This window comes from Sphaeramia orbicularis, chromosome 18 (assembly GCF_902148855.1).
Source record: "Sphaeramia orbicularis chromosome 18, fSphaOr1.1, whole genome shotgun sequence".
Classification (NCBI taxonomy): Eukaryota; Metazoa; Chordata; class Actinopteri; order Kurtiformes; family Apogonidae; genus Sphaeramia; species Sphaeramia orbicularis.
The window spans coordinates 43072306-43189246 of record NC_043974.1 but is presented as its reverse complement, the minus strand read 5'-3'; the positions used below and the strand labels follow the sequence as shown (position 1 = coordinate 43189246).

The window sequence follows — 116941 nt, the reverse complement described above, 5'->3', positions numbered from 1 at the left end:
AGAGTTCAATTAAAAGCTAAACTAAAAAGATAGTTTTTGAGTTTATCTTTAAAAATAAGAACACTTGCAGCAGACCTCAGGTCCTCAGGTAGACTGTTCCATAGTTTGGGGCCATAAAAAGCTGAATGAGGCCTCACCATGAGTTTTGGAGCGGACTCTAGGAACAGTTAAAAGATTACTACCCGAGGACCTGAGGGTCATATGTTAAAAGCAAATTAGATAAATAAATAGGGCTAAGACCATTAAGAGCTTTAAAAACCAATAAAAGCACTTTAAAATCGATCCTGAAGCGCACAAGGAGTCAGTGCAGAGACCTGAGCACTGGTGTAATGTGCTCTCTCTTTCTGGTATTTAATGAAAATATCCTTAAAAAATGAAAACTGAGCATATAGTTACACTCATTTTCATCTGTGTACATAACTCTCAGGGTAAAGATCAACTACTGATGTTTTCTCTGACTCAAGTGTTTGAGTCAGTTGGTATCCATCCATCCATCCATCCATCCATCCATCCATCTACCACAGGCCGATGGTGGTGTACTCTTTGGATGTGTTGTCACATCCAGATGAACAACCACTCACTCACATTCACACCTACAGGTACATTTGATTGAACATTTAACCTCATGAGGTGCATTTCTTTAGATGGTGGATGGAACCCAGAGAACATGTAAACCCCACATAGATTGGAGTTGGTGCTGGAATTGAACCCTTGACCTTCTTGCTGTGTGTTGAAAGCCACCTCCCCACAGTGGCCTCATCTGTGGGTTAAAGTTTTCAGAAATAATCACTTTCATTGATCTGAAGTCACTGACCTCTGAGACTTCTGCCTGAATGAGGGCTAATGCAGGTGTGTTAAGCCCCTCCCTCTGAGGGCCTGACCCCGCCCCTGTGCACCTGAGTCTTGACTGGTGATCAGTGAAGTCGACACAGACCCTCAGCTCCTTTTGCTTTTCTACATGGGGTTGTGTTTGTTAGAGGACTGTGGTTTGTCCTTAACTTTGAGTGTATTCTGCACACTTTGCACTTCATTTTATAAAAGCTCATATTGTTTTACACAATTTGTTTTAGGTCAGAACTCAAAAGTTGTTCGTTTTTGCATGACTTTTGAAATTCTGACGAAACTACTAAAATTAGCACATTATAAACAGTGGAAAAAAAAACAAACAAACCTTCTCCCAAGTGAGTAAAAATGTGCATTGGCACATTTTAGCATGTAACATTTGACCTTGTTCAAAAAATTTTCTGTTGGGTTTCTGTAAATTGGCTTAGAGTCTGGTTTTGACCAACTCTATATATAAAGTGTCATGAGATAACTTTTTTGTGATCTGGCGCTATATAAATAAAATTTGATTGATTGATTTGATTGGTTTTCCCCTGTAAGTCGCTTTGGAAAAAAGCGTCTGCCAAATGCATAAACATAAATATAAAAAACAATAATGCATATTAACCAGAATTGGTGTTAATCATTGACATATGCCAGGAAGAAAACAAACAAACAAACAAACAATTTTTATATGCTATAGCTTTTTTTGTGTTTTGCATAAAAAAAATATGGTTTGTTTACATTATGAATATGGAATTTAAAGTTTTTTGTTTTTTTTTTTTAAAGATATTGAGAATTTGGCATTTTTGTTTATGGCTCAAGTTGATGAAATACAAAATAAGAAAAATGTTAAAAGCAAACTGCATGAAAAACATTTAGACATTACTACGGACAGCACTGTGCTGAATATGTACTTTTGGTTGTTAAAGGGACTTCTCTGGACCAGATACCAGAGCGATAACTCATTTCATCAGTGCCATTGTTTTCTAAATCATTTGTCCTGAATCTTATTGTTCTGATATTTATTTCATACATTTTGTCTCTTGTTTTGTGAAGATTCGGTTTCTTTCCTACATAATTGTGGGTTGTGTGGTTTGTTGTTTTGGCCCTGGGGACCCTGACGTCCTATTGTGTTTTATTTTACTGTTCTCCCTCCACTGTTGGCTTAGTTTCAAAGTGACTTGTTGATCACTTTTTGGTTTTGTGTGTATAATATAATTTGACCCCTTTAAGGAAGTTCATCTGCCTGGTTTATCACAGCAGGAATGTACTTACATAAAGTCTATATAGTTATTTCCATTACCCGGCAGACCTGTTTTTGTTTCCTTTAATGACTAATGCTTTCTTGTTATTTATAAACCTCACAACACTTTCTGTTTCTCCTTTAACTATTAGTTTACAGGAATGCTGCATTCAGGGGATGTTGGAACTGTGGGGATCTGACAGCAAAGTCTACACATACAGTTTAAAAATAAAAACAAGACAAGTTCAGCCCATAAAGCAAATGAAACGCATATTAGACCAAGGTATGCCCTCGTTTCAATCAAAACACTTCATATTTAGGACATCGCAACAACAACCAGAGTAAACGATGCAAGAGAAACTGAAACAGAAGTTGACATGTAGATCAAGTGAATCAGATTAGAGGCATTTTTATTGTTTTATTTCAGACGTGTCCCATGCGTCTGACTAGAAATCCTCATGTTTTACTTGGTTGATGTTCTTTTCAAATGCACTTAATATTATATAAAAACAGCACTTGCCACAATGTTTCAGCTTTTTAATTTGACTTACATTTAATATTTGTATGTCACCATTACCATAACAACACAGTGTTTTATTTTATTATATTTATAACCTTTATTTAACCCGGAAAAAAGCTAATTGACATTAAACATCTCTTTTTCAAGTGTCCTGGCCAAGACAGCAGCAGAAATTACACAAAATAGAAATCACAGCCACATCCAAACTAAAAATATACATAAAACACAAAAGTCAGTCCTAAAACCAAACATAAAACAGCAAAATATAAATGACCGTAATATAATCTAACAATTAACTCACTTTAGTCTGTCCTTAATATTTAATCAAATACAACAACAATCTAATAAAAGGCATGATTTACACCTAATATTAGTTGTTCTCAGACATTTATTTCCAGTAGCTCACATTGTAAACTCAAGAATTTACAATAATTAAACATCAATTTAATCAAGAAACTTAAAAGAGGAAGAAATCAGTGAATAATCTTAATGGAATCAAGTCAAATGCACAAAAGTACTGCATTTGTTTTACTTTCATCATCAAAAGTAAATTGGTAGTTCACGTATTCAGAAACGTACATGTATTAATGAGTACAGGTTTCTATGAGTTAAATTCAAGACCTTTTAAAGACGACATGTTTACATGGGGTCTTTATGCAGGGTACCGCCCCCGTTGACAAACACTTCAATAGCCCAGCTGCTTACATTTGGACCTGGTAACACCCGTGACAAGCGAAGAGAATTATAATAATTATAATTTTTTGGGCCGTGCACTGCTCACTGCCTAATGCAGGAGTTCACACAAATGATTGGTTGATACCTTTGAGTTCGAGAAAAAAAAAAAAATCTACTGTTAAAAAAATAATTATGCGAAATATTCACGTGTTGATATAAACAGCTGACGGGTGAAAACAGCGACTAAACCCCGTTACTTTGAATCTGTTTGACTTTGTTTTTGCGTCGGCGAACAAATCTAAAACAACCCTTTCCGTAGTATTTCTTCTTTGCTTGTTTTTTAGCGTTCCCCTCCAGTTCTAACCCTTCGATGCCTTTCGGGGGTGTTTCAGTCAGTCTTAGACCTCTCATGTCTCCGTTCAAAGCATCCTGAGCGTCTGATTGGGTTTTAGGTCTGACTTGATGGTGGTTCGAATTGTTCCGTGTCTTTCTTTCTGACTTTGAACGCCTTCTGCCTTCCGTGGCGTCACCTGTTGGAGGACGTCCATGGGCTTCATACTGGTAAACTCTGAGCCCTTTTCCAGCTGATCCTCCTTTCAGATCAAACTCAGCCTGTGTCTGAGTCGGACTAAACTGTTGTTCAGGTGATCTGTTCCGTCGAGGATTCTCCGATCTACTGTTGGGATCTCTGTCTGACCTTATTCTTCGTTGTTCATGACCTCTGCTACTCTGCTCATCTTCATCTGTCTTCCTCTCACTCTTCTTTTTGGCGTTCTCTCCGGTGTTCAGTTTGTCACAGTCTTTCCTGTCATTTAAATCACCCCCTTTGATTTCCTCCAATTCATATTTTCATATTTCCTCATCTCCTTCATGGTATGTACCACAATACTTCAGACTATAAGTGCTTCCTCTTCTTCTGGGTCCATCTCCGACTCTTTCTACATCCCCCTGTCCTCTCTCTGATCGTCATATCTTCTATTGCTGTCACTAATTCCCTGTTTTGGACTCTTCCTCTCATTTGACATGCTGTTTTGGTCGTGAAGATCAGATTTTTTCCAAAGTTTCCCTGTTTCCTTAACACCACCTGTGCACATTTCTGTCCTTCCTGTACCTGAATCATCTCTTCCTGTCGTCTCCTCAGCTGCTTTTCGGAGGTCGTATTCTGGTTTACGCTCATGTTCTTGTCTTCTTCTTTCCTTGTTAACCTTCCGATCATCACGTACGTTCTCTAATCTTTCAGGTCTCTTCTTGTCTCCACCTTCACTATAATCTCTGTTCACATCCGTGGCCCTGACCTTCTGTTCATGGTAATACCTTGAGATATTATCGGAAACATCCAAACTTCCTTCCCTCTTCCCTGTTGTCGCCTCCTGATTCAACTCAACCTGAGGAGAAAACCTTTCAACCTGAGCAGTTGATGTTTCTAACTTTTGTCTGTTTTGATCTGTAACACGGTGGAACTCTTCATTTTTCTGCTGTTCTGCTTCACCTCTCCCCTTTTCCTTCACCTCTATCCATGTTCTATCTCTGACTTCACCTTGTTTACCCCATCTTGTCTGGTTTTCACTAGCATATGGCATGAAGTTAGAAGTATGTGGTATGTTCTGGAGGTCTGATCGCCCACCAGTACCATCGTTCTTTACACCCTCGGCTGCTTTTGTTCTCATTTGGTCATCAGGTGATGTCATGCATTTTTCATCATCATCCTCTTTGTGTTCCTTGATACGAACATGTCCACGGTCTTTGTCCTCATCTCCATCTTGCTGATGCGGTGGCTTGTCTCCTTCTTCATGTTTATAGGGACGTTCAGGTGCCGCCGCTGGTCTTTTCAACCCACTGACGTCTTTGGGAGAAACAGATGCTGCAGCGTTAACGTCTACGTCTCTGTTCTGTGGATCTTCTGTTTCCAGTCCATCCATCTTCACACTGACGTCACCCTGTGGGACTCCAGGAGTGGAAACTTCACCCATGACTTGGGAGGAGGTGTCTGCAGGTCCTACTAGAAACAACAGAAGGATAATAAAACAGTCAACCCAATGATATTCAGGCTTATCTCTTGCATTAATTGTTATAGAAAGGTGACGTTACTGTTATCAGATACAACTAAATGAAAAAAAAAAAAAAACTCCTAGAAGATGAAATTACCTGGTAATTGAAAAATGACCATATTATTTAGCAGTGTGGATAATGTTAACTAAGTTAACATTACAATAGTTTTACCTTCTTGTTCAAATACACTTTCACCTCAGGAAAACCAAGATCACAAAGATTCAAATGTAAAACTGAAGGTTTCACGTGGCTTTGAATGACAACTGTTTTGACATGATGAGCTTCTGTTTACTGAATAAAATACATTATTTTTGTAGATATGTTTAGAATATGTTGTTTAAGATTCTCATTAGCATTACATTGCTACATTAGCTAATCTTGGCATGAATATGGTCCATCAGCTAGCCTGCTAATAGGCCAGTTAGCACTAATTCATGTTTTTTACGTAAAGTTGACATTATTGTTGTAACAAACAACCGTATAGAACGGTCGGCAACCTGTGGTTCCAGGACCACATATGGCTCTTGGGCCCTTTTCCAGTGGCTCAATGTGGCTATGTCAAAAAGCAAAAGGAAATGATTAACACTTTTTTTTTTCATTTATCTATTTATTTTGTACACATTTTGCTATTACTGTCACAGCCATAAAGTGATTCTGATGTTATCCAGTTGTAAAAATGTAGACTATACTCCAAATTATAAATAAATAAATAAACAAATAAATACATTAATTGATTAATTAATTAATTAACAAATAAATAATAAATAAATAATAATTTGAAAATAATAGTAGTAGTAGTAATAGTAAAAGTAGATTACTTATTAATTTTAAGACACTGAAGGTATTTGTCTGTATTCTTCATTGCAAAGAAAGTTTCATATAGCAGAAAATAATGACAACTAGAAGCACTCAGAGAGCGCAGACCTCCGCCAAGGCTGATCAGTGGCCCCCCCCGTGGGCCCCCCCACCCTCGATCACCACCAAAGTGTAATCATTTCTTCCTTATCCCATTTCCAACAAACCCTGAAAATTTCATCCAAATCTGTCCATAACTTTTTGAGTTATGTTGCACACTAACGGACAGACAAACAAACAAACCCTGGCAAAAACATAACCTCCTTGGCGGAGGTAAATATCACCATTTTCTTTAGTTCTCTAATTTCTTTGTGGTTCTGTAAATGCACTGAAACTTTGATTTATTCTCCACATATTCTGTACAAACTAATCCTAAAGAGCTTCTTAAACAGTTACCACTTTCAGAGGAAAGTTATAAGGGTATCCTTTGGCTCCAGACAGTTTTGTTTTTCTATTTCTGTCCAAAAATGGCTCTTTAGATTGTAAAGGTTGTCGACCCATGGTACAGGATAACTGTTATTAAGTAGTTGAATTTAACTGGTGGTGTTTAACATACACAGCCAAAGTATTAGTTAGCATTGTTATCAGCGAGTCAGTAAGTTAGCGTTAGCTTGGTGGGTAAAAATGAATTTAAAATTTTTAAAAACCTTGATTTATTTTACAACTGTGCCAGTATACTACTTCCTGTCACTCATATTTCTCAATTTATGGTCATTGATTTTACTGATTTTATTATTTCATGATTCGATTATTACTCTGTGTTGTATTGTTTTTTTTTTTGTTTGTTTTTTTATCTCCAACCCTAATGATACGGTTAATTCTTTTAAAGCTGTGTTCAATGACCTCAGATCTGGACTCAGGAAACAACCACGATCAAACGACAGAATTCGAAGCTGTTAAGTTTTGCAGGAAAGCAGAATATAAATGGAAGAAATCAGAGTCAGAAGCTGATGTTAAGACGGTGAAGGATGAGAGAACCTCCTGTTTTCTGAACTTATTTCTACCTGATGAAAGACTGAATGTCATAGGGACTAATTCTGCATAAACACAAAAGAATACTGTAGTTTTAATCAAATCCTTTCTTTTTTTCAGATGTATGTTTTAATAGTGGGGTGAAAACCCTTTGACTTGTGACTGAATATTTAGTTGAACTTGTAGAAGATACTAACATGTACATATCACCATTCAAACTAAAACCCAGATATGAGTTTTCTTGCCCATTGCTCAGCCTTTAGCTCTTACCTTTTTGTTTCCTGTAAAACAGCAGATAAGCCTTGGGTAGTCTAAAGGAACACATACATGCACATAAGTTATTTGCCTATTCACCTACATGTGTGGTGGACATTTTCAATATGTGGTTATAACTCACTTCTCTTTGGTGTCCAGCTGAAACCACTGGTATTTGTGCTAGAAAAAAAAAACAGTCAAACATAGTTGCAACAAAAATTCTATCAAATGTTTTGTGATTGATCTACGAAACAGGAAGTCTTACCTGTGAGACTATGCTGTCATCAAACATGTACCATTTGTCGTCATCCTGAGACCTGACTGTTGTGGTGTAATGTCCACTTTTGAGATCCCCAAAATGATCCACAAAAGCAAACAGTTCATAGGTTTGATCCTGAAAAAAACAACAGTACAAAGAACGGACACACACAGGGGTCATGAAACTTAAATAATATTACAGTTCAAAAGGTCTATAATAAGGACATAAATCATACACTGAATACAACCTAAAGGAGGATTTCATGAATGAAATGGCATAAAATGAGTCTTTGTCCTTACTTCACACTTACATACAGCAGTTCTACCTCCTGTATGTTCATCTCAGATCTGTATTTAATCAGACTCTTTGGAGTAAAGTAAAATACTGTGTGATCAGTGGCAATTTCTCAAGGGAAGCTCAGCTTCCGCTAAAATTATGAAAATTAAATGGTCAAATATGTACGGTTGTGTTGACATTTCATTGACTACAAATGTGTTAGAACACGTTCATCTCACAGACGAGTTCGTTCAGAATCAGCTTTATCACAAATCAACAGACTCTATGTTGTTCACTTCTCATACATTCCCGTTGCGCTGTTTTCTCATACGCTCTATGGTCCATGCACTTCACTGGGACTGAGTGGAACAGTTTTTTTCATTGTCTCAAAACTAGACGGTAATTGGATAAATGCCACGATGTTGTCCCGCCCTTGGACGCCCGGCGTCTCTGGGGGTGAATGGAGCTGTGGGAGGAGCTCGGCTGGGCTGGATGCTGAGCTTCCACGTGCTGATTGGAGGATCGATCAAAAGGCTGAATCCCGTTTGATTGACAGCTGTTTTCAGATCCACTCCTTCACTGACACAGTTCAGTTTAACACCGTCACACATTCTGCTGTGAAATCAGAGAAACCACTACCAAATTACTTGTTCATTTCTTGCACTGTAAATAAAACACACTCATTGTACTTCCTTGTTTCAATTAGGGATAGGAATCGTTAAGCATGTAACGATTCCAATTCCATTATCAATATTGCTTATCGATCCGATTCCCTATCGATTCTCTTATCGATTCTCATTGGGTGAGGGAATAAAAAAGAGTACAAACAGGTGTGTTTGCATTAACTGTCTTTTATATTTCCATCTGCACAGAAAATATAACATATACAGTATGAACAAATAATAACAGCTGACGGCGGCCATGCTGGGGGGGGGGTATGCAGTGAAAGTGAAACTACAGGCTCTTTACTAATTCCTTTATTGCCGCACTTCTACTACATGGAACCGGTTTGACTTGACGCGGCTTGTCTCCCGTTGTTGTACACCTCATTTCCTTTCCCTTCTTACCTTCAGAAACTTGTAGTTGAGGAGTTATGACGTTTGTTGCCCACACTGGAACCGGAACCGGCCCGGCGTTCACTCTGCTGCTACATTCACAAGCTCCGCTAAGTATCGAATCAAATACGTGACATTCCTGTAAATGAGTCACATGCTGTGGACAAATGTTGGAGGATATTGAAGGGATTCCACCCTTTTGAAGACATGGAAGCTTTGACAGTGTTCCAGTGGACCTGGTGTCGTCTTTTTAGACCGTTTCTGCCTCAACGCCATGTTGGCCACGATCTGACCAAAACAATGAAGCGTATGTGTGACATCACCGCACATGCACAACGAAGGCGGAATCGATAAGCAGAATCATTAAGCAGGCAAACGATTCCAAGGAATCGAGCTACTGGGAACTGGTTCTCAAAAAAGAACCAGTTTTTGATTCCCATCCCAAGTTTCAATTTAACTTAATTTCAATGTTTTCTTGTTTACTTGGTACGATAAGGTCACTGACCATTTTCTTAAAAAGGAACAGAGGTTCGAATTTATGTTTAAATAACTTGACATTTATTTATTTATTTTTTTTAATGTAAGCTGACAATGAGCTTCCCCTCTCTGAAAGATGAGCAGCCGCCACTGTGTATGATGTGTGTAAAGTGACATTAGAAAACATATTGAGTACACTAGGGGTGTTAGAAAATATCAGTTCTGCAATATATTGCAATATTTCATTTCACAATACTGTATCGATATTAAAAAGTACTGTATCAATATTTTTCAGTATTTATCCAAATGCAGATATTGTGGAGGTTCAATTTAGTTTTTTAGTTTTTCTTTTTTGTTTATATTTTATTTATTATTATTGAACACTCTTATTAAATAATGTTTGTTCCTTTGTTGGGATTGCACAAAAATCATGTTCTGATGTTAGTTCTGAACTAATAGAACATGAACATTTGAACAGGATCTGAAACTGTAATGTCTGTAAAACAGAATTTAAGTTTGAACACGGGAACATTTTGTGATATAGCATTAGATCCTGTTGTGATCAAATAAAAATGTGTTTAGTATTTGTGCATATGTCTGGTGTAGTTCAATTCTTCAAGAAAATAATCACTTAAAAAAAAGAAACAAACAAAAAATTGCCTTTTTAACAGTATCATGATATATCGTGATATATCATATCATGATCCTAGTATTGTGATTTGTATCGTATGGCCAGATTCCTGCCAGTACACAGCCCTGCCCATCACTTTGGAATGCACCATATGTATTCAGAAGGAGCCACTTAGGCTACGTTCAGACTACAGGTAAATGTGGCCATAATCTGATTTTTTTTTTTTGCCCATATGTGACCTGTATCTGATCTGTTAAAGACAGTTTGAAATGCACAAATCCGAGTTTTTCAAATCTGACCCAGGCTACTTTCATATGTGATCCTTAATCCGATACGTATCTGATATTTTGCAACTTCAGTCTGAACGGCCAGATCGCATTTATCCGACCTTTACGTCACTGAAATGTGACAAACGTCATAATTCTGCGTCCCAGGAGCGTTACTTCCATAAAAACCATGCGTGTCTGCGTGGTCATGTATTACGTCAGAACCTCTTTTGCACATGCTGGTCACTTCAGGGTCGCATTCAGTTCTTATTCAAAACTGACAGAAGTCGCATTTAATGAGTAATATGAACGAGCACACAAAAAAATCAGATTTCACCAAAAAATTCGAATTGTGCGTTAAGACCTGAACTTAAGAGTTCAGGTTTTTTGTTCAACTAGTAACCGATCCTTGATAACTACAGTGAAATAAATGAAGCACAGTCGTATTCAGGTTCATTCTACATTAACGTCTGCATAAACTCATCACCAGACCTGCATTAGTTAATCATTACTTAAATATACGACTTAACCCTCATAATAAAGCAGTGTTTTTATTGTGTACCTGTGGTATCTGCAGTGTGAAGGGCACGTCCACAGCACAGTTTATTTTCACATTAGACATGTGACGCATGTCGAAGTCGAACCTCTTCAACTTCAGCACCAGAACTTCTGGATGTTTCTCCACCACACACTTCTGCATAAAACACACACAATCCTCTTTTATACTGATGTAACACCAGGGTCAGTGCACACATACGGACGTTTCCTCATGACTCACTATGGTAGCGTCAGATTTGTCACAACAGCGTTCACAGTACATCTGGTTTTCTCCTCTGAGTTCTGAAGGTCTGAAGAAGTCCTTAATGCCCTTTATCTGAAACATGGACCAGGTTTAGGAAATGAGAAAGAACATCATCAACTCTGAGGAAAAAAGGCAGATTTTCTAGTACTTTCACTGTTTTCTCAGAGTATTACTACTTTTTCTTATAATACTGTTTTGTAGAATATCTGCCTGTTTGACCTTATTCTGTTTCAGTAATTAGACACGTCCAGATTCTTACCACACTATAATCACCGTAGGAATCCACCAGAGCCAGAGGAAGATACCAAAACGCTGCAGAAATATCAGTGACTGTTTCACACTTAGAGCATGTGTTCCTGTTGATCAGCTCTCCTTGGAAAACCTGAAGAAAAACATGTACATTTAACTCATAGGACCCGTTTACACCAACAGTCAAGGGAATTACCAGGATGAATGAACAAATATTTTTATTTCAGTTATGGACAAAAACATATACATAGAAAAAAAAGCCCATAAAATGAACACCATTTGGTAACTGAAAAAGGAAGAAGCTGAAGCCAGATGCTTATTTCTGCTTCTCCTACACCCATCCTTACTCCAACTCCACACCTGAAGTTGCAGCAAAGAAAACATTAACATAAATTAGTCTCCATTCACTTTCTTAAGTCACTTAGAGATCATTGTACTTTCATAGCCCTTGAGAATTTGACAACTTTAAGCTTTTTTAAAACTCGACAGCAAGCCACACAATTTCACTTCATCCTTCAGTTGGTTCCATAATTTGGCACCAATAACAGAAACACAGTGATATTTTTAATGTTTGTTGTTGCTTTACTTGTTTCAAACATGAACATCCCTCTTAATTCCCTTCTCTTAACTTAATTTTTTTCTGAATACAAACAGGAAGTCTTTTGCTTTTAGCACGAAACATAATTTCCACTGTTTTTAAATAGACAATATCAAAAAATTTTAATAAACCAGATCCTACAAAAAATGGATTACTTGATTAAAGATAACCAGCTTTATTTATTATTCTAATAGCTTTTTTTGGAGTTTAATTATAGGGTCTATGTTAGTTTTAAACATATTACCCCATATTTCCACACAGTATGACATATATGGCATTACAAGTGAAAAATACAATATATGCAAACATTTCTAGTTTAACAAATCTCGAGTTTTACAAAGAAGAAAGAAGGATTTACCTGGTGAAAGAATTAGTCTGTGTAGTTTGTGTTTCAACCTCAAAGTTTGGGAAAATTTGGTCAGAACAGTTTTGGTGCTTTGATGTTGTCAACTCAAAGTCCTGCTGAATGGACTCTATGCACAGCCCACTACACTCCTTTATTTCCTGTCTGTCATTATTGGACACTGATTAATCCAGGTGTGTCTGCTACTTCTGGTTGAGACTGCTGATTAATTAGACACACCTGGATTAATCAGTGTCCAATAATGAAAGACAGGAAATAAAGGAGCTACCTGAAGTTCAGGAGGTAGTGGAGCTGTGCACAGAGCCTGTTTCTTTAGACTGCATTCCGTAAATTCATTGGAGACAGAAAAAGACAAAACAAGACCAAAAAAATTAAACAATATGAAAAAGAAGCAAAATGAAGAAAAATATGCATCAAGACAAAAAACATTAGACTAATGCTGCGTTCCAGTCCACCCGTAACTCGTGTTTTTCCAACCTTCTACTGGTGAAAATGCACTGGAATGTCAGTCAAACCTGTAACTTCACACCCGTGAACTCGTACTAGATCGATGTACTCCCAGTTCCGAGTTCTGACGTCATGCAACTATGGCAGTCCCCCCATGGATGCGGTGTTTATGCAGATTGTTTATTAAAACAAGGTATTGCTCTGACATTATGTATCTGTACATGTTCTGCATAATCAGCAGCTACTCTAGCATTAGCTAATTTTCCGTCCATTGAGTGCAAGAATAAATTAAAATCAAATACGTATCCAAATATACAAATAACATAACGATGTTATGTTAATGATTAATGATTGTTAATGATTGCAAATGAGCATAATGTACGGTCTACCATGATGGTTTGTTTACATCTAGCTACCACAATTCCTTGCGCTCAGGCAGTTTGGCGTGACTTGCCTGGAACGTTAAAGTCGTGAGTTGTGATTTGAAGTCATGACTTACGGGCTCAAAAAACACCCTGGAATGCAGCATTAAGACAAAAAAAATATGCAACATGACAGAAAACATAAGACTTAAGATGAAAAAAGATGCAACAAGACAAAAAAGATGGAACACGGCAAAAAAAAATGCAACAATGCGAAAGACACAAGAAGACGAAAAAGACGGAACCGGCAAAAAGAACGTAACAAGGCAAAAAAAGAGGCAAGAAGACAAAAGAGACACAAGAAGATGAAAAGATGGACGAAAAAAAAGACGCAACAAGATGAAAAAGACAGGACAAGGTGAAAAAAGACACAAGACAAAAAAGTTGCAACAATAATCTGAAAGTCCCGCCCCCTGCTACGAACTTTTTTCAGAGAACGTTTGGGGTCAAGGGAAAGTTTTTTAGGTGCAAACACACCAAGGTGTTTAAAAATCATGGGTAAATAATAAAAGTTTATGGAAAAGCTCCTGCAGTAGAAATGGGTCTGTAGATTTCCCTCAAGATTCAATGTGTGCAATTTAGTGACATCTAGTGGTGAGGCTGAAAATGACAACCACCTGAAAAGCCCACTGGCCTCATCAGACACAGACACTTATACATGGGAGGTGGTTGTAATTCTCCTCAATACTTAACCTGTGCTATGAATAAAGAACACAGAAGAACAGGAAGTCCATTCTGAGCTTCTGCAGGAACATCGACGACCAAACGAGGACCAACAGCAGGATTTCCTCTGAACCCCCCCCCCACATCACTTTACATCAGAGTTCATTAGAGTTGGAGTTGATGATGTCATACCTTAGACGCCTCCTCACTAGTCAGACGTAGAATCCTCTCAAAGTACTCGGCTGCATCCTGCTGTTCATAAACTAAAGAAGAGGAAACTGTGTCAATTTCTTAAACCGTGTACAAATAAAAACCTCCAGTTGTGTTTTTGTATCTGGGTTCTTCTATGAAACTGGTCCTAAAAACAGGACATGGGGCTAAAAATTCACACCAGATGTAGACTGATGTTATAAAGCAGGTTTGGAAGCACTGTGGGTCTATTTGAAAAATAAATACGTACTGAGATAAAAGAGAAACTAGTTTTCAGATAAAACACATTTTTATTTTATTTTACATCATATTTTATACAAAAATCTAATTCTGATTATGAGAAATCAGATGAACACATCTGGATTTGTCCCTAATACTGGAGTATTGTTTTCATGCATTTTATCCTTTTTTATCTTCATATTTGTTTATAGAGTTAATCCCACTGTCTTTATCTTGTATATATTTTGTATCGTATATTTTATCTAGAACTATCTGTTTGCACTGAAGAAGGAGAAGTTCTCCAATCTCATTGTACATTCAGTATAATGACAATAAAGGGCATTCTATTCTATTCTATTCTATTCTATTCTATTCTATTCTATTTTTTTCTATTCTATTCTATTGTTTTCAACTGTATTGTATCATGTTGTATTCTATTCTATTGTATTCTACTCTATTCTTTTACCTGTTCATCTGATTTATTTAGATTTGTTACATCTGAACATGTGGAGAAAAAAAGGAAGTTTGATTCTATCGTCCAAAAAATTCCAATAATGAACTAAAACGTCTAAACCACAGTTTTTCAATCATCGTATTTCTGAAGTGCACATAAACATCATGTAAAATTATTGGATTACTTTCAGTTATCGGGTTTTTATGGTCATGTAAACGAGCTCATTGTTCTGTCGTGTTTGTAAAAGTGTTTTACCGTTGCGGATGTCCAGTTTCCTTGTGATTTTATAGGTGTAGGTTGTATATTTTTCTAAATCACCAAACAACTCCATCAGCTCACGATCGATGAGGTTTGGATCGTCATCTCTGTGTTTGCTGAAAATAAAAACAGTTTTAGTGGAAGAAAAATGGATTCTACATAATTCTATACTTGTCTGTAAAATTAATCTTTTGTTAAATTAATAATAATAATAATAATAATAATAATAATAATAATGATAAATGTATTTTTATTTTTTATTATTATTATTTTTTAATTAATTTTTTTTTTTTTTTTTTTTTCAAACCTTGGGACTCTCAGCTTCTGTCTGAATTCCTTGGTCATGAACAGAACCTGCAGGACACTGTTCAGGTAACAGGTGGATCCCTGGTTCATCAGGCCATGGTACATGATTTTATCTGTGAATGAAGACAGACAGTAAAGAAAACAAGTGGAAATGGGCTTTTATTATGCCTGGATGATAAAACATGCACATACCTGAGGGGTAACCCCAGCTGGATGAAGTCCGTCCATGTCTGCTGCTGTAACTCATCCTGAGTCTTTATGACGTAATCAGCTGAGAATCAGATGAATGTTCAAAAATGATTGAACTAATGTTCACCGAATGAACAAAAAGCAGGACAGGTTCATCTGGAGTCCACAGACCGCACACATACTGCAGTCACACACAGGACCATCTCCAATTGTTTTACTTTCGGTTTGACGTAAAGACGCACTGGCTGGATGGTGCGTTCAGGTGCGTCGGAAATTTAAGATTTCATGGGCAGAAACAAGGCGGACACATGACTGAATAAAAAACTACCACTACTAATAATAATAATAATAGTTATAATAATAATGTCACAAAACATTAATTATATGAGTCTAGAAGTATAGAATGGAAATCATTAACTTAAATGATAATATTTAACTTAATAATTAAATCTGACAGTCAGTGACTTCAGATTCCTGGGTACATACATTTCTCAGGACCTCACATGGGGCACTAACACCAGTGCCCTTGAGAAAAAGGCACGGCAGCACCTGAACTTTTTAAGGTCACTGAGAAGGGTGAACCTGTCCCAGGAACTGCTGCTGTCCTTCTATAGATGTTCTGTGGAGAGCACCCTTACCCACAACATCTTAGCGTGGTACAGGAGCAGTTCTCAGGCTGACAAGAAGGTTCTGGAAAGAGTCACGAAGTCAACCTAGAGCATCATAGGAGTCCAGCTGTCCTCTCTGTCAGACATCTGTAACAGCAGGTGTCTGCGCAGGGCCAGAAGCATCACCCTCGATGGTTCACATCCTGGACACAGCCTGTTTTCACTGTTGCCCTCAGGGAGGAGGTACAGGTCCATCCAGGCCCGCACCTCCAGATTTAGCAGTACATTTTATCCAAGTGCAATATGGGTACTGAGCACATTGCAATGACAATACCTCAAATGAGGATATATATTTAACAAATATCCTTAGTGTCCAGCCAGGGTCAAAGTGCAATATATATTTATCTCTACTGTTTCTTAGTTGGTGACATGCCTGTTTTTATTCTGTATATATATTTACACTTTTCTTTTCTTCTTCTTTTGAACTGTTTTGCACTACATACCACGAGAGAGTTGTCTCTTTTAATTTCGTTGTACATATGCAAGGGAGTAGGCTTGACTCTGACATTGGTGGGGACACAAAAGTGCTCCAAGGCAGCAATCCTGAAAGTTGATGTTTTTTTTTGCATTTGCGATTACAATTTCACGTTATGTAGAGCTGATCAAACAAGCAAACAATCATAGTCAGTCGGTTCTAGCCATTTTGGCACCCTAAGCAAGATATGAATTTGGTGCCCCCCTTAAAAAACACATACATGTACACAAACATGCAAGTATGAGAGGGAGATACACAAAGCAGCCAGCAGTAAACCACATAGAAACATATATAAACCAGATAGACACATATAACCCAGTTCATCAGCAGTAAACCACACCTTAGCAGATATCTCATCTCTTAATCATCTGCAGTTCCATTATTAGCCAACTTTGCTTCATTTCAGTTCAGCTAGCTGTTGCTAGTAACATAAAATGTTTTTAACATTATAAAAGGTTACATCCCTCTATAATTGGATTACTTTTCTTCGTCCTCTTCTCTCCTCTTCTAAACTGTGCAGTTAAGGCCTTGGAAGGCCTTTTCATGGTAATAAATTCTCCATCCTTTACCTGGATGTTCAGTTCTACACCTGTCTGACTGTCATTCAGCTCAGCTCTGTCTCTGTCACTCACTCACACACACACACACACACACACACACACACACACACACACACACACACACAGAGAGCACCGGTCTGGGAGAGTTCACCTGACAAATTATGGGGGGGGGGGGGGTTGTTGTTGTTTTGTTTTTTTTCCTCTCATTTCTTTATTTTTAAGACAATTAATTAAAAATGATCATATTATCAGTTATCAGCCTTTGCCACGAACCAGCCCTGCACGCACGGACACGCATACGCACGCACACATGCAAACAGACACATGTACAAATGTAAATGTAAATGACACCTCTGATATTAAATCCAGGCAGAACAAATGCAAACATGTTGATGACTTACGCTAAGCGGTTGGAGATACGAACTACCTCCTGTCCTGGCCAACTTTTTTTTTTTTCCTGTCCAAGTAGCTGGTAACTGTAGCTTTTGCAAGTAGATGAAGTAACAGCGGGGATGGCCAATCACATGTACGATAGCAAAACCGCAGAGCCAATCGGAGAGTGAGAATTAGGTTAGAGGCATGGCTTTTAGAAGAAACCGACTATTAACCCTTTGTGTGCCATAATCATTGACTAAACACTACAGACAGCGGTTGGATTGGTAGGGACAACACAGTAGTGGCTGGATATTGGTAGGGAACGTGAACCTAGCATCCCTACGCAATTCTACGCCCTTGTATATATGTATAATGACAATAAAGGCATTCTATTCTATTCTATTCTATTCTATTCTAAATCTAATAAAATAATTAAAAGAAAATAAAACAGAAAATCAGTAAAATCAACACCCAATAATGTAATAGAAAATAACATCTTGATAATTGTGGTAATTTTTACTCATTTTGTGCATTTTTGTTAGATTTAGTAGATATTTTGTGCATTTTTTGTTTATTTTATTTATTACTTTGTGTGTTTTTGTTTGTGTTATTGACAGTTTTGAGCATATTTGTACAGTTTGAGTCAGTTGGTAACTAACCATCCATCCATCCATCCATCCATCCATCCATCCATCTACCACAGGCCGATGGTGGGGTACTCTTTGGATGTGTTGTCACATCCAGATGAACAACCACTCACTCACATTCACACCTACAGGTAAATTTGATTGAACATTTAACCACTTGAGGTGCATTTCTTCAGACGGTGGATGGAACCCAGAGGACATGTAAACCCCACATCGATGGGAGTTGGTGCTGGAATTGAACCCATGACCTTCTTGCTGTGTGTTGAAAGCCACCTCCCCACAGTGGCCTCATCTGTGGGTTAAAGTTTTCAGAAATAATCACTTTCATTGATCTGAAGTCACTGATCTCTGAGACTTCTGCCTGAATGAGGGCTAATGCAGGTGTGCTAAGCCCCTCCCTCTGAGGGCCTGACCCCGCCCCTGTGCACCTGAGTGTTGTCTGGTGATCAGTGAAGTCGACACAGACCCTCAGCTCCTTTTGCTTTTCTACATGGGGTTGTGTTTGTTAGAGGACTGTGGTTTGTCCTTAACTTTGAGTGTATTCTGCACACTTTGCACTTCATTTTATAAAAGCTCATATTGTTTTACACAATTTGTTTTAGGTCAGAACTCAAAAGTTGTTCGTTTTTGCATGACTTTTGAAATTCTGATGAAACTACTAAAATCAGCACATTTTAAACAGTGGGAAAAAAAAAAAAACAACCTTCTCCCAAGTGAGTAAAAATGTGCATTGGCACATTTTAGCATTTAACATTTGACCTTGTTCAAAAAATTTTCTGTTGGGTTTCTGTAAATTGGCTTAGAGTCTGGTTTTGACCAACTCTATATATAAAGTGTCATGAGATAACTTTTTTGTGATCTGGCGCTATATAAATAAAATTTGATTGATCGAGTGATTTGATTGGTTTTCCCCTGTAAGTCGCTTTGGAAAAAAGTGTCTGCCAAATGCATAAACATAAACATAAACATAAAAAACAATAATGCATATTAACCAGTATTGGTGTTAATCATTGATATATGCCAGGAAGAAAACAAACAAACAAACAAACAATTTTTATATGCTATAGCTTTTTTTTGTGTTTTGCATCAAAAAATATGGTTTGTTTACATTACGAATATGGAATTTAAAGGGTTTAAAAAAAAAAAAAGGATATTTATTGAGAATTTGGCATTTTTGTTTATGGCTGAAGTTGATGAAATACAAAATAAGAAAAATGTTAAAAGCAAACTGCATGAAAAACATTTAGACATTACTACGGACAGCACTGTGCTGAATATGTACTTTTGGTTGTTAAAGGGACTTCTCTGGACCAGATACCAGAGCGATAACTCATTTCATCAGTGCCATTGTTTTCTAAATCATTTGTCCTGAATCTTATTGTTCTGATATTTATTTCATACATTTTGTCTCTTGTTTTGTGAAGATTCGGTTTCTTTCCTACATAATTGTGGGTTGTTTGTTTTGTTGTTTTGGCCCTGGGGACCCTGACGTCCTATTGTGTTTTATTTTACTGTTCTCCCTCCACTGTTGGCTTAGTTTCAAAGTGACTTGTTGATCACTTTTTGGTTTTGTGTGTATAATATAATTTGACCCCTTTAAGGAAGTTCATCTGCCTGGTTTATCACAGCAGGAATGTACTTACATAAAGTCTATATAGTTATTTCCATTACCCGGCAGACCTGTTTTTGTTTCCTTTAATGACTAATGCTTTCTTGTTATTTATAAACCTCACAACACTTTCTGTTTCTCCTTTAACTATTAGTTTACAGGAATGCTGCATTCAGGGGATGTTGGAACTGTGGGGATCTGACAGCAAAGTCTACACATACAGTTTAAAAATAAAAACAAGACAAGTTCAGCCCATAAAGCAAATGAAACGCATATTAGACCAAGGTATGCCCTCGTTTCAATCAAAACACTTCATATTTAGGACATCGCAACAACAACCAGAGTAAACGATGCAAGAGAAACTGAAACAGAAGTTGACATGTAGATCAAGTGAATCAGATTAGAGGCATTTTTATTGTTTTATTTCAGACGTGTCCCATGCGTCTGACTAGAAATCCTCATGTTTTACTTGGTTGATGTTCTTTTCAAATGCACTTAATATTATATAAAAACAGCACTTGCCACAATGTTTCAGCTTTTTAATTTGACTTACATTTAATATTTGTATGTCACCATTACCATAACAACACAGTGTTTTATTTTATTATATTTATAACCTTTATTTAACCCGGAAAAAAGCTAATTGACATTAAACATCTCTTTTTCAAGTGTCCTGGCCAAGACAGCAGCAGAAATTACACAAAATAGAAATCACAGCCACATCCAAACTAAAAATATACATAAAACACAAAAGTCAGTCCTAAAACCAAACATAAAACAGCAAAATATAAATGACCGTAATATAATCTAACAATTAACTCACTTTAGTCTGTCCTTAATATTTAATCAAATACAACAACAATCTAATAAAAGGCATGATTTACACCTAATATTAGTTGTTCTCAGACATTTATTTCCAGTAGCTCACATTGTAAACTCAAGAATTTACAATAATTAAACATCAATTTAATCAAGAAACTTAAAAGAGGAAGAAATCAGTGAATAATCTTAATGGAATCAAGTCAAATGCACAAAAGTACTGCATTTGTTTTACTTTCATCATCAAAAGTAAATTGGTAGTTCACGTATTCAGAAACGTACATGTATTAATGAGTACAGGTTTCTATGAGTTAAATTCAAGACCTTTTAAAGACGACATGTTTACATGGGGTCTTTATGCAGGGTACCGCCCCCGTTGACAAACACTTCAATAGCCCAGCTGCTTACATTTGGACCTGGTAACACCCGTGACAAGCGAAGAGAATTATAATAATTATAATTTTTTGGGCCGTGCACTGCTCACTGCCTAATGCAGGAGTTCACACAAATGATTGGTTGATACCTTTGAGTTCGAGAAAAAAAAAAAAATCTACTGTTAAAAAATAATTATGCGAAATATTCACGTGTTGATATAAACAGCTGACGGGTGAAAACAGCGACTAAACCCCGTTACTTTGAATCTGTTTGACTTTGTTTTTGCGTCGGCGAACAAATCTAAAACAACCCTTTCCGTAGTATTTCTTCTTTGCTTGTTTTTTAGCGTTCCCCTCCAGTTCTAACCCTTCGATGCCTTTCGGGGGTGTTTCAGTCAGTCTTAGACCTCTCATGCCTCCGTTCAAAGCATCCTGAGCGTCTGATTGGGTTTTAGGTCTGACTTGATGGTGGTTCGAATTGTTCCGTGTCTTTCTTTCTGACTTTGAACACCTTCTGCCTTCCGTGGCGTCACCTGTTGGAGGACGTCCATGGGCTTCATACTGGTAAACTCTGAGCCCTTTTCCAGCTGATCCTCCTTTCAGATCAAACTCAGCCTGTGTCTGAGTCGGACTAAACTGTTGTTCAGGTGATCTGTTCCGTCGAGGATTCTCCGATCTACTGTTGGGATCTCTGTCTGACCTTATTCTTCGTTGTTCATGACCTCTGCTACTCTGCTCATCTTCATCTGTCTTCCTCTCACTCTTCTTTTTGGCGTTCTCTCCGGTGTTCAGTTTGTCACAGTCTTTCCTGTCATTTAAATCACCCCCTTTGATTTCCTCCAATTCATATTTTCATATTTCCTCATCTCCTTCATGGTATGTACCACAATACTTCAGACTATAAGTGCTTCCTCTTCTTCTGGGTCCATCTCCGACTCTTTCTACATCCCCCCTGTCCTCTCTCTGATCGTCATATCTTCTATTGCTGTCACTAATTCCCTGTTTTGGACTCTTCCTCTCATTTGACATGCTGTTTTGGTCGTGAAGATCAGATTTTTTCCAAAGTTTCCCTGTTTCCTTAACACCACCTGTGCACATTTCTGTCCTTCCTGTACCTGAATCATCTCTTCCTGTCGTCTCCTCAGCTGCTTTTCAGAGGTCGTATTCTGGTTTACGCTCATGTTCTTGTCTTCTTCTTTCCTTGTTAACCTTCCGATCATCACGTACGTTCTCTAATCTTTCAGGTCTCTTCTTGTCTCCACCTTCACTATAATCTCTGTTCACATCTGTGGCCCTGACCTTCTGTTCATGGTAATACCTTGAGATATTATCGGAAACATCCAAACTTCCTTCCCTCTTCCCTGTTGTCGCCTCCTGATTCAACTCAACCTGAGGAGAAAACCTTTCAACCTGAGCAGTTGATGTTTCTAACTTTTGTCTGTTTTGATCTGTAACACGGTGGAACTCTTCATTTTTCTGCTGTTCTGCTTCACCTCTCCCCTTTTCCTTCACCTCTATCCATGTTCTATCTCTGACTTCACCTTGTTTACCCCATCTTGTCTGGTTTTCACTAGCATATGGCATGAAGTTAGAAGTATGTGGTATGTTCTGGAGGTCTGATCGCCCACCAGTACCATCGTTCTTTACACCCTCGGCTGCTTTTGTTCTCATTTGGTCATCAGGTGATGTCATGCATTTTTCATCATCATCCTCTTTGTGTTCCTTGATACGAACATGTCCACGGTCTTTGTCCTCATCTCCATCTTGCTGATGCGGTGGCTTGTCTCCTTCTTCATGTTTATAGGGACGTTCAGGTGCCGCCGCTGGTCTTTTCAACCCACTGACGTCTTTGGGAGAAACAGATGCTGCAGCGTTAACGTCTACGTCTCTGTTCTGTGGATCTTCTGTTTCCAGTCCATCCATCTTCACACTGACGTCACCCTGTGGGACTCCAGGAGTGGAAACTTCACCCATGACTTGGGAGGAGGTGTCTGCAGGTCCTACTAGAAACAACAGAAGGATAATAAAACAGTCAACCCAATGATATTCAGGCTTATCTCTTGCATTAATTGTTATAGAAAGGTGACGTTACTGTTATCAGATACAACTAAATGAAAAAAAAAAAAAAACTCCTAGAAGATGAAATTACCTGGTAATTGAAAAATGACCATATTATTTAGCAGTGTGGATAATGTTTACTAAGTTAACATTACAATAGTTTTACCTTCTTGTTCAAATATACTTTCACCTCAGGAAAACCAAGATCACAAAGATTCAAATGTAAAACTGAAGGTTTCACGTGGCTTTGAATGACAACTGTTTTGACATGATGAGCTTCTGTTTACTGAATAAAATACATTATTTTTGTAGATATGTTTAGAATATGTTGTTTAAGATTCTCATTAGCATTACATTGCTACATTAGCTAATCTTGGCATGAATATGGTCCATCAGCTAGCCTGCTAATAGGCCAGTTAGCACTAATTCATGTTTTTTACGTAAAGTTGACATTATTGTTGTAACAAACAACCGTATAGAACGGTCGGCAACCTGTGGTTCCAGGACCACATATGGCTCTTGGGCCCTTTTCCAGTGGCTCAATGTGGCTATGTCAAAAAGCAAAAGGAAATGATTAACACTTTTTTTTTTCATTTATCTATTTATTTTGTACACATTTTGCTATTACTGTCACAGCCATAAAGTGATTCTGATGTTATCCAGTTGTAAAAATGTAGACTATACTCCAAATTATAAATAAATAAATAAACAAATAAATACATTAATTGATTAATTAATTAATTAACAAATAAATAATAAATAAATAATAATTTGAAAATAATAGTAGTAGTAGTAATAGTAAAAGTAGATTACTTATTAATTTTAAGACACTGAAGGTATTTGTCTGTATTCTTCATTGCAAAGAAAGTTTCATATAGCAGAAAATAATGACAACTAGAAGCACTCAGAGAGCGCAGACCTCCGCCAAGGCTGATCAGTGGCCCCCCCCGTGGGCCCCCCCACCCTCGATCACCACCAAAGTGTAATCATTTCTTCCTTATCCCATTTCCAACAAACCCTGAAAATTTCATCCAAATCTGTCCATAACTTTTTGAGTTATGTTGCACACTAACGGACAGACAAACAAACAAACCCTGGCAAAAACATAACCTCCTTGGCGGAGGTAAATATCACCATTTTCTTTAGTTCTCTAATTTCTTTGTGGTTCTGTAAATGCACTGAAACTTTGATTTATTCTCCACATATTCTGTACAAACTAATCCTAAAGAGCTTCTTAAACAGTTACCACTTTCAGAGGAAAGTTATAAGGGTATCCTTTGGCTCCAGACAGTTTTGTTTTTCTATTTCTGTCCAAAAATGGCTCTTTAGATTGTAAAGGTTGTCGACCCATGGTACAGGATAACTGTTATTAAGTAGTTGAATTTAACTGGTGGTGTTTAACATACACAGCCAAAGTATTAGTTAGCATTGTTATCAGCGAGTCAGTAAGTTAGCGTTAGCTTGGTGGGTAAAAATGAATTTAAAATTTTTAAAAACCTTGATTTATTTTACAACTGTGCCAGTATACTACTTCCTGTCACTCATATTTCTCAATTTATGGTCATTGATTTTACTGATTTTATTATTTCATGATTCGATTATTACTCTGTGTTGTATTGTTTTTTGTTTGTTTGTTTTTTTATCTCCAACCCTAATGATACGGTTAATTCTTTTAAAGCTGTGTTCAATGACCTCAGATCTGGACTCAGGAAACAACCACGATCAAACGACAGAATTCGAAGCTGTTAAGTTTTGCAGGAAAGCAGAATATAAATGGAAGAAATCAGAGTCAGAAGCTGATGTTAAGACGGTGAAGGATGAGAGAACCTCCTGTTTTCTGAACTTATTTCTACCTGATGAAAGACTGAATGTCATAGGGACTAATTCTGCATAAACACAAAAGAATACTGTAGTTTTAATCAAATCCTTTCTTTTTTTCAGATGTATGTTTTAATAGTGGGGTGAAAACCCTTTGACTTGTGACTGAATATTTAGTTGAACTTGTAGAAGATACTAACATGTACATATCACCATTCAAACTAAAACCCAAATATGAGTTTTCTTGCCCATTGCTCAGCCTTTAGCTCTTACCTTTTTGTTTCCTGTAAAACAGCAGATAAGCCTTGGGTAGTCTAAAGGAACACATACATGCACATAAGTTATTTGCCTATTCACCTACATGTGTGGTGGACATTTTCAATATGTGGTTATAACTCACTTCTCTTTGGTGTCCAGCTGAAACCACTGGTATTTGTGCTAGAAAAAAAAAACAGTCAAACATAGTTGCAACAAAAATTCTATCAAATGTTTTGTGATTGATCTACGAAACAGGAAGTCTTACCTGTGAGACTATGCTGTCATCAAACATGTACCATTTGTCGTCATCCTGAGACCTGACTGTTGTGGTGTAATGTCCACTTTTGAGATCCCCAAAATGATCCACAAAAGCAAACAGTTCATAGGTTTGATCCTGAAAAAAACAACAGTACAAAGAACGGACACACACAGGGGTCATGAAACTTAAATAATATTACAGTTCAAAAGGTCTATAATAAGGACATAAATCATACACTGAATACAACCTAAAGGAGGATTTCATGAATGAAATGGCATAAAATGAGTCTTTGTCCTTACTTCACACTTACATACAGCAGTTCTACCTCCTGTATGTTCATCTCAGATCTGTATTTAATCAGACTCTTTGGAGTAAAGTAAAATACTGTGTGATCAGTGGCAATTTCTCAAGGGAAGCTCAGCTTCCGCTAAAATTATGAAAATTAAATGGTCAAATATGTACGGTTGTGTTGACATTTCATTGACTACAAATGTGTTAGAACACGTTCATCTCACAGACGAGTTCGTTCAGAATCAGCTTTATCACAAATCAACAGACTCTATGTTGTTCACTTCTCATACATTCCCGTTGCGCTGTTTTCTCATATGCTCTATGGTCCATGCACTTCACTGGGACTGAGTGGAACAGTTTTTTTCATTGTCTCAAAACTAGACGGTAATTGGATAAATGCCATGATGTTGTCCCGCCCTTGGACGCCCGGCGTCTCTGGGGGTGAATGGAGCTGTGGGAGGAGCTCGGCTGGGCTGGATGCTGAGCTTCCACGTGCTGATTGGAGGATCGATCAAAAGGCTGAATCCCGTTTGATTGACAGCTGTTTTCAGATCCACTCCTTCACTGACACAGTTCAGTTTAACACCGTCACACATTCTGCTGTGAAATCAGAGAAACCACTACCAAATTACTTGTTCATTTCTTGCACTGTAAATAAAACACACTCATTGTACTTCCTTGTTTCAATTAGGGATGGGAATCGTTAAGCATGTAACGATTCCAATTCCATTATCAATATTGCTTATCGATCCGATTCCCTATCGATTCTCTTATCGATTCTCATTGGGTGAGGGAATAAAAAGAGTACAAACAGGTGTGTTTGCATTAACTGTCTTTTATATTTCCATCTGCACAGAAAATATAACATATACAGTATGAACAAATAATAACAGCTGACGGCGGCCATGCTGGGGGGGGGTATGCAGTGAAAGTGAAACTACAGGCTCTTTACTAATTCCTTTATTGCCGCACTTCTACTACATGGAACCGGTTTGACTTGACGCGGCTTGTCTCCCGTTGTTGTACACCTCATTTCCTTTCCCTTCTTACCTTCAGAAACTTGTAGTTGAGGAGTTATGACGTTTGTTGCCCACACTGGAACCGGAACCGGCCCGGCGTTCACTCTGCTGCTACATTCACAAGCTCCGCTAAGTATCGAATCAAATACGTGACATTCCTGTAAATGAGTCACATGCTGTGGACAAATGTTGGAGGATATTGAAGGGATTCCACCCTTTTGAAGACATGGAAGCTTTGACAGTGTTCCAGTGGACCTGGTGTCGTCTTTTTAGACCGTTTCTGCCTCAACGCCATGTTGGCCACGATCTGACCAAAACAATGAAGCGTATGTGTGACATCACCGCACATGCACAACGAAGGCGGAATCGATAAGCAGAATCATTAAGCAGGCAAACGATTCCAAGGAATCGAGCTACTGGGAACTGGTTCTCAAAAAAGAACCAGTTTTTGATTCCCATCCCAAGTTTCAATTTAACTTAATTTCAATGTTTTCTTGTTTACTTGGTACGATAAGGTCACTGACCATTTTCTTAAAAAGGAACAGAGGTTCGAATTTATGTTTAAATAACTTGACATTTATTTATTTATTTTTTTTAATGTAAGCTGACAATGAGCTTCCCCTCTCTGAAAGATGAGCAGCCGCCACTGTGTATGATGTGTGTAAAGTGACATTAGAAAACATATTGAGTACACTAGGGGTGTTAGAAAATATCAGTTCTGCAATATATTGCAATATTTCATTTCACAATACTGTATCGATATTAAAAAGTACTGTATCAATATTTTTCAGTATTTATCCAAATGCAGATATTGTGGAGGTTCAATTTAGTTTTTTAGTTTTTCTTTTTTGTTTATATTTTATTTATTATTATTGAACACTCTTATTAAATAATGTTTGTTCCTTTGTTGGGATTGCACAAAAATCATGTTCTGATGTTAGTTCTGAACTAATAGAACATGAACATTTGAACAGGATCTGAAACTGTAATGTCTGTAAAACAGAATTTAAGTTTGAACACGGGAACATTTTGTGATATAGCATTAGATCCTGTTGTGATCAAATAAAAATGTGTTTAGTATTTGTGCATATGTCTGGTGTAGTTCAATTCTTCAAGAAAATAATCACTTAAAAAAAAGAAACAAACAAAAAATTGCCTTTTTAACAGTATCATGATATATCGTGATATATCATATCATGATCCTAGTATTGTGATTTGTATCGTATGGCCAGATTCCTGCCAGTACACAGCCCTGCCCATCACTTTGGAATGCACCATATGTATTCAGAAGGAGCCACTTAGGCTACGTTCAGACTACAGGTAAATGTGGCCATAATCTGATTTTTTTTTTTGCCCATATGTGACCTGTATCTGATCTGTTAAAGACAGTTTGAAATGCACAAATCCGAGTTTTTCAAATCTGACCCAGGCTACTTTCATATGTGATCCTTAATCCGATACGTATCTGATATTTTGCAACTTCAGTCTGAACGGCCAGATCGCATTTATCCGACCTTTACGTCACTGAAATGTGACAAACGTCATAATTCTGCGTCCCAGGAGCGTTACTTCCATAAAAACCATGCGTGTCTGCGTGGTCATGTATTACGTCAGAACCTCTTTTGCACATGCTGGTCACTTCAGGGTCGCATTCAGTTCTTATTCAAAACTGACAGAAGTCGCATTTAATGAGTAATATGAACAAGCACACAAAAAAATCAGATTTCACCAAAAAATTCGAATTGTGCGTTAAGACCTGAACTTAAGAGTTCAGGTTTTTTGTTCAACTAGTAACCGATCCTTGATAACTACAGTGAAATAAATGAAGCACAGTTGTATTCAGGTTCATTCTACATTAACGTCTGCATAAACTCATCACCAGACCTGCATTAGTTAATCATTACTTAAATATATGACTTAACCCTCATAATAAAGCAGTGTTTTTATTGTGTACCTGTGGTATCTGGAGTGTGAAGGGCACGTCCACAGCACAGTTTATTTTCACATTAGACATGTGACGCATGTCGAAGTCGAACCTCTTCAACTTCAGCACCAGAACTTCTGGATGTTTCTCCACCACACACTTCTGCATAAAACACACACAATCCTCTTTTATACTGATGTAACACCAGGGTCAGTGCACACATACGGACGTTTCCTCATGACTCACTATGGTAGCGTCAGATTTGTCACAACAGCGTTCACAGTACATCTGGTTTTCTCCTCTGAGTTCTGAAGGTCTGAAGAAGTCCTTAATGCCCTTTATCTGAAACATGGACCAGGTTTAGGAAATGAGAAAGAACATCATCAACTCTGAGGAAAAAAGGCAGATTTTCTAGTACTTTCACTGTTTTCTCAGAGTATTACTACTTTTTCTTATAATACTGTTTTGTAGAATATCTGCCTGTTTGACCTTATTCTGTTTCAGTAATTAGACACGTCCAGATTCTTACCACACTATAATCACCGTAGGAATCCACCAGAGCCAGAGGAAGATACCAAAACGCTGCAGAAATATCAGTGACTGTTTCACACTTAGAGCATGTGTTCCTGTTGATCAGCTCTCCTTGGAAAACCTGAAGAAAAACATGCACATTTAACTCATAGGACCCGTTTACACCAACAGTCAAGGGAATTACCAGGATGAATGAACAAATATTTTTATTTCAGTTATGGACAAAAACATATACATAGAAAAAAAAGCCCATAAAATGAACACCATTTGGTAACTGAAAAAGGAAGAAGCTGAAGCCAGATGCTTATTTCTGCTTCTCCTACACCCATCCTTACTCCAACTCCACACCTGAAGTTGCAGCAAAGAAAACATTAACATAAATTAGTCTCCATTCACTTTCTTAAGTCACTTAGAGATCATTGTACTTTCATAGCCCTTGAGAATTTGACAACTTTAAGCTTTTTTAAAACTCGACAGCAAGCCACACAATTTCACTTCATCCTTCAGTTGGTTCCATAATTTGGCACCAATAACAGAAACACAGTGATATTTTTAATGTTTGTTGTTGCTTTACTTGTTTCAAACATGAACATCCCTCTTAATTCCCTTCTCTTAACTTAATTTTTTTCTGAATACAAACAGGAAGTCTTTTGCTTTTAGCACGAAACATAATTTCCACTGTTTTTAAATAGACAATATCAAAAAATTTTAATAAACCAGATCCTACAAAAAATGGATTACTTGATTAAAGATAACCAGCTTTATTTATTATTCTAATAGCTTTTTTTGGAGTTTAATTATAGGGTCTATGTTAGTTTTAAACATATTACCCCATATTTCCACACAGTATGACATATATGGCATTACAAGTGAAAAATACAATATATGCAAACATTTCTAGTTTAACAAATCTCGAGTTTTACAAAGAAGAAAGAAGGATTTACCTGGTGAAAGAATTAGTCTGTGTAGTTTGTGTTTCAACCTCAAAGTTTGGGAAAATTTGGTCAGAACAGTTTTGGTGCTTTGATGTTGTCAACTCAAAGTCCTGCTGAATGGACTCTATGCACAGCCCACTACACTCCTTTATTTCCTGTCTGTCATTATTGGACACTGATTAATCCAGGTGTGTCTGCTACTTCTGGTTGAGACTGCTGATTAATTAGACACACCTGGATTAATCAGTGTCCAATAATGAAAGACAGGAAATAAAGGAGCTACCTGAAGTTCAGGAGGTAGTGGAGCTGTGCACAGAGCCTGTTTCTTTAGACTGCATTCCGTAAATTCATTGGAGACAGAAAAAGACAAAACAAGACCAAAAAAATTAAACAATATGAAAAAGAAGCAAAATGAAGAAAAATATGCATCAAGACAAAAAACATTAGACTAATGCTGCGTTCCAGTCCACCCGTAACTCGTGTTTTTCCAACCTTCTACTGGTGAAAATGCACTGGAATGTCAGTCAAACCTGTAACTTCACACCCGTGAACTCGTACTAGATCGATGTACTCCCAGTTCCGAGTTCTGACGTCATGCAACTATGGCAGTCCCCCCATGGATGCGGTGTTTATGCAGATTGTTTATTAAAACAAGGTATTGCTCTGACATTATGTATCTGTACATGTTCTGCATAATCAGCAGCTACTCTAGCATTAGCTAATTTTCCGTCCATTGAGTGCAAGAATAAATTAAAATCAAATACGTATCCAAATATACAAATAACATAACGATGTTATGTTAATGATTAATGATTGTTAATGATTGCAAATGAGCATAATGTACGGTCTACCATGATGGTTTGTTTACATCTAGCTACCACAATTCCTTGCGCTCAGGCAGTTTGGCGTGACTTGCCTGGAACGTTAAAGTCGTGAGTTGTGATTTGAAGTCATGACTTACGGGCTCAAAAAACACCCTGGAATGCAGCATTAAGACAAAAAAAATATGCAACATGACAGAAAACATAAGACTTAAGATGAAAAAAGATGCAACAAGACAAAAAAGATGGAACACGGCAAAAAAAAATGCAACAATGCGAAAGACACAAGAAGACGAAAAAGACGGAACCGGCAAAAAGAACGTAACAAGGCAAAAAAAGAGGCAAGAAGACAAAAGAGACACAAGAAGATGAAAAGATGGACGAAAAAAAAAGACGCAACAAGATGAAAAAGACAGGACAAGGTGAAAAAAGACACAAGACAAAAAAGTTGCAACAATAATCTGAAAGTCCCGCCCCCTGCTACGAACTTTTTCAGAGAACGTTTGGGGTCAAGGGAAAGTTTTTTAGGTGCAAACACACCAAGGTGTTTAAAAATCATGGGTAAATAATAAAAGTTTATGGAAAAGCTCCTGCAGTAGAAATGGGTCTGTAGATTTCCCTCAAGATTCAATGTGTGCAATTTAGTGACATCTAGTGGTGAGGCTGAAAATGACAACCACCTGAAAAGCCCACTGGCCTCATCAGACACAGACACTTATACATGGGAGGTGGTTGTAATTCTCCTCAATACTTAACCTGTGCTATGAATAAAGAACACAGAAGAACAGGAAGTCCATTCTGAGCTTCTGCAGGAACATCGACGACCAAACGAGGACCAACAGCAGGATTTCCTCTGAACCCCCCCCCCACATCACTTTACATCAGAGTTCATTAGAGTTGGAGTTGATGATGTCATACCTTAGACGCCTCCTCACTAGTCAGACGTAGAATCCTCTCAAAGTACTCGGCTGCATCCTGCTGTTCATAAACTAAAGAAGAGGAAACTGTGTCAATTTCTTAAACCGTGTACAAATAAAAACCTCCAGTTGTGTTTTTGTATCTGGGTTCTTCTATGAAACTGGTCCTAAAAACAGGACATGGGGCTAAAAATTCACACCAGATGTAGACTGATGTTATAAAGCAGGTTTGGAAGCACTGTGGGTCTATTTGAAAAATAAATACGTACTGAGATAAAAGAGAAACTAGTTTTCAGATAAAACACATTTTTATTTTATTTTACATCATATTTTATACAAAAATCTAATTCTGATTATGAGAAATCAGATGAACACATCTGGATTTGTCCCTAATACTGGAGTATTGTTTTCATGCATTTTATCCTTTTTTATCTTCATATTTGTTTATAGAGTTAATCCCACTGTCTTTATCTTGTATATATTTTGTATCGTATATTTTATCTAGAACTATCTGTTTGCACTGAAGAAGGAGAAGTTCTCCAATCTCATTGTACATTCAGTATAATGACAATAAAGGGCATTCTATTCTATTCTATTCTATTCTATTCTATTCTATTCTATTTTTTTCTATTCTATTCTATTGTTTTCAACTGTATTGTATCATGTTGTATTCTATTCTATTGTATTCTACTCTATTCTTTTACCTGTTCATCTGATTTATTTAGATTTGTTACATCTGAACATGTGGAGAAAAAAAGGAAGTTTGATTCTATCGTCCAAAAAATTCCAATAATGAACTAAAACGTCTAAACCACAGTTTTTCAATCATCGTATTTCTGAAGTGCACATAAACATCATGTAAAATTATTGGATTACTTTCAGTTATCGGGTTTTTATGGTCATGTAAACGAGCTCATTGTTCTGTCGTGTTTGTAAAAGTGTTTTACCGTTGCGGATGTCCAGTTTCCTTGTGATTTTATAGGTGTAGGTTGTATATTTTTCTAAATCACCAAACAACTCCATCAGCTCACGATCGATGAGGTTTGGATCGTCATCTCTGTGTTTGCTGAAAATAAAAACAGTTTTAGTGGAAGAAAAATGGATTCTACATAATTCTATACTTGTCTGTAAAATTAATCTTTTGTTAAATTAATAATAATAATAATAATAATAATAATAATAATAATGATAAATGTATTTTTATTTTTTATTATTATTATTTTTTAATTAATTTTTTTTTTTTTTTTTTTTCAAACCTTGGGACTCTCAGCTTCTGTCTGAATTCCTTGGTCATGAACAGAACCTGCAGGACACTGTTCAGGTAACAGGTGGATCCCTGGTTCATCAGGCCATGGTACATGATTTTATCTGTGAATGAAGACAGACAGTAAAGAAAACAAGTGGAAATGGGCTTTTATTATGCCTGGATGATAAAACATGCACATACCTGAGGGGTAACCCCAGCTGGATGAAGTCCGTCCATGTCTGCTGCTGTAACTCATCCTGAGTCTTTATGACGTAATCAGCTGAGAATCAGATGAATGTTCAAAAATGATTGAACTAATGTTCACCGAATGAACAAAAAGCAGGACAGGTTCATCTGGAGTCCACAGACCGCACACATACTGCAGTCACACACAGGACCATCTCCAATTGTTTTACTTTCGGTTTGACGTAAAGACGCACTGGCTGGATGGTGCGTTCAGGTGCGTCGGAAATTTAAGATTTCATGGGCAGAAACAAGGCGGACACATGACTGAATAAAAAACTACCACTACTAATAATAATAATAATAGTTATAATAATAATGTCACAAAACATTAATTATATGAGTCTAGAAGTATAGAATGGAAATCATTAACTTAAATGATAATATTTAACTTAATAATTAAATCTGACAGTCAGTGACTTCAGATTCCTGGGTACATACATTTCTCAGGACCTCACATGGGGCACTAACACCAGTGCCCTTGAGAAAAAGGCACGGCAGCACCTGAACTTTTTAAGGTCACTGAGAAGGGTGAACCTGTCCCAGGAACTGCTGCTGTCCTTCTATAGATGTTCTGTGGAGAGCACCCTTACCCACAACATCTTAGCGTGGTACAGGAGCAGTTCTCAGGCTGACAAGAAGGTTCTGGAAAGAGTCACGAAGTCAACCTAGAGCATCATAGGAGTCCAGCTGTCCTCTCTGTCAGACATCTGTAACAGCAGGTGTCTGCGCAGGGCCAGAAGCATCACCCTCGATGGTTCACATCCTGGACACAGCCTGTTTTCACTGTTGCCCTCAGGGAGGAGGTACAGGTCCATCCAGGCCCGCACCTCCAGATTTAGCAGTACATTTTATCCAAGTGCAATATGGGTACTGAGCACATTGCAATGACAATACCTCAAATGAGGATATATATTTAACAAATATCCTTAGTGTCCAGCCAGGGTCAAAGTGCAATATATATTTATCTCTACTGTTTCTTAGTTGGTGACATGCCTGTTTTTATTCTGTATATATATTTACACTTTTCTTTTCTTCTTCTTTTGAACTGTTTTGCACTACATACCACGAGAGAGTTGTCTCTTTTAATTTCGTTGTACATATGCAAGGGAGTAGGCTTGACTCTGACATTGGTGGGGACACAAAAGTGCTCCAAGGCAGCAATCCTGAAAGTTGATGTTTTTTTTGCATTTGCGATTACAATTTCACGTTATGTAGAGCTGATCAAACAAGCAAACAATCATAGTCAGTCGGTTCTAGCCATTTTGGCACCCTAAGCAAGATATGAATTTGGTGCCCCCCTTAAAAAACACATACATGTACACAAACATGCAAGTATGAGAGGGAGATACACAAAGCAGCCAGCAGTAAACCACACAGAAACATATATAAACCAGATAGACACATATAACCCAGTTCATCAGCAGTAAACCACACCTTAGCAGATATCTCATCTCTTAATCATCTGCAGTTCCATTATTAGCCAACTTTGCTTCATTTCAGTTCAGCTAGCTGTTGCTAGTAACATAAAATGTTTTTAACATTATAAAAGGTTACATCCCTCTATAATTGGATTACTTTTCTTCGTCCTCTTCTCTCCTCTTCTAAACTGTGCAGTTAAGGCCTTGGAAGGCCTTTTCATGGTAATAAATTCTCCATCCTTTACCTGGATGTTCAGTTCTACACCTGTCTGACTGTCATTCAGCTCAGCTCTGTCTCTGTCACTCACTCACACACACACACACACACACACACACACACACACACACACAGAGAGCACCGGTCTGGGAGAGTTCACCTGACAAATTATGGGGGGGGGGGGGGGTTGTTGTTGTTTTGTTTTTTTTCCTCTCATTTCTTTATTTTTAAGACAATTAATTAAAAATGATCATATTATCAGTTATCAGCCTTTGCCACGAACCAGCCCTGCACGCACGGACACGCATACGCACGCACACATGCAAACAGACACATGTACAAATGTAAATGTAAATGACACCTCTGATATTAAATCCAGGCAGAACAAATGCAAACATGTTGATGACTTACGCTAAGCGGTTGGAGATACGAACTACCTCCTGTCCTGGCCAACTTTTTTTTTTTTCCTGTCCAAGTAGCTGGTAACTGTAGCTTTTGCAAGTAGATGAAGTAACAGCGGGGATGGCCAATCACATGTACGATAGCAAAACCGCAGAGCCAATCGGAGAGTGAGAATTAGGTTAGAGGCATGGCTTTTAGAAGAAACCGACTATTAACCCTTTGTGTGCCATAATCATTGACTAAACACTACAGACAGCGGTTGGATTGGTAGGGACAACACAGTAGTGGCTGGATATTGGTAGGGAACGTGAACCTAGCATCCCTACGCAATTCTACGCCCTTGTATATATGTATAATGACAATAAAGGCATTCTATTCTATTCTATTCTATTCTATTCTATTCTATTCTATTCTAAATCTAATAAAATAATTAAAAGAAAATAAAACAGAAAATCAGTAAAATCAACACCCAATAATGTAATAGAAAATAACATCTTGATAATTGTGGTAATTTTTACTCATTTTGTGCATTTTTGTTAGATTTAGTAGATATTTTGTGCATTTTTTGTTTATTTTATTTATTACTTTGTGTGTTTTTGTTTGTGTTATTGACAGTTTTGAGCATATTTGTACAGTTTGAGTCAGTTGGTAACTAACCATCCATCCATCCATCCATCCATCCATCTACCACAGGCCGATGGTGGGGTACTCTTTGGATGTGTTGTCACATCCAGATGAACAACCACTCACTCACATTCACACCTACAGGTAAATTTGATTGAACATTTAACCACTTGAGGTGCATTTCTTCAGACGGTGGATGGAACCCAGAGGACATGTAAACCCCACATCGATGGGAGTTGGTGCTGGAATTGAACCCATGACCTTCTTGCTGTGTGTTGAAAGCCACCTCCCCACAGTGGCCTCATCTGTGGGTTAAAGTTTTCAGAAATAATCACTTTCATTGATCTGAAGTCACTGATCTCTGAGACTTCTGCCTGAAAGAGGGCTAATGCAGGTGTGCTAAGCCCCTCCCTCTGAGGGCCTGACCCCGCCCCTGTGCACCTGAGTGTTGTCTGGTGATCAGTGAAGTCGACACAGACCCTCAGCTCCTTTTGCTTTTCTACATGGGGTTGTGTTTGTTAGAGGACTGTGGTTTGTCCTTAACTTTGAGTGTATTCTGCACACTTTGCACTTCATTTTATAAAAGCTCATATTGTTTTACACAATTTGTTTTAGGTCAGAACTCAAAAGTTGTTCGTTTTTGCATGACTTTTGAAATTCTGATGAAACTACTAAAATCAGCACATTTTAAACAGTGGGAAAAAAAAAAAAACAACCTTCTCCCAAGTGAGTAAAAATGTGCATTGGCACATTTTAGCATTTAACATTTGACCTTGTTCAAAAAATTTTCTGTTGGGTTTCTGTAAATTGGCTTAGAGTCTGGTTTTGACCAACTCTATATATAAAGTGTCATGAGATAACTTTTTTGTGATCTGGCGCTATATAAATAAAATTTGATTGATCGAGTGATTTGATTGGTTTTCCCCTGTAAGTCGCTTTGGAAAAAAGTGTCTGCCAAATGCATAAACATAAACATAAACATAAAAAACAATAATGCATATTAACCAGTATTGGTGTTAATCATTGATATATGCCAGGAAGAAAACAAACAAACAAACAAACAATTTTTATATGCTATAGCTTTTTTTTGTGTTTTGCATCAAAAAATATGGTTTGTTTACATTACGAATATGGAATTTAAAGGGTTTAAAAAAAAAAAAAGGATATTTATTGAGAATTTGGCATTTTTGTTTATGGCTGAAGTTGATGAAATACAAAATAAGAAAAATGTTAAAAGCAAACTGCATGAAAAACATTTTGACATTACTACAGACAGCACTGTGCAGAATATGCACTTTTGGTTGTTAAAGGGACTTCTCTGGACCAGATACCAGAGCGATAACTCATTTCATCAGTGCCATTGTTTTCTAAATCATTTGTCCTGAATCTTATTGTTCTGATATTTATTTCATACATTTTGTCTCTTGTTTTGTGAAGATTCGGTTTCTTTCCTACATAATTGTGGGTTGTGTGGTTTGTTGTTTTGGCCCTGGGGACCCTGACGTCCTATTGTGTTTTATTTTACTGTTCTCCCTCCACTGTTGGCTTAGTTTCAAAGTGACTTGTTGATCACTTTTTGGTTTTGTGTGTATAATATAATTTGACCCCTTTAAGGAAGTTCATCTGCCTGGTTTATCACAGCAGGAATGTACTTACATAAAGTCTATATAGTTATTTCCATTACCCGGCAGACCTGTTTTTGTTTCCTTTAATGACTAATGCTTTCTTGTTATTTATAAACCTCACAACACTTTCTGTTTCTCCTTTAACTATTAGTTTACAGGAATGCTGCATTCAGGGGATGTTGGAACTGTGGGGATCTGACAGCAAAGTCTACACATACAGTTTAAAAATAAAAACAAGACAAGTTCAGCCCATAAAGCAAATGAAACGCATATTAGACCTAGGTATGCCCTCGTTTCAATCAAAACACTTCATATTTAGGACATCGCAACAACAACCAGAGTAAACGATGCAAGAGAAACTGAAACAGAAGTTGACATGTAGATCAAGTGAATCAGATTAGAGGCATTTTTATTGTTTTATTTCAGACGTGTCCCATGCGTCTGACTAGAAATCCTCATGTTTTACTTGGTTGATGTTCTTTTCAAATGCACTTAATATTATATAAAAACAGCACTTGCCACAATGTTTCAGCTTTTTAATTTGACTTACATTTAATATTTGTATGTCACCATTACCATAACAACACAGTGTTTTATTTTATTATATTTATAACCTTTATTTAACCCGGAAAAAAGCTAATTGACATTAAACATCTCTTTTTCAAGTGTCCTGGCCAAGACAGCAGCAGAAATTACACAAAATAGAAATCACAGCCACATCCAAACTAAAAATATACATAAAACACAAAAGTCAGTCCTAAAACCAAACATAAAACAGCAAAATATAAATGACCGTAATATAATCTAACAATTAACTCACTTTAGTCTGTCCTTAATATTTAATCAAATACAACAACAATCTAATAAAAGGCATGATTTACACCTAATATTAGTTGTTCTCAGACATTTATTTCCAGTAGCTCACATTGTAAACTCAAGAATTTACAATAATTAAACATCAATTTAATCAAGAAACTTAAAAGAGGAAGAAATCAGTGAATAATCTTAATGGAATCAAGTCAAATGCACAAAAGTACTGCATTTGTTTTACTTTCATCATCAAAAGTAAATTGGTAGTTCACGTATTCAGAAACGTACATGTATTAATGAGTACAGGTTTCTATGAGTTAAATTCAAGACCTTTTAAAGACGACATGTTTACATGGGGTCTTTATGCAGGGTACCGCCCCCGTTGACAAACACTTCAATAGCCCAGCTGCTTACATTTGGACCTGGTAACACCCGTGACAAGCGAAGAGAATTATAATAATTATAATTTTTTGGGCCGTGCACTGCTCACTGCCTAATGCAGGAGTTCACACAAATGATTGGTTGATACCTTTGAGTTCGAGAAAAAAAAAAAAATCTACTGTTAAAAAAATAATTATGCGAAATATTCACGTGTTGATATAAACAGCTGACGGGTGAAAACAGCGACTAAACCCCGTTACTTTGAATCTGTTTGACTTTGTTTTTGCGTCGGCGAACAAATCTAAAACAACCCTTTCCGTAGTATTTCTTCTTTGCTTGTTTTTTAGCGTTCCCCTCCAGTTCTAACCCTTCGATGCCTTTCGGGGGTGTTTCAGTCAGTCTTAGACCTCTCATGCCTCCGTTCAAAGCATCCTGAGCGTCTGATTGGGTTTTAGGTCTGACTTGATGGTGGTTCGAATTGTTCCGTGTCTTTCTTTCTGACTTTGAACGCCTTCTGCCTTCCGTGGCGTCACCTGTTGGAGGACGTCCATGGGCTTCATACTGGTAAACTCTGAGCCCTTTTCCAGCTGATCCTCCTTTCAGATCAAACTCAGCCTGTGTCTGAGTCGGACTAAACTGTTGTTCAGGTGATCTGTTCCGTCGAGGATTCTCCGATCTACTGTTGGGATCTCTGTCTGACCTTATTCTTCGTTGTTCATGACCTCTGCTACTCTGCTCATCTTCATCTGTCTTCCTCTCACTCTTCTTTTTGGCGTTCTCTCCGGTGTTCAGTTTGTCACAGTCTTTCCTGTCATTTAAATCACCCCCTTTGATTTCCTCCAATTCATATTTTCGTATTTCCTCATCTCCTTCATGGTATGTACCACAATACTTCAGACTATAAGTGCTTCCTCTTCTTCTGGGTCCATCTCCGACTCTTTCTACATCCCCCCTGTCCTCTCTCTGATTGTCATATCTTCTATTGCTGTCACTAATTCCCTGTTTTGGACTCTTCCTCTCATTTGACATGCTGTTTTGGTCGTGAAGATCAGATTTTTTCCAAAGTTTCCCTGTTTCCTTAACACCACCTGTGCACATTTCTGTCCTTCCTGTACCTGAATCATCTCTTCCTGTCGTCTCCTCAGCTGCTTTTCGGAGGTCGTATTCTGGTTTACGCTCATGTTCTTGTCTTCTTCTTTCCTTGCTAACCTTCCGATCATCACGTACGTTCTCTAATCTTTCAGGTCTCTTCTTGTCGTCTCCATCTTCACTATATTCTCTGTTCACATCCGTGGCCCTGACCTTCTGTTCATGGTAATACCTTGAGATATTATCGGAAACATCAAAACTTCCTTCCCTCTTCCCTGTTATCGCCTCCTGATTCAACTCAACCTGAGGAGAAAACCTTTCAACCTGAGCAGTTGATGTTTCTAACTTTTGTCTGTGTTGATCTGTAACACGGTGGAACTCTTCATTTTTCTGCTGTTCTGCTTCACCTCTCCCCTTTTCCTTCATCTCTATCCATGTTCTATCTCTGACTTCACCTTGTTTACCCCATCTTGTCTGGTTTTCACTAGCATATGGCATGAAGTTAGAAGTATGTGGTATGTTCTGGAGGTCTGATCGCCCACCAGTACCATCGTTCTTTACACCCTCGGCTGCTTTTGTTCTCATTTGGTTGTCATGTGATGTCATGCATTTTTCATCATCATCCTCTTTGTGTTTCTTGATACGAACATGTCCATGGTCTTTGTCCTCATCTCCGTCTTGCTGATGCGGTGGCTTGTCTCCTTCTTCTTCATGTTTATAGGGACGTTCAGGTGCCGCCGCTGGTCTTTTCAACCCACTGACGTCTTTGGGAGAAACAGATGCTGCAGCGTTAACGTCTACGTCTCTGTTCTGTGGATCTTCTGTTTCCAGTCCATCCATCTTCACACTGACGTCACCCTGTGGGACTCCAGGAGTGGAAACTTCACCCATGACTTGGGAGGAGGTGTCTGCAGGTCCTACTAGAAACAACAGAAGGATAATAAAACAGTCAGCCCAATGATATTCAGGCTCATCTCTTGCATTAATTGTGATAGAAAGGTGATGTTACTGTTATCAGATACAACTAAATGAAAAAAAAAAAAAAAAAAACTTCAAGAAGATGAAATTACCTGGTAATTGAAAAATTACCATATTATTTTGCAGTGTGGATAATGTTAACTAAGTTAACATTACAATAGTTTTACCTTCTTGTTCAAATATGCTTTCACTTCGGGAAAACCAAGATCACAAGGATTAAAATGTAAAACTGAAGGTTTTAAATGACAACTGTTTTGACATGATGAGCTTCTGTTAATTGAATAGAATATATTATTTTTGTAGATATGTTTAGAATAAAGTAAGTAAAGTAAAGTAAATTTTATTTATAGAGCACTTTTCACAGACAGAGTCACAGAGTGCTTATATGTTAATATGTTGTTTAAGATTCTCATTAGCATTACGTAGCTACATGAGCTAATCTTAGCATGAATATGGTCCATCAGCTAGCCTGCTAATAGGCCAGTGTTATAACCCTGAGCTCATATATGTATATATATATTGTGTTTATCCCACACTGGCCTGTAGAGGACCAGTGGTGCATAATTGTGCATGTTTTGGAATGTGTGTGTGAGTGTGTGTGTCTGTGCGGAAGTGTGTGTCTAAGCTCAGGTGGCTTTCGCTGACTGGCTATCCCGAAACGACGCACAGTCCGCAGATTGGTAGAGAGAGATGGAGCCAACCTTTAACAACCTGCTTCTGACCTGACCCTGCTCCCAACCAGTTCTGCACTAGTTTGCCAGTTTTGATGTGTGATTTGTTTATGAATGTTTCTGATTGTTTGCATTTGTAAATATTGTAAACAGTTTGTATATATTCATAGCAGCACCAGGTAAGGGTGAGAATCCTATTTTTGTTTTGTCACATTTTCTCCTGTTTGTGCTTCAGGTGTTCAGGTTAGACCTGTTTATTTTAGTTTCTTTATTATGTTTATTTTGAAGTTAAGAGTGGTTGAGTAGGTTTTGTTTATTATTTTGACATTGCTCACCATGAAGAAAATAAATTGCTGTTCATTTTCGGTTAAAAAAGTTTTGTCACGGTCTTCTTTGGGAGTGGGATTTGAGTAGGAGTCCCTTTTATGTTATGCCCTTTTGTACCCCCAGACTAGGGCGTAACAGACAGTTAGCACTAATTCATGTTTTTTACGCATTATGTAAAGTTGACATTATTGCTGGAACAAACAACTGTATAAGACAAGGGTGGGCAACCTGTGGTTCCAGGGCCACATATGGCTCTTGGGCCCTTTTCCAGTGGCTCAATGTGGCTATGAAAAAAGCAAAAGGAAATGAATAACATTTTTTTTTCATTTATTCATTTATTTATTTTCTACACATTTTGCTATTATTGTCAAAACCATAAAGAGATTCTGATGTTGTGTAAATTCCAAATGAATTAAAAGAAAAAAAATAGTAGTAGTAGTAAAGATAGATTACTTTTTAATTGTAAGACACTGAAGGTATTCGTCTGTATTCTTCATTGCAAAGTGAGTTTCACATACCAGTTGATTTTTGAATGAAAATAATGACAAATATTACCATTTTCTTTAGTTCTCTAATTTCTTTGTGGTTCTGTAAATGCACTGAAACTTTGATTTATTCTCCACATATTCTGTACAAACTAATCCTAAAGAGCTTCTTAAACAGTTACCACTTTCAGAGGAAAGTTATAAGGGTATCTTTTGGCTCCAGACAGTTTTGTTTTTCTATTTCTGTCCAAAAATGGCTCTTTAGATTGTAAAGGTTGTCGACCCATGGTACAGGATAACTGTTATTAAGTAGTTGAATTTAACTGGTGGTGTTTAACAAACACAGCCAAAGTATTAGTTAGCATTGTTATCAGCGAGTCAGTAAGTTAGCGTTAGCTTGGTGGGTAAAAATAAATTTAAAATTTTTAAAAACCTTGATTTATTTTACAACTGTGCCAGTATACTACTTCCTGTCACTCATATTTCTCAGTTTATGGTCATTGATTTTACTGATTTTATTATTTCATGATTCGATTATTACTCTGTGTTGTATTGTTTTTTTTTTGTTTGTTTTTTTATCTCCAACCCTAATGATACGGTTAATTCTTTTAAAGCTGTGTTCAATGACCTCAGATCTGGACTCAGGAAACAACCACGATCAAACGACAGAATTCGAAGCTGTTAAGTTTTGCAGGAAAGCAGAATATAAATGGAAGAAATCAGAGTCAGAAGCTGATGTTAAGACGGTGAAGGATGAGAGAACCTCCTGTTTTCTGAACTTATTTCTACCTGATGAAAGACTGAATGTCATAGGGACTAATTCTGCATAAACACAAAAGAATACTGTAGTTTTAATCAAATCCTTTCTTTTTTTCAGATGTATGTTTTAATAGTGGGGTGAAAACCCTTTGACTTGTGACTGAATATTTAGTTGAACTTGTAGAAGATACTAACATGTACATATCACCATTCAAACTAAAACCCAGATATGAGTTTTCTTGCCCATTGCTCAGCCTTTAGCTCTTACCTTTTTGTTTCCTGTAAAACAGCAGATAAGCCTTGGGTAGTCTAAAGGAACACATACATGCACATAAGTTATTTGCCTATTCACCTACATGTGTGGTGGACATTTTCAATATGTGGTTATAACTCACTTCTCTTTGGTGTCCAGCTGAAACCACTGGTATTTGTGCTAGAAAAAAAAAACAGTCAAACATAGTTCCAACAAAATTTTATTGAATGTTTTGTGATTGATCTACGAAGCAGGAAGTCTTACCTGTGAGACTATGCTGTCATCAAACATGTACCATTTGTCGTCATCCTGAGACCTGACTGTTGTGGTGTAATGTCCACTTTTGAGATCCCCAAAATGATCCACAAAAGCAAACAGTTCATAGGTTTGATCCTGAAAAAAACAACAGTACAAAGAACGGACACACACAGGGGTCATGAAACTTAAATAATGTTACAGTTCAAAAGGTCTATAATAAGGACATAAATCATACACTGAATACAACCTAAAGGAGGATTTCATGAATGAAATGGCATAAAATGAGTCTTTGTCCTTACTTCACACTTACATACAGCAGTTCTACCTCCTGTATGTTCATCTCAGATCTGTATTTAATCAGACTCTTTGGAATAAAGTAAAATACTGTGTGATGTGTGTAAAGTGACACGAGAAAACATTGAGTACACTAGGGGTGTAAGAAAATATCAGTTCTGCAATATATCACGATATTTCATTTCACAATACTGTATCGATATTAAAAAGTACTGTATCAATATTTTTAGGTATTTATTCAAATGCAGATATTGTGGAGGTTCATTTTAGTTTTTTTGTTTTTCTTTTTTGTTTATATATTATTTATTATTATTGAACACTCTTATTAAATAATGTTAGTTCCTTTGTTGGGATTGCAAGAAAAAAATGTTCTGATGTTAGTTCTGAACTAATAGAATATGAACATTTGAACAGGATCTGAAACTGTAATGTCTGTAAAACAGAATTTAAGTTTGAACACGGGAACATTTTGTGATATAGCATTAGATCCTGTTGTGATCAAATAAAAATGTGTTTAGTATTTGTGCATATGTCTGGTGTAGTTCAATTCTTCAAGAAAATAATCACTTAAAAAAAAGAAACAAACAAAAAATTGGCCGTTTAACAGTATCATGATATATCGTGATATATCATATCATGATCCTAGTATTGTGATTTGTATCGTATGGCCAGATTCCTGCCAGTACACAGCCCTGCCCATCACTTTGGAATGCACCATATGTATTCAGAAGGAGCCACTTAGGCTACGTTCAGACTACAGGTAAATGTGGCCATAATCTGATTTTTTTTTTTGCCCATATGTGACCTGTATCTGATCTGTTAAAGACAGTTTGAAATGCACAAATCCGAGTTTTTTAAATCCGATCCAGGCTACTTTCATATGTGATCCTTAATCCGATACGTATCTGATATTTTGCAACTTCAGTCTGAACGGCCAGATCGCATTTATCTGACCTTTACATCACTGAAATGCGACAAACGTTACAATTCTGCGTCCCAGGAGCGTTACTTTCATAAACACAGTGTGTGTCTGCGTGGTCATGTATTACATCAGGACCTTTTTTGTGCATGTGGGTCACTTTAGGGTCGCATTCAGTTCTTATTCAAAACTGATAGAAGTCGCATTTAATGTGTAATATGAACGAGCACACAAAAAAATTGGATTTCACCAAAAAAATCCGAATTGTGCATTAAGACCCAATGGTTGACCAAGCTTTTAGTTCAGTCATTAGTACTATCTCATATGGATAGTGCCTCGGTTGTTTGGTCAAATACTAATGAAAATAATTTACACAAACTGCAGTTCACACAGAACAAAGCGGTACGAATTGTTTTGGGTTGCCCATACAGAACTAATAGAACCACAATGCACAACAGTTTGGCATGGTTAACTGTAAAATCTACTTTAAAATATTTTTTATTATCATTTATTCATAACATTATAGTGACACAAACTCCAGAAATTATTCACAGAAAACTGTCATTTTTTGCTGATCAACATAATTATTGTACAAGACGAACCAGTGAACCACAGTGTGCTCTGCCTTTAGACAGAACACATCACTTACAGCGGACTGTTTTTTATCAGGCCATGGTTGCATGGAACGGATTGCCAGGGTTTTTGTTGTTGGAAAATAATAGAAAATGTTTTCAAAAGAAATTAAAACTTTTTTTGTTTACAGAGCAGGCATGAAATGGAAAGAGTACTGATAATATTAAAAGATGTCTTATGATTTGTATCAGACAGCTACTGGTTGGTGAAGGAGCACAAATGTATAGTAATTATTTTGTTTGTTTATTTATCTTAATTGCATTGGGCTGTTGTATATGTCCTGTTTGTGAGGGTGTGTGTGTGTGTGTGTGTGTGTGTGTGTGTGTGGGCGTGAATGGTTTAATATTAATGTAAAATAATTAAAATTGTAATGTAATGTAGAGGAGACCCCAGGAAGAATAGACACTGAATCATCAGTTGCTAATGGGGATCTTAATAAATGAAATGAAAAGACCTGAACTTAAAGGTTCAGGTTTTTTGTTCAACTAGTAACCGATCCTTGATAACTACAGTGAAATAAATGAAGCACAGTCGTATTCAGGTTCATTCTACATTAACGTCTGCATAAACTCATCACCAGACCTGCATTAGTTAATCATTACTTAAATATACGACTTAACCCTCATAATAAAGCAGTGTTTTTATTGTGTACCTGTGGTATCTGCAGTGTGAAGGGCACGTCCACAGCACAGTGTATCTTCACATAAGACATGTGACGCATGTCGAAGTCGAACCTCTTCAACAGCAGCACCAGAACTTCTGGATGTTTCTCCACCACACACTTCTGCATAAAACACACACAATCCTCTTTTATACTGATGTAACACCAGGGTCAGTGCACACATACGGACGTTTCCTCATGACTCACTATGGTAGCGTCAGATTTGTCACAACAGCGTTCACAGTACATCTGGTTTTCTCCTCTGAGTTCTGAAGGTCTGAAGAAGTCCTTAATGCCCTTTATCTGAAACATGGACCAGGTTTAGGAAATGAGCAAGAACATCATCAACTCTGAGGAAAAAAGGCAGATTTTCTAGTAGTTTCACTGTTTTCTCAGAGTATTACTACTTTTTCTTATAATACTGTTTTGTAGAATATCTGCCTGTTTGACCTTATTCTGTTTCAGTAATTAGACACGTCCAGATTCTTACCACACTATAATCACCGTAGGAATCCACCAGAGCCAGAGGAAGATACCAAAACGCTGCAGAAATATCAGTGACTGTTTCACACTTAGAGCATGTGTTCCTGTTGATCAGCTCTCCTTGGAAAACCTGAAGAAAAACATGCACATTTAACTCATAGGACCCGTTTACACCAACAGTCAAGGGAATTACCAGGATGAATGAACGAATATTTTTATTTCAGTTATGGACAAAAACACATACGTGCAGCGTGCATGCGGCATGCAGTGAAAGTGAAACTAAAGACTCTTTACTAATTCCTCTATTGCCGCATTTCTACAACATGGAACTGGTTCAACTCGGCTCGGCTTGTCTCCTGTTGTTGTGCACCTCATTTCCGTCCCCCTACCATCGGACTCTTGTATTTGCGGGGGTTCGATGTTTGTTGCCCGCACCGGAACCAGAACTGGGCCTGGTGTTTGCTCTGCTGCTATATTCACAAGCGCCACTATCAAATACGTGACATTCCTGTAAATGATTCCCATGCTGTGGACAAATGTTTGAACATACTGGAGGGATTCCACCCCTTAGAAGACATGCAAGCTTTGACAGTGTTCCAGTGGACCTGGTGTGGTCTGTTTGGACCTGGTGTGGTCTGTTTGGACCTGGTGTGGTCTGTTTGGACCTGGTGAGGTCTGTTTAGACCTGGTGTGGTCTGTTTGGACCTGGTGTGGTCTGTTTGGACCTGGTGTGGTCTGTTTAGACCTGGTGTGGTCTGTTTGGACCTGGTGTGGTCTGTTTGGACCTGGTGTGGTCTGTTTAGACCTGGTGTGGTCTGTTTAGACCTGGTGTGGTCTGTTTGGACCTGGTCTGTTTGGACCTGGTGTGGTCTGTTTAGACCTGGTGTGGTCTGTTTGGACCTGGTCTGTTTGGACCTGGTGTGGTCTGTTTGGACCTGGTGTGGTCTGTTTAGACCTGGTGTGGTCTGTTTGGACCTGGTGTGGTCTGTTTGGACCTGGTCTGTTTGGACCTGGTGTGGTCTGTTTGGACCTGGTGTGGTCTGTTTAGACCTGGTGTGGTCTGTTTGGACCTGGTGTGGTCTGTTTGGACCTGGTGTGGTCTGTTTAGATGATTTCTGCCTCAACACCATGTTGGCTACGTTCTGACCAAAACAATGCAGCGTATGTGTGATGTCATCGCGCATGCACAACGAAGGCAGAATCGTTAAGCAGGCAGGCAAACGATTCCAAGGAATCGAGCTACTGGGAACCGGTTCTCAAAAAGAACCGGTTCTCGATTCCCATCCCTATTTATTTTTCTAATAGCTTTTTTTGGAGTTTAATTACAGGGTCTATGTTAGTTTTAAACATTTTGCCCCATATTTCCACACAGTATGACATATATGGCATTACAAGTGAAAAATACAATATATGCAAACATTTCTAGTTTAACAAATCTCGAGTTTTACAAAGAAGAAAGAAGGATTTACCTGGTAAAAGAATTAAGCTGTGTAGTTTGTGTTTCAACCTCAAAGTTTGGGAAAATTTGGTCAGAACAGTTTTGGTGCTTTGATGTCGTCAACTCAAAGTCCTGCTGAATGGACTCTATGCACAGCCCACTACACTCCTTTATTTCCTGTCTGTCATTATTGGACACTGATTAATCCAGGTGTGTCTGCTACTTCTGGTTGAGACTGCTGATTAATTAGACACACCTGGATTAATCAGTGTCCAATAATGAAAGACAGGAAATAAAGGAGCTACCTGAAGTTCAGGAGGTAGTGGAGCTGTGCACAGAGCCTGTTTCTTTAGATCGCAGATTGAAATGGAAAAAGACGAAACAAGACCAAATAATAAGAAAAAATGGCAAGATGAAGAAAAATATGCCACAAGACAAAAAAGACGCAATGAGTCGAAAAAGATGCAACAAGACAAAAAATATAAGACGTAAGATGAAAAGGAGGCAACAAGATGAAAAAGACAAAACAGACAAAAAAGAACAAGGCAAGAAAAATGCAACAAGGCGAAAGATGCAAGAAGACAAAAAAGATGGAAGAAAAACAGACGCAACAAGATTAAAAAGACGCAAGAAGGGAAAACAGATGCAACAAGATGAAATAGATGCAACAAGACAAAAAAGACGAAACAAGGCAAAAAAAAAAAAAAAAGCAACAAGGTGAAAAAAAGGCAAGAAGAAAAAAATATGCAAGACGACGAAAAAGATGGAAGAAGAAAAAGACACAAGATAAAAAAGACACAACAAGACGAATAAGACGGAAGAAGACAAAAAAGATGGAAGAAGAAAAAGATGCAACAAAACAAAATAGATGCAATAAAACAAAAAAGACACCACAAGACAAAAAAGATAGAACAGGCAAAAAAAAAATGCAACAAGGTGAAAAAGAGGCAAGAAGAAAAAAAAGATGCAAAGATGAAAAAGATGCATCAAGAAAAAAACACAACAAGACAAAAAAGATGTAACAAGATGAAAAAGACAGAACAAGACAAAAAAGTTGCAACAACAATCTGAATGTCCCGCCCCCTGCTACGAACTTTTTTCAGGGAACATTTGGGGTCAAGGGAAAGTTTTTTAGGTGCAAACACACCGAGGTGTTTAAAAATCATGGGTAAATAATAAAAGTTTATGGAAAAGCTCCTGCAGTAGAAATGGGTCTGTAGATTTATCTCAAGATTCAATGTGTGCAATTTAGTGACATCTGGTGGTGAGGCTGAAAATGACAACCACCTGAAAAGCCCACTGGCCTCATCAGACACAGACACTTATACATGGGAGGTGGTTGTAATTCTCCTCAATACTTAACCTGTGCTATGAATAAAGAACACAGAAGAACAGGAAGTCCATTCTGAGCTTCTGCAGGAACATCGACGACCAAACGAGGACCAACAGCAGGATTTCCTCTGAACCCCCCCCCCCACATCACTTTACATCAGAGTTCATTAGAGTTGGAGTTGATGATGTCATACCTTAGACGCCTCCTCACTAGTCAGACGTAGAATCCTCTCAAAGTACTCGGCTGCATCCTGCTGTTCATAAACTAAAGAAGAGGAAACTGTGTCAATTTCTTAAACCGTGTACAAATAAAAACCTCCAGTTGTGTTTTTGTATCTGGGTTCTTCTATGAAACTGGTCCTAAAAACAGGACATGGGGCTAAAAATTCACACCAGATGTAGACTGATGTTATAAAGCAGGTTTGGAAGCACTGTGGGTCTATTTGAAAAATAAATACGTACTGAGATAAAAGAGAAACTAGTTTTCAGATAAAACACATTTTTATAAAGTTGAAAAAGAAAAATGTTATAATATCTGGTCTAAATGTACGTAAAACCAACCAGATCACATTTCATTTGATTACACTGGTCAACAACAAATTTATTGTTTCAGTTTTTTGAGCTGATTTAGGATCATTTTGGTGCTGAATCCAAAAATCACATTCATTTTGCTCAATCAGGTCAACTTTCTGAACTATGCTACATATTGGCTTTTGAACATTTTTGCTTACATTTATGAGCATTTTCACATCATATGATACAAAATTCTTTCATATTTCTTGCAATAAACGAGTTCTGAAGATTTTACTTTTGCCAATTCATGATTGTTTTTTTTAATATTACAGGTGAATGAAATGGCTTCGACTAGAAGATCTGGCAAAAATAAGCCTGACGTATTCTGCTCCATCTGCGGTGAATACACCATTGTACCTAACAGGAATCAAGTCACAAGTTTCATAAAGTGTGCTTACCAATCTTATTTTGGTATTAATTATTATATTTTGTGAGAAGATCAAATTTTTCAAAATCAAATTAGCAAAAAAAAAAAATCCTGACCTGATTGATAAAAACAGATGTCATTTTTGGATTTAGCGGTGCAAAATGGTCCGAATTCAGTTGAAAAAACCTAGACAACTTGCAAAACCCCCTTTTTTTTTTTTTTTAACCCAGTGTTATATTTGTGCTTTGTGTTAATCTATCTGCTTTTATGTGAGGTTATGATTGTATGCGGTGGTGCGCTCCCCTGTTCTGTTTTGTTGTATTAATGTTTCAACTAAAATTAAGAGTCCATAAAAAAGAAATTAGAGAAGGGCAACATGGATATAATGAGATCTAAACTTTTGGTATCCATCCTATTGTTTTTTTTTTTTTTTTTGGAATGATTATGTAATTAATACATGACGGACATTTGCCTTTTTAATAAAAAGATAATTTTAAAAAAAACAACACATTTTTATATACTTTTACATTAAATTTAATACAAAAATCTGCTTGTAATACGGTCAGAAGGACACGAAAATTACACGCTACTATTTTTTCAAATATCTCTTTATTCTCTCACAGGTACATTTTAGGAATCAAACCAATTATTCAAGGCAGAGTGTTTGGAAAAAATGACCGCCGTTGCAAAATCATTCGTGATTTATTTGTGTTTTAATGGGCAGGTTCTGTATGTAACACAAGTGGACATGATGGGTTACGCACGAAACCTGGAATGAGACTGAGATTGATGAAAAACCCACATGTCTGGATTAGAAAAACCACTAGGATCGACAAATTTAACAGTGTCTTTATTTATTGTCTATAGAAGACCATTTACAGACATGTTTTCAGATCTAATGCACTGACACCTAGATAGCTTTAATGTTCGTATTTGGGTCCTATTTTTGGCTCCAATATTTATTAAAAATTCTTTAATTTGGGGATGGCCCAGGGTTTTTTTAATCATCGTATTTCTGAAGTGCATGTAAACACCATGTAAAATTATTGGATTACTTTCAGTTATCTGGTTTTTATGGTCATGTAAACGAGCTCATTGTTCTGTCGTGTTTGTAAAAGTGTTTTACCGTTGCGGATGTCCAGTTTCCTTGTGATTTTATAGGTGTAGGTTGTATATTTTTCTAAATCACCAAACAACTCCATCAGCTCACGATCGATGAGGTTTGGATCGTCATCTCTGTGTTTGCTGAAAATAAAAACAGGTTATAGTGGCAGAAAAATAGATATCTTACATAATTCTATACTTGTCTGTATAATTAATCTTTTGTGACATTAATAATAATAATAATAATAATAATAATGATAATAATAATAATAATTAGAGCTGCAACCGATTAATTGATTAGGTGCTTGAAGCGAATGCAAAAATTCACGATTCGATTAATTGACTCGAATTGATTGAAGGGAAATATTCTATCGCAGTTTTCCGAACTGAAGCTTCTTTGTGCGTCACAATAAGTGTCCGTGTGAAACACAACAGTGGAACCAATGTTTAACAGCAGAGAAATGAAGGAAACAAAGCTTTGATTCAGGAGAATTGTGGCTGAATGACTTTTTTTTTTTTTATCACTTTGAGTCGATTAATCAGTTGCAGCTCTAATAATAATGTATCTATTTATTTACATTTTATTTATTTACAAACCCAGGGACTCTCAGCTTCTGTCTGAATTCCTTGGTCATGAACAGAACCTGCAGGACACTGTTCAGGTAACAGGTGGATCCCTGGTTCATCAGGCCATGGTACATGATTTTATCTGTGAATGAAGACAGACAGTAAAGAAAACAAGTGGAAATGGGCTTTTATTATGCCTGGATGATAAAACATGCACATACCTGAGGGGTAACCCCAGCTGGATGAAGTCCGTCCATGTCTGCTGCTGTAACTCATCCTGAGTCTTTATGACGTAATCAGCTGAGAATCAGATGAATGTTCAAAAATGATTGAACTAATGTTCACCGAATGAACAAAAAGCAGGACAGGCTCATCTGGAGTCCACAGACCGCACACATACTGCAGTCACACACAGGACCATCTCCAAATGTTTTACTTTCTGTTTCATAGAAAAACGCACTGGCTGGATGGTGCGTTCAGGTGCGTCGGAAATTTAAGATTTCATGGGCAGAAACATGGCGGACACATGAAAAAACTACTACTACCACTACTATTAGTACTACTGCTGCTACTACTACTACTAATACTAATACTATTACTACTACTACTACTACTAATACTATTACTACTACTACTACTACTAATAATAATACTATTACTACTACTACTACTACTAATAATAATAATAATAATACTATTACTACTACTACTACTACTAATACTAATACTACTACTACTACTACTAATAATAATAATAATAATACTATTACTACTACTACTACTACTACTACTACTAATAATAATAATACTATTACTACTACTACTACTACTACTACTACTACTACTATTACTACTACTACTATTACTACTACTACTACTACTACTACTGCTACTACTACTACTAATACTATTACTACTACTACTACTACTGCTGCTGCTGCTACTGCTACTACTACTACTACTACTACGACTTCTACTACTACTACTACTCCTACTCCTACTCCTACTACTACTGCTACTACGACTACTGCTACTACTACTACTACTACTACTCCTGCTACTACTACTACAACTACGACTACTACTACAACTACGACTACTACTACTGCTACTACTACTACGACTACTACTACTCCTGCTACTACGACTACTACTACAACTGCTACTACTACTACTACTACTACTGCTACTACTACTACTACTCCTACTACTACTGCTACTACGACTACTGCTACTACTACTACGACCTCTACTACTACTACTACTACTACTACTACTACTACTACTAACAATAATAATTCTAATAATAATAATAATAATTATACAAGTTCAGAAGTATAGAATGGAAATTGTTAACTTAGATGATAATATTTAACTTTTTAATTAAATCTAATAAAAAAATTAAAAGAAAATAAAACAGAAAATCAGTCAGATCAACATCCAATAATGGAACAGAAAATAACATTAAAGGGAAGCAATAAAAAAGAGGAAAGGAACTAAAAGTAATAAAAGCAATTTCAAAATAAAATATAAAATTTAAAAAATAAAATAAAAGCTATGCTAAAGCTAAACAAAAAGAAAACTAAAAACCCATGTGAGTAAGACAAGGTAATAAAAGGTAATAAAGCAATATGAATACTAAAATCACACAAATTCCTTGTTTCAGAGTGACTTGATTTTTGTCTAAAGTTTATATATTTTGATCTTTTTATAGCTGTATTTAGTTTTATTACTGAGACTTCTCTGGTTAAATTTTAACAGTGGCTAAAATAACATTGTTTTATAATGTTGATGTGTTGCATCAGCTGATAGTTTACATTATAGCTCTGTTAGCTTAGCTGTTAGCTTAGCTGATTGTTTTGCACCACTTTGTTCATTTTCTTGATACTTGTGGTCATTTTTGGTCATTTTGTTGATCATTTTGTGCGTTTTGTTTTAGATTTAGTAGATATTTTGTGCATTTTTTGTTTATTATTTATTTTGTGAGTTTGTGCTTGTGTTATTGACAGTTTTGTGCATCTTTCATTAATTTTCTTAATCGCTTGTTTGTTCCAGTTGACAGTGGCTCAGAATAACACTGTGTCTCCTAATGTTGATGTGTTGCATCAGCTGATAGTTTACATTATAGCTCTGTTAGCTTAGCTGTTAGCTTAGCTCTGTTTTTAGACTGAAAACAGCCGCAGTCAAACTATAAATCACTTCTGTTTTCTGTTCGGTTTGTGTTGTCAGTAGCTGAACTAAAGATCTGTTTGAATCCAACAAACAGGGTCAGACCTGTCACAGTTTAGTCTGAACCGTGGATCAACAACGATAAGAATATCCCATAATAATTTTCCCTGTTGTAGTCTCTTAAACTTCCCTCTGTTTTATTGGTTCCAGGATGCTGTGTTGTCTTAAATGGCAAATATATGTTAAAAAAAAAAGTGTAATAATGTGTACTGAACTTTGACAATTATGTACGTAAATGTGGGCAAATATGTCCAAAAAATGTGTAATTTATCAGTTTCACTTTGTTACTGTCGGGGTTTCATATCTCTTTTTATTAAATCAACATTGTTTACCTTTAAAAGAAAAAAATAGGGAAATAGAACCTTAGTTTTTGTGTTTATATTCCATCATGAATTAGGTTTTTTCCTCGATTACAAACAAGTATTTCTGACTTTTTATTTTCCTTTCCGTATTCCGCAGGCAGTATTTGTTTTATTTGCACACACATTCATTCATCTACAGGGTTTTCTTGTCCTTCATCTTTTAACCCTTTCATGCACAGTGGTCACTACAGTGGACAGCTATTCTCCAGCTGTTCTCTTGTAAATTCATGGGTTTTATTGTTTTAGTTCCATATCAGCCAACACAGTGGACACTTATGCATCATCCCATACAGTGCATTTCTTACCGTTACTGTAACTGGGCTGTTCTTGATAAACCTGATCTGCAGTGACATGTTTTAGTGTAAATCAACAAACAAAACAGGTTTTTTTTTTTTGCAAATTATCTCCATGAAATGAATAATAACTAGTATTAGCGTATGTTAAAATGTAGGAAAACATCTGATTAGCAACATTAAAAATGTTTTTATTGCATACTTTTCTATATCACTTTCTGATATTAGGTTTTAAATACATGTTTCTTTGTTTGAAAAATTAAATGCTGAGTGGACAGTTTTGCAACTCCTTAAAAAAAAAAAAAAAAAACTAAATCGCATGTTTTTTTTCATGCCTATACAGCAATAAAAACACATAAATATTGTGACCAAGGTTCTCATAATTGCATGAAAAGGTTAAACAGACCTTTTTATGTTTCCTCTCTTCATTCTCTTTCTGCAGCTGTTTTTCATGTCAGTATCAACCTGGAAACTCACATTGTATCTCATCCATCTTTTATATGATCGTAAATCAGACTCAGACCTGACCTGATGCAACGTAACTTCAGTTTATACACTTTTATATCGACATAGACTGAGGTTCATCATGACTCTGCACTGGAGGGAGTCATTCAAGTTTTATGGATATCGTTGAAATGACCTCAAACACGTGCAGTCGTAAAATGAACCACAAACATCATATTTTAACAGTAAAAAACAACACATTGACAATTTGATGACACACATTGTTACTTAATGGTAACATTTATTTGTAATGTAGTATTTTCACAGTGTGTATGTTTGAAGGAAAACTCCACTGCTTTACATTTTAACCCATAAAAGACCCAAACATCCACCTTTAACCTGAACCATCCACTGACGTAACTGTTTAATACCTGATCATCCACTCATTCTATCTATACATGTCAATATTTGGTGTAAAATACAGTTTGTCGTCTTTTCACGGTCATCAGATATGACCCCTTTTGGACGTTCAGAGGCTCCATGGTTACCGTGGAAACACTGTCATCTTCTACAACACTGATTCACCAGTAAAACCCATAGAGTTGGATCAGTGACAGTGGACGGACACACTGGGTTTATGTTCAGTTTATGAGAGACTGGACTGAAAAAGTAACTTTTTCTTCAATTTTGTCTGTTTTTTACATAATAACCCTCAACTTTAATCTGAGCTTTTATGGATATCTCAATGGTCACAACATAAATATAGGAAAATACCTAATTTTCACTTAAAAATGCAAAATACAGAGCAAAATATTAGAATAAATGGTGATAAATCACTTGAGAAAGGTAAAAAAAAGAAAAAAGTTAATCGGAACTGCCACAACAGTAGAACTAGGTCTTGAAGAGTTAATAAAACAATAAAAATAAAGTGAAAGTTTATGACTGATGAACATCGCTTTATTTAACGACAGAAAATCGCCCACTGAATTAGAAGAAGCAGTTGGTGAAACATTTGTGTTTTAGTTCAAGTGATCAGAAACATGGAGGAACATTTCAGCAGAACAGGCGTCACACCAGGACCTCTGGAAGTTGGTTCAGGATGAGATGGATCACTCAGACCAGGAGTCCTTCAGGAACCCGGATCACTCAGACCAGGAGTCCTTCAGGAACCCGGATCACTCAGACCAGGAGTCCTTCAGGAACCCGGATCACTCAGACCAGGAGTCCTTCAGGAACCCGGATCACTCAGACCAGGAGTCCTTCAGGAACCCGGATCACTCAGACCAGGAGTCCTTCAGGAACCCGGATCACTCAGACCAGGAGTCCTTCAGGAACCCGGATCACTCAGACCAGGAGTCCTAAAGGAACCCGGATCACTCAGACCAGGAGTCCTAAAGGAACCCGGATCACTCAAACCAAGAGTCCTTCAAGAACCCAGATGACTCAGACCAGAAGTCCTCCAGGAACTGGATCACTCAGACCAGGAGTCCTCCTGGAACCTTGATCACCATTTGGATGACGGACATGTGCTGGACTCCATACGTGGACAGAAGCGTTGAGTCGTCGTCCAGACATTTGTCAGTGAAGATCAGACGGATGTTTTCTAGTTCTGAAGAAACAAACACAGTTCAACAAACACAAACCACAGGCATCCTTCACTTATCAGATACACAGTCGTTACTGCAGACATCTGACATGAAATATGTGAAATATCTGCTCTTTCTGCTCCTCACACTGGTCCAAACCAGTGGCGGCTGGTGAAGTTATTCTTTGGTGACGCAGTTTTCAGCCCACAGGATAAATTTGCTCTTAAATTTGCTACGATATTAATCATCATGAGTGTTTTCGTTTTAGTTCAGGTTCCACATTCAGTCAAATGTGATGTCAAGTAAAACAAGTGGTTCCAGGGACAACAAGCCCCGCCCCTCACATGTATTGTAGCTTTTGGCATCGATCCAGCTGATGTCATCATGTCTATGCGTGTGCTGACGTCAGCATATCAATTACCTCTATATACATACAGGGTGGGGAAGCAAAATGTACAATGAACATTTAGTTGTTTTTTCTCAGCAGGCACTACGTCAGTTGTTTTGAACCCAAACATATATTGATGTCATAATCATACCTAACACTATTATCCATACCTTTTCAGAAACTTTTGTCCATATGAGTAATCAGGAAAGCAAACGTCAAAGAGTGTGTGATTTGCTGAATGCACTCGTCACACCAAAGGAGATTTCAAAAATAGTTGGAGTGTCCATAAAGACTGTTTAGAATGGAAAGAAGAGAATGACTATGAGCAAAACTATTACCAGAAAGTCTGGAAGATACTATTAAAGAAGAATGGGAGAAGTTGTCACCCCAATATTTGAGGAACACTTGTGCAAGTTTCAGGAAGCGTGTGAAGGCAGTTATTGAGAAAGAAGGAGGACACATAGAATAAAAACATTTTCTATTATGTCAGTTTTCTTGTGGCAAATAAATTCTCATGACTTTCAATAAACTAATTGGTCATACACTGTCTTTCAATCCCTGCCTCAAAATATTGTACATTTTGCTTCCCCACCCTGTATGTGCCAAGTCTGAAGTAAACTGAAACAAAATGTATGGTTTTATAGACATTTGAAATTTCCCCCATTATAAGTAAATGGGAAAAAAAAAGATTTAAAAAATTCACAAAAAAATGTCATTTTGATCGACTTTTTCCAAAATGTAATCAGGTCTATTCTGGGTCACTGGTAATCTATAAACCCAATTAGGTACAAATTCAACCAATAGTTTTACTAGAGTGTAAACAAACAAAGAAACAAACAAACCGAACCAAAAACATTAACCCTTGCCTCCCCTTTGGTGGGCAGGGCAATAATAACATAATTACATGTGAATAATGACTCAAAATTTTCTACTTGGTTTAATGTGAAAAAAAAAAAAAAATTACATTAAGCCTATAAATAACTCCAAATTTTTCTCTTTGTTTTAGTGGAAAAGAATAACATTAAATTGTGAAAATATTTACATTTACAAACTATCCTTTAAAAATAAAAATAAAATAACCTGAATAAATATGAACAACCTAAAATGTCTAAAGAAAATTAAATACATTTTAACAGTGTTCTGCCTGTTACTGAATGGTTTGTGTGTTTGTAGATCTGACCTGTAATGCACATGTAGAAATGATAAGTTGAGGCATAATATTGTTCAAATTACACTTATTTTTCTACAGAAATCGCTTTTTTTTTTTCAGGTTATTCACATCTTCTTTGAGTGGATCATTTGCAAATGTAATTGTTTTTAAAATTTAATGTTTTTTTTTTTTTTGCAGTAAAACAAAGAGAAACCTTTGGAGTTGTCATTATTTCTAGGTCATTATGTTATTATTTTACCCACTTCAGATCCAACTGGACTGACTGTGGCCCCTCAAAGACAATATGTGTTCGACATCCATATGTTTACCTGCATTGTTTGGAAACTTGACGAAGATCTTCTCCTTCAGCTGCAGGACCGTCATGCTCTTCATCTGCTCCTCTGTGTTGCACAGATCTATCGTCAGTTTCTCTCCTTTGAACCCGATCACCACCACCTGGTAGATTTTGCCCATTTTTCTGCTGTTTTGTCCTGAAGTGCGTCTGTAAACTCTCCTGTATCGTCTGTGAGTGACTTCTGACCCTCAGGGTGTTGACTGTCTGAACTGAGGATACTTTCACTTTTGTTTCTGGGCGGAGGAGGGGCACCAACACAGCAATAAAAGTCAGTGTTTCTACATTTTCTGCTTTTCTTTTTAAATAACTGTAACTTTTATCCATTTTTAACCTGTTATATTTATGGGTTAGAGGTCAAATCTGGTGCTTCATTCATGTTTTATATTTATTTATGTCTTATTTCCCCCAATTTATGAAGAATTCTTTAAAATGGACTGAACTTACTCGCTGATGTATGTATGTATTTATTTATTTATTCATTTGTCTTCGATCTGTATATTTTATTTTTACTATTATTATTTGTTTATTCTTCTTTGTGTCTCTAAGTCTACATTATTTTAATTTATTTGATATAGATATATAGATGCTTTTTCCTTTTGACATCTGGATATTTGTTCAAAATTTCTATGTTTTGTATTCATATATATTTCCAATAAAGTTGGATTTTTTTATTTTTTAAGATGACACCAGGGCCACTTGTTAAAAAAAAAAAAAAAAAAAAAAAAAAAAAAAAAGTCTTATTTCCCTCTCAGTGGAAGAGTTGAAGCCTTTTCTTTTCTGTATTGAATAAAACTTTGACTTGTTTTGACCTTAAATACAGTTTCTCCTGTTTCTCATTTCCCTATAGTTTAGCTTGTGTGTTTTTCTGTTGTTTATGATGGTCACATGCAGGGTGTGTTCAGTCTCTGTCGAGCTGGAATGCACAAGGAGGAAATAAAAATAGATTTTAAATGATGTTATTATTATCTCCTTCTTTATATTAGCAGATGTACTGAACAGATTATTATGACATTTATAGTTATGACTTCATTTGTAATGTTTTTATTCAGCTTTAAGTATCTATAATACCTACATTTATTGTTAAAATAATAAACTGAACATAAATGCAAAGTCCTAATCTAGTCTTGATATAATTATAAATGATCTGATGCCAGTGTTTTTATGCTTAACAGCTGTTTCTTTCACTTTTAACTCGTCTTGTGTAAATAAACATCCGGACAAACAGAAGGGTTTTCAGGGGGAATTCAGATGATGCGTTCACGTGACTTTCTGTAAAATCAAATAGAAATTGAAAGTCTGCAGTCGCTGTTGGTGTTAAGTCGTGAGTCCAGGGGTAGAAGACGACAAAATGAATCAGGAGGAGAAGACATACGACCGCAACGACAGCACCCTGGTGTTCGTCAACAGACCCGATGATCTGGACCCGTTTCGTGAGTAAAACCCCATTTCTGACATGATTTATTCTGCATAATAAGCACCACTTCTGCAGCTGGGCACGTGTTTGCACCAGTTAGTGTCATTAAAGGTCTGTGTGCAGAGTTTTTAACCCTTAGTGACCCCTCAGGTTTAGGCTTAGATTAGTTGATCCTTATTAAACTTATGTCAGTTTTTCTCACAGGTCTATTTTACACACACATGTACACTGCACTGCTATTAAAGCAGGATATTTGAATATTTTTTTCCTGCATAAATCTCCAAAACCACTTCAGCTCTGCTCAGAACCTTTAAATGTCACCCTGAATATGTAAAGCTATTTGTTTTATTAAAAAAAACAAAAAAACAACCTACATAAAATATGACATATTTTCCATATCCTCCTGAGACCCAGTAAGTAAACATTTTCACCATTTTACATTAAATAACTGCCTTAAGTGGAAACTTACGGTGGCCCAGAGGTGCAACAGGCCAAAAAATTATCCACTAGATGAAAAAAATTATCTACTACAAGAAAAAAAAGAGCAGCCTAAAAAAATTATCCACTATAAGAAAAAAAAGAGAACAGCCTAAAAAAATTATCCACTAGATGAAAAAATTATCTACTACAAGAAAAAAAAGAGAACAGCCTAAAAAAATTATCCACTAGATGAAAAAAATTATCTACTACAAGAAAAAAAAGAGCAGCCTAAAAAAATTATCCACTATAAGAAAAAAAAGAGAACAGCCTAAAAAAATTATCCACTAGATGAAAAAAATTATCTACAAGAAAAAAAAAAAGAGAGCAGCCTAAAAAAAATTATCCACGATAAGAAAAAAAAAGAGAACAGCCTAAAAAAATTATCCACTAGATGAAAAAAATTATCTACTACAAGAAAAAAAAGAGCAGCCTAAAAAAATTATCCACTATAAGAAAAAAAAGAGAACAGCCTAAAAAAATTATCCACTAGATGAAAAAAATTATCTACTACAAGAAAAAAAAGAGAACAGCCTAAAAAAATTATCCACTAGATGAAAAAAATTATCTACTACAAGAAAAAAAAGAGCAGCCTAAAAAAATTATCCACTATAAGAAAAAAAAGAGAACAGCCTAAAAAAATTATCCACTAGATGAAAAAAAAATCCCCTATAAGAAAGAAAAGAGACCAGCCAAAAAAATTATCCACTAAAAGAAAAAAAAAGAGAACAGGCAAAAAAAATTATCTACTAGCCCAAAAAATTATTCACTAGAAGAAAAAAAAAAAAAGAACATGGCTGACATCTTTATCTCCACAAAATGTCCTTTGGCTGGTCTCTTTTTTTTCTTATAGGGGACTTTTTTTTTTTTTTTTTTTTTTTACATCTAGTGGATATTTTTTTTTAGGCTGTTCTCTTTTTTTTCTTATAGTGGATAATTTTTTTTTGTCTAGTGGATAATTTTTTGGCCTGTTGCACCTCTGGGCCACCGCAGAAACTGCATGATGCAACAGTTTTTTCAAATACATTTCTTCTTTTTTTTTTCCATAATGTCCTTTTCAGTGGATGTTTTTATTTATTTATTTATTTTAAGTAAAGCTATGAAACTCTTGTCCACTACAGAGGACAAAAATGTGTTGCTGGGTCTCAGGAGGATAAAATACACAGTGGAGGACTGGACCACTGTTTTCTATCTGAGTCTGGGACATGTCAAAGATTATCAACATTAAATTAAATTAAATTATCAGTAGATGTTGGATGTCTGATGTTGGATGTGTCCTCTCTCTCCGTCCTCCTCAGCTCCAGATGAAGGTGACCTGTGTCTGCGGGCTCAGATGTCCTGTGGTCATGCGGTCACTCCACAGTCTCTGACCGCCTGGTGTCGCAGCCTCCTGGACAAGGTACGTCAGCACAGCCACAGGTCCACCTACACACACACACACACACACACACACACACACACACACACACACACACACACACACACACACACACACACACACACACAGTAAATAAAGTGTAAATACACAGGTACAGGTTTCATGTATCTGTATTCCAGTGGCGGCTGCTCGTCTTTCAGACAGGAGAAGCTCATTGTCGGCTTACATCAAAAAAACAGTCAAGTTATTTAAACATAAATTCGGCCCTCCGTTCCTTTTTAAGAAAATGGTCAGTAACTATCTACTAAACAATAACTATCTACAAAACAATATTAAACTCAAACAAGAAATGATTAAATTATGTAATTGAAACAAGAAAACGTTGAAATTATGTTAAATTGAAACAAGGAAGTCCAATGAGTGCGTTTTATTTACAGTGCAAAAAATGAACAGTTCATTTGGTTTCTGTGATTTCACAGCAGAACGTGTGACGGTTTTAAACTGAACTGTGTCAGAGAAGGAGCAGATCTGAAAACAGCTGTCAATCAAACGAGATTCAGCCTTTCGACTGATCCTCCAATCAGCACGTAGAAGCTCAGTGTCTGGCCCGGCCGAGCTCCGCCCACAGCTCCATTCACCCCCAGAGACGCTGAGCGTCTGGGGGCGGGACAACATCGTGGCATTTATCCAATGACCGTCCAGTTTTTAGACAAGGAAAAACCAGTTCCACTCAGAACCACTGAAGTGCATGGACGCTGAGCGTCTGCGGACAAATGCACTGAGCAGAGATGGAGGAGAAAACACAGACATGGGAATGGAGGAGAAGTGAACAACATCCAGTCTGTGATCTGTGATAAAGCTGATTCTGAACGAACTCGTCTGTGAGATGAACGTGTTCTAACACATTTGGAGTCAATGAAATGTCAACACAACAGTACATATTTAACCATTTAATCTGAGTCATTTCAGGTGAAGCTGAGCTTCCGCTGCAGTCTGAGAAAACACCTGTGGTGTGTTGTATACGCTCATCATGTTTGTTACAATTCATATGAAAGGAAGAAGTTTTTTTATTTTAATTTTTACATCAAATGTAACTTCAGTCTTCATTTTCTGGGACGATAACACATAGAAAAGATGATCCTGCTGAAGGTGGTGATGAAAACAACACAACACAAAACAAAAAAACAGAACTGGACAAAAACTAAAAGATCAAATTAAAGTGAATGAGCTCATGCTTCATATTTATATGTTGTTCTGCAGTTGTTCTGATAATTCATTCAAACACTTTTCCATCGTTTATATTGATTTCCTTTCATGACTTATGTTTCTGTTTGACGGTGCTGAGCTCTAACCTGTGTCTTCGGTCCAATTTCAGGGTCAGTATAAGTTCAAGTGCCCGGCTCTGAAGGACGGAACCCTGCAGAGGTGTGATGAAGTCTGGGCGTATTCAGAGGTGCGCAGGCTGGCGGTGCTGACCAATGAAGAGATGCAGTACTTCGAAGAAAACATCGCTCGCATGGCGGCCACCGAGTACTGTGAATACAAGACAGTGAGTTTATTCACCCTCAGACACAGACGTGTGACAGAGTCCTTTAACCCTCCGGTGTCCGGCCCACAGAGGTCCTGTATCACCTAAACCACTGAATCTGCACAGTAGTGTAGTAATGTCTAAATATTTTTCAGTTTGTTTTTACTTTTTTTTTTTTTGTATTTCATCATGTATTTTTTGTGCTAGGTCTATTGTTGTTATTGTAAGTACTCACTTGGTAGAAGGGTGTTAGTGTAGTGAATTAACATTGTTTATTAATGTGCTGATTTTAATGGCTGCACTGCAAAAATCTAAATCTTACCAAGTGTATTTTTCTCATCTCTAGTTAAAATATCTCATCACACTTAAAATAATACAGAATCACCTATAGTGGAACTTTTCAGTGAGATTTAAGAACTGATTTTTAGACAATAGATCTGGAAAATGTTATTTCAAGAAATCTTACCAAGATAATTTTCATTTGTTCCATTGGCAGATTGTTTTGCTTGAATTAAGTAAAAAAAAAAATCTGCCAATGGAACAAGTGAAAATGATCTTGGTAAGATTTCTTGAAATAACATTTTCCAGATCTATTGTCTAAAAATCAGTTCTTATATCTCACTGAAAAATTACTCTTTAGGTGATTCTGTCTTATTTTAAGTGTGATGAGATATTTTAACTAGAGATGAGAAAAATACACTTGGTAAGATTTAGATTTTTGCAGTGTGGGTCCGAATTTAAAAAGTCATGCAAAAATAACAACTTTTGAATTCTAACTTAATACAAATGGTGAAAAATATGAGCTTTTCTAAGACAAAGTCCAGAGTGTGTATAAAATGCTCACCTGGGGCCTCATGTGTAAAGACTTGCGTGGATTTCATACTGAAACCTGATGTACACTTAAATCCAGAAAAGTCTGCACGCACAAAAAAATCCACATGAACAAAACTGTGCGTACGCCTGAATCCATGCACACTTCCTTTGTACATCCCAGTCAGCGTGGAATTGAGCGCATACGTTGGAGTACCTGACTCCTCCTTCTCCACACCCACATTTAAATATGCAAATCAGCATAAACCAGGTCTGCAGGTGGGATTCCCTCTGGGATTCCCCTGTCTGCATGATCACATGACGTCAAGGTGGACGTGAACAGCAGGCCAAAACAGGCGGAAGAAGAAAAGAGGATGAACTCAGGCCGTTTGAGGAAAGAGTTGACACTACTGTGGGTGACACTGGTCTGACACTGGTCTGACACTGGTCTGACACTGGTCTGACACTGGTCTGACACTGGTCTGACACTGGTCTGACACTGGTCTGACAGGACTGACTGGGATCAGCCCCAAGGTAAATATAGGTTTAGTATTAGTGTAAGTCACACATGAGTTCATTCTATGGGTCATACACAGTCTGATCACAGCTAAACTAGATAAAGGTTCATGCGTGATCATGCCAGAATGTCAAAGAGGAAACCAAAGACTTCGACTTGTGTTTAATTATTCCATTTATGATTTCCCAAAAGACACTCAGAGGACGGTCAGATGCAGTCCCAGCCTCCTGTCACAGACCGTGGGTTTCCTCCGGTCCAGCAGACAGCTGGTGCCCGTCCTTGGCCGTGTCCTAACCCGTGCTCACCCGAGTCACAAGCTGGACATCATGGGGGCAATCGGTGGCATCAATGAGCGCCTGGACCGACTAATAAATGTTCCCACAAACATTAATATTACATTGAATACATTTATCAACAAGTGAGTTCTGTGTCCTTGTCTCTTCATGTGGTTGAAATCCCATCCTGTTCAGATGGCAGGATTGGCACTGATGGGTCCAGGGTCCGGTTCTTGTATGTGTGGGGGGGTGCTGCTGTGGCAGTAGGATGACGTGCTGGTGTGTTCATTGTTCTTCTGTGTATCTCTGATGTGCACATCAATCAGAGGAATGACCTTTGTCACGTTCTTAACAGTTTCCCAGTGTCACCTCTAAGTGTCACCAGTGGTTCCACAGCACTAGAAACATGCAAACGCCAGCTGTGGAGTTGGAGTGGAGCACCTCACATTTCCACGGTCATGTCACTCTTTGTACATCTGAACGTGAGCGTAGAAAAGGGCGTATGCCACGTTTTTGTGCGTACGCAGCCTTTGTACATGAGGCCCCTGGACACCAGAGGGTTCACAGCACATACACACGTCCTGTCTGCTTTGTTCTTCTGTGGTGTTTAGTGCTGCTCCTCTGTCTCCTCCAGTGTCCTGGCTGTAAATCCTACATAGAGAGGGACGACCTGACCAACCTGTGCGTGGAGTGCACCATCTGTAAATCCGACCAGAAGGCCTGTCAGTTCTGCTGGCAGTGTCTGAAGCCCTGGAAAGGCAGAGCTCCTCGCTCCGACCGCTGCGACAACGACGGCTGCACCAACCACGAACTGCAGCTGCTCAAGAACTGCAAGACCACCATCCTCAACCAAGTGCAGGGGGTCGGCGAGGTCCCCTCCATCCGGGCCTGTCCCACCTGTGGACAGAAGGTGGAGCACGACAAAACCGGCTGCAAGAACATCCTCTGTCCTCGCTGTCAGGTGGAGTTCTGCTTCGTGTGTCTGAAGCTCACGCCTAAATGTCTGGAGACCAGCTCGTACTACGTTCCCTGCAGCGGTGGCGTGGCCCCCAGACAAACTTCCATACCGGTGTGGCGCCGAAACTAAACCACACCCCTACGCTAAAGGCCTTTTGGAAGCTTCCACGATCTGTTCAAGGTGTTTCTGTCACAGTCTCATTCCAGTCACTCAGTCCTTCAGTGTTCCAGGAATTAGCCAGGTCCTCCAGGGAGTTATGTGGGAATAATCACAGCAATTAGTGTAACTGCATCCATCCATCCAACCAACCATCCAACCAACCAACCAACCATCCATCCATCCATCCAACCAACCAACCATCCATCCATCCATCCATCCATCCAACCAACCATCCATCCATCCATCCACAGAACCTGTAGACTGCTTGGTCAGGTTTAGATGAACTGTTATAACTGCAGGTTCAGGTGGTTTTCAGGTCCTCTGATGATGATTAACAGTTTTTCTAACTCTGACCACACTACAGACAAAATCTGGAGAAGTTCCATCCAGAAGTGTTTATTGAACAAACACTTGAATAGTTCTGGAGAACCAACTGACTGACAATACTTTGTATCTCCCTTTTATACCGTTAAGCTAAGACCTCCTTTTTAGGCGTTCGGCTGAATTTTCTACACCCATGTCTCTAAAATTAACCCAGTTTGGAGCAGTTTTAATGGGAGGAGGTCTCAAACTTACATTGTTTCTACTAAAGTCTATCTAATGCTTCCACTGGTACCTGTGGAGTTCTATTGCAATGTTTGTTATTGGGAAACGTAAGGGCTTAAAAACCAGAGTTTGTTCTTAAACATTATGCTAATTGTTCATCTTTAATAACTTAATGATTAAACACTACCATTACATGTAGAGAACAATTTCATTACAATGTAATAATTCTGCCATAGCATATACCTTTAATTTTGACCAACACCAAACATAGTACAGTAGATGTTTCTACAGTTCCTGGAATGATGAGTTACCGGTTTAGTCACTCAATTATCGCTGACGTTCGGTATCAGTTCGTCTTGTCTTGGTTTTTATTGGTTGTTGAAAGTGAAATGGCATCAATGACAAGATAAACTATTTTCTATTGTTAAAGATAAGAAAATGAAGATGTTTTAATTAGAGGAAAACAGACGCTACCACCACCAAAGCTGCCTGTTGTAATGTTTGTTTGTATCCTCTTTATCTACACTGTTGTCAAGCAAATCATTACATTAAATATCACTTATATTTCTTAGAATCCTCTATAATCCACTGTTTTATTGTTCCAGGTGAAGCTTCCTTCTGTTTTTTCCCAGTAACTGCATCAATAAAGTTTGTTATATTGAACCTTTAATGTCTGTTTTATATTTCACCTTCAGCTGCATCAATAACCATGTACTGCTTGTTCAGAAATACACTATAAAATACATGCAACACAAAGTCACAGTCATTTCAGAATAAAATTTGATATAATTAATGTATTAAAGCTACAAAGGAGCATTCACACCTTCTATGCAAGTCCCAAAATATGATTAGATTTCCTTAAGAAGGAAAATAATTAAACACTCTAATTTCTGCCACTAGGGGTCTCTCAATCAAAACAATAAAAAAAGAAATTATTCAATGATGTCATGTTGTAGTGTGGGATCATGGGAGTTCTTGTTGAAACAGATATAATAAAACATAATAAAACAATAAATGTACAGCAGCTGAACATCTTCAATGCAGAAATATTACACATTATTGCTTTATCGTGTATTTTTATTATCGGTCTTGATAAAAAACAGAACTGTTGACCTCTTTTTGCACAATTATTCAGGTGAAATGACGATTAATTCACTTATAGAAAATATAAACAGAATACATGAGGAAATGTATCTGTCCTTCAACTTCAGATGCGAAAATACAAGAAAGAAAAATAAAATTTTGATGTAACTAGTGGAGTATTTACAGAATATTCAGTAATACAAAAGAGTCATACGACAAATCCACCAAACAAGTACATCCTCAGCTCTAGTTTTAGTAAATATTCAGGAATGTGTTTCGGAACAGCTGCATAAAAACATTAACGTGGTGCATTTTTATCTATAACAATAACAAACTCACAATACACGACAGCAGTTGAATAAAAACCAGACATTTCTCAGATGTAGTGTCCACAGTCCTGTGTTTTATGTCCTCCAGGGCCCTCTGTGGGTGTTCTCTGCTCGTCTTCTGTCCTTCTGTCTGGTCGTAGTCCCTTTACTGGCGCCCTCTAGTGGCTGAAGCCGAGGCTTGAACTCAGGGTTGCGAGGAGACAACCGTCGGGTTTCTCTGCTGTGTTTAACACTGTGTCCTTCAACATCGTCCCCTGTTTTTGTCACGTTTACGTCCCGTCTGGTACCAGAGGTGGATCTGGGCTCAGGTTTTAGTCTGTTTTTGTGTGAGTCTTGGCTCCACTTGAGGAAACTCTCCTCAGAATCACATGGACTTTTCATCAGATTCTCCCCCCTCCACTTTAAGGGACTCTTTGGTTTTGTACGCGTTTCTGGTTTTGTGAGTTTTGACTTTTGCGGAGTTACCGTCTGAACCCAACCGTCCTCTCTCACCTCCAATTCAGGACCATCATGCTTTGCACCGCTCCGGCCTCCCTCTCTGAGTCGAGGATGACGTCTGGGGGGCGTGGCCTTCCCCCCTGCTGCTTCCTGTTTTTCTGAATCAGCAAAGTGAACTTCACGGCCCTCCTCCTCTGATTGGTCAGGACACTTTCTCTCTTTGACGAGAAAGAAAATAAAAGAAAAGGAGGTTTGGAGGCAGCCTGGTTTACAAAATGACAACCGTGAGTATTTTAAGGATGTACATCACAGGTGTCAAACATGTACCCTGGGGGCCAAATCCGGCCCACCAAAGGGTCCAGTCCGGCCCTTGGGATGAATTTGTGAAAGGTAAAAATTACATTAAAGATATTAACAATCCCTTTAGTTCAGGTTCCACATTCAGACCAATTCAATCTCAAGTGGGCGGCATTCAGTAAAATATTATCATAATAACATGAAAATAATGACAACTCCTAATTTTTCTCTTTGTAAATGTAAATATTTTCATGTATTTACACTAAAACAAAGTATAATTTCGAAAAAATGTGAATAACTTGAACAAATATGAACAACCTGAAATGTCTTCAGAGAAGTCAGTACAAATCTGAAGAACATTCTGCCTGTTACTAAATGTTTTGTGTATTTATAGATCCACTGTGATCTGTAAGTTATAATGTACATGTGTAAATGATAAACTGAGGCAGAATGTTGTTAAAATTCCACTTATTTTTTCAGTTTGTTCATGTTATTCAAATCTTTTGAAAGGATAGTTTGTAGATGAAACCTGTTCATAACGTAAATTTACTTTTTTCGCTCTAAAACATAGAGAAAAGTTTGGAGTTGACATTATTTTTATATTATTATGTTATTATTTTACTGGTTCAGTCCACTGCGGATCTAATTTAGCTGAATGTGGAACTGAACTAAAGTGAGTCTGACATCCCTGACGTACATGAACTAAATAAAAACGCAAAGGTTCAGAAGTAGTGAACAAGGCTACGAAGAACTAACTGTAAACTTACTTTTCTTGTACATGAGGAGATAAGGCGTACCGGATCTGGATTAAACATGAAAATAATGCAACAAAAACAAAGAAATTATTGAATTATCAGTAAATTAAACAGATGGATAAATGTTTCTGATGATGATGTGCAAGTATGTTCCTTCTATTTTGGTGATTATCGACAAAAATGAGGAAAATCACTGTGGTTGGTTCCTACTTTTAGAACAACTACTCATTTTTTAGTTTAGTATTAACGCATCAAACACAGGTTTCAGACACTGGTCGATTTGCTTCTTGGAGTGTAAAGATGTGACGTGATTTTCATATCTGTAAAACCCAGTGCATTATGGGAGTTTTATCAGACTGTATTCCTTTAACTAAAATCCCATTCATTCCCAATATGACAATATTTGGTCGATGTAAAAGCCCATTCTACATCAGGCTTTTTTGCGATAAAGATGTGTTTGATAAGATGATATTTGTCCAGTTTTCAGAGGATTTTACGTGTTTACAGCTGATTTTGGAAAATGTGTTTACACTCAGCTGAAGTCGAGACAAAGATCCAAAAGGAAAGTGCAGGAAAAACACACCTACTGTTAAACACTACGAACGAGGGTATCAGCAGGTTTACGGATGTAGGATAGAATAGAATAGAATAGAATAGAATAGAACAGAATAGAATGCATTTATTGTCACTATACACATGTACAATGAGATTTAAAAAGCAGCTCTTTCAGTGCAAACACATACATAGAATAAACAGCATAAAAATGATAGATTTCAATAATAAATAAATGAGTGTATTCTAAGATAAAATAAGTTAAAATAAGTTATATATACATTATGAAATATTAAAAATTGCACATGTGAGCAGTGATGGAAATGCTGATGTTTTCTAGAGGACGTTAGAATAAACGAGAGTCAGACTGTGTTCACATCCACATCAGCAGAAACTTTAGAAAAGGCTATTTTTAATCAGGGAATGAATGAGAATATCAGAAATAAAGCGGAACATAGGAATATTCACTGTCATTATTCAAGTCAAACGCTTATCATTATTATATATCTTTATTATTATATTACTATATACTTTTAAATATAACATTTTTAGGTTTAGGTTAGTTTATTTCACACACAGACATAATACAAAACATATGGAACAAAAATAAATAAATAAATAATAAACAATACACAAATTAAAAAAAAATCAAACAATAGAAAAATAATAATAATGATAAACATCATCATCTCATTGTGATTTTCCTCTTTAGGATCAATAACCTTCATATGTGTCTGTACCAGGTTTGTGTCTTTTTCAGAATAAAAACAAAAAAAAGATACTTGTGTATTTAAATGTAGTCACTGAAATAATCATATGATGATGTGTTTGACTTTTTCAAAGCCAGAACCATCAGACAGTTAACAACATGTATAGAATATGTGATTCAGCTTTAATTTATGGTTTATAATCATGAATAAGTATATGAATAATGGTATGTTATTTGACTGTATTAAATGTTATTTATATTAATAGGAGTCATTCTACTTTCTTTTTAATCAAACTTATTTTTAGCTATTTACACTCTATCTATCTATCTATCTATCTATCTATCTATCTATCTATCTATCTATCTATCTATCTATCTATCTATCTATCTGTCTGTGTCTGTCTGTCTGTCTGTCTGTCTATGGAGGATTTACCGTGTTTAAAATCTTCACATATTTTACCTAAAGTCCATATTTAAGCTCTGAGCGTTTTACATTACATTTATGAACGGATCCACAGCCAAAAAATTAAGCAAAAAAAAAAAAAGAGTCTGCTGATCACTTTTATTTATTTACTTTTTTTTTTACACTTAGTTTTTATTAATTATTCATCATTTATTTATTCATCATGTATTTGGCTGAGGCCGTTCAGTCTGAGCAGACTTTCCTCTGTCTGTCATGTTTTAACAGTTTTCTTCCAGTATATTAGAACTTTGTAATCTAAGTGATGTTTGTTCTGTTAGTCGTTCGTCTGGGACAACAGATGGAAATTAGTTTCTCTGCTAAATCTGGTGCATGCATCTTGTTCTTTGTAATTAATGCCAATACACACTGTCCTGTAACTAAATAAATAAATACAAATACCTCACAGAGGTTTTTCCAGCCTCACAGAGCGGTTGTTCGACCTGCAACAGAAAATAAAACCACAGTAAATACAGAAAATATTCACCCGGCAGCTAATGTCATCTGATATGTTCAAAGACAGAAGCTCAAATGTTGGCAAAATAATAGTTAAAGTCACAGAAATGTAGAAAATTCAACAAAACACTACCAATTCACTAGATATTGATCATATAGAAGTAAACCAGACAATAACTCTAAAACTAATGATTATAATAACATGTTACAGCCATTAGCAACATTCGACTACATTGGCATCCAACCGGTTAGCTAACATGACTGTCTGACAAGGTTATAAGGTGTAGTAAGAAAAGTGGGAATTAACTCGAAAATAGAAAACTATCTTGCTTTGTTTTCACCAAATCAACTGTTTGAAAAACATTTTCCATAATTCATTTGCACTTTTTCTTGTTGCAACATGTAACACTACAAACTGTAATGTTAGCTAAGACGTAGCTGGATGCTAATGTTTGCTAACGATGCTGTTTTACTTTAAAACATGGTCTGATATGATTCCAGATTTTCCTCATCCACTATGTTTTCAGTTGTTAATCAATAGGAAAAGGGTAAAATGATGATTATTTGTTGATTCCCTGAATATATATGGCTCTAAAATGGCATTAGTGTTTTGCTAGCAACATATTAGCTTCACATCATGAACTCAGACTAAAATGTCTGCCGTGTGAATATTATATTAGTGTATATTTAATGTACTTTAAAGTGTTTTTTGTTCATTTCTGTGAGGATTAGAGCATAAATATTAAATAAAAGTGTATAAATTCTGCTCCTTGCCAGTTGAACGGTGTTGTCGTTGAAGTCATACCAGGCCCCAGTGTCAAAAGACCTGATACGAGCCGTGTAATGACCTCCTGTCAGACTGCCACAGTGGTTTATTAAAGCGTACAGTTCATATGTGCAGCCCTGACGGAAAAGAAAAGCACAAAGTCAACATCTATGATGAGTTCAAGGTTCAATATGTGACATCTGCACATGTCAGTGTTGAACCAGGAGCTGGTGTTCACCGACATTAAAATAAATAGTTTACAGTAGAATTAATTTAAAAAACAACACCTTTATGTGTAAAGTGTGGGTTACGTCAACGTCGTGGTGAAGTTTGACGAAGCGCATGAGTTTGGAGTCGAAGTGAAACCTCTTCAACAGGAGAATCAGAACATCTGGGGTTCCAGTGAGCTCACATTTCTGGACCAAGACAAGAAAAAAAAGATTAGATTAGATTAGATTAGATCAAATTAGACTAAACCAGACTAAACTAGATTAGATTAGATTACATTTGATTAAATTAGACTAAACTAGAGTAGATTACATCAAATTAGATTAGATCAAATTCAGATAAACTAGATTAGATTAGATTAGATTAGATTAGATTAGATTAGACTGGATTGGATGAGATTGGATCAAATTAGACTAAACTAGACTAGATTAGATTAGATTACACCAGATTAGACTAAACTAGAGTATATTAGATTGGATCGGATTAGATTAGATTAGAATGGATCAAATTAGACTAAACTAGACTAGATTAAATTAGATTACATTAGATTAGACTAGACTAGATTACATTATTTTACATTAAATCAGACTGCATTCAAAATAATAAGAAGAAATTGTGCAATAATATTATAATATCCACTATATAGTAGAGTAGAGTAAAGTAGAGTAGAGTAGAGTAGAGTATATATAATCAGTAAATCTGAGGTAAAACACTCACGATGAATGCGTCTGTCTTTTTCTGGCAGTTGTTGCAGTACATCTTATTGTCTCCGCTGACGGTCTGTCCTCTGAAGAACTGGTCCAGACCTTTGTCCTTTAAACATAACAGGATTCATAATATGCATAGCGTCCCTCTTTTCCGTCCTAATGCGACTCATGTATAAATACTGTAGAGGGCAGTGTTGTACCACGCTGTAGGTTGGATGTGACTCTTCTACAGACAGAGGAAGAACCCGAAAACAAGTGGTGGCTTCATTCCTGTCCTTACATCTGGAGCAGATCGTCACGTGATTCAGTTCTCCTCTGAATATCTACAAAAAATAGACCAGATTTGAACCTTTTGGAGTCCCTGAACGCACCATCATGTCCAAATCCCAAACTGAGTTAAGACGATGGATCAATAGGCAGAGCCAAGCTGGACCTATGTGTGAAAGTGCAGATGTTCAAGTAAAACTGTGAAGTCAGTGGTGTTGAAAGACTGAGTAAACCAAACCCTAACCAGACTAATGACACACAACACAAACTGAATTTACACCAATACTGTCGTCACATTCAGTGAAAAAAGAGATGGTAAAGGAAGGTGGAAAAGTGAACTACAACCAGATGGGTGGCATCTGGTGACTCAAGATTGTTGTTAGAAATAGTTGTATTTAGTTGTAATAGTTGTGTACAGTAATAATAGTTGTATAAAGTTGTATATAGTTTTATATAGTTGTAATAGTTGTATATAATTGTATATAGTTTTAGTAGTTGTAAATACTTGTATGTAGTTGTGATAGTTGCATATACATTTACATAGTTGTAATTGTAAAGTCAAACTGGTTTTAATGCACTGTAGGAAAACATGGAGAAAAGGGAAAAAAAAATGTGTGTGATTCAGAGGCCACAGCACAGGTCAGATCAATCAAGACCACAGTGAGTTCAGCTGTGCACTGTGCCATCATGCACTGCTGAAAGGCTACAGGTGTCTCCAATGAGACTGAAGCAGCAACTGGTAAAAGGGCGGAGCAGACGCCGCTGCGGCTCCTATTGCAAACTTCAGACTGCTGAGAGAGACGTTTGGAAACTGCGGAGGGGCGGCCGGTGAGACTATTTATGAAATCAAATGATAATCAAATAATCAAATGATAGTCTCATTAATGTGCTGCTGTGTGTGAGTGCGCTGGAGCACAAACAGGGTTTAAAGTGTGGGTGGTTTTTTGTTAATTAGTAGGTTTATTTGTGGTTTATATTAGGTATGATTGTATTTTAAATGTAAATTGCCTGGGACAGGTTTTCAGCTGCCTGATTATGTCAGTTAATTATAGTTAAAGTAGTGATTTTGTTGGATTTAAATATTGTTAATTGAGTGTAATTAATTGGATTTTTTGTTTGCTTATTCTATTTATTCAGATTTGTTAAATATATTATATATTATTATATTTCTTGTTAATCAATTTAAATTAAACAATTTTTGTATTGTAATTTTATCTGTATGTAAATACCTATTTTTCTATAATGGTGAATTTGTATTTATAGCATTTTGTATTTATCAATCAATTAATTGTTGTTTGTTTTGTGTTGTTTATTGTTAAAGGTTTTTTCACCTAAAGATCCAAGACCTGTGCCTCTGAAACTTAATAAAAGAGGAAAAAAAAAAAAGAGGAAAAGTCGTCCTGGAAATCCTTCGAGTGAAATCCAGTTGCCCAAACCTCCTCCAGACGTTTGAGCCTTTTTTTTCAAGTTGGGGCAAACAGCAGGAAAACAAAACAAAACAAAACAAAAAAAAAGTCAAACAAAACCAGAACAACTTGACAGTAATAGTTGTATAACCATTTATATAGTAGTAATAGTTATATATATTTGTATGAAGTTATGACAGTTGTATACAGTTCTAAATAGTTGTATAAAGTTGTAATAGTTGTATGTAGTAGTAATAGTCATATATAATTGTAAATACTTAATAGTTGTATATAGTTCTAAATAGTTGTATAGTTGTAATACTTGTAAATAATTGCATAAAGTTATAATAGTTGTATACAGTTCTAAATATTTGTATATAGTTGTAATAGTTGTATATAATTTTGTGACTTATAAAAATGGTTCACTGAACATGTTTGTTCATATTATGACACCAGATTGTTTTGTAAATAGTTGTATATAGTTTTATATAATTGTAATAGTTGTATATAATTGTACAAAGTAATAATAGTTGTATATAGTAGTATATAATTTTGTGAGTAATAAAAATAGTTCACTGAACATGTTTGTTCATAGTGTGACACCAGATTGTTTTGTAAACAGTTGTATATATTTGTATATAGTTGTAATAGTTTTATATAGTTGTAATAGTTGTATATAATTGTATAAAGTTCTAATAGTTCTAATAGTTTTATATAGTTGTAATAGTTGTACATAATTGTATAAAGTTCTAATAGTTCTAATAGTTTTATATAGTTGTAATAGTTGTACATAATTGTATAAAGTTATAATAGTTGTAATAGTTTTGTATAGTTGTACATAGTTGTAATAGTTGTTTGTAAACAATTGTATATTCTGTAGTTTTCCTATAACAACGCCTGAAACATCGTCTGCATTTTCATGTAAATAGTTCAATTTGTAATAATTTTTTGGATTAGTTTTCAATTTTACATGTTCATTCGAAGTTATAAAAATAGTTCTTTCAAGATGTTTTGGGTGAAAAACAGTAAAGGATCTAATGTTTTCCTTTTGTGTGATTTTAGGTTCAGTGTTTTAATAGAACATGTCCAATGGAAAAGTATTAAAGTATTAAAAACGGTTCCAAAAGGTTAAAGAAAGTATGTGGGTGCAGCAGCGATGCTTTGGTTTATTTTATTTAAATATTTAACATGTATTTATCCTGGTAGGTCTTGGTGTCTCCAGGGAAACAGAAGCAGTTTGACGGGTTTAAATCCAGACACTAAAACAGTCTGATGATGGATTTGGATAAATGATTAAAACAGATAAATGAATCTGCTGTGGGGTTGGTCCGGTCACTGGTTTTCCTACCTTGGATGCTTGTGGACTGGTCAGACACAGGATTTTCTCTAAATATTCTGCCGCGTCACGTTGCTTATAAACTGAAAAGGCGATAAACGAGGATAAACGTGAGTCTTTAGTGTAAAAACCTGAGCAGCAGAACGTGTCCTGTGCCAAACTCACCGTCTGTGATCGCTAACGTAGCAGCGATGTGATGTGTTCTGGCCTGGTTTTTCTCTAAATGAGCGAACAGTTCTCGCAGGTACGGGTCGATGGTTTCCACGTCCGTCCAGCGGCAACTGGGGCACAAATCAACAGGAAATGAAAAAAACAAAACAAAAACCAAAACAAAAAAAAAACACAAACAGTAACATAAAGGAAAACAGAGTAAGAAAAGCCAAATAACGGACGTTTGAATGGCCTCCCTGAAGTCTGGAGTCATGAACAGAACCTGGAGGACGCTGTTCAGGTAACAGGTCAGACCCGGACCGCTCAGACCATGATAATCTGAAAACAGAACCAAGAAGAAATGAGCTCCGCATGGTCTGAGTCTGTGGATTCACACACAAACACTGGTCTACGAAGAAAAAACACCCAGAATAACCTGTAATAAATGTAGATTCAGTCACTGGTTTAATTGTGAAATAATGTGAATTAATGAAATACTGACTGTACATTATTACAATATATTCACTTCACATGTTCTAGGATTTTTGTGACTGCTTTTTTAAGTTGCTGGTTATTTTGAAAATATGAGAAAACCAAAAAAAAACTTAAATGACAAAAGAAAAAAAATTACATGTTCTGTGTACTGCAGCATTTACAAATCTACTGGATAATTTTTATATATATATAGATATGTATATCTATATATATAAATAATTTTTCTTGCCCACCTGGGCGGTGTCTCATGAATGAGTAGAATAATTCAAAACTGGGAGAAATAATCATCAAAATAAACAAAAAGACAGAAAATAATGACAAAAATAAACAACAAAATGGAGAGAATAATCAAGCAAAAGAAGAAATTCAACAAAAAAATAAAAAAATTTACAAAAATGCATAAAATAATGAAGAAAATGATGAAGGACATGAATAAAATAAAAAAAAAAAAAACCTGAAAAAAAACAAAACAAACAAAAAAAAAAACAGTATATAACATTTTATCATATACACTGAAAACATCAGATAAACAGCACTTTGGTCATTTAGTTCCACATTCATCTGATAGTTCATTTGTAATAATAATAATAATAATAATAATAATAATAATATTTACCTGACAGGGTGCTGAGTTTGTCTTTGAAAGTCTTTACCAGATCATGATCCATATTCATCAATCTGCTTCTCTCATGTTTGGATTCATCCACTTCTTCTAGTTAAAAAAAAAACAAAACATGATATCATGAGGACAAACATTTAAGTTTTACATTTATGCAGGATTTTACAAAGTACTAAAAAACCAAAAAGAGGCTGAGAAGATGTGACAGGAGGTGAAAGACAAAGAATTTCACAAAACTTCGACTCAACATGTGACTAATAAGTGGACACACAGATGTTGTCACGGAAACACGGACAGAAACTAAACCTATGAAAGTAAACGCCAAAACTCAGCCACGCATGCGCTCTGTGAAGATAAGAAGAAAACGACGTGTCTTTTAGTTTTTTTTAACAGTAAATCTGAATAAAACTCACCGTCCGCTCTTCTGACTCCTGCACATACTTTCACTTTCAATACACTGATTAAAGCACGATAAATACCCGCTCAAAGTTATATGTGACAGCCCACGTTATGTGTTTATCCATCAGAAATATGTTTAAATTGTTTGTTTGATTCGCAGAGTTAGAGGAGAAACTGTAAATGACTTTACCTTCGATGTAAGAAGAGAAAAGAAAGAAATGGAACTCATGTGGAGGAATGTTGTTGCGACACGGAAAGTTTTTACTGTCACTCATTCGATATGTAATGGAAGCTGGTGTCCACGACCAAAATTTGAGATGATTAATAAAGTAAATCCTCTTATAAACCAGATTAATTCGTTTGTGTTCAGTTTGTAAAGTAAAGAAAAAAGAAGCCGAATTTTGTGAAGCGATGTTGTTTCGACACGGACAGTTTTTAGTGTCGGACTGTTGGGATATATGGTGGAAGCTGAGGGCTACGGCCTAAATATCTGATCTTTAATGTATTCAATCCTCTGATAAATTACAGTAATGCTTCTGTGTTCAGTTTGTAAAGTCAGGAAATAAAAAAATAATAATAATAAAATAAGAAGCCAAATGTTGTGACGGGATGTTGTTGTGGCACGGACAGCTTTTAGTGTCGGACTGATGGGATATTTACTAGAAGCTGGTGTCTACGGTTCTAATATCTGATGTTTAGTGTAGTCAGTCCTCTTCTAAATCACAGAAATGGATTGAATTTTGAATTTTAACGTAAGAAAACTCACATAAAAAGAAGCTGAATTTGTGAAGCGACGTTGTTGCGTTACGGACAGGTTTTAGCGTCGGACCGATGGGATGTGCAGCAGAAGCTGGTGTCTACGGCTGAAATATCTGATATTTAATGTAGGAAATCTTGTTATAAATCACAGTAGTGTTTCTTTGTTCGGTTTGTAAAATCGGGAATCAAACTGAAACATCAAACTGAAACGGCTCAGTGCTGTTGCGCATGCGCATCGCTGAGGGTGAGTAGTATGAGAAAACGCAGCTGAAAATAGTCAGTGTTGACATTGTTCCTGTGTTTGTGTCTGTTTGTCTTTGTTGTGTTTGTGTTTGTATGTGGTTCATGCAGCTCTGGAAGAAAACAGGTTTAAGCCCAGTTTAGTGAAGTGGAGTTGAACTGAGCTGAGTTCACTGTGGAAAACCCACTGACACGTGAAGGGGTCCACTGTCTGAGGACTGAATCTGTTCAATACTGACTCCATTAACCAGGTCAGAGGTCAGAGGTCATCCACACTAATACTCTGATCAATATTGGATTATTATTGATTATGTGAACCAGGACTGCTGAACTCAGTTTAGTTCAGGGGCCCTGTACGCCCAGTTTGACTTCAAGTGGGCTGGACCTGTAAAAAAAAAACTAACTAAATTATATACATATATATATATATTATATATATATATATGTGTGTGTGTGTGTGTGTATGTGTGTGTGTATATATATATATATATATATATATATATATATATATATATATATATAGATAGATAGATATAGATATAGATATAGATATATAGATATATTTATTTATTTACAGGGTGGGGAAGCAAAATGTACAATATTTTGAGGCAGGGATTGAAAGACAGTGTATGACCAATTAGTTTATAGAAAGTCATGAGAATTTATTTGCCACAAGAAAATGTACATAATAGAAAATGTTTTTATTCTATGTGTCCTCCTTCTTTCTCAATAACTGCCTTCACACGCTTCCTGAAACTTGCGCAAGTGTTCCTCAAATATTGGGGTGACAACTTCTCCCATTCTTCTTTAATAGTATCTTCCAGACTTTCTGGTAATAGTTTTGCTCATAGTCATTCTCTTCTTTCCATTCTAAACAGTCTTTATGGACACTCCAACTATTTTTGAAATCTCCTTTGGTGTGACGAGTGCATTCAGCAAATCACACACTCTTTGACGTTTGCTTTCCTGATTACTCATATGGGCAAAAGTTTGTGAAAAGGTATGGATAATAGTGTTAGGTATGATTATGACATCAGTATATGTTTGGTTTCAAAACAATTGACGTAGTGCCTGCTGAGAAAAAACAACTAAATGTTCATTGTACATTCTGCTTCCCCACCCTGTATATGTATGTATGTATGTATGCATATATATATATATATATATATATATATATATATATATATATATATATATATACATACATATACATATATATATATATTTTTTTTTTTTTAAATTGAAGAATGCATTTATTATTCAACAGTAGAACATAGAAAAAATATGAATAAAATATGAAAAATATACAAAACATCAGACATTCCAAGACACAATTATCATAAATTAATAATAATAAGACATAGAAACTCCAAGAATAAATTAATTAATTAAACAAAAAAGACAAAATATAAATACTTAATAAAGAGAATAAAGATGAAGATCTCAGACCTGTAAAATAATAGTGTAATAACTTAGAAATTGAATAAATATAATAAAACATAATAAAAAGAAATAATGTCAACTTTAAATGTTCCTTTTAATTTTAGTAAAATAAGTTTTATATTTACAAACTATTCCTGAACAAAAAATAGGAATAACCTGAACTTCCCTGAACAGAATAAAATGTCTTAGGGAAAAATAAGTGCAGTTTTACCCATATTCTGCCTCAGTGTTCTTATTTCCACATTTCCACTGTGGATCTACAAATACACAAAACATTTAACAACAGATGTCTGGAACTGACAAATAGAGAATTTAGTTTTGTGATCAGTACAACCTGTTTGTCAATGTCTTTTGTGTAATCTTTGCTAATTCGCTTCGTTGGGTTGGATTGAACCTTTTGGAAGGACGGTTTTGGCCCACGGGCCATATGTTTGACACCTGCGATGTAAACAGTATAATCTGATCTGTTTGATCAAGTAACAGCAGTAATCTGATTACAATAAATCAGATGACACACCTGGATTTGTCCCCAATACTCTGATGTCTTCATGTGTGTTTACAAGTTAATCTGCCTGATTTAGTTTTGTTACATCTGAACATGTGGAAAAATGATTAAATCATAGAAAACAGAAGTAGATGGATATAACAGGAAGTTGGATTCAACATCACTACATATGAACGAACTCTGAAATAAATCCAATAATGGACTGAAACATCAAAAACAGGGTTTATTTATTATCATATATCGGAAGTGCATGTAAACGCATTAGATTTATTTGTTCATTTTGTTTGATTTTTTGGTTATTGTTCATATTATTGATTTTTTTTCCTGTTCAGTTTTGTTTCATGTGCTTCATTCTGTGGTTTCGTGTGGATTTATCTGGTTTCAGGTGTTTTTTCTTCTTCTGTGATTTCATGTGGATTCGTCTGGTCTCAGGTGTGTGGTCGTCGATGTCGCTGTGGAACATCATCACTCGACTGAACAACAAACATGACGTCTACACCAAAGGTAACATTAACCTGTTTTTATTATCGACTCCTGAACTAAAGTCTGTTTTAATGATGTAACAGAAGGTGTTTTTCGTGGCTGAGATAAATGGGATCTCTTTATTATTTAACCCGTAAAGATTTATCACCATTTATTATAATATTATCCTAAGTATTTTACAGTTTTCAGTGTCAATCTTGTATTTTTCTATATTTAATTCACTGATCAAAACAAAGAAAACTGAAGAAAAAGTAACTTTTTCAGTCAAAACTATAATTAAATAAACATGAAAACAACCATCTACACACATATTTTGCTCATGGTACTCATTATTTTGTATTTGTATTTGTTTTTGTTCATTTCGTTGCCTATTTTACTTTTTTTTCCCTTCGATTTTGTTCAATTTTTGGCATATTTTCTTCTTGTTTATTTTTTTTTCCATTTTTTAATTCATTTTAATTTTATTGATGACTTTGACAATTTTTGTGCATTTTGTTGGTTAGTATTTTTTTCCTTCATTTTTGTTCATTTTATTTGTTATTTTTCTCATTCTTTATTATGTTGTAAATTTTTGTATTCATTTTTGTTTATTTTATAGATTTTTTTTGTCTTTTTGTGCCTTATGTTGTAAAGTTTTTCACCTTTTGTTGCCAAAAACTAAAGAGAAAGTGACTATTTTAGTCAAATCTATCATGAACTGAACATAAACCCAGTGTGTCCATCCATTGTCATTGATCCAACTCCATGGGTTTTACTGGTGAATCAATGTTGTAGAAGATGATGGTGTTTCCACAGTAACTACGGAGCCTCTGAACGTCCAAATGAGTCATATCTGATGACCATGAAAAGATGAATAATTGTATTTTACACCAATTATTGACATGTATTGATAGGATCAGTGGATCAACAGGTATTAAGCAGCTACATCAGTAGATGGTTTAGTTTGACGGTGGTTCTTTGGGTCTTTACGAGTAAACGCTACAAACCAAAACTGGACATTTAAAACTGTCACATCATTACCTTTTCCATACAATCCCGAAAAAATTGTGACTTTGTCTTTATTTACATTTTACACAAAGTGCTGGTTTCCTGGACATGTCATGTGTTTTTGTGTCTCTGTAGGTTCACCACTGTGAGGACTGTGAGAAAGACTTCAACACAGCGTATCAGTTAAAGATTCACCAGAGAGTTCACACCGGAGAGAGACCGTACAGCTGCCACTTCTGCGACAAAACGTACACGACTAAAGGGAGTTTACTGATGCATCTGCGCGGTCACACCGGAGACAAACTCTTCAACTGCGACTTCTGTAACAAACCTTTTAAAACCAGAAGAGACGCTTTAGTTCATCAGAACGTCCACACCGGAGAGAAACCGTACAACTGCGAACAGTGCGGGAAAACATTCTCTCGGTTGTATCACCTGAAGCGTCACCAGGCCCTTCATACCGGAGAGAAACTGCATCGATGTGTTTCTTGCGGGAACAGCTTTGCCCGGCGAGAAAGCCTGATCATCCACCAACGGATCCACACCGGAGAGAAACCCTACCACTGTGACGACTGCGGGAAGCGATTCACCAACCTGCACACCTACAGCGACCACAGGAACATCCACACCAAAGAAACCATCTTCTCCTGTAAACACTGTGGGAAGGTGTTGAGCTGTTACAACGCCCTTCAGGTCCACGAGCGCATCCACACCGCAGACAAGCGCTACAAGTGCAAACACTGCGACAAAGCCTTCATCACGTCTACGCAACTCATCAAACACGAGCGCGTCCACACCGGAGAGAAACCCTACTGGTGCGGTCACTGTAAGAAGAACTTCAAATGGTCTGAACAGCTGAAGAAACACAAGTGTACGGAGCTGGACCCGACCCAGATGGACCCGGACCAGACTGTGTCCTAGACCAGACTTTACCTGGAAATGCAGCCTTAGCAGGAACTTTTATCATTTACCTGGGATTTTGAAAAACATTGATGTGTTTCGGACAAAATTACCCGGGAAAAAAAGTTCCTAAGTCAAGTAGCCTATTGGTCCGTGTCACAAAACAAGTAAAGACAGGTCATATTCATCCAATTAAAAGAGTGTTAAGTATTTAATTAAGTACAGGTGTTTAACTGTTGTTCAGTTTTGTACTGTTTATTTTTATTCATTTTTTCTATTATTTTGTTCATTTTTGTGCTGTTGGTTATTTTCATTTTTTTTTTCTGTTATTTTGTTCATTTTTGTCTTATTTGTTAGTTATTTTCTTATTTTTTTTATTTTGTTCATTTTTGTCCTATTTGTTAGTTATATTCTTCATTTTTTCTATTATTTAGTTAATTTTTGTGCTGTTTGTTGGTTATTTTCTTATTTTTTTCTTTTATTTTGTTAATTTTTGTCCTATGTGTTAGTTATTTTCTTCATTTTTTCTATTATTTTGTTCATTTTTATACTGTTTGTTGGTTATTTTCTTCATTTGTTCTGTTATTTTGTTCATTTTTGTCCTATTTATTAGTTATTTTCTTCATTTTTTTCTGTCATTTTGTAAATTTTTGTCCCATTTGTTAGTTATTTTCTTACTTTTTTCTATTATTTTGTTCATTTTTGTGCTGTTTGTTAGTTATTATCTTCTGTTTTTTATTAGTTGATCTTTTTTGTTGAGGTGTAAATAGTCCTGAACACATCTTTCCCTGTTGGATGTAAGTTGAGGAGGTGATACCAGACAAATGAGACTAATCGTTAGTAAACGGACTCATCCAACCCTTAAATCCTTTTGTCCAGGATGGAGTTGGACCTCCGTGGATCAGATTTATTTACCATCACCTCACACAGATGCTCAACAGTCCTGAGGTTGTTTGGTCTTTCCTTAGTCCATGTTTGGTCGGTACTAACCCCTGCAGACCAGGATCACCAACCCGGTCTGGATGACCCAATCATCACCGTTATAATATGGACCAAAGTCACACAGTTCATCATGTCGAACATTTGACTGATTCAACTCATCAGCTTCAACCATTAAATGTTCACTTAGGGCCTGATTTATTAAAGGTTTGCGTGTGTAAAAACACGTTGAAGCTGATCTACTAACAGGATGCACTGAGGGTTGTGCTTCTCAAATGGGCCTTGATGAATATGCAATATGGGCGTTTCTGCCAGAACGTGCAAAATTCTTGGAAGGAGTAGATGCAAATATTTACAAACAAATCCTTTTTTTTTTTTAAATTCCTTTTGCTACAATTGCATTTCACCCAGTTTTTCTTGCACTTGATAGTGTTTTGCTTATTGTACTTTAGCACTGATGCTTGATTTGATCCTCTCTTTTGTAAGTTGTTTTGGATAAAAATGTTTGCTGATGTAATGTAATTTATGTAGCGTGCGTAATGTGATTGACCAAACCTGAAGCAGGTTACGGTGGTGGATTTTGCATCTATATTTATCACGTCTGAAAGGTTTGAACTGGCACAGCTTTGTTTAAAACCGTCTGCAGTTGTTGTGGCGAGGAGACGACATAGACCAAACAAAAGGCAACGCAGAGAATGAATCTGTTCTGATCGTGTCAACATTTATGGAATAACGGAAGAAAAACTAATCTACACATATGTCCCACCCACAATGCCATTTTAGAACTGGTAGATGAACGAGGGACCATTTGGGTCCAGTTATTAAAGCAGTGATGAAAGTGTTCCGATTTTTGCCGGAAATCCGTTTTTTTCTGAAAACCGAGCATATGTTCCGGTAAATTAAACGTGTCCAGATCATTTCCGTCCGGTTTGGCAACGTTTCAGCTGGAAAATTATGCATAAATCGCTATGAAAAGTGTAAATTATGTTCATTTGGGTCCGTCTCATGGGTGCGGCCATATTGCTTTCTTCTCCATTCATCTCGACCAATGAGATGCTCGTTTACAACGTGGAACGTGGAATCTGGGGGTAGGACTGGATAAGCAACTGCTTCTTCCTACTCCCTTTCAGGCACAACATTTGTTCTTTTTTTTCTATTGTTTGACTTCTCATTAGGGTATTGTTTATTATTATTATTGTTTTTCTTCCATATATTTTGTATTATGTCTGTGTCTGAAGTAAACTAAACTAAAAAAAAAAAAAACAACTTGTATCGACAGCTCTGATTGGTCCGTTGATGACACATGGTCTGTTTCGTGTCTCTGGAGACAAGATGGCGGATTCGCTTTGAGTATTTTACCGCCAATGTATTTGGTCTAAATATTTGTGAAATCATGTCAGAATCCATCGTCCTTCAGCGCGGGGACGAACTGAAGTGTGAGGCAGGAATCCAAAAGACGTTCAAGTGTATTTTTTCATTCATTTTGAACCTTAATGCTTTACAGGTTTTTGCTCCCACAGTGCACCAGAATGCACCTGAGAGCACGCAGAATGAAATGCTCAGAAAAGTTCAGGTTTTTTTTCTTTCCTCACTTTCATCACTGTAAAAGGAGTCATCCATACCTTCTTTAACTAAACTCCTCTAATGTTCCATTTCCGTGCGTCTGGATCATTTCAGTCACTGTTACCATTAGTGCTGGTGTATCCCAGAGCAGCTTTTACAGCGTACTGTCTCCATGACAACAACCAGTAGCATATGCAAACTCCTCATGTAAATAGGGCGGTCTATAAGACTTTGACCTGTTGTCATTTGCGCAGGTAATCGTAGTTGGTCACCTGTCACATGCACATTTTTTAGCTCGAGGAAGTAAATTTGCAGCTGTTATTTGCGATCTTAGTAAATCAGGCCTTTAGTGTCGAATATATCCAACCCAGAAAAAGAAACCGGTCATAACCAGTATTAACACTTCTGCTGTCAGTATCATGATCTTATGGATGTTCAGTATTTATATCATTTATCATCATTTTGGACCATTTCATATGTACAAAAAGCATCTCAAACATCCAAAAAGCTTCAACCTTTGAGTCCACGTGCATCATCACATGTTGAAGGATTCCTTTTAGTTTGTTCTGATGATGATGTTGGTTTTATATTTTTATTTTGTTGATGTGGTGCCTAAAACGCCTTTGGTTCTGCACTAAGCCTTGTAAGAACAGAGACAGTTTTTTGTTATTAAAGAAGTAGAAGAAGTATTCAAGTGGCAAATATTTATATTGTGATTGATTTAACCTTATATTTCCAAATGCTTACTGACTATTTACATGCTAATATTTATGAAGTTTCCATTTAATTATAAGTTATTTACATAAACTGGCCTCCTGTGTCTTATATGTGTTTTTACTTCGTCTTTTTCAGTATTCTTACACTTATACACTTTACTGAATTCATCAACTTGGAAATGTTTTCATTTGTTGTTGAATATGACAGTTCACACCTTTACGTTCTTTAAAATTTATCGCCTGAAAACAGTGACACTTCTACTCAGAATCTTTATTTTAATTAACGCCTCAGACATAGTCTTGACCATTGTTGTTTTGTTGTTTTAGCAAAATTCAAACTTTTAACTTTAAAGTTTGAAAAATAATCAGTCACAGCTTTACATAATGTAACAAACATCTGTTTATCTGAACTGAACTCAATAGTCAACACAATGAAGAAAACAAAACTGAACTGAAAATACACAGGAAAATGAAGAAAAATTATTTTTAAAAAAACATAATTGTCAACAAAATTAACATGAAATGAACAAAAATAAACAAATACTGACCAAACTATCCAAATAAATCATTAAAAATAAATGCAAAAGAATTCAATTGTCAACAAAATGAAATAAAATGAACAAAAACTGACCAAAATATATAATAAAATTAACCAAAAATAATTAAATAAGAACATAATTGCTATGATTGTTTACCTCCACTGACACTTTATCTGAGAAACAGTAACTTATTTTTTCTGTTCAAGAATACAAGTAAATAACTATAAATTGACAATTAATCGGGGAATAATAATGGGTTTTTTTTAGTATGTTTTCTGTTTTGTTTTTTTTTGTTTATTTGTAAAAAGTAAACTTGAAAATTTGTGGATAACAATAATAACTGTATTTAGGCTTTAAAAATGTCATTTGGACTGAAGAGTTTCTACAGACTGCTCTATTAGACATTACAGAAACATTAAAAATTATTTTGGTCATAACTAATGCTGTTGATTTCAGGCGGTTGTGACATAAACATGACTTTGGGTGAAGGTTGAATACATTTGTTTAAAATTACAGCAATCAACCAAACAGAGTGAGCTTTACACAGCAGTGATGTTGATTTAATACTAATGTCCTTCTTTTTCTGATCTTGGAACAGAACCCAAATGTTCTGGTTTCACTGTGACTTATTCTAAACGCTGCCATACCCATAATCCTCAGCTGCTGTTGCCATGGAGAAAATATGTTTGGTTGATGAAAAAAAAAAAAGAAGAAAAGTTAAATATTTGTAAATGTGTGGAGCAGAACTTCATTCCTTTTATTTCTATCATTTAATTCATTGGGTGCAGATAAACTTTATTACTGTCATAAAATTGTTAATTATTGTTAATATTTAACTCTTAATTGGCTTTATCTGATCTGTCTGTGAATTAAACTTACTGATAATATTCAGTGGGTTCAGAGATCAACTTTAGATCCAGTTCACTGTCTTTGGTCAGACATAAATAATTGGATTTCACTAAAAATTCATGATATTCCATGTTTTGAATTATATCATATTATTTTTATATGGATAATTTGGCCTCATCCGTTTCAGATATCATTAATATAATTTTATTATTGGGTAAATATATCCACTGTGCAAAATGGAGAAATAACAAGCCCTCCTCTGGATTTACAAATAAATTTAAAATGTTTGTCTTGTCCCTAAGAAAATTAGAGAAAAAAAATGCAATGAAAATAAGCCACAACATTGCTCATTACTTATTATTTTAATTTAAAAAGTCTTCTCTGTTGCATCTCTGCTCCTATACATTAATTTAAAATGCCTAATGATTTGAACTGTATTGTATTTGAATGTGTTTTTGCTCTTGCCCTACATATCCCCATGATTTTTGTACTTTATTTCATTTATGTTCATTTGTATTACTGTATTATTATCCTCATTGACAGTTTGTATTTTTTCAATTAAAAAAAAAAAAAAAATCTAGTTTAAGTTTGATGGAAGGATTTTAAAGAGACAGGACCTGCTGTGAAGGGACGTTGTTTCCACACGGACCGTTTTTACCGCGGACCGGTCGAACCAGGAGGTTCTTCCTTCTGGAAACTGACGTGAGTTGCGTTGTATTAGTTTATTTCAGTTTCTTTCAGTGCGGTTTTCTGTAAAATAGGAATAATAATCATGTGTTCGGGTTTTTATAGTAAAAACAACCTGAAACGGCTCCATTTGCGCCGTCACTTAACTGCCGCGCATGCGCACCACTACGGGTACGTTGTATGTGAAAACATACTGCTAATTGTTGCTAATTGTTTTCTTTCTTAACCCTTTTTTTAAACTCCTCACCTTCATGTGTTCTGTCCGTTGTTGGTGTCATCTTACCGGAGTGTTTCTGCCCTTTTCTGTAGTTTGTGTTTCTTGCATTAGCTTAGCTCCAGGTTAGCTTAGCTTTTCCCACCGGACCCGTTTATTTGTGTCCATGAAGGAGCTGAAGCTGCAGAAAGAAGCAGAAACAGGAGCTGAAGTCCTTTCACACATTCTACAGGTACGTGTCTGTGCTATTTTTAGGAATTTCTATGAATATAATAGTGTGTTTCTGCAGATTCATGGACACATTAGAATCAGAATCAGGTTCAGGTCAAGTTTTTGCACATAAACACAGAACTGGTCTGGTTTATCCTCAGGTCTCACATAGAACAGAATAAATACATATATGTACATGAGTGTAAAACACTGGCAAAAAGAAAAAAGCACAGTATTATAATATCTTTGGTTTACTATTTTCTTTATATTTGTTCATTTTGTTGATTATTGTGCTCATTTTTGTATATATATTTTCCTTACTTTTTGTCCATTTTGTTTACTTTCTCTAATATTTGATTATTGTTTATTTTGTCCATATTTTCCTTGTTTTTTGTCGATTTTGTTGACTTTCTTAAAAATTTGTAAATTATTTTGCTCATTTAGTCCATATTTGTCTTGTTTTTTTCTTTATTATTATTTTGTTTACATTCTTTATTATTTGTTGATTAATTTGTCCATATTTTCCTTGGGTTTTTTTTGTGTCCATTTCGTTGACTTTAACATTTGTTGATTATTTTGTACATATTTTCTTTGTTTTTTGTCCATATTTCCCTAGTTTTTTTGTCCATTTTGTTGTCCATTTGTTGACTATTTTTGCTATTTTTTTCCCATGTTATTGATAGTTTCTTTATTATTGTCCCTACTGCTGCTTAATTTTTAAAAATATTTTTTTCATTTTGGCTCATTTTTGTTCATTTTCTCTATTTTTGTTCTGTTTGTTATTTTCTTCATTTTTTGATTATTTTGGTCATTTTTGTTGTTTTTTGATTATTCTTTTTTTTTATTATTATTATTATTATTTTGTTCATTTTTGATCTGTTTGGTGAGGTGTAAATAGTCCTGAACATCAAGTCACATCTTTTCACATTCAAGTTGAGGAAGTGAAATCAGATCAGTAAAATAAACGGACTCGTCCAGTCCTCAAATCCTGGCTACTGGGAATTTGGCTCATATATTATAGAATAAATATATGTGTAGAAATGTAAAACATAGGCAAAAAGTGAATGGTAAAAAAACAGGCTTTTTTTCACAAAACTACAAATAGTGTAAAAACCGAGTATAAAAACAATAATACAGTTTACATGTTTGTAAAAGTGATTCCAGTGTTTTCCAACACATCTACTTGTTCTTTAAACCCTAAATTTACTCACATATGTTCTCATTGTAGACCCCAGCTGTATGTATCTGATTTATTACTATATTTAACCCTCTGGTGTCCAGGTGTGCATGTTATACACACTTTGGACTTCATGTTATAAAAGCTTATATTATTTTTCACTATTTGTTTTAGGTCAGAATTCAAAAGTTGTTCAATTTTGCGTGATTTCTAAAATTCAGACCTGACCATTAAAATCAGCAGATTATAAACAATGATAAATTCCTACCAAGTGCGTACAAAATGCACACTGACACATTTTAGCATTTAACTTAACACCAGAAATAAATAATGCATATTAACCAATGTTGACACATGTTGACATGACAGGATGAAAAAAATCAAAAAATAACTAATGCAATTTTTATGTAGACTATTGGGGAAAAAAAGGTATGTTTCCATTACAAGCATGGCAGTGAAAGGGTAAAAAATATGACAGTTATTGAGTATTTTGTATTTTTGTTTATGGCTCAAGTTGGTGAATTCCAAAAAAAATGTAAAAGTTAAAAACAAACGGTATAAAAAAAAAAAAAAAAACCAAAAAAAACGCTGACATTATTCCGACACTCTATGGGCAGATACTAAAGGGTTAAAGAACCTGTGACATGTTCATGATATGATGCAGTTCTACGTTCCTAATCTACACGGACGTTTACAAATGATCTGCAATAATTCTCCCAGTTTTCACGTGGGTTTTATTCATGTTCCTGCAAAGATTTAAGCCTTGACAGACAAAAAGTTTAATGAAACTGGAGAAAAACTGAAACACAGTCTTGTTTCTCTGAAAGTTTAGATGAATATCAACTTTTATCGCAGAGATGCATCAGTTTTTCCTTCCTCATGTCTTTATAATGTCTTTGTTTGTGAATTTGCTTCTTTAGTTTAACGCTGAATTCTTCTCACAGGAGTCATGTGTTCGGCGACTTCACTTCCTGAAACAACAAACATGAATTCTACACAAAAGGTGAATGTTCTCGCTATTTTTGTAACCGGTTAAAGTCTGTTCTGATTAGAGGTAGACCGATATATCAGCTGGCCGATATATTGATTTTTTCAATATCGACTTTAATTTTTTTTTTTTTTGAAAGCCAATATTTGATCAGCTGTAAAAATGTTATGAGATATTTGATCAGGCATGTGTGTGAGCAGCACTTGAAATTCAATAAATGTTAAAAGAGTTCTATGTGTATGTGTATTAATGATTTCATTTATATTGCTGCATTGCTGAGTGTTTCAATTGTATTTTACGGTCAATGTACTTTAAAAAAAACAAAAAACAAAAAAAACAGCCTTAAATATCAGCTGTAGATATCAACCATCAGCTGACCAAATTTTAGAAAATCTGCATTGGCCTTAGAAAAACCCATATCGGTCGACCTCTAGTTCTGATGGGATTGAGATTATTTTCACTAAATCATAATGTGAAACAAAGACGACATGTCTGAAGTAGTTTTATAGACCATGAAACCTGTTATTTCCTCATGTTTTGGAACTTTTCTTGGCGTCCAGCTTTGGATTTTTTTGTTTTTACAGTTTTATGAACTATTTATGATTTTAGTTAATTGTTCAGTTGTTTTCTATAAATGAAGAAAAAATGTTATTCTGAAACGTTTTTTTCTTTACTAAAACCTTGTCAACGCAAAACCACATCTTTTCCTATCCGATCCTTTTCTTTCTGGTTTTCAAAAAAGTGCTCCATAAACACGGAGTCGTTCCAGGAAACATCAGATAAATATCAGCCTAATCACACAGATGAACAGAAATTCATTTACCAGGTAAATAAATTTGTGGTAATAAATGTTCCTGGGAATCTTGTTGGAAAAGGCGATGTTATTGTGGTTCCATGTGGGCTCATTTGGGTGCGGGGTTGGTTGGATTATATTTATCTGAGTTATTTTTATATTTAGGTGGATGTGTTATTTCTTTTTATCTATGCAGAAAACTTACCGCTGTGATCTCTGCGACAAAGAGTTCACCTCGACAAGTAAATTAACAACTCATCAAAGAGTTCACACCGGAGAAAGACCCTTCTGCTGCGAACTCTGCGACAAAACCTTCAAAAGATCCGATCATCTGATGATTCATCTGAAACTTCACACGGGAGAAAAGCTGTTCAACTGCGACCAGTGTGAGAAAATGTACACGACTAAAGGAAGTCTAATGATTCACCAGAGGATTCACACTGGAGAGAGACCGTTCAGCTGCAAGCACTGCAACAAATCCTTCAAAAGATCCGAACATCTCACCATCCACCAGAGGGTGCATACTGGGGAGAAACCCTTCAACTGTGAGTTCTGCGAGAAACCGTTCAAAACGAAAAGAGACCTGACTGTTCACCGGAGAGTTCACACAGGAGAGAAACCGTACACTTGTGAGTTCTGTGGGAAAACATTTGCCAGACCGGCCAACTATCGCCAGCACCAGCGCATCCATACCGGAGAGAGACCATACAACTGCAAACAGTGCGGGAAAAACTTCTCCCAGTTGACCAATCTGAACCATCACCGGCTCATTCACACCGGAGAGAAGCAGCATCACTGCAGCGAATGTGGGAAATGTTTCACCCGGCAGGAACACCTGGTCGTCCACCAACGCATCCACACCGGAGAGAAACCCTACCACTGTGAGCCCTGCGGGAAAAGGTTCACACATCTTAATGCCTACAGAATCCACAAGAACATCCACACCAGAGAGACCATTTTCTCCTGTGAACATTGTGGGAAGAGGTTGAGTTCATACAAAGCACTCAAAGAACATGAACGTGTCCACACCGGAGAAAAACCGTACAAGTGTGAGCGCTGCAACATGAACTTCACCTGGTGTAACCAAAAGAGGAGGCACAGGTGTGAGTGAGGACACCCGCCATCATTGTTACTCATCTATATGTTTACACAAAACTAGATATTTTCTCTTATTTAACCCTTTCATGCATAACATCCACATTTGCTGACACATAGTTTAAGTTCACTTTCCAAAGGGTTATAAAGGCAATATTCTCCAAACCATATGGGGGCAGTCTCTATAGACCTTAAGCAATATCATGAAAAGAAGTATCAGCTTAGTTTTAGAATGTGGACTGCTCTGTGATCTCATAAAGTTAAACTCCAAAGACCCCACCATGGGTTTTCTGTCCATGTTTGTGGACAAGAGTTACACAGCTTTATATAAAATAAATAAATAAATAAATAAATAAAAAAATACCTGTCCACTGCAAAGGACATTCCATAAAATTTTTAAAAATGCATCTGAAAAAAGTGCTGCATCATGATGTTTCCAATACAGGCAATTATTTAATTTAAAAAAAGCCCAAACTTGTACTTTCCTGGGTCTCAGGAGGATAAATATCTTCTTAATAAAACCACATTTAAAAAAATAAAAAAAAATTCAAAATGCATTTCAACCTTAGTCTAATTTTGAGAAATGAAATCAATCTAAAACAAAAATCTAGATACTTTTTTTTCATAATTCATGTATGAAAGGGTTAACCTGGTAACAGTAAAATGATTTTTCCCCTCATTATTATAAGTCTTTCTCATTAATATCAAAATAGAAGCACAAAAAATAATAATACATATAATGTCTCTGTTAAACACTGACGTATGCCAGGCTGCAAAAAAAAAAAAAAAAAAAAAAAATTATAATTCAGCTCCTCTGTAGTGTTTTCTGGGGGAAAAAAAGTTTGTGTTTTATTTTTTTGCATCAAAAAATATGCTTTGTTTACATTACAAACATGACATGTAAAAGGTTAAAATATGACAGTTATTGAATATTTTGTATTTTTGTTTACGGTTCGAGTTGATGAAATAAAAAGTTTAGAAAACAGTGTATGATAAACATTTGGACGGGACTGCACCGCTGCACAGATGATGCGCTTTATGAGATTAGAAGGACCTCTATGGGCAGGAACCAGAGGGTTAATGGAAGTCTTAATTGCAGCTGATGGAGAAGTGAACTGTTAAGGTCTGAGCTTATTAAAAACAGATTGTGTATTTTCAGATTTTAGGCAAAATGTGTCACTTTTTTGTCAAAATGTACATGAAACTACAATAATACTCCTCAATTATCTGTTAGAGTGTGGTGGTTCATTTATGTCATCTTTTATATTTTACTTGTTTAGTTTTTTTGGTGTCGACTTTTATTCAGTGAGTTTCTATCTCTAGCCAATGACAGCGCAGTACAGGCTGTGGGGGCGGGGTTTCTGTAAAAATGCAGAGACTTCAGTTTCAGCCGCTTTCTCTTGGTTTTGTGTTCAATGGAAGACCAAAAATGGCCTGTGGCTCCATTAGAATTAAATAAATGAATGAATAATAAGATTTTCAACAAAATAAACAAAGAATTTAGTATCAAACAAAACTGAAAACAAATAATTGGATTTATGGTCTAGTCATAGTTTTCAAAGGGGCTTAAGCTTTGGTAAAGATGAGGTGGAATTCATGATGGAATGGACCAGTCATGTGACCAGTCATGTGACCAAACAGGTGGAAGTCTTATTAGCTTCCATTTCTTTCTTTTTTGTTTTTTTAATTGATATTTTGACAGACAGTACAACATCATCACAAAATAGAAGACATAAATATCATCCACTGTCTGGTTTTCAAATATGCACTTAAGACAAACACCAGCAAACAAACTAAAATAAATAAAAAAAATAAAATAAAATAAAAACACCACTTGTGCCTTACATTGAAGTTCTACATTTGTCCTCTTATTCTACCTCTCAGTCAGTATACTGGATTAGGTCAGACCACACCCGGCGCCTTACGTTTATATAGACATCCTCTCTACTGACGTCAGAAAGGAGCCCCAGACTTTATTGAAAATGTCTTCTCTCCCCATTACTCTGTATGTGACTCGCTCAAAAGTAGCCATTCTTGTCATCAATTCAATCCATTCCTTAAAACAGCAGGGACTAGATGACTTCCAGTGTCTCAGAATTATTCTACATCCTGTAGTAGTAGCTAAACGTATCCACAGTCTCTGTCTTGCAGTCAGAGTGTTACTGTCTGGCAGCAGACCCAAAACACACAGAGCTGGAGTCTTGGACAGTTGCATTCGAAACAAATCATTTAAGAGGGTAACAACCCCTTCCCACAGTTGTACATTTTTTTCACAAGAATATAACATGTGTACAAGAGATCCCACTTCCTTCTGGCACCTCCAGCATTTATCACTGTCCCTAAGTTTTAGTTTGGCCATTTTACTAAGTGTCCAGTGGTTTCTATTTAACAATTTGTACTGAATTAGCTGAGATTGTGCTTCATGAGAACAGTTATGCCAGGATGCAACCAACTTCATCCATCTATCTGCTGAAATCTGTTTGTCCATGTCTTTCTCCTAGCACATTCTCAGCCCCTCCAAATGGGGGGATCATGTCTCCCTGAAAAGTTCATAAAATTTAGAAGCTCCATGTTTTTTATGTCTAGTTACAAGGACTAACTCTTGAATCCTGGTCACAGGGTCAGGGTTCCTCCCCCGGGTAGTTTTAATACAGTGCCCAATCTGTATGGATTTCCAAAACTCCTCTTGTCTAAGGTTAAATTTTTGCTTAATTTCATCAAATGACATCAATCCATTTTCGCTAAGTAAGTCACAAAGCAAGTTTATTCCCGCTTTGGCCCATTTCTCCCATATTACAGGTTTTTTGCCAATTAATATTTTTTTGTTATACCAAATAGAGGATTTAGGAGTAAGGTATGGGCTAGATTTTATAAGTTGGTGAGCACCCATCCAAGTTTCTTGCACAAATGTCAGTACTAGATCCTTAAAGGGTACCGGTCTTCCCCTCTGAGTAAGAAATGCCTCAAGGGAAGTTGGGACCACCACTTCTTCTATTTTAACCCAGGAAGGCAACTGCTCCTGCAAATTATTTATCTTAGTTAACTGGGAGAGTGAAAAGGCATATTGATACCACTCTATTTTGAACAATGATAAGCCTCCATTTTTTTTGGCCGCATATAATTTTGAACGGCTAAAGGTTGGTCTTTTGCCTGACCATATATAACTCTCTACAACAGTATTATATAGTTTCAGAAGGCTGGGAGGAAAATTTAATGGTAGCATATACAGAATATATTGGATTTTAGGGAAGATGATCATCTTAACCAAATTAATCCTTCCTAACAAAGACATATTCAATTTAGCCCAGTTTTGTAAGAGAGGCTGAATAGCTTGAATAACTGGAGAAATATTAGATTGCATTATTTTGTCCAATCCTGGTGTCGATTTGATCCCCAAATAAGTCAGGCCCGCTGGCATCCACTTGTATTGCCATGATTCTCTCATGGCCGGGGGACATATTTTAGAGATAGGCATGGCCTCTGACTTGGTCCAATTAACTGTGTAGCCAGAGATTTCTGAAAATAGATCAATAATGGAAGAGATCTTGGACACTGCTGTGTTTGGGTTACTTGTGATCAAAAGAATGTCATCTGCGTATAAAAAAAGTTTATGTTCTTCCCGGCCCATTTGAACCCCCTTAATATCTTTACTTTCATGCAATGCAATTGCCAGTGGTTCCAGAAATAAGGCGAATATCAACAGCGACAGGGGGGAACCCTGCCTAGTGCCACGACTAAGTTTGAATAAGGGTGACATCACTCCATTAGTAAGTATTGTAGCCATTGGCTCTGTATATACTAATTGTAACCACTGCCTAAAAGATGGACCGAATCCAAATCTCTCCAGTGTATGAAAAAGAAAAGCAAATTCCACTTTATCAAATGCCTTCTCCGCATCTAGGGAGAAGGACACTATGGGGTCTATATTATTCCTGCTTTTCCACATTATGTGTAATATTCTGAGGAGATTGTCAGCTGAGCACCTATTTTTAACGAACCCAACTTGATCTACGTGTACCAGATTAGGAAGCACCTTTTCTAGCCTGGCAGCAAGCACCTTGGAGATTATTTTTTCATCAACGTTAATTAATGAAATAGGACGATAGTTTCCACAGTATTGTGGGTTTTTCCCTTTTTTATGTAGTAAAGTGATAACAGCTGATCTCATGCTAGCTGGGAGTCTACCCCTCCGTAAAGCATCCTGGTAGATGGCTAACAATCTTGGGGCAAGATCTTCCAGAAATTTCTTATAAAAATCAGACGGAAATCCATCATTGCCAGGAGCTTTACCTAACTTGAGACTATGAATTGCCTGTTTAACCTCCACTAACGTAATTTCTCCTTCTAATGAGTTTCTATGTTCCTCAGTTAGAGTTGGAATTTTAATAGAGCAAAAGAAATCTGTCGTTTTCCTTTCATCAACGTTCCCTTGTGATGTATATAAATTTTGGTAAAATGCTTGAAATACTTCATTAACCGCCTTTTTATTCGTTATCACCTTATTAGTGTGATCAAATATGGATGGAATTAAATTACAAGTTTGCATCTGTTTTACCCTATGTGCTAACAACTTGCCCGCTCTCTCACCTTGTTCAAAATATTTTTGATTGGAACAGAATAGAGCATATTCAGCTTTTTTCTGTAGATTATTGTTCAGCTTGTATTTTAATTTAATTAGCTTGTTCCAAATTTCCCTCTCTGGGTGCTGTATATGTTGTTTCTCAAGTTCCTTGATGTCTTGCTCTAGCTTCTGTATTCTATCCCTCTCTGCTTTTGTAATTCAAGAGCTATATTGAATGAGACGCCCCCTTACAAAAGCTTTAAAAGCATCCCAAGTTATTCCAATATCCTCAATTGAGTCCTCATTAAATTCCCCAAATTCCTTCATTGCTTTTCTTAGGTAGTCACAATATTCCTCACTATTTAGCAATAAATTATTTAAGCGCCACCTCACCGTAGATTTTATATTTTTTGTTGTAGACATGACTACATCCACTGGAGCATGGTCAGTTAGAACTATGTTGCCAATTGTGGCATTAAGAGTCTGACTCACCAGTGAGTGGGAGATCAGGAAATAATGAATTCTGGAATGGGTAGAATGCGGGTGAGAAAAAAATGTACAGTCTTTTTCTTGTGGATGGAATAATCTCCACACATCCACCAATCCCAAATCTTCCATCATCACATCTACAGCTGCGTGCGCTGGGTCATTACCCGGCCTAGGTTGGGAGGATTTATCCAAACAAACGTCCCTAACCTGGTTAAAATCTCCTCCAATTATGATGTTGTCATTGCCTACACTCCTTACTAAATTGCAAACTTCATAAAAAAACTCTGGTTGTGATGTGTTCGGGGCATATATGTTTACAAAAGTAGTTTCTGACCCTCTAGAGCAGCATCCAAGATCACCCATCTACCTTCCTGATGAGAGTAATGTCTCAGTACATGAAAATCTATGTTCTTCCTAATCAATATGATCACCCCTGTTTTCCTATTGGAATATGTGCTAAAATAAACTTGTCCCACCCAGTCCCTTTTAATAGATTCATCATCATTTAAATGAGTCTCCTGAATAAAAGCGATGTCTGTTTTTCTCTGTTTCAAGTAGGTGAGGATCTTTTTCCTTTTAACAACATTGTGGCAACCTGCTATATTCCAAGACACTATTTTAAAGATAGTCATCTGGGAGTGTTTTATTATATTATTCTAAATAAGCAGAAACGCCACGCTCCACCTGCCCAATCCACGTTGATTTATAACTACATTCTTGGTAAGAATCAGTGGACCAAATAAACACACTTGTAAGACACTGTAGACACAATAAAACGAACAAAAAAGAGAAGGAAAAAAGAACAGCTGGAACCATTGGGTTAAACAGAAACCCACAAAACAAAACTCCTGCAGGCCAGCAGTACTCAAGGTTCCCATTAATGCCTTACCTCCCAGTTTGCCCATCCCCAACCCTCACTCATTTCTAAGACAAATTATTATAGTCGTTGAATTTCTTAATGCTTCACACTCCGTACAACTTACATCAGTCCTACTGAAGTCAAACTGCGGGAGGTCTATATGTGTATGTCTGCACCTAAACCACCCCTCTAACACACTGTTATTAACTTCACACCTACAATATACAAACTATTATTGACGGAGTTACGTGGGTGTAGAAAGTAACTGAAGTCACCTTACCCGTTCAGTGAAGAACAACCAAAGAAGAAAAAAACAGAAACCTTCGAACACAATGGAGTGCACTGTCCATAACTCACTTCAGTCTTAAATGTCCGATATCATCTCAGTAGGACTAAAGTGTATCCCAACAGGAAAAAGAAAAGGTCCAGCAGTCCTCCTCAGTCAGGTTCAGTCCTCCATGTGTGTCCAGTTTCCCTCCATGTTGTAAAACGTGATCCGTTTGTTTATTCAGTTGAATCCACATCGGACACACTCCTCCTCTTCCGCCCATGCTGATGCCACCTGTCCCTTACCTTTCTCCGCGGTCTTCTCCGTTGCTTCCCGGCCGTTTAAAAACTTCTTCACCTCCGCAGGGCTGGAGAACTGGTGTCGCCGGTTATCCGGTGTGACAGTCAGACCTGCGGGCTTCCGTAGTGCCTAATCAATCCTCCGTTGTTGCAGCATGTGCCGAACCTCCTCATATTTCTTTGGTTTTTCCTGTACCTCCTGGGCGTAGTCTTGAAAAAAGCGGACCCTCATGTCTCTCCAGGTGACCTGATTCTTTTTCGTCGCGGCTGTGAGAACCGCGGCCTTGGATTTGTCCCGCACACAGATGCTGTGCTTCGGCCTTGAGTCGTCCGGAGGTGCCGGGCCGACCCGGTGGTTCTGTCCGTCTCAGAGTTAGCATCTACGTCAGTGTCCAGCGCCTCATTCAACAGTGTTAAAAATCCTTCCAAATCCCGACCCTCCACCCCCTCTCTAATACCGGTGATTCTGATATTCTGGCGTCGGGAAAATCCCTCCAATAAACCCCTTTTTCCCGCAGCTGCTGGTTCTGTTTCACTGAGTTCTTCAGGACTGGGTTAGCTTTAGCTTTAGCTTCTCCGTCTTCTAACCGGGAGATCCTCTCTTCAGCTTCCGTGATCCTGCCGCCGAGATTGTTAACAGTTGTATTCAAGGAGTCTACTCCGTTTTTCACCACGTTCATGTCTTCAGCCAGGATCTCCAGGACAGATCGGATGCTGGTCCGCTCAGCCGCCACCCTCTCTCTGGGAGGACTCAGATGGAACAGGAGCCTCCGCCATCTTTGACCGCGGAGTTAGCTGGGGGTCCTGCGCTAGTTTTCCACCGGCGTTTAGAGGCTGATTACGGGTAGAGTAGCGATTTTTCTGACTCATGCCACCTCCCAGAAGTGTCCGAATACCAGGTACGATCCGTACAACGACTTAAATTAAAATTTTTAGGGGGATTTGGGGAAAGGCAAGCTCCGTTTCTCCCTAAGCGGCCATCTTGGACGGGCGTACCACGTGACTCCGTCATTAGCTTCCATTTTCTTTCCAGCTGATTCTGTCTTTAATTATATTTTGTTGTTCATGAATTCTGGAAAATAAACTTAGAGAATAAATTAATGGCAGTCCAATCTTTATAATAAGGTAAAACATGAATATATTGACAGAAGTTTTATTGTTGAACCTGGTGACAAAATGACACTGGATCTCCGGTGTGGAAGTGAAGAGGTTTTAACCCATAAAGGTTTTTGTTGAGGTCTAGATTATTTACTCATATTTATTAGGTTATTGACCCATAAAGACCCAAACATCCACCTTTAACCTAAACCATCTACTGATATAAACTGTTTAATACCTGTTGATAATAATTGGTGTAAATACAGTTCTTCATCTTTTCAGTCATCAGATATGACTCATTTGGACGTTCAGAGGCTCCGTAGTTACCATGGAAACACCGTCCTCTTCTACAACGCTGATTCACCAATAAAACCCATGGAGTTGGATCAATGACAGTGGATGACCACACTGAGTTTATGTTCAGTTCATGAAAGATTTTACTAAAATAGTCACTGTTTCTTTAGTTTTTGGCAACAAAATGTGAAAAACTATACAATGTACAGGGTGGGGAAGCAAAATGTACAATATTTTGAGGCAGGGATTGAAAGACAGTGTATGACCAATTAGTTTATTGACAGTCATGAGAATTTATTTGCCACAAGAAAATGTACATAATAGAAAATGTTTTTATTCTATGTGTCCTCCTTCTTTCTCAATAACTGCCTTCACACGCTTCCTGAAACTTGCACAAGTGTTCCTCAAATATTGGGGTGACAACTTCTCCCATTCTTCTTTAATAGTATCTTCCAGACTTTCTGGTAATAGTTTTGCTCATAGTCATTCTCTTCTTTCCATTATAAACAGTCTTTATGGACACTCCAACTATTTTTGAAATCTCCTTTGGTGTGACGAGTGCATTCAGCAAATCACACACTCTTTGACGTTTGCTTTCCTGATTACTCATATGGGCAAAAGTTTCTGAAAAGGTATGGATAATAGTGTTAGGTATGATTATGACATCAATATATGTTTGGTTTCAAAACAACTGACGTAGTGCCTGCTGAGAAAAAACAACTAAATGTTCATTGTACATTTTGCTTCCCCACCCTGTACATTATAACTTACAGATCACAGTGGATCTACAAATACACAAAACATTTAATAACAGGCAGAATCTTGTTAAAATTGTACTTACTTCTCTTAAGACATTTCAGGTTGTTCATATTTGTTCACATTTTTTGCGAAATTATACTTTTAGTGTAAATACATGAAAATATTTACATTTACAAAGAGAAAAATGTGGAGTTGTCATTATTTATATGTTGTTATGATAGTATTTGACTGGTCCTGCCCACTTGAGATTGAATTGGTCTGAATGTGGAACCTGGACTAAAAGGATTGTTAATACCTTCAGTGTAATTTTTGCATTTCACAAATTCATCCCAAGGGCTGGAATGGACCCTTTGGCGGGCCATATTTGGCCCCCGGGCCACATGTTTGATACCAGCGTGATAGACCATGGAGAGTGTTATGGTTTAAATGGATTTGAGTACATGTCCAAAATGACCATTTGTAGAGCACATAGTATATACTTACTACTCGGCCACTGGAGGGCGCTGCTACACATTGAAATAAAGGGTGAGAACTTCCTGAATCAACATGGAAAGCGGCGTTTATGTTTACAAGACTTTTTAATCGAATTCAGTGGCACAGTCTGGAAGATATGTCGATTGTTATGTTTATGGAGGTTCTGTTCTGTTTTTACATCTTTTACGTTCTTTTCATTTTCTTTTTTTTGTGTTGCTGAGTATTTTTTTTAATTTTTTAGGTGTTTTTTTTTACTGGTTTTGTTAAAGCTTTTACAACATTTCACCATGTTTTTGTTGTGTTTTTCCCCATATCTTTAAATATTTACAATAATTTTCATTATTTAAAACCACAAACAACCATCTGGTTTCTTCACCGTTCCAACTACAGGACCAGAAATTGAACTTTGACTACATGTCCTCATTGTGATTATCATTGGTATCAGCTGATCTGACAATATTTAGAATAATTTTTGGCTTTTCAACCCAGGTATACGTTACAGTGTAAAACAGCTTTATTAAACCATAGAGACGTAAAAGCCATTAGTGTGAAATGATAGAAAAATACAAAAAAATCCATGTTCAGCGTTAATAAATATCTTCATGGTCTTCCAGTCCTTCTGTGGGTCTTCCTCAGGTCTAGACTCCTATGGTGGTCTCACAAGTGGGTGGTCTCATCTTCGGTGTCCGAGTCATGTGGCAGAGAAATCCTTGCCTCTGGGAGGTTGTTGCACTGCAGGTATGAGAAAACCACCTGGACCTGAACACAAACCAAACACACATTCACTAAAGTAAAAGTGTTACCGACTGGAGAAAAGGACAGTGTTGCACAAAAAGGCATAGTTTATCTATTTATTTGTTTATTTATTTATGCAATAAAAAGGGAAACGAAAGTCAAAATAGATTAAATTGTGCGGCTGAGACAAAAAAAATCAAAAATACACATACATTTTACATCAGTACAGAATTTCATGTTTCCGACCACGTAGTATAGACATGATATTGGATGAACTGGAGTCCATGGAAGAGCCACTGAATAAATATGTACCTGACGTCACCTCATCCTCAGCGATGATCTGACACAAGTTGGAGATAATTTTTAAATGATGACCAAAGTGTCCATCTACAGTGGACGTAGCAGAGCCATATTAGTGGACAACCTCAGTGCACTGGGACAGGTGGAAAAAAATCTACTTGTCCCAAAAAACCTCAGAGAATGTTTATTGAGGCCTCATTAAAAATACTGAAACAAGTGGTGCCAGGCACAACAAACCCCACCCCTCATACATATTTCACCCATTATAAGTAAATGAGAAGTTTTTAAGAATCCATTAAAAAAATGTTTAACTTTTACCTACTTTTCCCAAAATATAATCAGATCTATTCTGGGTCACTGGCGATCTATAAACCCAATGTGGTCTGAATTCAACCAGTAGTTTTGCTGCTAGAGGGATAACAAACAAACAAACAAACTGAACCAAAAACAATACCATTTGCCTCCCCTTGCTAAACCCTAACCTCCACACATTTACAAAGATTAAACTCCACATTTTTTTTTTTTTTTTTTACATCAACCACACATTGTTCTTTGATTATCACAGCCAAGTCTTCTCCATGGCAATAGCAGCTGAAGATCATGGGTATGGTAGTATGTAAACTCAGCATTTAAAATAAGTCACACTGAAACCACAACATTCAGGCTCTGTTCCAAGATCAGAAAAAAACAGACATTAGCTTTAAATGAACATCACTGCTGTGTGAGTGGAGCTCGTTCTGTTTGGTTGATTGTTGTTAACTAACTAACAAACAAACAAACTGAACCAAAAACAATACCCCTTGCCTCCCCTTTGGAGGGTGGGATAATAACTTAGGGAAGTGTTATTTAGTGGTTTAGAATGGTTTGTAAGTGGATTTGATGACATGTCTGAAATGACCATTTTTAGAGTACATAGTCTAGCCCAGGGGTGCCCAGTCCAGGTCCTGGAGAGCTACTATCCTGCATGTTTTGGGTGTTTCCCTCTTCCAGCACACCTGACGGTCATTATCAGGCTTCTGCAGAGCTTAATGATAGGCTTATCCTTTGAATCAGGTGTGTTGGAAGAGGGATACATCTAAAACATGCAGGATAGTAGCTCTCCAGGACCAGGATTGGGCACCCCTGGTCTAGCCTTATTACTCCACCACTGGAGGGGGCTGATGACCATTAGAAAATAAAAAAGTTTAACTCTTGAGGTTAATATCGGTCTGTGGTGGTGGAGGCTTGAGGGTATAACTTGTGCTTTGGATTTCATCTACGTCTCTTTGGTGCTTTCTGTTGTTTTCTAGGATTTCATGAACACTTCTTGGGGTGTTTCAGGTTTTTCTTTAAATTTTTTTTGCTGGTTGTCACTTGTTTCAGTTGGTGAGTCACAACCTTAAATGATTTTTTTTTTTTTGGCTAGAGCCATTTTTTTTGTTATAAATGTATATGTTTCAGACAAATATCTCATATGAACATATTTTGTCTGAATGCTCACCTGTACAACCACCTCCTGGGAGATGTCCACAGCAGGGCCGTCGTTCCCCACTCCAGCCACCGGAGGGCGCAGGAGGCTTGGTCCAAACACTGTGGCCAGGTTTAACAGGGACATTTTGTTGACGTCTTGCCTCTCAGAAACTCTATGGAAGCAGATTGAAGAAGATGAAGCAGAGGGTGTGATGGATGCCCCTTCGGTAGTGTTACTGGAGGTCATGTGACTCTCACCTTTTGAGGTGGTGGAGGAGGTAGAGGAAGGTGTGGCGGTTGGCGTCGGGACACGACTGCAGCAGAGACAACAGGGACACGAGTCTCGAGTTCATGTCCTGGATGTCTGTGAGGGAAAGGGGAAACCTCTGTTGTATTAGTACAGGGATGTCAAACTGTGTTTCTTCCAGAGGCCACATTCAGCCTGATTTGGTCTCAAATGGGTCGGATCAGTACAATAATAACATATAAAAGCCTATACATAATGACAACTCCATATATTTCTCTTTGTTTTATTGCAAAAAAATAACATTAAATTATGAAAATATTTACATTTACAAACTATCCAAACAAAAAGATGTGAATAACCTGAAAAAAGGACATTATAAAAAATTAGTGCAATTTTAGCAATATTCAGAATCAGAATATCTTTATTGTCATTGTACGAGTACAATAAAATTGTGGTAGAGTTCTCCAGTTTAGTGCAAGAAATTACAAGGCACAACAAATAACAGTAAGATTGGTGCAATTTTAACAAGTTTATGCCTCATCGTATCATTTATACATGTGCATTCCAGACCAGATCTATAAAAAGGCACAAAACATTTAGTAACCAGCAGAATATTGTTAAAAGTGTACTTAAGTTTCTTTAGACATTTCAGGTTGTTCATATTTGTTCAGGTTATTCAGGTTTTATTGCAAAAGGATAGTTTGTAAATGTAAGTATTTCATAATTTAATGGGTTTTTTGCACTAAAACAAAGAAAAAAAATTTGGAGATATCATTGTATATAGGTTATTATGTTATTATTTTATTTGAAATCACATTAGTCTGTATGTGGAACGTGAACTAAAATGAGCTCCACACCCTTGACTGTTTATATTTTCAGTGTAATTTTTGCACTGGGGCCGGACTGGAACAAGTGGGGGGCCGGTTTTGGCCCACAAGCTGCATGTTTGACACTCCGTATTAGTACTACTGTGTATCTAACACACCAAGTACTCATTCAGTTAGTTTGATGTGTGCATGATTTTACATCATGCACACATCAGCCTGATTTTTATTTTACCTCCCTTTAAAACCCTCAAGTTAAAAGTGTACATGCACAAAAAACTGCTATAAAACCATCACATATCAATACTTTTAGTTTTTCTGTGTAAATCTCTTAAACCACTTCAGCTCCACGCAAAAAAGTTTTATAAACCAGCTTTTCATTGACAAAACCTATAAAATATCACATTTTTTACCACTACTGATGAGTTTGCAAAATAAAATGGACTTTTCATGCTTTTAAGATGCTAAAAAATGGGCTCAAATGTCTAATGAAAATAAATGTTAATAAATAAATATAAATGTAAAAAATATAAATATACATATATAATAATAAATGAATAAATAAATAATAAACAACGCAAATACAATAGGGCCAATTTTTCTTTTTTCTTTCTTTTTTTTTTTTTAACATTTTCTGTCATTTCCCTCAAGAATTCTAGGGGAATCTGTAAAGTCCGATCCCCAACTGGAAACTTTTTCAGGGAAAGTTTGGGTTGAGAGACAGTTTTTTTACTGGGTAATTTTGGTGGAAATGCACTGAGGTTTTTCAGAATCCAGGGTAAGTTAACATTCCTGTGGTGGAAACAGCTAAAATGTTCCAGTACCATCAGCTCCATGTTTGGGCGTCTCTTACCGAGGGTCCTGGCCAGACTCTGGAACAGGCCGGTGGGTATGAGCGGCTCCGGTAGCTCTCTGAAGTACAGTTTGAGGACGCCGGACACTGCGTTGACCTCAGCGCTCCTCAGCCTAGTGACAGCTTCACGAAGATCTGATCAACGACGGAGATGACGGACAAACACGATCAGATTCTATTATCAACAACACACACCATCTCCTCTAACATGTTTAACCCATAAAGACCCAAACAAGCATCTACTAATCTAAACTGTTAAATACCTGTTGAGCCACTAATCCTATCAATACATGTCAATAATTGGTTTAAAATACAGTTCTTCATCTTTTCATGGTCATCAGATATGACCCATTTGGACGTTCAGAGGCTCCGTAGTTACTGTGGAAACACCGTCATCTTCTACAACATTGATTCACCAATAAAACCCATAGAGTTGGATCAATGACAGTGGATAAAATAAACAAAAATGAAGAAAAAAAAATGTATAAAATGATAAATAATGAACTGAAAAACTGAGTAAAATCAAGTAAAAAATTATAACATCCAAAGTAATGAATAAAAGGAATAAAAATTAACAATAAATCAACAGTAATTTTAACACTATAAGCCACAAACTTAACAGAATTGACGAAAGAAAATTATGAAATGTGCAAGAAAATGCTGAAAAATAAACAAAATAATCAAAAATGTAACAAAAATGAAGGAAAATTAATGAAATAGACAACATATATACAACAACAAAATGAAACCACAACAGCCAAAGTAATCAATAAAGTGAATAAAATGAATAAAAAATTAAAAACAAACAAAAACAAACACAGCAAGAGCAAAATAAGCCACAAACTGAACAAAATAAAAAAAATATATATGCTGAAACAATTGGTGTAAAATGCAGTTTGTCATCTTTTCATGGTCATGAGATATGATCCATTTGGATGCTCAGAGGCTCCGTAGTTACCATGGAAACACCGTCATCTTCTACAACACTGATTTACCAGTAAAACCCATGGAGTTGGATCAATGACAGTGGATGGACACACTGGGTTTATGGTCAGGTAATGATATATTTGACTGAAAAAGTCAGTTTTTCTCATATAATAACTCTCAACTTTAAAGCTATACCATATGATGTGGCATTTTTACACTTTTCTTTTGTCATCTTAAAATGCTCCTAATAAGTGTGTGTTAAACTAAAATGTAAAAGAAATCCGCCAGGTATTGAAACTCAAAAATGTTTAATCCTCATATATTTCTGATAAAAGTCTGACCAATCATTTTATTCGGTCCGAATAAAATAATTGGCCGAACCTGGCTGAGCCTCCTGTCAATCATCCATTACGGCCGTCCAGCATCCGATCCATTATCGCCGTCTCACATCCGATATGTGTCCCTCTGAATCTGACGCATTACTCACGCTGCTTCTCCTGTCACTGGCCACAGTCTTTCTAGGATGTGTATGGATAGAACTCAAATGCTCATGTGGAAGGGACAAAACGGATTTATGAACAGAAACAACAACTAAGGAGAACAAACGGGAGTCTGATGAATGAAGGATGGAGATAAAAGTCCGGAAGTCAGCTGTACTGGACTGAACAGGTCTGCATAAAGCTCAGCTTTTATGACGGTGGGACTCATACAGGTACATGTACATGGTGTCACACATGTAAGATGATGTAGGATGATAATTGTATGGACTATAAAACCTCAAATGTCCACGGAAAAATTCGCGGAGGCCACGCGTTCACAGTGCGCGCGCCCGTCGCCTGGGCATCTCATCTCCGTGGTGCAGTGAAGACACTGACCCAGTACTGCACAGACCACACCCTTAAATACAGGGTCTACTGATGGAACAGGGGCTGCGGGCCGCAGCAGGTGGATGATGCATCTGATTACTGAGGGAGGGGTCTGCGGACACACCGAAGTGGACCGAACCTGCACCTCCGCTTCCTCCACGCGCATCAGGTGAGAGGAGGCGAGCATCAGAGCTCAGGCAGGGGGAAGTGGGCGGGGCTTTGGAGGGAGGCGGGTTGTTCATGTTCAAACTTTTACTAAGTGCTGTGAGAAATGCCACATCGGTAGGTACAGCTTTAATAAAAGGTTAAATAAAGATGAAAAATTCATTTAGGAACTGCCACAACAGTAGCTCTGGGTCTTTCTGGGTTCAGTCTGATCTGGGTTCAGTCTGATCTGGGTGGGGTCTTACTGCTGTTGAATGCGTTCTTCAATGTGCTGATGTCACTGGCGGTTCCTGAAATCCTGTAGATGCCGACCTCATCCATCCCTCTGGTCTCCACCTCCTCAACGCAGCATCGAACCACATGAGGAACCAGACCCCCCTCCTGTCTGAGGCCAAAACAGAAAGTCACTTTTACTTCTCCTTAACCGACCTTCAAACCAAGTCAAACCACTTCACTTCTCAGACCAACATGAAAAAAAAGGGAAAGAATGAAGGGAAATAAAACTACACAGGACAACTGACGACTCCAGGTTTGAGTCTTTAAAACATCCCCGGGTCTGAGAGAGGATTAGACCAGAACTGAAACAAGGCCTCAGGATGTTTCCTCATGTAAAAAGATCATGTTGAGATCATTTGATGAACTTATAAACTGTTGATGGTTTAATCTACAGTGACGTATCAGATCGCATCATCATTAGGGCTGTGTATTGGCAAGAATCTGGTGATACCATACAAATCACTAGGATCACGATACAATATATCATGATACCGTTAAAAAGGCAATTTTTTGTTTGTTTCTTTATTTTAAAATGATTATTTCCTTGAACACTTGAACTACACCAGAAATATGCACAAATTCTAAACACATTTTTATTTGATCACAACAGGATCTAATGCTATATCACAAAATTCTCCTGTGTTCAAACTTAAATTCTGTTTTACAGACATTACAGTTTAAGACCCTGTTCAAATGTTTATATTCTATTAGTTCATAACATCAGTACATTATTTTTGTGCAATCCCAACAAAGGAACTACAATTATTTAGTAAAAGAGTGTTAAATAATAATAATAAAATATAAACAAAAAAGAAAAACAAAACAAAAAAAAGAACGTCCACAATATCTGAATAAATACCTAAAAATATCGATACAGTACTTTTTAATATTGATACAGTATTGTGAAATGAAATATCGCACATATTGCAGAACCAATATTTTCTTACACCCCTAATCATCATACACTTTATTACCAAATGTATTTGGAACATGTGCCTTTACACACATGAACTTTAATGACATCCTATTCTGAATCCATTGGGTTAATATGGAGTTGTTCCAGCCTGTGCTTCAACTCTTCTGGGAAGGTTTTCCATGAGGTTCAAGTGTGCGTTTATGGGCATTTGTGTCCGTTCCTCTAGAAGCACATTTGTGAGGTCAGGTTCTGATGTTGGATAAGAAGACCTGGCTCATAGTCTCTAATTCATCCAAAGGTGTTCTATGAGGTTGAGGTCAGGACTGTGTGTAGACCAGTTCAGTTCCTCCACAACAAACTCACTCATTCATGAGCCCGTTTACATGACCATAAATATCCGATAACTGGGAGTAATCTGATAATTGCCGGAATCAGATGTGAAGTGTTTACATGCACTTCAGAAATGCGATAATCGAAAAACCCTGGTTTACATGTTTTAGTCCATTATTTGATTTCTTTCGGAGTACGTATGTATGTTATGACCTAAGATGTACACTTCCTGTTATTTTCTAAACGTCCTGGTCTTGTCTTATTGACCATGGCATTTGCTGTCCTAATATGGGAGGAGCTAATAAGACCACAAAATGGGTCACATGTTGCTGCTGTCCTTCATTTCATTGTTTGTTTACCTTTTTCTTTAGGCTCACATTGTCGCTGCATAACTTCCGTTTCTACAGATTTTTTTTTTTTTTACATATGCGCAGATGTAGAGAAACAAAAGAAATCAGATTAACCTGTAAACATGCGTGAAGACATCTGAGTACTGAGGAGAAATCTAGGTGTGTTAATCCGATTTCTCCTAATCAGATAGCTGCAGTTATATGATAAAGCTGATCAGATTACCCTGTTTACATGATCACTGGAATAATCTGATAACTCCAGAAATCAGGTAATGCTCGGGGTATTAGTGTGCATGTAAACAGGCTCCATGTCTTTATGGACGTTGCTTTGTTCACTGGTGTCAGTCATGTTGGAACAGGAAAGGGCCGTCCCCAAACTGTTTCCACAAAACGGAGCATGAAATAGTCTAAAATGTCTTGGTCGTCCTTCTCATTCTGTTTCCTTTCCGTCACTTACTGAGCCACGGTCTCGATGGGGACGTTGAAGACCAGCTGCTGCTGGGACGTGGACCTCGGCGGGTCCAGAGGATGTGGAATGAACTTCAGGGACACGTTCACCTCCACGAGGCCGAGGTTCAGAGTCTGTCGCCTCCATCTCCTACTGAGGCTTTTAGGATCTAACTGAGGACAAAAGGAATCTGATATTAGACGTCAGTTCCCTTCGAAGACGACATCAGAGACTAAACACGTACCTTAACACTGGTTTTTCCCAGGACGGTGTGGTCCCGTTCATCTCGGTCCGACTGACTGATGCAGAGCAGCCTGAGGTTCTGAGCCCCATCCACCTGGAAACACAGCTCCTGTGGGCAAGACAGAAGGACGTCATCATGGTCACGTCGTCACGACAACAGCAGCAATCTAAGCATCTGAAACATCTGTACGGTGAAAAACAGATCACATCTGATCAATATTAAGTGTGAATAATATCCTAAACGACTGAAAAGTAATGATTTATATGTCTTTTAATTCTGTGGATAGGTTTTATTTCATTTCATTTTTTTTGCAGTTCTACAGATGATAAAGGTTCAGCTTCAGTTAAACATATTTCAACCATCACAGCTGATCTGTCATCTGTCTTTACGTCGTAGGTGTAGTCTGATAATAGCTTTACAGATATTTCTCCACATATAAATATAAAACTTATGATGGTGATATAAAACTTAAAAACCCACTCTCCCTGCACCCTGCAATGTTAACTAAAGATTATGGATTTATTTGATGCTATTTAAAACATTTGGTTTGAGTTGTTTTTTAACCTGATCATAACTGAACCAAACGCTGAAATTAACTAGAAAAGCACTCGGACAGTGCAGACCTCCGCCAAGGCAGATCAGTGCATCCCCCCCCCCCCCCCCCCCCCCCCCACTGAGTGAACTATAAAAGGATAACTCCGAGTAGTGGTGTCCACACATGAATCAGAAGGTTCCTCTTGGTGTGAATCTGCAGTGACAGTGTTGCATCTATATGTGTTTTAGCTTGATTTGTTCTGGTTCTGGTTCTGGGTGGGTAAAGGTCTGACCTGCTCCCACTGTGGACTGAAGCTGAGGACGGACGAGTGGGTCTGGGCTTGTCTTTCATAGAAGTCAAATCCATCCACTTCCACGCAAACGTACACACCTGAGTCACAGAAAACCAGAAGAAGTTTCTATTACAGATCTGCTCATGTAGATTCTGTAGACGAGTCTCCATCAGATTCATGAACGTGTTTGTGTTGTATAAACATAAACCCACGGGCCGGTTGTTCCAGTCCACGGGCCGAGTGAACGGCCACGGTCAGAGTCCCACACAACGCCTCACCATCGTCTCCTGTTCAGAGACACAGAAGACATGAGCTGTCCGGAATCAGAACCAGAATCAGATGCAGAACCAGAATCAGACGCAGAACCAGAATACTGTATTAATCCCAGGGGAAATTGTATGTTACAGTTGCTCCATTGAAGTAGAGTAAGAGTAGCAGGAAAATAACAGCAATTTATACAATATGTACAAGACGATATGTTATCAATTCATCAATATAATAATATGATAATTATCAATATGCTAATTAAACTAGTATACATACATAAATGTACAAAGACTGTTGTGTTATGTGAATGAACAGTGGCTGGATTCACCTGGTGTGAATAAAAAAAAACCTCCAGAATAAAAAGAGTGAAGCTTTACTAAGATTTTTTTCACTAATAAATATAAATTCAGTCCAAATACTGGTTGGAAATAGCGAGAATTAATGATATTATAGGTTTTAGTCCAATGGAATGTTTGTCTCAGATCTACTTCAATACTCTGTATATTTACCATACATTCACTTTACAGATTCTTTATACTGGAACATTTATACATGTATTGGCTAAAGAGACATAAGCCAACATACTGTATATATGTGTAATAACACTTATTAAAGCACGTAAGATTTAACACATTTAAACTCCGGGGAAAATAATTTAACAAAACAAAAAAAATGTCCTCATTTTTTAAATCAATCGATTTTATCAATCAATTTATCAGTTATCTTGATTATCTTTATCATTCTGTTCATTATTGTGTGTGTGTGTGTGTGTGTATATATATATAAATATAAATATAAATATAATATATATATATATATATATATAATATATATATATATATATATATATATATATATATATATATACATATATATTATATTAGGGATGGGAAGATTATCCAATATGCATCGATATGCATTGATACGCTGACACGCACGGGCACGATCCGAGTGCACCAGTAGAGAAGCTGCAAGTGAATGAGAAGTTTGGAATGATATCGTGATGCATCGGTTATTGAATGTTTGTATCGATATAATTTGATCTGTTCAATAGAATATATTTTACTCTTCTTTAAAAGTGTTACTATTTATTTGGGTAAGTGTTTCTTTCCTTCAGACCCACGTTAACATGCGCCACGGATTCTCGGATGTGTACACTGTACACTAACAGTCTGAGCTCCGTGGATGGACTGTGGCACAAGCGCAGCGGATGAATACTGTAATGTGTGTATGTGACAGACATAGAAGGAGGTGACCACATGTGGTTTATGAACGTGTACTTCTTACTGTATCAGCTGTACTGAATACTGCTGTACATACCACAGATACTTCCTTAAACAGTGTCATACATATCCAACAGCACATCCCGGAATACCTTGTGCAGGTGTCTCTTAAAGTGACACAACCTTTTTCTGTTTTACCTTCATTACAAATACATTTCATTACAAATGGATTCAGTGAGGGAGCAAGAAGTTGAGTGTTAGAAACAGAGAAACGACTTTGGAAACAAAGTCCTAAGTTTTTCACTGACTGTATGTGAGGCACATGTTCTGAAATTGAACTAAAGACACTTTGTAAAAAGTCATGGTCTTATTTGATAAATAATAATCAAGCTCATTGAATTGCACTACATTTTTTTTTTAGTACTAGAATGAATGTGTTCAATCAGAATGTGCTTAATTGCTCTGTATTGTGATTTGGGTGTGAACTGTATCATATCGCATCGTGAGATGCCACACACGTATTTTTAATATATCAGATCAGAGATGCTGTATCGTATCGGCCTTACAACTAAGGTTACCAAGCCTAATATAAATATATATATACATACATATGTGTGTGTGTGTGTGTCATGTGATTAGCCTCATAGCTTTACCCCTCTTACACTGCTCATTACTTTTTCATCATTGGCTCTGACCAGAAAAAAATATGACTTCCACAGTTATGCTATGAGGCTAATAACTTGTGGAAATGATGAATCATTCACCAGGATCTAAACATTACTTGATCTAAACATAACTGACATAAGCTGAAAAGAGGGGCGGGGCTTGGTGTTGCATGCTCGTACCACCATCGGCGCTATGCAGCAGCAGCTGCTGCGTCATCCTCAGCTTCACACATGCACCGGTGAGGGTGAGCAGATCTGGAGGCACTGTTTCTACATCTACAAACAAACAGTGAATAGTTTCACTTTCACTCATTCATTTCATTTCTCAGCTGTTAATGTTGTTTTTCTACTTTCAGATCGATGCTATTCTTTAGTTTTACATTTATTTTGTATGTTTTGATCTGTCACTGGGATACGGTATTTTAAAGGAAAACTAAACCTGCTTGTTTATTGAGATAAATACATCACAGTTCAGCTCCATATATCACTTTATTGTAAGCAGAGATTGTAAATTTATCTGAAAGTCAGTAAAACGTTCAGATAAATTTGTGTTTGTGAACTTACTGTCTTTAGTGAGTTTGTCGATGGCTTCTCTCATTCTTCTAGTTCATAGAGAAAGGACGAGACCAGGCTGTGGCTCTGCAGAAACAACAGGTTATATTCAGGTTTAATTTATTTAGGTTTTGGTTTAGGTTTTATTAAGGTTTTATTTAGATTTTGTTCAGGTTTCATTAAGATTTTATTCAGCTTTTATTCAGATTTGGTTCAGGTTTCAGTTAGGATTTATTCAGGTTTTATTTAGGTTTAATTCAGCATTAATTCAGGTTTTATTCAGGTTTGTTCAGCTTTTATTCAGGCTTTATTCAAGTTTTATTCCTATTTGGTTCGGATTTATTCAGGTTTTATTTAGGTTTTATTCAGATTTATTTAGGCTTTGTTCAGTTTTTTTTTTTTTTTTTTTTTCAGTTTTATTCAGGTTTTTTTTCCCAGTTTTATTCAGTTTTTTTTGTGTTTCTTTCTGTTTTTCTTCAGGTGTTTGACTGTTAATGTGAATGTTTTTTTCTGGTCTTACTTTTCCGCTGGGACTGTGCAGATCCAGTCTGTAAACCGCGAGGTCATGAGCAGCAATCGTCTCCATCTGCTCCAGTTTCTTCCTGCTTCGAGCCTTTAAACCCTTCTTCATAACGATAAACACAGATTGGATTAGTTTTGTTCATACAGACCCCTCATCTCGTCCATCCTGGTTCCTTCACCCACCGCCTGCTGTTGGAGCTGCTGTCGGAGCAGGTGCATCTTCGTCCTGATGGCTTGGAGGCGGAGCTGAGTGTCAGCTGATCGTTCCTCGTCCATGAACCAGCGCAGTTTGAGGCCGGCGAGAGGCAGGGTACCAGCAGAACCGGGTACTGGTCCTGCTTCCTGACGGAAACAGAAAACAACACAAAAATGGGTTCACGTAACCCTTTAACCCCTGAGACATTCTTGTGTTGTGAATCTGCATCTGTTTCAGGTTCATTAAAGCTGCTGTAAGTATGTGCTTGTGCTCCTTTTCTTCAGTGGTTTTGTTTTACTGCGTGTTTTTAGGGTCAAAACAGGTGGAATAACAGAAAAAGACAAAGAGAGGAATTGAAGTTTGAGAGGTTTGGACTAAATAAGACACTCAGAATGTACATCAATAATAATCTAATTTAATCTAATCCACTCTAATCTAATCCAATCTAATGTATATAAAGTAATCTAACATAATCTAATCTAATGTAATTTACTCTAATATAACCGAAACGCATTTAATCTATCTCAATCTAATCTAACCTAATCTACTCTAATCAAAATTAATCTAATCTAATCTAATCTAAAATACTCCTAATCTATTATAATCTAATCTAATCTATTTAAATCTAACCGAAACAAACCTAATCTAACCTAATCTACTCTAACCATAACTAATCTAATCTACTCTAATTGACTCTAATCTAATCTTTTCACATCCTACACAGACTGTGTTCATGTCATTTCAGTTTTCAAAAATCACCAAATGCTGGTGTTTTTGGTGGTTTGTCCATATTTTTCCATCTAACTCAGGGGTCTCAAACTCAATTTACCTGGGGGCCGCTGGAGGTAAAGTCTGGGTCAGGCTGGGCCACATGAAGTATTCCACAAAAAAAGGGTTTCTTTACTTAACTCACAACTAGTAACATGCACTTTTTGATGAACTCGCCTTCTTTGAATGGCTTTCTGGCCCTAGCAATCATGTCAATCACACGTAGCTAGCTTCAACTTCATGTGGGTCACACTAATGCTAAACTTTGATGTCAAGTAGGGGGCCACAAAATATCATCCCGCAGGCCGCATTTGGCCCCCAGGACGCGAGTTTGAGACCCGTGATCTAACCTGCTGCTGTAATTTGTCTCCAGTGGAACTAAAACTATCTGTCGGTGTTCCCGGTCTGAGGTGTCGTTACCCTCT

At 36.8% G+C, this 116941-nt stretch overlaps 7 protein-coding genes across 11 annotated transcripts; 2 read left to right on the top strand and 5 right to left on the bottom strand.

The window, feature by feature from the left end:
* Nucleotides 1–2507: 2507 nt before the first annotated feature.
* Nucleotides 2508–15735, bottom strand: LOC115438622 (uncharacterized). Of its 2 annotated transcripts, none has more exons than XM_030162361.1 (11): nucleotides 15543–15735; nucleotides 15352–15463; nucleotides 15042–15160; nucleotides 14096–14166; nucleotides 11420–11542; nucleotides 11137–11232; nucleotides 10921–11052; nucleotides 7660–7788; nucleotides 7537–7574; nucleotides 7410–7450; nucleotides 2508–5262 (listed from the first exon to the last, which is right to left on the bottom strand). In XM_030162361.1, the coding sequence occupies exons 1-11, from the start codon at nucleotides 15595–15597 to the stop codon at nucleotides 4202–4204; spliced, it is 1977 nt and encodes a 658-aa protein (XP_030018221.1). In that variant the 5' UTR covers nucleotides 15598–15735; the 3' UTR covers nucleotides 2508–4201. The 2 variants fall into 2 exon arrangements, with proteins under 2 accessions (XP_030018221.1, XP_030018222.1); XM_030162362.1 differs by having other exon boundaries at nucleotides 2508–5259.
* A 5522-nt stretch (nucleotides 15736–21257) lies between these two features.
* LOC115438627 (ubiquitin carboxyl-terminal hydrolase 46-like) lies at nucleotides 21258–33535 on the bottom strand. Of its 2 annotated transcripts, none has more exons than XM_030162373.1 (11): nucleotides 33345–33535; nucleotides 33154–33265; nucleotides 32845–32963; nucleotides 31899–31969; nucleotides 29223–29345; nucleotides 28940–29035; nucleotides 28724–28855; nucleotides 25466–25594; nucleotides 25343–25380; nucleotides 25216–25256; nucleotides 21258–23069 (listed from the first exon to the last, which is right to left on the bottom strand). In XM_030162373.1, exons 1-11 carry the CDS (start codon nucleotides 33397–33399, stop codon nucleotides 22219–22221), a joined length of 1767 nt encoding a protein of 588 aa, XP_030018233.1. In that variant the 5' UTR covers nucleotides 33400–33535; the 3' UTR covers nucleotides 21258–22218. The 2 variants fall into 2 exon arrangements, with proteins under 2 accessions (XP_030018233.1, XP_030018234.1); XM_030162374.1 differs by having other exon boundaries at nucleotides 21258–23066.
* Nucleotides 33536–38116: 4581 nt separating this feature from the next.
* On the bottom strand, nucleotides 38117–52419 carry LOC115438615 (uncharacterized). 2 transcript variants are annotated; one of them, XM_030162349.1, is made up of 11 exons: nucleotides 52279–52419; nucleotides 52088–52199; nucleotides 51513–51631; nucleotides 49641–49711; nucleotides 46684–46806; nucleotides 46401–46496; nucleotides 46185–46316; nucleotides 43693–43821; nucleotides 43571–43608; nucleotides 43444–43484; nucleotides 38117–40875 (listed from the first exon to the last, which is right to left on the bottom strand). In XM_030162349.1, exons 1-11 carry the CDS (start codon nucleotides 52331–52333, stop codon nucleotides 39113–39115), a joined length of 2679 nt encoding a protein of 892 aa, XP_030018209.1. In that variant the 5' UTR covers nucleotides 52334–52419; the 3' UTR covers nucleotides 38117–39112. The 2 variants fall into 2 exon arrangements, with proteins under 2 accessions (XP_030018209.1, XP_030018210.1); XM_030162350.1 differs by having other exon boundaries at nucleotides 38117–40872.
* A 7720-nt stretch (nucleotides 52420–60139) lies between these two features.
* Nucleotides 60140–67590, top strand: LOC115438647 (probable E3 ubiquitin-protein ligase ARI5). Its single transcript, XM_030162403.1, has 4 exons — nucleotides 60140–60294; nucleotides 62054–62154; nucleotides 63509–63682; nucleotides 65898–67590. The coding sequence occupies exons 1-4, from the start codon at nucleotides 60213–60215 to the stop codon at nucleotides 66348–66350; spliced, it is 810 nt and encodes a 269-aa protein (XP_030018263.1). The 5' UTR covers nucleotides 60140–60212; the 3' UTR covers nucleotides 66351–67590.
* A 397-nt stretch (nucleotides 67591–67987) lies between these two features.
* Nucleotides 67988–78565, bottom strand: LOC115438631 (ubiquitin carboxyl-terminal hydrolase 47-like). 2 transcript variants are annotated; one of them, XM_030162377.1, is made up of 12 exons: nucleotides 78393–78565; nucleotides 77977–78072; nucleotides 77108–77204; nucleotides 76881–76996; nucleotides 76728–76798; nucleotides 73907–74029; nucleotides 73717–73812; nucleotides 73059–73187; nucleotides 72780–72908; nucleotides 71952–71992; nucleotides 69841–69875; nucleotides 67988–68994 (listed from the first exon to the last, which is right to left on the bottom strand). In XM_030162377.1, the coding sequence occupies exons 2-12, from the start codon at nucleotides 78032–78034 to the stop codon at nucleotides 68414–68416; spliced, it is 1476 nt and encodes a 491-aa protein (XP_030018237.1). In that variant the 5' UTR covers nucleotides 78035–78072; nucleotides 78393–78565; the 3' UTR covers nucleotides 67988–68413. The 2 variants fall into 2 exon arrangements, with proteins under 2 accessions (XP_030018237.1, XP_030018238.1); XM_030162378.1 differs by having other exon boundaries at nucleotides 77977–78069.
* Nucleotides 78566–79140: 575 nt separating this feature from the next.
* LOC115438368 (zinc finger protein 420-like) lies at nucleotides 79141–93816 on the top strand. The gene is made up of 6 exons (XM_030161944.1): nucleotides 79141–79381; nucleotides 81711–81829; nucleotides 82931–83707; nucleotides 84664–84673; nucleotides 91534–91592; nucleotides 92567–93816. Exons 2-6 carry the CDS (start codon nucleotides 81812–81814, stop codon nucleotides 93479–93481), a joined length of 1779 nt encoding a protein of 592 aa, XP_030017804.1. The 5' UTR covers nucleotides 79141–79381; nucleotides 81711–81811; the 3' UTR covers nucleotides 93482–93816.
* A 9116-nt stretch (nucleotides 93817–102932) lies between these two features.
* On the bottom strand, nucleotides 102933–115076 carry LOC115438367 (active breakpoint cluster region-related protein-like). Its single transcript, XM_030161943.1, has 11 exons — nucleotides 115043–115076; nucleotides 114659–114754; nucleotides 112536–112610; nucleotides 112324–112421; nucleotides 111497–111604; nucleotides 111262–111425; nucleotides 109178–109317; nucleotides 106975–107109; nucleotides 105309–105414; nucleotides 105082–105223; nucleotides 102933–103325 (listed from the first exon to the last, which is right to left on the bottom strand). Exons 1-11 carry the CDS (start codon nucleotides 115074–115076, stop codon nucleotides 103224–103226), a joined length of 1200 nt encoding a protein of 399 aa, XP_030017803.1. The 3' UTR covers nucleotides 102933–103223.
* Nucleotides 115077–116941: the final 1865 nt, after the last annotated feature.

Excerpts from the sequence above, each read along its gene's own strand:
- LOC115438627 (XM_030162373.1), bottom strand. The coding sequence starts at position 33,399 with ATGAGTTACAGCAGCAGACATGGACGGACTTCATCCAGCTGGGGTTAC. Across the intron at positions 33,266-33,344 it reads CAGCTGGGGTTACCCCTCAG|ATAAAATCATGTACCATGGC; the intron begins GTATGTGCATGT and ends CTTCATTCACAG. Across the intron at positions 28,856-28,939 it reads ACAAATCTGACGCTACCATA|AAGTGTGTGGTGGAGAAACA; the intron begins GTGAGTCATGAG and ends TGTTTTATGCAG.
- LOC115438615 (XM_030162349.1), bottom strand. The coding sequence starts at position 52,333 with ATGAGTTACAGCAGCAGACATGGACGGACTTCATCCAGCTGGGGTTAC. Across the intron at positions 51,632-52,087 it reads CAGAAGCTGAGAGTCCCTGG|CAAACACAGAGATGACGATC; the intron begins GTTTGTAAATAA and ends TTTTATTTTCAG. Across the intron at positions 43,609-43,692 it reads ATGACAGCATAGTCTCACAG|CACAAATACCAGTGGTTTCA; the intron begins GTAAGACTTCCT and ends TTTTTTTTCTAG.
- LOC115438367 (XM_030161943.1), bottom strand. The coding sequence starts at position 115,076 with ATGAGAGAAGCCATCGACAAACTCACTAAAGACA. Across the intron at positions 109,318-111,261 it reads CCCATCGAGACCGTGGCTCA|ACAGGAGGGGGGTCTGGTTC; the intron begins GTAAGTGACGGA and ends TTTTGGCCTCAG. Across the intron at positions 103,326-105,081 it reads CCCAGGAGGTGGTTGTACAG|GTCCAGGTGGTTTTCTCATA; the intron begins GTGAGCATTCAG and ends GTTTGTGTTCAG.
- LOC115438647 (XM_030162403.1), top strand. The coding sequence starts at position 60,213 with ATGAATCAGGAGGAGAAGACATACGACCGCAACGACAGCACCCTGGTG. Across the intron at positions 60,295-62,053 it reads CGATGATCTGGACCCGTTTC|CTCCAGATGAAGGTGACCTG; the intron begins GTGAGTAAAACC and ends CGTCCTCCTCAG. Across the intron at positions 63,683-65,897 it reads AGTACTGTGAATACAAGACA|TGTCCTGGCTGTAAATCCTA; the intron begins GTGAGTTTATTC and ends TGTCTCCTCCAG.
- LOC115438368 (XM_030161944.1), top strand. Across the intron at positions 91,593-92,566 it reads ACATGAATTCTACACAAAAG|AAAACTTACCGCTGTGATCT; the intron begins GTGAATGTTCTC and ends TTATCTATGCAG.
- LOC115438631 (XM_030162377.1), bottom strand. The coding sequence starts at position 78,034 with ATGAATATGGATCATGATCTGGTAAAGACTTTCAAAGACAAACTCAGC. Across the intron at positions 73,188-73,716 it reads AAAAGACAGACGCATTCATC|AAATGTGAGCTCACTGGAAC; the intron begins GTGAGTGTTTTA and ends GTCTTGGTCCAG. Across the intron at positions 72,909-73,058 it reads CCCACACTTTACACATAAAG|GGCTGCACATATGAACTGTA; the intron begins GTGTTGTTTTTT and ends CTTTTCCGTCAG.
- LOC115438622 (XM_030162361.1), bottom strand. The coding sequence starts at position 15,597 with ATGAGTTACAGCAGCAGACATGGACGGACTTCATCCAGCTGGGGTTAC. Across the intron at positions 15,464-15,542 it reads CAGCTGGGGTTACCCCTCAG|ATAAAATCATGTACCATGGC; the intron begins GTATGTGCATGT and ends CTTCATTCACAG. Across the intron at positions 11,053-11,136 it reads ACAAATCTGACGCTACCATA|AAGTGTGTGGTGGAGAAACA; the intron begins GTGAGTCATGAG and ends TGTTTTATGCAG.